General features: G+C 43.2%; 2 protein-coding genes across 4 annotated transcripts; one reads left to right on the top strand and one right to left on the bottom strand.

Annotated features, from left to right (window-relative positions):
- The first annotated feature begins 26182 nt into the window (after positions 1 to 26182).
- Positions 26183 to 27876, top strand: LOC142020999 (alveolar macrophage chemotactic factor-like). The gene is made up of 4 exons (XM_075009349.1): positions 26183 to 26274; positions 26480 to 26606; positions 26698 to 26778; positions 27655 to 27876. The coding sequence occupies exons 1-4, from the start codon at positions 26220 to 26222 to the stop codon at positions 27689 to 27691; spliced, it is 300 nt and encodes a 99-aa protein (XP_074865450.1). The 5' UTR covers positions 26183 to 26219; the 3' UTR covers positions 27692 to 27876.
- Positions 27877 to 35419: 7543 nt separating this feature from the next.
- On the bottom strand, positions 35420 to 131265 carry CNOT6 (CCR4-NOT transcription complex subunit 6). 3 transcript variants are annotated; one of them, XM_075009685.1, is made up of 13 exons: positions 102962 to 103045; positions 100358 to 100734; positions 69448 to 69561; positions 58500 to 58686; positions 53645 to 53730; positions 52590 to 52694; positions 52426 to 52494; positions 50255 to 50412; positions 49637 to 49791; positions 46085 to 46239; positions 42124 to 42354; positions 40693 to 40895; positions 35420 to 39657 (listed from the first exon to the last, which is right to left on the bottom strand). In XM_075009685.1, exons 3-13 carry the CDS (start codon positions 69557 to 69559, stop codon positions 39445 to 39447), a joined length of 1674 nt encoding a protein of 557 aa, XP_074865786.1. In that variant the 5' UTR covers positions 69560 to 69561; positions 100358 to 100734; positions 102962 to 103045; the 3' UTR covers positions 35420 to 39444. The 3 variants fall into 3 exon arrangements, with proteins under 3 accessions (XP_074865786.1, XP_074865787.1, XP_074865785.1); XM_075009686.1 differs by lacking the exons at positions 100358 to 100734; positions 102962 to 103045 and adding an exon at positions 131082 to 131265; XM_075009684.1 differs by lacking the exon at positions 100358 to 100734 and having other exon boundaries at positions 102962 to 103057.
- Positions 131266 to 133683: the final 2418 nt, after the last annotated feature.

Genomic DNA, 133683 nt, shown 5'->3' with positions numbered 1-133683 from the left:
TTCAGCATCAAGTGGCCTGGTTATATGTCTTTCTAGGACATGACTGGGCAAAATATGGCATGCAGACTGGATCTGGCCCACGAGCCTCTGGATCTGGCCTAGAGGAGGGGTGGGGGGGCAGGGAGTTCTCAGCCAAGCTTTCTGATTGCCCCCCCCCCCCCCCCCGCCCCACGGCACTCGAAGTGGCCAGCTGCAGGGTCGTTTGTCTGTGAACAGATGTGAACCCAGGAGGATGAGGCTTTGCCCACTGCCCCTACCGCCAGTGCAATTTAATCAGCTCCCATTGGCTGGAAACTAGCCAGTGGGAGTTGCCTGTTTGAAGACCAGGCAGCACAAACGTACCCCTGTTCCTTTTCCCGTTGGGAGTCACAGGTGCGCCCAGACACACATGGCCATGCAGTGGCTGCTCTGAGAGGCTTGCCAGTGCATGGCAGTCAGGGAGCCTGGCTGCAGAGCCTGCTGGGCTGCTGGCTGGGAGTTGCCCAGCTAAGTGTCCCTCGATCAGAGCCTGCCTCTGACACCCTAGCCTCTATATCTCATATAACTCAACCCTCTGCCCCCCTCCTGCACCCATACCACCTCGCAGACCCTGTCTCCTGCCCCAGGTCACAACCTCCTCCTTCATTCACTCTCCCTCACAGATCCCGCGCCCCCCCCCGGCACCCCAATCCCTTACCCCAAGCTTTCTACTGCCCCCAACCTCCATCCCAGACCCTTCACTGCCTCCAGTAAATCAAAGAAGAGTGTGGCCCACTTCCAAAATTCTTGGTGTGCCCCCCCCCCGGCCCCAACAAAAATTATTGCTCATTCCTTTGCTGGAACCACAGTTTGGGCTTATCAAGTTACATATCATTGACTTGCTCAAGCCACTAAGTTTCCAGAGCACCAGTAATGGCCCTCATTGGCACATTTAGAATCGTAAACAGTTCCACACTTCATATTTCTAAGGTCACACACCAGACTGAAACAAGCACAAAAAATGGACTGTACACATTAAGTAGAGTGTAACTTTAAATTTGCTATGTCATGTGTGTTGTTTTTGTCTAAAGCATCGTTGGGCTATGCACAGTCATATCTGTAGCCAATTTTCATAAAGCATGGGGGACTCTGGCAGTTACATCTGTGAGTGATACCAGTGCGCACACGTGCGTGAGAGAGAGTCTGAGGCATGAATCTGGATTTCCTGTAAGACAGGAAGTTGGATGCACAAAAGAGGTATATGAAAAAAATGACAGGGTCTGTGATGGTGCAAAGCCTCTGTATTTTAGCCCCAAAAGTATTAATGTAAGTGGTCAGGAATGTTGATGGCTCAGTCGAGATTTCAAAAATAAATATGGGGGCAGTTTATTTCAACTCCTTTCTAGTTTAAACCTCCTTTAATTACAGCTGTTTCTTGTAGCGCAATTTACATTCATTCCTTAGTTTGTGCAGATGAGCACCTAAATGGACGTAAAATGGACACTAATGACTACCTAAGGGCTACTTAGCGCCTTAGAGGTGAGGAAACTTCCACAACAACCAAATCCATTACAGCTCCACCATTTCAAGGCTTGTGAAGAAGCTTAAAACACACGTCATTGCTTTCATCTCATTCCACAACCAGAGGAGAAAAGGAAGGGGAAATATCTGCAAAATATTACACTCAGCAAATTGGTTTGCAAACAGTTGCAAGAAGAGCAGCCTGTGCGTGATGCTGTCCCTCAGAAGAGACCCATTCGTGATTGTACCTTTGTAATCACAAAAGATGCTCAGAAGCTCTTCCTGAAAAAAGCCTGGTTAGATTAAAAAAAAGGGCTCAGTTTCTTGTTAGCACCTACTGGTTAGTAGGTAAGTTTGCTGATCTGAAGTTGTAGACACCTCATTTGTCTTGTGACTCAGAGAGAGCCTGAGGTTTTTTAAAATTTCATTACGGCATAGTAAGTTGTTGAGCTGAGAAGCTTTTCATGTCATTTTCCTAACGTATGATTTGGCTGGTTATGGTTAACTGGTGGGAGCTGGAGCAGCCCCCTGCCCATCATGGGGAGAAAACACTCCAGCCTGGCTGGAATAGCCCTGGTGTGCAGTGCCCCAGCCATGCTGGACCACCCCCTCCATTCACCCCCCAACCTTGTTTAATCAGTTAACCAGTTAAATTTAAAGTTTAGTTAATTAAACAGGAGTTTCCACCCCTAAAGGAAGGTCCAGCAGTGCCCATGGGAGACAGGGTTTTGGAGGAGTGAAATACCATATCATCTCCCAGAACACTGGTGAGTAACTAGAAGGCTGCCTGCCTGTTTTGTGTCCTCTGTGTGCTTAGCTCCTTGTGAATGTGCTGTTTTCTTGAGGCGCCGGCTGGACTGAAAGGAGGCTGTGTCCCCTCTTTCTTCCATAATTGCCTTCCAAGGAAATATTTATGAGGCTGCAATGCCTAGCAAAGCTGTGCCTATTGTATCTACCACAAGTGGAGCAACGTTTATGCCTGTGAGAGGGTAAGCAAATAAAAGGCTAAATGAGCTTGTTGCAGTTCCTACTGTTTGCAATGCAGCTGTTTCCTGTATGAGGTTTAGGCCACATGACTGGAGCACATGCATATGCAACTGACTCCATGGCAACCGTAGCATCCCTTTAAGGATGGAACACAGCTTGGTGGTCACCTTGTGCCCTGTCTGGCCAGGCAAGAGACCAGAGAGAGAGTCCCTGTTAAGCCAAGACTCTCTTGAAATAAACTTGACTGCGGGGGCAGAGGGTCTCAGAAACATAGAGCTCATGAGCCTTACAATAAGGGGGAAAGAGGAGCACAGGCAGGAAGTGGGTGGAGCAGTTGAGGAGACACTGTCGGGGGTGGGGGGCGTTAGGGCTGGGGAGTTGCTGTGGAAATGGAGAACAAAGGGGGAATTACAATATTGAGCATACTTGGGAGGGCAGAAGATGCGAGAACTCAGGAGAGGACTGACAAAAACAAGCTGTGGGGCGGTGGAAGAGGCAGAGAGGTGGGAGGAAGGGGGAAGATATGACTGAGAGCGTGAAATGGAAAGACGCTGAAGTACCATTGGTTGACAGAGAGGGATTTTATTTTTGTTAGCTTCAGCCAACCTCAAAAACCGTCCCCCCTTCCGCTTTAGAGAAACTGATTTCACATCGCAAAGCACTTTGCTTTCTCCCCCTTGTGTCTGTGTTACACCCCAGGATGTCTTCATGGCAGCTAGGAAGTTACAGGGAGGGCGAATTAACCGTTGGAACAACGTACCTGGGAAGATGGTGGCAAACTCTCCATATTAGCAGGTGTTAAATCAAGACTGGATGTCTTTCTAAGAACAGGATGACCACTTGATCTGTTTTTACCAGGACGGTCCCTGATTTAAACTGTTTCACACGTGTCCCAACATTTTTAAGAAAATGAGCAAATTGTCCTGTGTTTTTTGGGGCTCTGTTCCCTGGCACCCAGTGTCTTGGTGTGGCAGCCCTCCCTGCCAGGGAGCACCCTGCTGCCAGCTGGCTGGCACATTCCCTGGCCCCCTGCTGGGAGAGGCTGCAAAGCCCCTGTTCCCAACACCCCCTGCCAGGAGGTTGTGGAGCCCCCATCCTCTGCTCCCCCTCATCGGGAGGTTGTGGAGCCCCCATGCCCAGTGCCTCACCACGTGGCAGCAGTCCCCATTGCCAAGGAGCCCTGACATGGGGAGAGCAGCCTTTCATCCCTGCAGGTCGGTGTCCCATATTTGCCGTAGGGCAATGTGGTCACCCTCAGAGACGTAGTTCAGTTCATAGAGCCGTGACAGAAGCAGCAGGTGGGATTCTCTGGCCTGTGCCATACAGGCGGCCAGGTTACATGGTCCTAACAATTTGTCTGGCCTTAATACCTAAGAAGCTATTAAGAAAACCCAATTTCTGGATAACACAGCGTCAAAACCATGATATGAGGATTCTGGCCTTGCTGATTTCCCAGCTGAGCAGCTGCATCGAACTTCCAGCAGTCCAGGCCCTCTCAATAGGGCCGTCTTTATGACTTTGGGTGCCCTACGCAGCCTGAGCACCTGCACCCCCCTATCCATCCTAGGAGCTGGGCAGCAATTGTCAGGGAGGGGAGATGCTCAGAGCTGCAGGAGCAGAAGCAGGAGAGGAAACAGGTGGAAGGGGGAGTGATGCAGCCTACCAGAGCTGCAGGCCAAGAGGCAGAGCAGGAGTTCAGTGGATTTGGGCCACTGGAGCCAGGAGCAGTCAGAGCTGGGAGGTTCAGCTGCTGAGGATGGGGGTCACAGGGCCAGGAGGCAGAGAATGGGAGTGAGAAGCAGAGGGTCTGAGAAGCCAGAGGACTGGGCTCCGGAGCCAGGTGGCGGAGCTGGGAGCAGGGTCGAGCAAGGAGCCAGGCGATTGGGTCATGGAGACTGGGAGGAGGAGCAGGGAGCTGAGAGCCCAAGGGATTGGGCCAAGGGGTTGTAAGGTGGAGTCAGGGGAGGCCGAGGGGCCAGGTGATTGGGTCATTAGGGCCAAGAGGTGGAAGGGCAGGGGTTGAGAGGCCCAGGGAATGGGCCATGGGGCTGTAAAGTGGAGCGGGGTGGGCCAAGGATTGGGTCACAGGGCCAGGAGGCAGAGCAGGGAAGTGAGAAGCCCAGGGAAGGGGCCATGGGGCTATAAGGCAGAGTGTATGTGTGGTGGGGAGTGGGAGCAAGAGGCCAGGGCTAGGTTTACCGTATTTGAACTTTCAAGATAGAAGACACCCTGAGAAGGAGAGTTACTGTATCAGTAGCTACCAACTCATATGACATTAATGTGCTATATAAACTATAGCACAGCTGGCAGCCTGTGTTTCGATCGGTGGTGCACAGCTGCACATGCCTTGGTGCATGTAACAAAATTTATTCTGCACATGGATGGAAAAACAGTCAAGGGAATATTGATTATAAATACCAGCACAAATGCAGACCCTCCCCCGCCCGGAATAATTGTCCCGGAAGGATTGTTAGCGCCATCATGAAAAGGTCTTGCTCAGTCATAGAAAACATTAGCCAAGCAACTGTGCTAATAGGGAACCAATCAAGAATCCCAGCCTGTTGTGGACAGTTGAGACCAATGGATAATGTTTAGGCCACCCAATAAAAATCGGAATTAAAACCAAAACCATAGGAGTTGGATGACTAATCCCATGTTGTGTCTAGGAAATCAGAAAATGCAAAACCCACTTTCTGAAATGTTGAATGCTGCTAACAGGATTTAGATGCCAAGTTCCATTAAAATGAATCAACTCTCTTAACCAGCGTGACCAACCAGCCAGCCATAGCCTAACACTCCCACAAACAGCTCAGTTACCAGTAAGCACACACTCATTCAACCAGAAAGAATCATGCCCTACTCATGCAGAATTTGCAAACAGTGAGGGGAAAACCCTTTTGAAAGCACAGTTTCTCCCCCTCCCCCCCGAATAATACACCCACCGCTGCTAGTGAGTCGCACAGAAAGTGCACAATGAATGAGCACTAGCAGCAAGTGCTGAAGAAAACGATTGTTAGAGTTTTTAAAAAGTTACTGATCCCAGTAAGTAATTTAAACAGAGGCAAAGGTGATGCAACCACATGAACAGTTGTTTGGGGAGGGGGGCCAAAACAATGAATTTTTACCCCACTCAGACTGTAGCAAGGAATCATTTGTGTCATGTGCCACGTTTCTCTGCCCAGACAGAGCAAAACATCTGAGCCAGTGTCACATGGGCAGGAACGAACAGCCATTCAGAATCGGTCTGGCGCATAAGCCATGTTTAGCACAAGAGACTCATGACCAGTTATTCCCTGTAAACTGTGCACTTGTGTGGCCACTCAGAAGACACAAATGCCACCAGGCTGAGTGGCGGAATGGCCACCGCTGGTTTTTTTTGTTTGTTTGTTTCTATGGTGGTGCGCATTACCACGTGTTTCTGTGCACATAAAAATTATTCTGCACCTGAATGAAAAAAAAATCTGCATGCGGATGGGAAAGATTGGAGGGAACTTGACTCACAGTGGGCTAGAATTAGGAACTAACCACTCACTTCATTTGGAGCTGGCAGTACAGAGTCAGGCAGCAGCAGAGACAGAACTGCCCCTCCCTACCCGATGCCAAATACAATTCAGTACTGTGTTAAGGTCTTAAAAATAAAGGGGAAATAGCATTTATCTTTGGCATAGTAAAGTGTCAAAGCTGAACTAAGTCAATGGTCACATGAACTTTTAAAAGAGCCACCATATTGTTTTGTTGCGCGTTATAACTCACCATTCCTGAGTAGGGTGGAGGGGGCAGTCATAATTCAGGGATTTAAAACTAACAAGCACATAATTGAAGCAAAGCAGCATATTAATTAAATTAGCAACAAAGATCTTTAAAATGATAATCTAATGAGAACTTTGGCTGCAGCAGAAGAGCAGCAGTTTTTAACACTGCTTTACAGCAATGGTTTTCACCCGAGGTACTCAGACCCCTGGACATATGCAGAAGTTTGCCAGGGAGTATGTTAACTCATCTAGCTATTTGGCTAGTTTTACCATGAACTCCATAAAAAGCAGTAGCAAAGGCCATACAAACTGAAATTTGATACAGTTAAGGATGTCTTTACACTTTCTATCATAGAAGCACTGAGATGTATGTTCAATATTTATATTACAGTTGATTTATTTGAGAAGGCTATGGTAAATATCGGGCAGTAAGCCATTTTCCAGTAATTGTGTACTGGCACATTTGTATTTTTATACCTCATTTTGTAAGCAAGTGGTCCTTAAGGGAGGTTAAACTTGAGAGTGGGTACACAAGACAATCAGACTCCTCATCCACAATCCTGTAAAACTGTACTCCATGTAGAGAAATCCTGAGAAAGATTTAATGTCAATTATATTTATTGCGATCTTCTTAAACATATTACCAAAACATGCTCCTGAATTTGGTGGACTCTGTTCGTTTGCTGGTTGGATTGTAAACTTCTCAAGAAGAGCCCTCTCTAGCATTTCCTTTGTGAAAGGCAGCATTTCAGCACTCCGGCTAAGCCTACATTTGAAGTAAGCTATTCCACAATAGGACTGCTACACACAAAAATATATTTTGGACATGCACTTAGTGACTTCCAAATACCTAGTCTGTACACATAAGCTGTATCTGCACCTGCACTTAATTTCGAAAATACAGCCCTCTTTCGAAAGGTTGGCCAGGCTAAGAGTCACTACTTGCAGGGAAATCCAGCTGTTAGCATTAAGGTCAAGAGCTGACAGGAAGCTTCCCAATGAGAGGAACTGGAACCAGAGCGGTGAATGGGGCCATATCGCTTTTGGTTATGAATCAGCCCCCAAATCCAAACTGTGTCACTGTAGGTGAGTATTGGACCTTTAAAATGCCCTCCCACCTGCAGACTGGAGCTCTTGGGAACCAGGCAGATTTGTTTGTTGTGGTTGATTCAGTGTGAGCTCAGACTGGGACAGACCGTTTGGACCTGTCCTGTAACATGCCAACAGCCCTGTCTGCAGGCCTAAAGGCCTTAGAGAGCAGCCTGCAGGCCTCAGAGAGCAAGAATGGGAATTTCCATTCCTGTGGCACAACCAAGTTTCTCCCTCCCTGAAAGTTTGGGGCAGCACAGTTCCAACTCTTCCAACCACCCAGGCGACACCGCAGTTGTGTCCTAGCCCTGCGACACCACTCCAGCTAATGAAGAACGGCTGATTCAGCATAGCCAAGAATTCTGGTAATGCAAAGGGGATGCCCTAGGGCTATGTCTACACTAGAAGCATCTGTGGCCAGGGTAATCTCAACAGTATCTCTGTCAACAGATTGCAAATACACACAACTTGCTCTGTTGACAGAGAACTGCCAGACTGCACTGCCCTCTGGTGCCAGAAAGTGGAATGCCACCTCTATCGACAGAAGTGTCTACACTGTGGGTTTTGTCGACAGTATCCTGTCCGGAGATTGTTATGCCTCAAATTTCTGAGGGATAAGACTGTCGAGGAAAATGACGGGTTCTGTTGAGCTTTTGTCAACAGAATGCTCTCTGAGTTATGTTGACAGCACCCCTCTTCTGTCGACAAAACTCTGGAGTGTAGACCCAGCCTAGTAGTATAGCACTGGCCTATCAGCAGTGGAGCTGACAGCCTCGCCAAGTCCCTGGGTGAGGTGTGGGGAGGCAGCTTTGTGCTCCCGGAAGGGGTGAGACCTCAGGTGGAAGAGACAGGGCCAGTCTTCAGCATCACCCAGAGCATGGGCTCCTGCCCCCTCCCCAAGCCTTGTAGCTGCCTGGAGCACTCTGTGGGGTGCTCCAGAGGTAATTTAAAAGGTCAGGGGCAATAGTTGTGGTCGTGGGGAGCCTTGGGCCCTTTGGAATTGCCACAGGACAGAGCATGCAGACACAGGCCCTGAGTCACAGGTGCTGGGATTGGGGTGGGAGGAGGCAAGGATGCTGCAACACTTCCTGGTTTGAAGGGGTGTCCATTTCATCCAGTGCTTACAGTTTGTTTCAATGGCTCTTAGCCCCCCCCCCCCCCCCCCGCCACTCTTAAAATTGTTTCAGCCCCTTGCACAGGGTTTAATGGGAGAGTCAGGAAGGAATGCAGGGAAGAGGTTAACCCTTACAGAGACAACTCTCAGCAGGGAGTGGTCAGCTCAACCAATGGGAGGAAGAGAAATTTTTTAAACTGAGAACAATTGCAGTCTGAGGAGGTCTTTGTCCAAGTGGCTGATGCAAAGAGGACAGAGAGAAATCGTTACTCCCAAGCAGTTGGAATGAATCCCGTAAATACCCTGAGCATCTCAAAATCAGTCATAGATATAAAAGCAGAAGGGAAATGTGTAGTGAGCTGTGATCAGGTTATGGTTATTTTGGGTTTGGTGTGGACTATCATTTCTCAGTGGCTTTGGTTAATGATCTGATTCCTTCCCCTGTGATCAGTACTTTTAAACTGAATCCCAGGGAAGTAATTCTGTGTGCTGCACCCAGTGTGATTTATTTTTCTCTTGCCTTATGAATAAATTCCTTTTTTTAAAAACAAATGATTTGATCCCTGTGTCCTAGCAGAGAGTCTATGTATATTCATACCTTAGACTGAAAAGTCAGCTACCAGATTACCGTTCTTTGTGCCTAAGCGCTCTAGAGCTTGATGTACCTTACAGGGAGATGTCCTGAATGGGGCTACCTGGGCAAAAGGGTTTTTTTTCCTCACTCGGGTGGTGGCAGAAATTACCTCCCCAAAGTGAGGGAATCCATGGCCCTGGGGAGCTTTTTAAGCAAAGCGTTTTACAGGCAAGTATTTCTTTTATTTATTTATTTTTTCGCAGGCCCTCCCCCACTTGCTGTACTCAGCTGGTCAGAGTTGGGCGGTAACCCAGACAGGGAGTGTTTGAGAGGAGGTTATGACTAGAACGCTCTGTGCTCCAGCTAGTTGGGCTTGCAGTGGAGCCCATGGTCACTGGGAATATCACTGCCCAGGCAATGAAAACCAGGGGAAACTGCTTATGGTGCAATGGAATTCTGGGGCTTCTCCGAGGTCAGACTTCAGAGCAGAAATATGGGTGCAGGGTACTCGGGGAGCTGACAGCTTCCATGGGCCTCTGGGCAAGGTGGCAGCGGGTTGGGGGAAGAGGTTCTGTGGTGTCAGAAGGGGCAGGGCCAAAGCACACACCCCCACCCCCACCCCAGCCCTCAAAGCTGCACAGAGCATGAACACTGTGCCAGGGTGGCAATTTAAAGGGCCTGGAGCTCCAGCCATTGCCACTGCAGCAGTGGTAGCCAGGATCCCCGGGTCCCTTTGAATTTGTGGGCCCCAGGACAACTGCCCCCTTTCCCGCCTGTTGCCCACCAGCAGGCTGGATGGTACCTAAAGGTGAGTTGGTCAAGAGAAGAAAAACAGACTACACACAAATGCATCAAATTCAGCCCTAGGTAATAAAATTGTGAAGTCAGCCCTGTTTTGGAAAGCACAGCAAGACTAGGATATAACCAGTCAGTGTCCAGCATAGGAGCAAGAGATGAAGTAAGAGTGGTATTTCATGAAGATCAATGTAACTGTAGGAGCTGCTCGTTAATATCCACTTGCTCATTCACTTTAAAAAAACCTGAAGATAAACCGCCTCAGAGGTAACTTTGAGAAGTCCCACCTACAGAATTGTGCCTACTTGCTGCCCTGATAGCTTCTGGAGGACAAATTTTTGACAATTAGCCAGTCGAGATGGTGAGGTAGGATGAATGGTGTCAAAAAGAAGGCGAACTAATTGATACAGCATTAGTGACTCAGCAAGAGTTAATTGTCATTAGTGAATGAAAACCTTGTGCTGGTAATTGGGTAGGGCAGGGTGTGCAAAGTGGGGGTTGGGCAACTTGTGGAGGGTGTAAAATTTCATAAAGCGGGGGATGCAACGTGGTTCACTGCTAGATCTCAGGCTCATCTAGCTCATTTACAATATAGAAATCAGTTACAGTTTTTACATCTGTGCATTCACGTTTACAAGCCAATGAATAAATTTGTTACATTCTGCAGACTTGTTTTTCTTGCGTGTGCTGAAAGGTTTTGTTTTCATATGACCGGAACTGAAATGTCTTTCTCTTTGGTTTACATTAGATGGGGAGGGCTGTTAATTGCAGGGATGAAACATGGGGCCCCCCGTGTAAAAACTGTGCATTCCCAACCCAGACAGCTAAGATGTGATTTCTCCAAAGAACTTGAACTCCGAAAGGAAGCCAACAGTCCGGTTTGATTGGTTTCCAAATGTAAATGAATCACAGAATGACTTGTATCATTTACTGTAGGCTGCCCCTGGGCCCTCTGCCTGTGACTCCCCATCCTTCACCACAGGGAAGGAAGGGTGGAGCACCAGCTTCCTGAGGGCTTTCCGGTGAGCCAGCACTTTGTACCATGCACTGGTGGTGGACACCTGAAGCCTGTTTATTTCTGGTCTGGTATATCAGGAAATTAATGGCTAGGGGCAAATGCACCAAAACATCCCTGGCAGCGATGCCCTCCCCAGAATGGAAACCTCCCAGAGACAATACTTCCCAGGACATTGGCCCAGAGCAGCATTCTCAGAGTCCTCAAAGGAAATCAATACAATAAAAGCCTGCCCAGTATACACAGGATCTAAGCCAAAGCTGTTGGAAGTCACAGGCCCAATAATGGGAAGAGCATGTGTTTGTATTGCATTTGTATATGGCAAGACAAAGCAAATGACAGGTATTCCCCAAGTGACTGACATCCCATTTCTGAACATCTGCATGTACAGACAGGAACTCCAGAGAGCAGGCAAGAGGCACAGGTGATGGGGAGCAGGTTTCCCCCCTAATTTTTGCCTTCTGGGGTGGCATAAATTTTATTACCTACACCAAGGCGTGTACAGCTGTGCACCACCCACACAAACACCTGCTGCCTGCTGGGGGTGCTCTGCCAATCAGTTGGGCAGCATTTGAATCACTCCTGGGTGGCTGCCCATTTGCTCAGCTTTCGGGGAATGCTGGGGGCAAGCGCCACGAGTGCTGGTCAGAGGACTCCAGAGGAACTGGGGGTGGCTGGGCAGCCAGCAGGTGGAGAGAGGCTGTGGGTTTGGAAGGGGAACCAGCTGCTTCTTTCTAGCTACCAGCTACATGTCCGCTCTCTATGCCCCCCGGCCCCAGAGTCTTCCAGTCCCCACGCATGATGCTTGCTGCCTCCTGGTGAGCAGGGACTGAGTGCAGCCGATAGGGGGTGATGGGCTGGCCACAGGAGCTGCCCAGAGCCTGTGGGGGAGGATGGATGAGCTGGTGGCTGGGGATGGGCCAGAAATCCCCTTCAGAATCTCCACCTTCTTCCTCATCGTCCTCTAAGTAATCCTGCCTTTCCTCAAGCACCAGCATTCAAGGTTAAATGTAAAAATCCCCTATTTCAACTATTTTTAATTAAAAATATTCAGCCTTTTTCAGCTACAGTGTGGGCGAGCCTGGGACCCTAACCACCGTTTATAATATAGTTTCTACAGGCAAATGCATTCCACGTTCCAAAGGACCACCTTACAAATGTACTGATGGAACGTAACCCGGTTGTAAGCTGGGGGCTTCCTGTGTCGGTGCCTGTACTTTTATTAGTATTTTATCAACCATTTCCTGTGCTTGGTGCCTCGATGATGCTGCATGAGCAGGTGGAAAGCCCACCAAATTGCAGTGAGTGCCACAGGAAATGTGACAGAAATGGGGTGTTAACCACAGGCATCTCTGTGTGCTAGTCAAACAATGTACACAAGCCCCGCCCCCCCCCCCCCCCACCCGCCTTGTTAGTGGGAAGACTCTGAAGTACAAAGCCAGCCAGTACTGTCAAGTAAAACAGTTTAACAGCATTGAACTACACCACCACCTCCCTGCCTGGTTTAAGATTAACTTGCCCCTTGTCACTTGCACCCAGAAGACAATTGACAGCCCATGTTAATAACGGCACTGCAATAATACTGACAGGCCCGTCAGATTGTGGCCTCTTTGTGCAACACAAACATATGGAAAATGACAGTCTGTGTCTCAAAGAGCTTACAGATTGAACCTCTGTAATCCGGCACTCTTGTCTGGCAACACCTGTAATCCAGCATGGTTTTAATGAGCCAGACAATCACTCTTCATGGGTGTGGCCAAGTTTCCTGTGGTCCCATTAAGTTTGTTGACAGCCACCAGTCCTGGCTCTTTGTTCTGTGCTGTTATTTTGGTGTTATTTACCCCAAATGTCTTCTAAGAGCCGAGGAAGCAGTGGAAGCCTTGGTAACATTGACGTCCCGTCGACTGGCAAATTCTCTCATTTGGCACCAGCCAGGTCCCGAGGATGCCAGACTAGAGAGGTTCAACCTGTACAATCCAGAAAAGCCCTTGAATTAGATTAGCAGGGTGTTTTAGATCACTACAGATTGGAACAAGGCGCAAAGGGAAATCTGTCCAGTACCTGACAACCACAAGAAACTGTAGGTGTCTCTGACCACAGATCTCTACACATGTAGAGACCATTCGTGTGTGTGTGTGTGTGTGTGTGTGTGTGTGTGTGTGTGTGTGTGTGTGTGTGTGTGTGTGTGTGTGTACACACACATTGCCAACTGCAACAGGGCCTCAGCCTGTATGAAGCAATTGGAAGAGAGGAAAGATCAGGAATAGTCAACATGGATTCACCAAAGCATATCATGTCTGATCAAGCTGATTGCCTTCTGTGATGAAATAACTGGCTCTCTGGATATGAGGGAGGTGGTGGGTGTGCTATACCTGGACTTTAGTGAAGGTTTTGATATGGTCTTTCACAATATGCTTGCCAGCAAGTTAAAGAAGAACGGATTAGGTAAATGGACTGTAAGGTGGATAGAAAGTTGGTTAGATCTTCAGGCTCAATGGCTTGTGATCAATGGCTTGACATCTGGTTGGCAAAAGTGGAATCCCCCAAGGTTGGTCCTGGGCCTGGTTTTGTTCAACATCTTTATTAATCAAAACAAAAAAGCACTCAAGTAGCACTTTAAAGACTAACAAAATTATTTATCAGGTGAGCTTTCGTGGGACAGACCCACTTCTTCAGACCGTAGCCATACCAGAACAGACTCAATATTTAAGGCATAGAGAACCAAAAACAGTAATCAAAGTTGACAAATCAGAAAAAAATTATCAAGGTGAGCAAATCAGAGAGTAGAGGGGTGGGGTGGGAGTCAAGAATTAGATTAAGCCAAGTATGCCAAACAGCCCCTATAATGTCCCAGAAAATTTGCATCCTGGTTCAAACCACGTGTTAATGTGTTGAATTTGAATATGAAAGAGAGTTCAGCAGCTTCTCTTTCTAAAGCAGACTGAAAATTCTTCTTCAATAAGACACAAACTCTTAAGTCATCAACAGAATGGCCCACTCCGTTAAAATGTAGAGTAACTGGTTTATGGATCAGGAATGTTTTGATGTCTGTTTAGTGCCCATTAACTCTTTGTCTGAGAGAGTTTGAAGTCTGTCCAATATACAAAGTATCTGGGCATTGTTGGCACATGATGGCATATATGATGTTAGTTGAGGAGCATGAGAATGTGCCCATGATTCTGTGAATAACCTGGTTAGGTCCAGTGATGGTATTGCCAGAATAGATATGTGGACAAAGTTGGCAGCGGGCTTTGTTGCACGGAAAAGTCCCAGGACTGGTGTTCCTGAGGTATAGACTATGGCTGTTGGTGAGAATCCTGATAAGGTTGGGAGGTTGTCTGTAGGACAGAACAGGCATGTCACCTGGGGCCTTCTGGAGTGTGGCATCCTGATTAAGGATAGGTTGTAGGTCTTTAATAATTTATTGTAGTGGTTTGAATTGGGGGCTGTAGGTTATGACTAGTGGTGTTCTGTTCTGTTACCCCTCCTCTACTTAAGATACATGGATGACATCTTTATGATTTGGACCCATGGTACAGAGGCTCTAGAAGAATTCCACAGAGACTTTAACAATCTGCACTCCACCATCAACTTGTGCCTCAGTTACTCCATGCAAGAGATACATTTCCTGGACACTACAGTGCAAATCAAGGTATCTATTCTGATGATACCATCACTGGACCTAATCAGGTTATTCACAAAATCACAGGCACATTCTCATGCTCCTCAACTAACATCATATATGCCATCATGTGTCACCAATGCCCAGATTCAAACTCTCTCAGACAAAGAGTCTTGACTCCCTTCCCCCGCCCCTCTGCTCTCTGATTTGCTCACCTTGATAATTTTTTTCTGATTTGTCAACTTTGATTACTGTTTTTGGTTCTCTATGCCTTAAATATTGAGTCTGTTCTGATATGGCTGTGGTCTGAAGAAGTGGGTCTGTCCCACGAAAGCTCACCTAATAAATAATTTTGTTAGTCTTTAAAGTGCTACTTGACTGCTTTTTTGTTTTGATAGCATATAGACTAGCATGGCTCCCTTTCTGTTGTTATCTTTATTAATGATCTGGATGAGGAGATGGACTGCACCCTTGAAAAGTTCATGGATGACATTAAGCTAGGGGGAGCAGTAGATGCGCTGGAGAGTACGGATGAGGTCCAGAATGACCTAGACAAATTGGAAGATTGGGTGGGCCAAGAGAAATCTGATGAGGTTTAACAAGGATAAGTGCAGAATCCTGCACTCAGAACATAAGAATCCCAAACACTGCTACTGTTGGGGACTGTCTGGCTAGGGAGCAGTTCTACAGAAAAAGATTTGAGCATTACAGTGGATGAGAATCTGGGCATGAGTCAACAATGTGCCCTTGTAGCCAAGAAGGCTAGAAACATGTTGGGGTGCATTCAGAGGAGCCCTGCCAGCCGATCTAGGGAATTGTTTATTTCTCTTTATGCCACACAGGTGAGGCCACATCTAGAATATTGTGTCCATTTCTCCCACCCCCCTCCCACCCCAATGTAAAACGGATGTGGACACATTGGAGAGAGTCCAGCAGAGGTCAATGAAAATGATTAGGGGGCTGGAGCACATGACTTCTGAGGACAGGCTGAGGGATTTAAGGCCTCTTTAGGCTACAGAAGTGAAGAGTGAGGGAGGATTTGAAAGGGGATTACAAAAAGGATGTTTTCAGTGGTGACAGATGACACAATGAGGAGCAACGGCCTCACGTTGCAGTGGGCGAGGTCTAGGTGAAATATTAGGAAAAATTATTTCACTAGGAGGGTGGAAAGTGCTGGAGTAGGTTACTTAGAGAGGTGGTGGAATCTCCATTCCTAGAGGCTTTTAAGTCCCAGCTTGACAAAGTCCTGGCTGGAATGATTTAGTTGGGATTGGTGCTGCTTTGAGTAGGGGGTTGGACTTGATGACCTCCTGAGGTCTCTTCCAACCCCAGGATTCTATGATTCTATTATTCACAGTGCTTAGCAAACATGATCTTTCAGTTGCTGGGCCTCACCTCACAACCATGCTAATACATCCATAGTGCATGGCACAAACCTCGTGACTCAGGTCTGAGCTGTGTTTACACTGCAAAATGACAGAATCTGAACCCAAGCCGCTGTGGATTTGGGCTGTAGTCCACACCACTAGAAGGGGCCACAGACCCAGGGCCTGAGTGCTTGTTGACCTGAATCAGACTGATGTGTGTGGCTGGAAGGGGGGGCTTTGGTTGTGTGTGTGGGCGGGGGCAGACTTGTCAGGCCTGTGGGCAAGGTGTGGGGTGGCTTGCACTCCTGGAAGGGGGTGGGCCCTCAGGCCAAAGGGTGGGGCTGAAGCAGCCTGAGTGACAGCCTGGGCTTAGCATGCCATGTAGGCATAGCTTGTGGTAGGACTTAAGGGCTACGTCTACATGTGAAGCCAACATCGAAATAGCTTATTTCGATGTAGCAACATCGAAATAGGCTATTTCGATGAATAACGTCTACACGTCCTCCAGGGCTGGCAACGTCGATGTTCAACTTTGACGTTGCGCGGCACCACATCGAAATAGGCGCTGCGAGGGTACGTCTACACGCCAAAGTAGCACACATCGAAATAAGGGTGCCAGGCACAGCTGCAGACAGGGTCACAGGGCGGACTCAACAGCAAGCCGCTCCCTTAAAGGGCCCCTCCCAGACACAGTTGCACTAAACAACACAAGATACACAGAGCTGACAACTGGTTGCAGACCCTGTGCCTGCAGCATGGATCCCCAGCTGCCGCAGAAGCAGCCAGAAGCCCTGGGCTAAGGGCTGCTGCCCACGGTGACCATAGAGCCCCGCAGGGGCTGGAGAGAGAGCATCTCTCAACCCCCCAACTGATGGCCGCCATGGAGGACCCAGCAATTTCGACGTTGTGGGACGCGGATCGTCTACATGGTCCCTACTTCGACGTTGAACGTCGAAGTAGGGCGCTATTCCGATCCCCTCATGAGGTTAGCGACTTCGACGTCTTGCCGCCTAACGTCGAAGTTAACTTCGAAATAGTGCCCGACGCGTGTAGCCGCAACGGGCGCTATTTCGAAGTTAGTGCCGCTACTTCGAAGTAGCGTGCACGTGTAGACACAGCTAAGGTGTATTAAGTCTCATTATCTGAACAGGCTAGGGAAACTGAGGCACAGGGCAGTGAGATGAGTTGCCAAGGGCACACAGCAGACTGGGTGCAGAGCCATGAAGAGAATCCCGGGCTTTTAGATACCAGGCCAGTGCTCTACCCATTGACCTGCATTGCTGCCCATATAAATGGTAGGGAGAGTGAGATGAGGGAACAAAACTTGCTTCAGCTAAAGCGCCATGTTCAAATAGAAGAAGAGCAAAACGTGAGGAAAAAGAGAGGCCTCACAGCCATCTCTACCTCATCCATTAAGCAGTCACTGACCTGGTCCAGAATTTCCCCCGTTTCCACTCGAGTTTAAAATTGGCACCAGACTTTCCACCACCAACGCTCTTTCTTTCCCCCTTTTCTGTAGACGCCGACACCCAAGTTAATGCCACAACCGCTGAGTGACAGGTTTCAGCCAGCGAGAGGAAACCAGAGAGCTCTGCTCTGAGAATGGCTAGCAAGGTGATAATGTTGTCACTGGCGTGCTTGCTATGCTGCAGTGGAAGGTGGGGATATTTGGCTCCCAGATGGTTTCTCTTTCTGGGTATTAGTCATCATTAAAAAATATAAAAACCAAACAACCCCTTTCTGGCACCATCTTAAAATTTTATGTACATAAAAATACTGTTGTGTTGGAGGCAGGAACTCTGAAGGTGAGAGCTAACTATACAAATCTATTGGTCCACATTTGTGGAGGGAGAGACTAAAAAGGAATTCAGTTCTTGCCATCTACAGGTTGAACCTGTCTCATCTGGCACCCTTGGGATCTGACTGATGCTGGATGAAAGAATTTGTTGGCCAATGAGAGGTCAATATTTTCTATTATGTTACCAACACTTCCACTGCTTACTGGAGTCTTGGAAGACATTTAGTGGTAAATTACAGATAAGTAACAGCACAGAACACTGAGAGCCAGGACTGGTGGCTCGATGCAAACTTTATGGGACTATGGGAAACTTGGCCACGCCCAAGAAAAGTGGTCGTCTGGCTAACTAAAATCATTCCGGAGTTTGCCGGATGAGAGAGTTCAGGAATAGAGAGGTTCAACCTGTACAACTTTTATTTCCTTGCTTGAACTGCAGTATTGTTATTCACTTTATAGTCCTCATTCATGACTAAAATTGCAAACGTTTTATTTCTCTTTTCAAACCCACATATTAACATAGTACTAGTAAAATCATAAATAGCAAGAGAATAAACTTTACCACCAGCAAACACAATAGCTTAGAGAGAGCTTAATCCTAAATAGCTATCTTTGAATATGCACACAGGGATGATTATCCTTTTAAAATACCGTTTAAATTCTTTGTGCATAGGTGTGCCTAGGAAGGGTTGCATATTTTATTACGGAGTTCAGTACACATTGAGCTCCGGTAGGCAGAACTGAACCTAGGATCTCAGGGCATGAGCCTCTACCTCTTGAGTCAAAAGCCAGCTGGCGCTCAACTAAGGCTTCAGAGGACACTCATCGGCTATGTTCACACTACAACAGTGTCAACAGAAGTTACTGTCGGACAAGCTCTTCTGGCAAAATTTCTGTCGATGGTCCATCTACATGCAAAAGTGGAGCAAGAGAGCAATCCGACTGCCCAGCCACTCTCTCAACAGAATGGCCAACTGGAAGTTCAGCAACCAGGGCTGCCTGGTGAACCAGAAGCCCTGTCTGTCAACAGAGGGGCCCTTGGAGCAGCTACATGGTTTTTTTTGTCAAGAGAAACTGTCAACAAAGGTGTTATTCCTCATCATGGAGAGGCAGAATGCTGCTGGCGGAAGTGTCACATTTTGTTGACGGACGGCGGACAAAACGTATTTTGTGCATACACATTCAGTGATTTTTGTCGACAAAACTCTCTAGTGTACACGTAGCCATTATATCTCTCTCTCAGTGGTCTAAGTGCCTCTCTCTGGGACAATGAACCACAACAAGTGGGAGTGTGAGTTACACATACACATAATTGCAGTGAAGGATTTTTAAAAGCATATGGAAATACTTCCTCCTTACCGGCCCTTCAGAAGTCTCAGGCATCTGAGGAAGCAGGTCTTTGCCCACAAAAGCTTCTGCTCCAAAATATCTGTTAGTCTAAAAGGTGCCACAGGACTTCTTGTTGTTTTTACAAAAGTTATGTAAGGCTCTGTGGGCCCCTCTTTCAACAATTCAAAACATGACCAGAGTTGCAGCTCTTTTGCAACCTTATAACATCTACTAGAAAGGAAGACTCAAAGATTGACAAAGATTGTTGACTGACACAAAGCCTGCCAATGGGACTGAGAAACTGTCTCTCTTTGCCTCACTGAGGTGTCCTCTGATTGCCCTGCTGCCAGGGAGAGCTGCTTTTGTCCCTGGCCAGACAACAAGGCCTTGGTGGGGAAGGGGCTGCCTTCACCCAGACAGCTGCTGTTTCCAGAGGAGGTATTGCCTGGGTTCCAGCTGTGCAGTGTTCAGTCTCTCACAGGAGTTTCTGCTCCTTCTGTGCCTGGAGCATGACTGTCTCCAACTTGAGCATTGAGAACGCTCTCCAGGCTCTGCCACCACCCTAGGATGCACTAAGTCTTGCTCTGATTTTATTATCGCTCTGAAAGAATTCTTCCTGGAGGTGCTTTTTTCTCACCGCTTGTCAGTGGGGCTGCCCTCATTCCCTCCCAGCTGCCTCTACTCAAACGCCCAGTTCTGTGCTTCCATTTCCAAACCACCCTTGGCTTTCCCCATCACAGGGTATTGCTCCAGATTCACATCACCTTTCTGCAGCTAATGAGCCAATTTCCTCCCCCTCAGGCCAGGGAGCCTGCACCAGACTCTTCCCCAGTCACAGGACATCACTTACTCCCCCTAGCACAGAGCTGGGCTTTCTGTCCTTGTACCCCCAGCTCCCCTCTATGCGGGTTGCCCACAGTTCCCCACACGCACATGAGACTTGTCCGGGGAGGTTCTGGTCCATCTTTTTTGCCAAAACCCTGTTTTCCTGGCCATGCTGTGCCCACAGACTGAGTCCACACTAGGCCTTCCATTGGCACTCCTCTCAGCCTCACAGGTACCACCCGTGGCTCACTCCTGCTACCCTTCAGAGAGGACCACAGCCTGCTATCGTAACAGATCATTAATTGCACTTAACTATTTGCCATAGATAAACCCAGGCTCACAGCATCTTCACGTGCACCATTGGACTTCCTCAGCTGCCCACATCAGCTATTCTGTTAGAACGGAGGACTGACCGAGGCCCTGGCAGCTAGATCTCCATTTTGGGCTACTCACTACCCTCTTCTTGAGAGCATCCCCGAGACTCCTGACCCCCCTTCTTCCAGTCTGTCCTTCCTTCTGGGTGGCAGAACCAGAGCCCTCCAGCTAGGCAGCTTACCATTTTCCCTAGGCACGCAGCGTCATAGATGTTATAAATATAAAGTCTTCCCTTTCCTCTGGGAGGTCTTCTAGGTACCGGTCTTTCCCATCCCTGCTCTTCCAGGTGGGTCCATTTCAGCTCCATTACAGAGAGGCATCTACAGCTGTGTTTCCCAACCTGGGGGTCTGTGACCCCTGGGGGACAGCGAGGGTATTGACAAATAAAAATGATCATAGAAAACAAGTTTTATATAAATTGCAAAGTTGTATCAATTATTATTTTAAATCAGATATCTTCCAATAATGTTTTTAATGATTGTCTGAAAATCTAAGTTATGGTGTCCTTTGTCATTGAAAGAAGTACACATACTGGCTAGAATTGGCTTTGATGGGGATCCACGAATGGTATGGGAGGCGATTAGGGGTCCACACTAGTGAAAAGGTTGGGAACTACCCATCTACAGAGTACAGGGGTGCAATCAGTGCCATGGAAGTATAATTGTCCACCTCCTTTCCATGAGCAAGGAGACATCCACAGCCTCTTTCATGAACCTATATGGAGAGAACTTGCCAGCCCCCTGATTTTACACCAATCATATACCTCTGCTCTTATGCCCACTTTCCCCACCCCCTATGGCTACGTCTACACGTGCACGCTACATCGAAATAGCTTATTTCGATGAATAAAGTCTACATGTCCTCCAGGGCGGCAACGTCGACGTTCAACTTTGACATTGGGCAGCACCACATCGAAATAGGCGCTGCGAGGGAACGTCTACACGCCAAAGTAGCACACATCGAAATAAGGGTGCCAGGAACAGCTGCAGACAGGGTCACAGGGCGGACTCAACAGCAAATCGCTCCCTTAAAGGGCCCCTCCCAGACACACTTGCACTAAACAACACAAGATCCACAGAGCCGACAACTGGTTGCAGACCCTGTGCATGGAGCATGGATCCCCAGCTGCCGCAGCACAGCCAGAAGCCCTGGGCTAAGGGCTGCTGCACACGATGACCATAGAGCCCCGCAGGGGCTGGAGAGAGAGCGTCTCTCAACCCCTCAGCTGATGGCCACCATGGCGGACCCCACTATTTCGATGTTGCGGGACGCAGATTGTCTACACGTGCCCTACTTCGACGTCCAACTTCGAAGTAGGGCGCTATTCCCATCCCCTCATGGGGTTAGCGACTTCGACGTCTCGCCACCTAACGTTGATTTCAACTTCGAAATAGCGCCCAACACGTGTAGCCGTGACGGGCACTATTTCGAAGTTGGCGCCGCTACTTCAAAGTAGCGTGCACGTGTAGACGTGGCCAATTTGTGTGAAATCTGGGAGCCATTTGAATTGAGAGGGAGAATTGCAATTGACCAAAATCTCACCCTTTAGCCTTATATTCTCTTTTAGCTCTGAAGATTCATTCTACATGCGGAAGAGAAAAATGTGACAAATCAGCCTCTGCTCTTCCGGATTTCTGCACAGCTCCCAAACTGAGAGAGGAAATACTCAGAATTAAGCATAGACTCATAGAATCATTAGACCTGGAAGGAACCTCAGAAGGTCATCAATTCTAGCCCCCTGCCCCAAGCAGGAAAAACCCCAACTAAGTCATCCCAGCCAGGAGTATGTCAAGCCAGGACTTAAAAACCTCTAGGGACAGAGATTCCACCACCTCCCTAGGCAACGCATTCCAGTGCTTCACCACTCTCCTGGTGAAGCAGTTTTTCCTAATATCCAACCTGCTCCTCTCCTTCTGTGACTTCAGACCATTGCTCCTTGTTCTGCCATCTGTCACCACGGAGAACAGTTTCTCTCCATTCCTTTTAGAGCACCCCTTCAGGAAGCTGAAGGCTGCTCTTAAATCACCCCTCAGTCTTCTCTTCTGCAAATTAAATAAGCCCAAAGCCCTCAGCCTCTCTTCATAGGTCATGTGCTCCAGCCCCTTAATCATTTTTATTGCCCTCTGCTGAACCTGCTCCAGCACCTCCACATCCTTTCTATGCTGGGCGGGGGAGCCCAAAACTGGACACAATGCTCCAGATGTGGCCTCACCAGTGCTGAATAGAGGGAAACAACAACCTCTAGATCTGCTTGAAATGCTGCTCCTAATGCACCCCAATATGCCATTGGCCTTCTTGGCTACAAGGCACACTGTTTACTCATATCTAGCCTTTCCTCTGAACTGCTGCTGAGCCAGTCGGTCCCCAGCCTATAACAATTCTTGGGATTCTTCCATCTCAGGTGCAGGACTCTACACTTCTCCTTGTTGAGCATCATCAGATTTTTTTTTGGCCCAATCCTCTAATTTACCCAGGTCACTCTGGATCCCGTCTCTACCCTCCAACATCATCTACCTTTTTCCCTAGCTTGGTGGCCAAGGGTTTACCTTAGCCTGCCTATTTCAACTCTCTGGTGGCAAGCTGCAAGTTCTTGGTGGTGTTAAAAAATCATGCAAAGGGAATGAAACATACATTCATGATTTGAGGATTAAGGAAACAGAAAGGGGAGTGGAAATTAAGAAAAGGCTATTTTTGCCTTGACCATCACTAAGCACTGCATGTACATTTTTCACTAAATATAGCTGACATTATCTACTGGAAACCCCATGAACTAGCGGTACTAGAGGAAGTTTAACCTTCAGAAGTGTTAACCACTAAAGGATGACTTCTTCAACCTGCATTAAAGAAATTGCATAAAACCCCACATTCACCTCCAGCATAGTCTGTAGCCTCCTCCACTGCATAATTCTAAGAAAAAAACAAACCAAACAAGCAGTCCTGTAGCACCTTGAAGACTAACAATTTTATTTAGGTGGTAATGAGCTTTCGTGGGTCTTACCTAATAAATAAAATGGTTAGTCTTTGAGGCACTACAGGATTGCTGGCGATGTTTTTTGTTTTTTTTTTGGTGAAGCTACAGACTAACATGCCTTCCCCTCTGCGACTATAATTCACATTTGAGATGTCATCAGAAATGATTTTGTTAAAGCACAGTCTGCTAGTACTCTGTGTGAGGGCACAAAGCTTACTGAGACCATAGTCCTCATTCCAGGGGGACAGAGAAAACTTTGAAAGAAGCATCAAGTGACCTGCAATGCTGTCGACTTATGAAGCAGGTCTTGTTTACCAAGAAGAACTTTTGGTACGTAGCAATGCATGGGTGTGAGAACTGCGGGGAACAAGCAAGGAAACCAAGAAGTACGTGATGCTCAATGACTGTTTTTTTTAAATGAGGTGCTCCTTGCTGTTATCAGCAACAGCAAGCACTGTGCTACAGGAGATGCTGTCTCACAGAAGAAAGTTCTCACTGGTTTCTGCATTCCCACACTAAAACACTGCATATGATGTTTATGTGCAGTTATCCAAGCTGCCAAATTTCACTCCAGAAATAATGGCTTCATCTCTAGGGCTAGGCATGGTGGCCCCTTTGTCGAATTTGTTCCTAGTTATGATAGAATCCTGCAGAGAGAAAGATTAAATAGATGGATGAGGGCTATATAAAAGATATATCCCTGTGACTATGCCTTGCGTGACTGTGGCCCATCTGGCCATTTCCTTTGATCAGAGCCAAACACCTGAATTAACAGAAGTCAGTTTCCCTTTTAATGAAGTCCTATATAGAGGTACTTCATGGGACTTGACAATGAACAACTGTTGAAAGCCCTTACCTCCAGACCCAGATTGTAAAGTCTGGGTTAACCAGAAGTTCAAAAGAAAGTTGCTGGGTCTGGTTGGCTCAATCCACAGGTACCTGGGCCAGGGCTCACCCTCTTTTGCCAGTTGTACAGCTTCTAGTCTCTCCACTCAGCTTCCTCTTCTTGTCTTAAATAGGATAGTCCATCTGGTGTAGCAGGGAGCCTTCTTGATTATATGTGATAGTTCTGATAAAGGTTCATGGTTGGCCCTCAAAGGGTCATATTCCGTCCCAGGCTCATGTTAAATGAAGAGTAGGAAAGGCTCTTGTCTCAACAAACTTTTGGTTTAGATAGTGGAGCATCTATAATGACAACTACTGTGGCAGATGAGGCGAAATACTTGTCGACACATGCTAACCTACTGTTCTCTCCTCTCAGATTCCTGGAGCTAACCCCACGGGAAGTGAACAGATACAGGAGCTAATGAAGTTGAAATAATTTCTGGCTGCCTCTGAGAACCTCTAGCTTTGCACACAGGTGCTCACAAAGTAAACGTGCTTCTGAATGCAGTGGGAAGTGAGAGTTTGGAGCAGGACTCAATTTAAGGAGATCTCCTCCAGATGAGCCCTTCAAGGCCTCTCACAAGTTACTCCCAGACTACAGAACCACTCCTGTGTAGAAGGCAGCTGAAAATAATGTGGAGAGTGCACCCTGAGACTGTTAAGAGTCCAGAGCCAGTGTGGAGGATGGGCCAGGAGTAGGGCAACCATATCGCCTTGTCCCCAATATGGGACAGAGTGATATGTGAGGGAGTGGTGGCTCCTCCCGCCTCCACCAAGCCCCAGGGAGCCATGAAGGAAGTGGCAGCTGCCAGCCCTCCCTAGGAGCTCTGGAGAAGTGGGAGCTGCAGGCACTTCCAGCCCCAGAGCCCCAGGAAAGCAGCAGCTGCCGGAAGCCCTGGGGAAGCAGCAGGGTTGCGGCAGCCGCCCACACTCCCTGACTTCCCCAAGGCTTGGGGAAATGACTCCCACGGAAAAAGGTCAGCGGGGGGAGGGCTCAAATACAGGACAATTAGTCCCTTTTAAAAAAATAAGTCGGGATGCATTTTTGGTGTCCCAAATATGGGACCATCCTGGCTAATACAGGACAGAGGGTCACCATTGCCAGGAGGGCCATTTGGCCTTGGCCTCAAGCTCAGAGTGGCCTCAGATTTAGATATTTGTTAATTTTTTTTTTTTGGGGGGGGATTTGATAAATGTCACACCCTGTTTTCATGCACATCCCTTTTGGACCAAAATGTGACACACATTCACAGCCTAGAGCTGCAAATTTAAGCAAATAAGAGATGTGATTTGGTAAAACAAAACAAAAACCAAAAAAAAAAACCCAAGTTTTTTTGTTAACTGATATAGATTTTGATATATTAAAGAATTAAACTGCTCATAAATATTAATAAAATTACATTGCTTCTCCTGGCACCACATTAGACTGTGATGAACATAACATGTCTTCTCAGATCAGCTGATTATGTAAACAAACCATTACGAGTGGCTGCTGCCAGATCACACGTGTTGAAAGATAGCAAAGAGTTACATTTAAGTCTTTTTTTATGGCTAAGGCCCTCAAAAGCTGGAAGTGGCCCAGGTCTTTCTGGACCACTGGGAGGGCCTTGAAGAGCCCACTTACTCTAGTACAGGGTTCAGATATGGTGATGTAAGCCAGGGAGGTAGTACTTTCATGACTCACATGCAGAACTCAAATAGCTAAGATCAGCCACATTCTCCTGTTCCTAATTAAAGCCTCTATAGCCCAGATAAACTCTCCTTGGTGTCTTCGTAACATCTGTGTAGCATCTATAAAAAAGATCAATCTATGGAATAATAGTAGACACATTTAATATATATTTTACCTGCCTTTAATTCAATTTCACAAGTAACAAGCACGAGCCCACCTCATGCAAACAACCTGCTCCCCATAGACAACCAGCAAGTGCATCGCACACAATCACCATCCACAGACGACAGTTTGGAAACTACCTGTATAATCCTCAGATGCTATTGCTCAATTTTACCTGTAGTCTGAAAATGCAATTTCAAGATATTTTCCATCCATGAACCACTCTTTGCTAAAAATAAACATATTCCACATGACCATGCTCGAAATTTCTCCATTACAGTTCAAATTTAGCAACCCAGTGACTTGCATAGCATATTTAAGCAGCTTGGCTTTGTGGTACGCTAGTATGAGCTTTAGGTTTGACAACACAAGAAGATTTGACCAGAAGAGGAAGGAAGATCTTGCAGGAGGATGGTGTACAAGCTCATTGTTGCATTTGCTGTCTTTGCGCTTACTTCTTCAGATGGTAGGTTCCTTTGATTTTTTACAGTCTATTTTGACAGCGGCAGTGTAGATATTGTAATAGCACAGGTCTTAAGAAGAAGCTTGAAAAATCAAGCTAGTAACTTTTAAATCTTCCATTTGTGTGTTGAACTGATATGCTTATCAAAGGAGCCTCGCTTTCTTAATTTTAATTGGAGATGTTTTTATTTTTTTTTTTGTATTTGCAGAACTATCAATGAATGGAGGGCGGTGCTTATGCCTTCAAATTACAGATAAAATTGGGTTTAGGCCTGCCCAGGTAAAGACGATAGAAATCCTCCCGCCATCTGCTTCGTGTGAAAATGTGGAAATAATGTAAGATTCAAACCTACAATCATAAAAAAATTAATTTTAGGGGAAACTTTTCAAACTCTTTTCTCATTGGGTTAATTTATTTTCTATGCAGTGTAAACTTGAAAAGTGGCAGACAAATATGCTTGGATCCCAATGCAAACCAGATCAGAAATATATTCCAGCAGATCGTCAGGTAAGATCAACTCCATTTTTTAATTATTGGTATTTAACCTTCCCCAGTTCAGGGCCAAAATTTCACAGAAATAGCAGGAGCAGCATGCATCGGTGACTCGTCAGAGTCAGACCCCCAGGCAGCAGACAGCCAGTCTTCTACCCCAGTATTACACAAATGAATTCATCTCCCTAGTATCTGAGAGCTGTTATAAAACGGGAAGCCCAAACTACCTGTGTTCTTGAGTCATTCTCTAGCATTTCTTAGAGGAGTTCCATGGGTGTTGACCCCACTAGACTAGCTTCATTCTAATTTAGGAAATTATAGCAGCAAACTCAACACACTCAACTGAAATTGAACAGGCAGTTTATTTTACACCACTTCCTTTCCTGAGCCTGCATCATTCCTGTGTTCTGTTAAAGAAACAGCAGGACATCTGCGAGCAAAGAGGGTCTAAAATGGGCTCACCTTTCATTGATGCAACTTTTCTCCATTTTGCAAAAAAAACTCATGCAGTAGAGGACCTGGTACAGAAAGTAGGTCTACACGGCAGGAGACATAATGAGGGGGTTCACTTAAATGCTGTGGCATATTAGCTGTAAAAGGTGTGCTGCATCAATGTGACAAGGCAAATTCTCACCTTTGCATGGTAATAGAGCACCCAGTGCATGAGGTTAGACAGGACAAGAAACTATTAAAGGAAGTCTCTGCTGCTCCTCTGTAAGACTCTGATCCATTTAGGATAGAGACTCACTGAGACTCTCCCATGGGTGGGACAGGAAAAGGCAGTGAATAGATTTTCAGTTTACTGCCAGGTTTTTTAGCACAAGGAGTGTGATTATTCTGGATGCAAGGCAATAGACAAGCCAACTAAGCAGTCACTCTTTTCTTTTACAGGAAGAAGGGAAAGAAAAATGATAAATCCAGAATCTGAATATTTTTCAGGAAAATTATCTGATTTGTGGAGCCTCGGAACATTACCTGATTTACCGTTCTGATAAGTCACAACGTGTCATTTGAGCTATTAGCTGACAACGTGTTTATCTTTTTTATAGTTGAAGTAGTGGATGGCAAGAGATCATCCGGAGCTCAAGAAGATGAGTTCTGTTCTCCATTGAATGCATTTGTTTTAATTTCTGTAACATACTGTACATTATGTTTTATAATAATATAATATAATAAATACAAAACTACTAGTAGTCTGTCCTTGTTCTGTTTTAGAGAATGTTAAAAATAAAATGTAGTGGATGCATTCTGCTGGTGAGGTAGGGAAACAATTAAACAATGCTGGAACTTTCAAAATATTTTTACTGTATAGGGGAATACGAGCCTTTTGCTGGAATAAGAAGTCATTCAAAATGCAGTAAAGATCCCACGTACCGTCCTTTACCACGCGGCTTCTGAGTCAACCGAGAAGGCAACATATCCTGACAGAAAGTAATTAAGGCCTATTAGGTGAGACCCAAGAGACAAAGGAAGCACTGGAAGAGGATTAACCTCAGTGGGTTAATCTGTGTATAGCTACCCCTCCCCATGCCCCATTCCCTTGGGGCTCAACTCAGGGGCAGCCCAGGACCCCTTTGTGTAAGCTGCTCCACTGGAAAGGGGATGCAAAGCAGCTGCCACCTGCCCCCCCAACTGGTGAAGAGTACCTAGCAGAGAAAGGCTCTCTTGCCAAGTGGAGAGCCACCGGCACGATGAGTGGGGAGGGATGCATGGCGGGGGGGGGGGGGTGGAAGTTTGGCCAGAGGGGCACTGCACTCACCTTAGGGCTCTGGACTAGGTTAGCGCAAATTAAGGAAGTCCAACTTGACCCCTTCCCCCTGTAGTCTCAGGAACATGAAGTACAAGCCCCCACCCCGGCCTCACAGCAGATTGTGTGTGGATACAGTGAGACATGCAATTGTCTTTTCCCCTTTTTTCTGCTGACGATGTGCCGACCTACTCCGGGTCCCGTGTGTGTGTGCGCGCGCGTGGGGTTTGATACAGCGGGGGGAGTCAGGTGGCCTGGGACCGACCACCCCACCTTTATAGCAGCCTTATATAGTGTAGCAGCAATATGTGATTCAGTGTATCTACTTTAAATACTTTAAAACCTAGGTTTCCACAGTATGATGAGTACCAGAAACGACAACACTCCGACTGTGAACACCACAATGCCCTGTGGCTGTTCTAAGTCCCAATAATTCTCTATACAGCCCCAGCTACTCCAGCTAGTGGTATTTACTGATAGTGACTGATTCATTTATTCGTAACTACAATTACTTAACACTTGTCTGAAATATATTTATTTATTTGGCATAGGCTAAACACTAGGTTACATACAGCTGTATATAATTACATGTGACTTACCAATAACATCAAATGCTCCCACATCTCACCAACAACTACGTTACAGCGACCCTTCAAGTCAGAGATACGGCTGGGTTGGGACCTTTCGTGGTGGTGACGTCCGGGTGATCAGGCCGGGGTCTGCTGTCTGGACTGGAAGTCGCTGGCCTCCGCCTCGTGTCCAGGAGCCCACACCCTTGTCCCTCCTAAACCACCTTTTATCTGTTTCTTACTTGGGGATTCAATACCTGGCCAATTAAAGCGTTTGTTACCTAATTTGGGCTTTCTATCCTCCCCGCCTGTCAGAACATGTTACAAGATTTCCTCTGTCCTTGGTCATTTTCCGAACCTCCCCCCCAGAACCCTCTGATATTGCACAACCAAGATGTTCTCTTTGGGGGGCTTCCAGCTACTCGCCCCAGCTGTTCTCTTTGGGGACTTACTATCTGCTTGTCAGGATGTTCTCTCTGGGGACTCTCCAACTACTTGTCAACTTTCTGATTTCTTTCTCCTGGCCTGGCTTCAGACCTTCCCGCCATTGTATGATAGCGTTCCAAGATGGAGTGTATGGTCATTCTGCCTTGCAAGTGAGGCCCGGCCACCGGGTGCTCGTGCTCCCACATCTGCTAGAGGTGGTCATCTCTCTAGTTTGTAATTCCAAAGGGTTTGGCATAGAATCCACCCTTTGCAGCTATACTGAGCACCAGAATTTCACCGCCCAGCTGGTAGGAGTTGAATATAACTGCTCTGGTTTACAACCACGTACCTGTCCTAGGCAATAAAACAGTGGTTGCCAGACTCTCCCCACATGTCCCCAGCTCTGGGGGGGTGGGATATGCAGATAGAAGTAAGGGGCCCCAAGTCAAGGGCAGGTTTGGGTCTGGTTGCAGAGCTGTGGCTGGCCACAGGTGGTGGCTGATGTTGGGGGCAGGGATGCACACAGGGCCAGAGGTCAGAGCTCCAGTTGTGGGCAGAGATGAAACAGAGCTGGAAGTAAACCACTTGTGGGTGGCACTAACTCCCTGTGTTCCCTCTTAGCTGAGCATGTGGGCGGCCATCCAGGAGAGATACAAGTGCGGCCAAGCTTATTAACAGAGCCCAAACTGGGCAGCATGTGTTTCTGTTGGTGGGCCACATCCACCCATGCCTCAGTGCACATAATTTATCCTGCTCATGAATGGAAAATATTAGAGGGAGCACAGCTCCCTACCCACCCTCCATGCGGGCTGGCCTGGGCCTTCCTGCACCCCTGGAATGTTTCTTTTCACCCTGTCGGGGAGCGTGCCCCCAATTTGGGAACCGCTGCAGAGAAACAAAAAAAGGAGCAGACAAACCAGCTAAAAAAAGGCATTTAGCAAAGTGATTCTGACAGTGCCTAAGGTGTCTCCTTCCGCAGCAGTCACATCAAACGCCCCACCCATTGTGTCATGTATTCTGGCAATTCAATTGCTAATGGAGAGCTAAGAAATTTAAGGTTTCACCCACCTGGAATTCTTCTCAAGTGCTAGCAAACATCTTTAAGGGCAACTCTTCCTATTTCACGTGCTAGACATAAGACTAGACAATACTTTGTGTACACAGAACATGCTCCATACTCACTTTGCTTGTATTATGGACACCATCTAGTGGTCAAATAACAATTGTGTTGGTTGCCATTAATGCCCACCCAGCTCTCTTATGCCGCATCTAAAACATATTCTTCAACATTGTGTGTCTTTTTAGGCAGTGATTAAACATAACTCTTTCAGGAGCTTGTAACCATTTCACAGCCAATAAGTTAAACACTAAACACAAGGGGAATGCCGTGGATCAGGTAGAACTGATGATTTTACTGAAAACACTTGGTCAGGCTGATTATTTAAAACAGGAGAAAAACAGGACAGTGATACAGGGAAAATCTGGAAAGTGACTGAGGATATGTCTATGCTGAAATCATAAATAGGAAGACCCACGTTAGCTTTAATCTAGCACAGCTAAAATTAGCTACAAAGTCCCAGCAGCCCAGCGTAAGCCTGCCTGCTGGAACCTTTGGTAAGTGCTTGCACCAGGGTGTCTGGTTACGCCTTCATTACGGGGAAGAGTGACCCTGCCACACTTAGTCTTCTGGAGTTCAATTTAGTGTGCCCAGTAGGGTTGCAGAATTTGTAACAGTGTCTGTTGTTTCTCTTCCAGTTCCTGCAATGCAGTGTCTTGGGTATTAGCCACACTCTTGAACAGTTCTTGGAGCAGATGGCGTGGTCTAGTGGTGTCTGTAGTTCCCTTTGGTGCCTCGTGCACGGCAGAAGGTGGTGGTGGGTGAGCCCATAGTTGCCCACACCACGGTTGCAGTAGGCCCGTATGAATGACTTGAAGATTGATGGGTTCTCAAGGTGGTCTCCTGTGTGTTGGAGTATTGGGAGGAAACTTGGCTATCACGACCGCTCTCTTCCACTTCACTGTATGTGGAAGAGGAAGCAGGAGATAAAGCTGCTTGTATCTGAGGCTACGTTGGTGTCAAGGAGTGGGGGTGCAGTACTGACCTCAATGTCCTTGTAGAGAAATTGTGTCAGAGCCAGCAGCTGTTGAGCTGCAGTTCCTTTGCATGCTGATTTACTAGTTAGGGTTTTGCCTACTGGTGCCATGGCCTGCATCAGTGCTGGTGGAGGTAGCACCTGCCACCATGTCAGTTTTGGTGTCAGATTATGTGTCAGTGAGGGCAATGCCATGGAGGGAACTAAGTGTCTCAGATCTGAGCTGGCAGATGGCCTTGCCATGGTGGAGCTAGCCATGCCCAGGACCTCAGCTGTACTCACACTTGAGGAGCTCAGCTCCAAGAGCACTGATCTCTCCTGGGAAGCTCCCTCTTTGGAGAGTCCTGGGTAGGAGAAGCTGATGCTCCTGTCTTAGAATTATTAGACGCTTAAGCCTCATACTCATTGGTGTTATTTTGAGACCTGGGGGAAGGTCTCTCTGGAGGGCTCTAGAGATTTCTTCAAAAGAATCAACTTCAAAGTTCTTTGTCCTGTCTTGCCCTGGACTTAAGATGGTTATAATACAGACATTTCTTGGGAATATGGGATATCCTGTAGTTCTCTCCAGCCTATTTTCACCAGGCCTTACCCATCTCAGAGAAAGGGAACTCTCCTTGTCCCTTTCATAATTTAGGTCTCCTCTCTCAGGGAGTTATCTACCTAATCCACCGTGACCCTTCACAGCTGGGATTAATAACTAAGTCACCGGGATCAAGAACAGTTTGGTGGGGGAGGAGACAGACAGAATAATTGCTAGGTCTCCCAGGCTAGCCTGAACCTGAGGGCCGGCCAGCCTCTGACATCCCCAAGGCATAATTTCTCGTGGTTTTCACTTAAACAAAAGCCCTATAGAGCTAAAAGTCCCCAACATGTGAGGCTCACCCCCACACAGCAGAGCACAGAGGAATGTTGGATGGGGGTATGGCTGCAGCCCTAGCCTGCCCCCACAGAGGGTGGGAAGCCGGCACCCCTCAACTCCCCGTTTTACTTTGCATAGTCTCACTCCCAACTACAGCTTCAACCTGCACTCTCTTACCTGTCTGAACCTTCCCCTGCTCCTTCAGTCCCCCAGCTACAGTTGCACTCCAGCTTTGTGACAACCCTGAAGAGTTTGGGGTCCACTGTTATATGTAGATTAGAACAGAAAAAAAAGCCTGTTTTGCAGATCCTACTAATAAAGTAACATATTACAGGCCAAAAGGAAACCTGTATTAGAAGAGCTGTGCAGGGAGGCCTGTATTGTATTCAGACTTCATGTAGATGTAACCCCACACTGCCCATTGCAGAACTGGGCCTGAACAAAAAAAAAAAAAAAAAAAAAAATCATACAGCCATAATTTTTAACTGTAGTGTATGCACAAAAATTCCAATTTTTATTGACGACTGAAACAGTCTAACACTCATTTCATATCCTTTTCTATTTTCTCCTCAGCATCTGAGGAAATGAGATGTATCTCACGAAAGCTTATGCCCTAGCACTCTCATGAATTTGTTAGTGTCACAGGACTTCTTGTTTTTATTTAAGATTCAGTGAACTATGCAAACAGCTATGATCCATTTTTTATAAAAATATACCCAATCCTTTAGGAGCCTGGCTCGCTCACTTTGGAATTAAGTTTTTTTCTTTCTATTTTCTCTAAACCAAAGGGAGATGGGACAACTGGTTCTTTAAAACAGCAGCATTTTCATCAACATGTATTGTATTTTGTATAATTTTAGTGTTGAACTCTGGAAATCTGATTGCATTACATTTAAACTATTGTCTTAAAACTCAAATTGCACTAATTCAAACAAGTGATGCTTTTATAAAAATTACCATAGAAACAAAACCTGTTTTATTTGGTGACAAGTATCAGAGAGGTAGCCATGGTAGTCTGTAGTGTCGAGAACAAGTAGTAGTCTTGTGGCACCTTACAGACTAACATATTTTGGAGCATAAGCTTTCCTGGGCAAAGCCCCCTTCATCAGATGCAAGCAGGTCTTTGCCCAGGAAAGCTTATGCTCCAAAATATCTGTTAGTCTATACGGTGCCACAAGACTTCTTGTCGTTTTATTAGCAGAACTGTAACAAGCCAAAAACCTAATAACTTTAAAAGTTACTTTAGGAAGAAACTCCTACAAATCAAATTTCTCTAATATTTGGTAGAATTTTCATACAGGTCTTGACCAGATACAAAAATTTCACCCGTTAATTTGATTTCAATAGTCCATATTCCAGTTTACATTTAGGTTTTTCTTTTTCTTTTTTTAAATTGGCCAGTATAAAAAAAATATACAAGTAGCTTAAAAAAAATTTTTTTTTGCACTTGTGATGTTACTTTTGTATCCTTACCAAGAGAAGACATAGAACGTCCTTTCACCTCTAGGCCTGGGTCAAAGACTTATTGACCAAGTTTTATGAAAAGGCAGTAAGTGGAAGCCCAGAATATGGCTTTCAGTAGTGAATCTGACTTTCTGTGAGCACCTTGCTTTCTGTAACTCAGGGATTATAGCTCTATTTAGACCAATGGCACCCCACTGATTTACATTAGATTTGCTTAGGTGTGAACCTTTAAACTTATGCAGTGCTCTCATCTGACTTCTAAGCATGTCCCAGTTACATGGGCTACTCAACTTCAGCCTGTTTTCAGAAGGAATATACACTAAATTAAGATCCACTATTTTTGTGCCTCTGTATACCTATGATTTACCCCATGCTAACCTTAGCGCAGGTCTAATACTACTGATACTGCAGGGCCAACAAACCATGCTCCTCCATAGGAGTGTTAACATCTGCCCCAATTTTGAAAAATGGTAGCTCTTCAGGAGACACTACTGTCTAATGGGCTACCTGCCCATTCCAGGATGAGGGAACTCATGATACACCAGCAAGGCAATGGAGAACCTGTCTCTCACCTTACCTCATCAGCTATATGCCTATGCCATGCATGCACTGTACCTGTCCTGCATCTCAATGTACATGAGGATACTAAGAATGCTTGTACCAACCTGTTGCATGAATCTCTGCTGGACAGGCTAGACCTGCCTTAGAAGTGCACATCAGGTCTGCTTGTATGCAAAGGGCAGGAAGACCTAAGGGAAACTGCCTAGTTGAAGTTCACATTCATGTAACACCAAAACCTTGAGAGCTATAGGGAGTAACTGGTGCGAGCCTGCTGTTGTATTTTGGGAAATGTGCTACTCTCTCTCTCAAACTATAATCACTAAAATTTCAGACTTTGAGACCTCTCCAGGCAAAAACAAAAAAAACCCCCAACAAATAACCCCTTCTACTGATGAACGTTTCTGCCCTGAGCTATGCCAAGTAATGAAAAGAGGAAGCCAAAGTAGAAATGGGTCTGTGGTGACTGTAGCAAGAGACAAGAACTCAAACTTTAAGCTTTCTTTATTCCTACTGCACTTATCTGACAGACTTGTTGGTCTTTCATATTCTATAGGTTACTGCATTACAGGCCTAATCTGTCTTGTTTAAATTGGAACTCTCTCCAGCTGACATGGTACTTAGTTATGGGATTAGGGTGCAGCCTCTCAGAGTTGGGGCAAGCTTCAGTGGTCAGATCAGCAGTCTGAAGGATTTGTTCATAGCTTTGATTTGTGACTCTCCACCATAAAATATATGAATCATTGTCTAGCGTATAGAGTTACAAGATCAAAGTCTCTCCAGGATTGTGAAGTGTCAGGTATTTGCCAGTTTTGTGTTTAAAGTAAATTTAAAATTGCTTAATAAAACTATTAACGAATGGTTTAACTGTTCATGCAACTTTATGAAACATTTAGAAATAAAAATGTTAAATATAAAGTACACTGCAGAAAGGTTTGAAACAGATATTGAATTTATTGGTCAGCTATGAGTAGGAAAATACATTGGTAAAGAAAAAAAAGACCCTGTATATAAATATAATACTAGCTAGTTAAAATTTGACCAAGAAGAAAGTTCCACTGAAGAGAACAGTAAAAGCCCTTGTTTACCATCAGACCATATTCGGTTTCCCCCTTTATCTTATTGAAGAGCTGCCTGTAGACAAATGCAACATTCTTTGAGCTTAGTGCAGATAATGTGCTGGTTTTCATTAAATGAATGGTAAACAAGAGTTAGTCCAGTGCATTACACATTATACAGAAGTACTGTGAATAAAGACTAAGATATCCTATTTTAGACTACTTAAAACATACCAAGACACTTAAGTGTTAAAATTTATGCAAACAAAAGAGAGTAGAAGTTAACATACTAAAAATACTGTGCCAGGCTGGATGAAAACAAGGACTATAGTTAAGCAATAAATTGAAATATTTGTAAGTTTTACCATGTGATTGTTTCTTTTAAATGGTGGTGTAATTATTTTGATTTACCGTAGGGTTTTGGGGTTTTTTTGCTGCATGGCTAAAATGCAAACATGACAATTTAAGCTACATTTCTAAGCTTACATCCTAGATGAACTTACACAAATCTCTTATGTTAAAATTAGACCAGAGATGTACATGAATCTGTTCTGAATTCAGTATCAGTTTTATTGTTAACATGCTAGCCATATTTAATTTGCTCAAGCCACCAAAGGGAGAAAATAATTACAAGCATCCTCCTATTGTTTTTTGTTTGCTTACTTCTGACAAATCTGTGTACCTATGTTTTGCATTTATGTCCACTTCCTTAAAGTATGCCCCCAAATTAAATTTAGATTGGGCAAATTCTTTTGTAAGTGCGAACAGTTATTCACATTGTGGCAGACCACTCGAAGTTTTCACCAAATGGTAGACCCAAAATATCTGGTCTAACTTGAATGAAACACCTCAAGCCAATATTCTATGATTTTTATGTTATATGCTTTTACAACAAGAACACTGAAGGTACATTATGGTAACGACGACAGCCACCTAAAAGGTAATCTAAATAACCATTTTATGTTAGTGTTTGATGCAAAGATGATGCATTTTGTAAATAAAGAGGTTTATTGCAATATTTTGTTTATGTCACAAATGAAAACTGAAGTCTGAGTGAGATTTGTTTAACATAGGAAAATTTTTTAAAACTGTTTAATTCAGTCCAGTATTGGTGCATCTATCACTTCCCATACGGTTAAAAATATTTCTCCTTCGGTAGGCTTCAGAGTCTCAGCTATTAAAAAGTCTACATGTTCAGCACTTCAACAGCACAACTGTACCAACACAGCTGAAGCACTGCAGCACATATAGTGAAGGACACAGTAGGCCAATGGGCAAGAGCTCTCCCATCAGTGTAATAAAGCCACCTTCATGAAGGAAGAAAGCTAATGACAGTGCTATGCACATGAGCACTTATGCCAATATAACTTATGTCACTCAGTTCACACCTGAGTGACACATGCTATGAGCACTGTAGGCTGTATCTGACTCAAAACCCACCTGAAGCCAAAGGGAGTCTTACATTTGGTGGGCTTTAGATCAGTCTCTACAGGATTAGTCTAAAAGATAGAGAAAAATCATTCAAATTGACCCATTGCAGTGTGTCCAGGGAAGAACAACTGTATCTTCAAGACACAAAGGACCATAATGTTTAATAGGCTGACAAAAATTCAAATATATTTAAGAGACTACCAAATAGAGGTGAAAAGGTATTGTGTAAAGCTCAAACCTTCAGAATCTAACAAGTGCACTCAAGCTCCAGCATCTATTAAAGTAAATTATTCCCCTCTAAATACAAAAATGAATAAGTGCTTCCCTTCCCCTTCCGTAAAGCTTTCTGGACCTATTATATAATAATCCAGATCAGGGGAAAAAAAAAGTTTGCTCAGTTTGACAAGCTAAACGGGCTCATCATCACTGGAAATTGTCATGATGCACATTACCAACACATTGTTAAGGAAACATGAGTAAAACACCTTTTATTCACACTTTACAAAAAAATCAAAATAAAAAAACAGAAAATAACACTAAGCATTAAATCTACTACATCAATCCTACCAGCATTTCAATGTACTGATTATAAATTGGACATGTTTGGTGTCTGCACAACTAAAAAAACAAAACAAAATCAGGTCCCAGACAAAGATTCAAGATCAAGACTTTTGCTACTGAAATTTAAAACACACATTTTGTAGATCAGAACTATTTGTAATTTTACTTCTATTTTAAAACAGAATGGTCTTAGCACAGTTAAGTGCTGACAACTTTTTCTTCATAAAATTTTGAATCATTATCTAACTCATTCTCTATACAAAAATTTATAATATTCAGAAATTTCTCATAATGTTCAGTGTCCTTTTGCTTCCCTGCCTGCAGTTGAAACAAAAGCAGTTAGACCAAGCTCTCTCTCTCTCTATTAACTACATTGATTTTTGAAAGTGTATTAGTTAAGGAGGAGTGGGTAAATTCTCCCTTTTGTACGTCCATGTTGAACTCATTAGCTGTTTCATACTTGGCTTTATGACACTACTGGCACTATGAAGGTACACTATTAACTTCAGTCTTGCTTGACACTTTAAAATATGACTTGGTCACTTTAAAAATGATCTGAAGAATTATCTTAGGAACCTGTAATGAAAATGCATCTAATTTACACTGCTTCATAAAACAGAAAATAATTTTTTTTCATTCAAGGAATGATACCGTCTCAGACTGAGGAACTCACATCAACTGAAAAGGATTCACATGATAGTACTTCTTAGCAAATAAAACAGCACTGAGCAAGGACACTGAAAGAAGCAGTGCTTAGGTATTAGAAGCTAGGAAGTGTGTACCCATAATCTGAACATGTTCAAAAAGTGTGTATTCAATGTTTCAAGAGGAAATCAATATGCCACAGCTTATACAAAAGTATCTTCATAAAATTTTCACAAGTGTTAACATTATTTAAAAAATATAAAAGAGGATGCACAGATTTTCTCTGCGTGCACAGGCAGTGCTAGTTGAGAACAAATTTAAGCAGGCACAGTGCAGATAGGACAAGTAGCATTTAAAATAAAATTAAGAAGCTATAGATAAGTACCCCTAATTTTACTTCAAAAATCAGAGATAAAAATATTAGAACGCACACGTATCAACAATAACTTTCAGTCCACACAGAGCTACTCATCATTCACTGCTTAGCTTATCTGTTCTGTGAGAACTTTATGATTTTTCTTTTTAAAACAAAAAGACAAATGCAGGTATTTAGTTAAGAAATTAGCCAATATTTTACAGATTTAAATTTAAAAAGCAATGTTCTCAACCAAAAATAAAAGTAGTACAAAAGGGCTAACAAAACCCTAACAAGTGCAAATCATTAGCAGAGAAAACCTGTTACAACTTCTTTTACAAGCTGGCCTTTATAACACATGAAAACAGATAAAAATTTAGCCTTAGTTTACAATACAATCATTTTCCAAATCTGATTTTCTAAAGTACAAAATCTCATAAATCAGGTCTTCTGTTGTTCATATACAATCAATAAAGGCTAAATTCAAATTCTATATTTTACAAGCACGTCTGAAAAAGGAGGGAGTGAAGTACGGAAGAATGTTCTCGATGGTACTACTGGCCTCAAAAAGTAGTGCTACAGGTATCTGTGCAAAGAGAATATGCTGTATAACAATTCTCTATTTCAAGGCATGAATGTGTTATGTTGGATAGAGAAGAAAAACCAGGATGGTTGGTTGTAACAAATTAAAGAAAGGTGCAAATGCACCAATTCCTGTCCAACAGTACAGAAAGAATATTGGGCTCAGAATTGTGTCTGTTGATAGCACCTGGCTTTTACTATTTCTATCAAATAATTAGATTTAAAATTAAGATCATTAAGAAAAAAATCCCTGTTGGCCATACATCACTCCTCTATATTCAGATTTTACAATTTTACAAGTTAGATTGAGGTTGCCCTCTCAGCTGTACTTGACTACCTCCTGCCAGGGAGATGGATTCCATTTACCGCGGGCAGGAAAGGCAGCAAAAGCTCCAGTTGTGCAAAAAGTGAGAAGTGGTCCGAAGGGATGAGTGGATGTGGACAGCCACTTATATTGTTCTCTATTAACCAATGATGATCCAAAGGTCCAAGAATGCCAAGTATATTTAGCTGAGGTTTAGAATAGAAGATGTAGTCAATAATACCCTGAAATGGGGAAAAAAGGGTTTAGTGCACCATCTTTTGCACAAATCTCTTTTCAAAGACAGCATTTAAGTATAATAGTACAATAATACAGTAAATGTTTTCATATTTGGCATTCCATCATCCAGAACCCTCAAATAACCAGCATTTTAACTCTAAGTAAATTTTAGTTACATTTTCCATTAGAATGCTATAGTGAAAGTAAATACAAATATAGCAACGATGGTGTAAGTTTACAGTGTAAACAAAGTACTCAGCATACATTTGTTTCTTAATTTTTTTTTTGTGCTATGCATTGATAGGTATCTCTATTATCCAGAATATTTGAATACCTGGCAACTTCATCCGCCTGGGTCTGTTGGATATGAAAGCATTTACTGTGCATCCAAGACCAAAGAGAACATCATTACCTTGCAAATAGGAACCACTAATTTTGAGTTCTATTATGATAAAAGACTAAGTGCTTTATGGTTCACTGTATTTCTTCAATTGAAGTTTGTACAACTAACTGTAAGTTACACAGGAATTACACAGGCAGTGTAAATTCTTCCTTACGACAAATAGTTCAGGCAAACTTTTGTTTAAGTTAAGACCAGAAAGTGGTTGCAAAATACTATAACAGTTTCCAAACAGAGGGCTGGTTCACCATAGGCAGAGTGCAAGCAGGGTGGCCCTGAGATGCCTCAAGCCCAGGGTGGCTGGAGGGTTTGTGGGTCTTCACACTCTAAGCCACTACGGCTCATCAAACTTCTGGAGTATCAAGCCCTGCAACCCCTCCTTCCTCTCCAAGAACCAGGGCTTAGGAGTGCTGCTCCGTTTCTGCTTGGATGCCATGATCTGGCTGTGGCAGCTTCCTGCTCCCCTCATCTTATCACTAGCCCTGGTCCCTGCTAAGACAAGGGACTGCCCACTCCCCATGGAGCCCCTATCCCTGAGGGACAGCTGTTAAGAGTAAGCTGTAGTGCCTATTGCACCTGCACAGATGTGCCTCAGGGAAAATATTCAGGAACCCCTGCTGTAACATAGCAAAATTCTCACCTTAAAGTCAAACGTATAATTTGTGTAAGGCATTAGGCCGTTCTCATAGGCACTCTTCAACTTGAAACCATGCGTGATCCTTCCATTTGTTGTTCCATTTTTTCCATTGCAACTGAAGTTGGTAAGACTTTCATTGTATCTCAGTTCCTTAAAATCTTTATGGTTTGTTTCCACCCCACCAGTGCTCAAGTACTCAACAACACCTATAAAGAGGAGCATGAGGGGAAAAAAGGTACCAACTTATGCATTTAATGAATAGGTTTATGCAAATAAACTGCTACTTTCATTGACTGAACACCTGCCCCTCGATGCCAAGCACACCAGGTGGGGCAGGCAGGCTCCGCCTGGCAGAATCCAAGTTCAAAGGGGTTTAGTATAGGGAAATTTGGGTGCCGGTGCCTCAGAGGGTGTGAGAGAGGGGACTCTATATGAACAGGGGATCAGTGGGGCAGGGTTCTGGGTGTAGGGGAAATGTGACTCGAAAGGGAGAGTCCAGATGAAGATGATTGGGTATCATCAGGGGAACCCGGGGGCAAGGGTGTCCAGATACAAAAAGGGTCTTGTCAGAGCAGTTGAGGTGCACAAGTTGGGGCTTGTCAGGGTGGCGGTTCAAGAGCATGGCTTAATGGAAAGTGATCTGGGTTCAGGGCTGGGAATTTGGATGATGGGAGAGTGGATCAGAGGTCTGGATGCAGGTGTGGTGGGGCTCTGCACGGGGATGCTTGGTATGGGGGGAGTGACTATGGATGCAAAACAGGGAGCAGTTCCCCATACAGTGATCCCTCTCTCCACAGTTGAAAAGTAATGGAAGCAGGACGGGTGTGCATGAGAAGATGGGGGGAGGTTTCTGGGAGTGGATCTGACCCCTGGCCACTCCATACAGAGGGAGTATGCTCTTCCCTCAGCTCAGCTGGTACTAGCAGCTGAACCTGGCACAGAACAGGAGCCACAAGCCAGAGCAAATCTGGGTGCAGGAGTGGTGGGGAATTGGAGTGGTGATGGTGAGGTTGGGAAGAATAGGGCTTTTAGTGAAGGGGGTTTGGTGGAGGGGTTCTGAGTATGCTGGGTAAGGGGGAGGGGAGATGGGCTGAATGTATCAGCCTCCTCCAACCACAATGTGATTTACCTGACAACTGCTCAGGGCACCTGAAACCTACTTACTTTTGGGAAAGGACACATGACCACTTTTGAGAGTTCCATTTGCTTTTCCATCAGGGAGGCATACACTCTGCACATGTGGAGCAGTGGAGAATTCCCCAGGACTATCAAATGAGCTAGTTTTGGCATCTTTCGACTCCCTACTATCTAGGATACTTTCCATCTTAAAATCTCAAGCACTGAAAGTATTTTATTTTAAAAAGGAAAACTTTTGAATTTCAATTCATACACCTCTTGCATTTTGTTCTAAAACAGAAAACTTACTGTTCTTACCAGAATCTGGCAGAGAATTGAGATCTGCACACAGTACAAGTGGAATGGTTCCAAGTTCCCCTGAAACTCCAGGTTTGAGGCTACGAGCGGCTTTATCAATAATGTTCTTTACTTCAGAGAGGAACATCATTGTCTGAACCAGCTTCACATCAGAGTACTCAGGGTCCCAGTGCATATGTGCATTAGCTACAAGAACTAGCTGCTTCTCCATTCCAAGTTGTGGCTTTCCAGCTAAAATTGGAAGAGAATTTTTTTTTTTTTTTTACATTTGCTGTGTGCACAACAGTTTGTCTTATTGGGGGAAAAAAATAAAAATAAAAAGTAAAATTGAAATGGTTGACTGCTAGGTCTGGCCAATCTTAAAACAGAAGTGTGTGTGTTGGGCAGGAGAGTCACTTGAAAGGATTTTTAAAGTTTGAAGCTAAACCTATTTGCTTAATGTCAAGAAATTAAGAGTTCTCTTTACGGGCCATGAAATAGCAATTAAACTTGTTACAACTACTTCCAACACTATGCAAACATCCAAGGATGAAGGACCAAAACAAGACTGAGATGGTGCAAATTCTGTTGAAAATACCATCACTCTTAATATACCATGTTAAGTACGTTTTTTAAAAAGAATAATTTCTCCCCATTTGCAATACTCTTACCCACCCACATGCTGAAGAGGTTTAAAAAAATCAATCTAGCATTTTAATAATTACATTTTTAAACTCAGTTTCACATATGTACATTACAAATCATCTATCCTCACTCAAATGCGCATTATAGGCATGTTTGATAGTGCAATTGTTTAATAATACCTTATTATAATGGAGGAAAATGAAGTGCCATAGGTTAAATAGGCCTATACTAGCACTCTTACAAGGTCAATTGAGGTGTCAACTTTTTAAGAGAACTCTAAGGAAAGAACAACTCCACCATGAAGCCTCTAGGGGTTCCATGCCAGTCTCAAGCCTGGATAAAGCAGGAGAGTTGGTCAGATGAGTGATGATGCACTGAACACGAAACAATACAAATGAAATCTGATGCCAGTATGACTGATAAGAGATGCCAGCTGGACGTTGCCCCGATAAGCAAGGTCTGCTTCACCAATCGAATGATGGGGGTTGGACTGATAAGTTGGCTACCAATAGAAAATTTCAACTAACACAAACTATTAACTGGAATGTCCAAACACTATAGGTGACTGGAAAGTTAGAACTGCTTCGAAAGGAGATAGAGAGATGCCGATGCAATATACTTGGACTGGTGGCGATGTGTTGGATGGCATCAGGAGAGATGTGCGGTTAAGAAGTCATTTGGTCAGGGAATGAAGGGAAGCATGAGGCAGGAGTCAGATTCCTTCTTAGCAAAAGAGCTAGAGCAGCATTGTTAGGATACAAACCAGTGAGTGTGAGAATGACAGTAATGAGACCCAAAGCAAAACCATTCAACAGCTCAGTCGTTCAGTGTATGCACCCATGTCGTACAGTATGGAGGAAGAGATGGAGTTATTTTATAAAGACTTGACAAGGATGCTGGAGGAGATAAAGAGAAATGTGTTGATAATCGGAGGAGATTGGAATGTGAAGGTCGGAACAGATAAAGGTTGAGAGAGAGAGAGAGAGAGAGAGAGAGAGAGACTCTGACCACAGTCTAGTGGTCGCAAACATCAAGATGAAACTGAAGAGAAAGTATAAGTCACAATTTAAGAAAATAAGAGACATGGCCAGACTAGTGAGGAAGAAATACAGAATGCATATAGAACAGCACTTGAAGAGACAATTAGGAATGTGAAGAGAGTCGAACGGCTAGCCATGGCGATAGAAGAGGCAATTGAGCTGACTGTCTCAGAAGAAGAGAAGATCAATAAAAAGTGGATTATGCAGGAGACACTGAAGTTGGTCCAAGGGCAGACAGCACTGAAGATCAGAAGGGATGCTTCCAAGAGGGCAGAACAGCAATATAGAGCGAAATACGACGAGGTACAGAAAACAGCCAGAAAGGATAAGGTGAAATGGTTATAGGAGCAGTGTGAAGATACAGAGAGGAATTACGGAGAGGGTAAGACCAGGGAGTTGTATTGGATGATTAGGAATATTAACAGGAAGCGACAGCCAAAGCAGAAGGTGATCAACGACAAGAATGATGAAGCGCTCATGAACAAGGAGAAGGTTGCGCAGCGACAGACAAGATATTGCACCGATCTGTACAAAGCACAGTTGGACCTGAGTGTCTCAGTGGGACTGATCAAAGAACTGAAAGAGATATCTCCGCCAAGCATTGAGAGTGAGATCAACATTTTGAAGGAGGAAGTAGAAAGAGCAGTGACATGACTAAAGAACAAGAGCTCTAGAAATGGAAAGATCATGGGAGAGATTATCAAATACAGCAGAGAACATATGATTCAGTAATATATCAGCTATGTAATATAGCCTGGAAAGAAGGGAACGCACCTAGGGAATGGACAAGACACAAGAAAGGAAGTGCACTGGAGTGCAAGAACTACAAAACGATTGCCATAAACAAGTCATCTAGGTGAGATGCTGATCATGATACTGAGGGAGAGACTGAGATCGCAGATAGAACAACATCTAGTGGACGGACAAGCAGGATTCAGGAAAGATGGAAGTACCATACAGCAGAGATTGGCACTAAGACTGATAGTGGAGAAAGCTCGATGAAAGAACAAGAACCACCACAATTGCTTTGTTGATTTTCAGAAGGCATTTGAAAGTACAGATCTGTAAGTGGACTTGGGTGGAGCTGGAGTCATATGGCATGGATAGGAGACATACAGTTGTTGAAGGATATCAGTGACAATCTGGAGGCAGAGGTGAGAACATGCAGAAAGATGGAAAGCTGGTTTAGAACAAGTAGAGGTACGAGACAAGGAGATCTGTTATCGCCAAGTATCTTCATCACGCACCTAGAGAGAGCAATGGACAAGATCAAGGAAGAGGTAGATGGGATATCTGTGCACAGGATGAGACTCAACAACTTGAGGTTCATGGATGATATAATTATCTTTGAAGAAGATGAAGAGAAGCTTGCAAGAACAGTGCAGGTGCTAAATGAGGAAGGGAAGCAGGTATGGACTGATTATGAATATTGATAAAACAATGGTATTCAGAGGTAAGTAAATAGGCAGGAAGATTAATGTAGAGACATTCACATATTTGGGGAGCAACATAACATATCATCTAGACTAAGAAGGGAACAGCAACTAGAACAGCAAAAGCAAGAGCGAGTTTGAAGGTGATGGATAAGATCTGGAATAGCAAAGCGATTAGCTTACGAATGAAGCTGAGCATCATGAAAAAGTGCGTATTCAGCAGCATGTTGTACGGATGTGAGACAAGAGTGATAATGAAAGATTCAAAGAGAAGGGTGTTGGCATTTGAGAAGTTGTTACAGAAAGGTCCCAAGAATAGGATGGATGCAGAAGGTCACCAACAAGGAATTATATAGGAAGATACAAACAAAACAGAACCTACTGCAGAAGGTTACACAATGGAAGTCACAGTATTTGGGCACATCTGCAGAATGAACTATGAACCAAAAAAAAAAAAAAAAAAAGGGCCTGGTAGTTGGCATAACGCATGGTTCGAATAGGAAAGGCAGACCCCCACAGAGAATGGGTAAATGATATAGTAGGTAGGTGTGGAGCTAGTCTACAGAAACTCACAGCCACTCTGCACTGGACAGAGAAAGATGGAAGGAAGTAGTGAGGGACGCATCGGACACCAACAGGCACTGAAGCCCATGGTTGATGATGATGAGGAAAGAACATGTGGAATTTTCCCCAAAATTCTATTTTAAGTAAATTTTGCCCAGAAAATGTCAATGCACATCTGTAGACACAGTATTTGTGGAATGTTTGTTTCCCATTTTCTATTTCACTGAAGCAAAAATTTCACTGGGAGTGGAGACTAGCACACTATTACGATCCAGTCAAAAAACTGAATAAATTACTTACATGACATTTCTATTAATTCCTTTCGCAGCTCTAGCAACACAGCAACTCCAATGTTATCTTTTGTCATAACTCTGTTCAGCATAGCTTCAGACCCTTCTGAGTTTGCCATAGCTAGTTGATTGAACTCAACAGTATGTTTTTGAACTAAGATAAATCTGAAACAACAACAACATTTTTCCTTAACTTGTCAAATTTTATATAAGTACACTAAATTACAAGAATTTCAGCTAATCACATTAGGGCTTTATAAAAATGCTGAGCTGAAATCAGAGGATATAATTTCATGAGCAATTTGTATCTGCAACCCAACTTAAATAGATTTAAATTAACCCCTCCCCCCAAATTCACACTCTTTTGGGCTTTTATTTAGAAAAATATTAGATACAGTATGATTTTTGTTTCTCCTGACCTATTATATGCACAGATTTCAACTAGAAGGTCTAAGAGTGATTTAACTCTTGTTTCTGAAGCAGGATGTACAGTAGCTGACATCTGTATTGTTTTGTAGCTAGAACAGAATACAGAAAACTTCGTGAAGATTTACACACCTAAGGCACTGTCCATTCCAGAGACAGAAAATTTAATTGTCTACATATTTTGTATGTTTTTACAAGTGATTAATGATTTTGAGTGCCTTAATTTTTTTTTGGTACCTGACTATAGACACCTTAAAGTGGCCCTTGATTTTCAGAAAGTTTTTTGTTCTCCCACCTTTTGAAAATCAAGTCCCTTTTAAGATCTCTCAACTTGGGCACCTAAAAGTCACCAGTTGTTTTTCATGGTTAGGCTTATATTTTATGAATGGTTTGATAACAAGGACAGGTGCTCATTTTTCATAAAAAGCAAAATGACTCAAATCAATTTGTTTTTGGAGTGGAAATGAAGAGTATTCTTTTCCTATTGTCTCATTAAATACATTTAGATTTGAAAGAATTCAAGGGCAAAATTATTGCTTGAATTTTCATTGTGAAAGTCTCTCCAATACACAGTGCTATGCTGCTTCTAACCTATTCAAACCAAACTTTCTAGTGGACCTTGGTTGGAGGCCCCTGCAATGGAGCAAATGTTACCTTCAGTACGAAGAGCTCTCAAATTAACATTATAAAAGCAGCTGAAGACCTAGACTGGCACCACTGTTTTATGATAGTTAACTTCTTTTGCCTGATGTCTATGTTTTACTTATCCTGCTTCCTATTTCATGCTTCTTTCTTCATATTGCTTTGGGGGTTTTCTGAACTTTTTACAAAATAAGTGAATATGATACTTTTATTGTGCTTGCCTTTATATTTAATTTGTTAGTGCTCTCATACACAAAACAGAGCACAAAATATTAAAAGAGAATTGTTAATATGGGCTATTTTCAAACTAACTGTGCCCAGCATAGTGCCTCTTATGCAGAGTACTCCTTTGAGAGGTAGGAATACTTTGCACAAGACATGGAGGCTGAGTCTACACTACAAGAAAAATTGAAATTTAAGGCAATTAGCTCACTATTACCACATGACTGTTTTCACTTTAAATACCATTAGCTCAATATAGGCAACACTTATCTTGAGATTACAATATTGCAGTTACTTGATGGGTATAGCACCAAGATTGAATTCAGATGCTTGATTAAAAGGCCAGCGTGGAAGTGCCACATCGTAAAATCGAATTTTAGACTCCAGATGTGTCCCATATGTAACTCAATGCCCCCCAGGAAGACCATGAATTTCTAAGTGGGAGCAGCAAGCCTGTGAACACGTTTGTATGACAGCCTGAGAAATGTCTGTCTCTCTTTGCTATTAGTGCATCTACCCATTACAAACAGCCCCTGCAGGGAGTTCATGGTTCTGTCCCTGCTATTTTTTTTCCTGCACTGCCTGGCGCCAGCCGCTGCCCCGCCACACCATGTGGCAAAAAGGCTGTTGTGGGGGTCATGCCTGCACGGAGACGCCAAGAAACTTCTTCTCAGTGGTTTACATTTTTGTGTGACCCTCCTTTCCTCCCCCACAGGTGCCATGCAGTCTGGGTCTCTCCCACACTCTGCCACGTGACATGGGTAGCCCCCAACCCAATAAATGAATGTGCCTGCCATTCAGTGCTGACCATGCTGCCAGGCAGCACCATGTCAGGGATGGAGCCCTAAACACACACAAAGGGCAGGAAAGATATTTGAGGGCTTGCAGCCACCAGGGAGAAGTCTCCCCCAGCAGCTAAAGATATTTGGCAGCTAAGATACTCCGGGAGGACCACCTCAACTGGTCCCACATTGAACCCTCCCACACCCACAGCATGGGACCACTGGAGCTTGCAGTTGCCAGGGTGAAGCCTCCCCCGGTGGCTAAGACAGTCGGGGGGCTACTTCAGCTACTTCAACATAGCAAGCAGTTCTGCAGCCACAGATCACAGCAAGCCCCACACCGTGCCAAAAATATTTTCAGGAGCTGCTGTCCATTGCAGACACCTGCTGGTTTGATATTTCTGTTATAAAATCTTTTTGCTAACATCTGTCTTCATGCTTTGACCCCTCAGAAACATGGGTTGGGGCTAGCTGAGATTCCTGTGTGTGTTATAAGTTCAGTGTATGATATTTCACTGCCATCACCTGTGTTGACAATAACTGTGTAGTGAAGGGGAAGTCACATTTTTTCCCCCCTAGACATTTCTATCCTCTTTCTTTTAACTCTGAGACTATAATCCAGGCCCCTGTATTATTTTCAGGGATCACACCCAACGATGGGAGGTGGGAGTGGATGGCCAGCTGAGAACACAGTTGTTACACAGAAGCCTTACAGTGCACTGGAAAGCCACAGACTCTCTCCTTAGCAACAATCTTCTTTTTTTGGGATCTCTTATTTTAACAAAATTCAAAAATCTTTTTGCCTAGACTTTTCTATCCTCTTTCTTCTAACTTTGAGAATACAGTCAGGGTCCCTGTAGTATTTTCAGGGATCAGAAGCAATCACAGGAGGGGCGACAGTCAATGGATGGCCAGTTGAGAATTCAGCTACAGAAGAAAGACATTTCTGTAAACTTCTTTGCTGTCTGTATGAATGCCTTACTTCTCCTTCCTTCCAACAGGAAAAATGGACAGTCGCTTCGCACGGGAGGGGAATGAGGAAAATGCAATGTGGGAAGATGATCTCAAAGACCAGCGGGCATACCCAGAATGCTACGAGGATGAGGGAACTGTGGGATAGATTCCCACAATGCACTACCGCAACAGTCGATGTTTGCCAATTTGAGTGTGGCAGCAATGAGTTGACTGTGAGGAGCATGTGGGAGGTGAGGATGGTCAAACTTAATTCCAGAATTACAAAATAGATAAAGTCAAATTTATCTAGTAGTGTAGACAGCTGGAGTTTCCAAGTAAGGAGTGGATATACAAAAAAAGTTTAGCTCTGGCTAAATAGGCCCCAAAGAGAGTGAACTACTTCCATAATCCCCAACCATTGTAGAAGTGTTACACAAACACAGGGTTTTTCTTAACCACACCAACTTCTGGATCAAATTTAGGCCCCAAGAATTGAGCCAGCCCAATGGAAGGGTTTAGAAAACAAACACACTTACTTTTCAGTCTTGAAAAATATTGCACAACCATCAACATGTTTTCTTTCCTGTTCTGACATTGTCCTAGCTCTAGATTTTGGACTGAAGAACCCATTATAGCCACGTTCCTTCAGTTCTGTCAGGAAAAAACTGTAGTACTGCTCAGTTTCAACCTCCTGTAAAATTATAAGACAGTGCACTGTATTTATTTAGCACCACCAAGTGCAGAAGTCTGATATTGTTTCTCTATCATTTGGCCTCTTTTAGATGAAGGTTTAAGTTGCCTCCAAACTGGTCTTAAGAAACTCAAAAAATTAGATAATCAGGGAACATAAGCTTAAAACAGCCATACTGCTGTCTTAAGGTAGATGACATATATTTCTGTACTCCCCAGAGATATTACCTCATGCCTCACATTTCAACATGTGACAGATTTATTTTTACACACACACACACACACACACACTTCTCTGAGAAACAGCTGCTGGTTAGTGTTCTAACTGTGTAAGTTAAAAAGCATGCTTTTGATGTCAAGTGTTCTAAATTATGACATGTTGCTTTAAAAAAGTTTACTTGAATAAATATAATATAAAAGTCAGTACAAGTGAACACAAAATTAAAAGCAAATTAATCCTTTACCTGAAGACTTATGATGTCAGCATTGCAGCTCAAGATTTCCTGCATAATGGCTTTTTTTCTGTACTCCCAGTTCAGTGCCCATGATGGACAATAGCCATATAACTGCCGGGTGGCATATTTATCACAAAGCACGTTGTAACACATGACAGAAAACAAGGCTGCAGAACAATAATTTAAATTACTGATATATTTTTACTAAAAAACACAATTACATTCTTCATTTTTCCTCTTCAGAAATTTTAAAACTTTTTTATGCCTTAGGAGTGCTTTAACTCAACTAAATAGTTTAACTGACCCTACCAAAAATGCATCACATGTTCTTTCCACAATAACCAGCCTCTCCTTTTGTCTCAGCATACAACATTCGTTGTGAATAAGTTACTAAAAAAGCCTTCATATGTTCCTGATATAGATGGTGCAGAGCAGACAAAGGTATTTTACTTTGAGCATTAAGCACATTGCAGCTTCATTTCTTAACATGCTTACTTAAAAACTTTAGCAGTAGATGTTGATCTTTGACTGTTACGCTTTCCTTGCATGTTAGTTAATAAGTAAAATGGGACCCTGATCCTGACTGGGATCTATTTTAATACTATTAATAGGGAAATTAAATTCTGATGGAAGCCCCAGTCCTGTAACTGGCAGTGCATAGTAGACCCTTGAGCCTGTGCAAAGTCAATATTAAAACAAAATTTCAAAGAACACTCCGTAAGATTGAACTTATAGTCATGCAATTGAGTGGCCTCGGTGTGAACTAATATTTAAAAAGTAAAATGGAAAGAATTCTGTAGTGCAAAGGCTTAATTCTGAAAGTTAAAATGCAAAGCAAAAAATAAAATTTCTATTGTCTACTAAAACTTCAGTATTACATAGGGGCAATCTCTGAACAACTAATGTCTCCAAGCAAAACAAAATTAAAGAAACCTTAAATAAAAAACGAAAATCCTAACATGTTTTCACTTGGCTTTTTGCTGGAGCATCTTATCAAGATCTTAGAAGGACCCGAACAAAGAAATCATAAGCTTAGCTGCAGCTCTACTGTCTGAATGTAGTTGAAATGTTGTGACAATCTTATTATTCAGGTCCTTCATGTATCCTGCCACAGTTCTCCAGGCAAAGACAGAAAAGAAAGGACCTAGGAACAGGCAGGGAAGAATAGGGGAGGCAGAAAGATGCTTTTTAACCCTCTAAAATGTTTATAATGCTATATTTATATAATCAAAACTATGAGATTTTTGTTTGAACACTTTGCCTTTTAAAATAATGCTTTCCAAAAGGTCTTTGGCTTAATCTGTACAACTCTATCATTGTACACAATGCTGCAGTGACGGCTTGGTTTCCATCTGGCTTCATTCCCAGTGGGCCCCTACTCTCTTCCTTACTCCTCAAATTAAAAGATTCCTAACTTTTCAACTCCCTCCATCCAGAAGGACCATTACTCAAACAGTGAGCATTTTCCATGCTACGTATCTAACCAATACCATGTCCTCAAATGAGGCAGGGCATTGAATTCAGAACTATGTAGTTGTGGAACAAACTGGTTCCCAGGCAGAACACTGTGCTCTGAAAGACATGCTTATGCCTGGGTTCTTGCATTACCCATTTTAAAATTTTAGTGAATAACCTCTGTAGTTTCTTTCAAGTTACGTAAAATACACATGACTGATTAGACTAAAAGTTAGGCGTTTTAAGATTTGGAATTAATGATTAAATACTGTATAATAAAAAACCTAACTTTTTTATTACAATAATTACTAAAAAGCAAATCCCCAGATTTTCCCTGCAGCTACAAATTTTAAATATAAATTTTCTCTGATTTCCCAGGAATTTATTTTATGCTACTTTTGTTGAATATCAAGGGAACTTTTCTCTTGTATTAATCAACAAACATTCAATTAATATTTTGAAATTGATCAGATACTTTTAAAATACCTGAATAAACTATTTCAACTCTAGTGGTGGGTAGTCCAATTAAAGATAAAGGCATTATTTGTAAGATAAAAAGCTGCTAATTTTGCAGACAAAATGTGCTATTTGATGTCCAAATGCCATGCTGGCTGCCAGTAAGTAGGAGATACTTTAAGTTATCAAACAAATACTTCAGCAGAAGGAAATGGTGAAATGAATGTAGATAACAGAAAAAAATGCATAAAGAATTATTGCAAAGTAACCTGTTGGTCTTGTTCGATCTGGTTCTTGCAACATAATCCAAGATCTTGGAGGTGGATGTTCTGTTGAAACTGTTGCACCATTAAACAACAAACAAACAAAAAAAGTGAAATAATCATATATATTTTAAATGGCATAAATAAATATTTTAGGAATGATCACTTACTTCTTTTTGCAGTACCTGCCAAATTATCTAGCAAATAATTCAGTAGCCTTCGTGTTCCATCTGGTTCCTGGTACAGATTCAGTATATCCTGTGTAAGTGGATTTCCTGCAGACATGTTTACAAAAAGTAAAATTAAATAAGCAAAATTAATGTTTATTTATTAAATATTTCAGTTTTCCAATCCTGAAAACACTTACATTCTCTTCCACATCTGAGTTATAAAAGGCCAGCTTTAACGGGCCTTGAACTAGTAGAGGATTTGTCATAGTGGAATTCTGCTCATTCACACCCTTCCATCCAAACACACTTATGATGATGATGGGGAATACATCTGATGCAGGAGTAATTTCCACCAGCTGTATTTCATGAGAGTGACCACAGGCACTCCCATTGGCCAAAAGGATTCCCTACTGGACACCTAGACCAGATGGTGTCTTTCTTCCAGATCTCAGAGGATCTGGCCTGATTAAGAGGGCTCCTCTACAAATAGATTTAAAGTTCACACAAATAGGGGACAGACAGTATAAATGTATCCAAACGTGATAAATATTAGACCCTGGAGATTTAATGCAGTTTATAGGCATCCTACTCAATATCTCTTGCAAGGTTTTCATTCACACAACTCCTGCTGAAGCTAGTAGATCCACATGCCAAACGGTTAATAGTACTGGCCCCAAAATTTTGAAACAATATTAAAATTATTTGCAGTCAGATACTACGGTGATCAGCAGCAGTACAAAACCCTAAAAAAGCACCCACAGTTGACTCCCTTTTTGAGGGAAAGAGTTCCTTAATGGAAGCGCAAGTTCAATTTGACCAGATTTAATCAAAAGCTGCATCTAACTTCCAGGTAGGCAACGAGAAAAACTTGATTTTTCCATTAATCCTCAACATAAATAAAAACACATATATAAATAAAAGAAGAATTGTCTCTAAAGAATAAATTCCTGTAGCAACAGTTGCTATTTGGTAACATTTTATAAAATGTGTGTTTGAAAACAGCTGGTGACTCAGGGATGAAATCAAAACATAAAACGTAGGTAAAAAAGTCATACCTTTCAGACCTAATGTCTGTAATTGAAATAGTTTTCCCAGCTCAAAGGGTAGAACCCGTAACAGGTTGTTATTTAAATGGAGTTCCCTGTAGGTGAAAAATCAGAATAAGTGGGAAGTAAAATTGTATTTGTGATCACCTGGTTTATTGCTCAAACAATTTCACTATAAGAACCTGTGCCATCACACCACTAACTGGAAAAATTGGAAGATTAAACTGTGAGAGCACCCTGCTGTACCCTCTAAAAATTTCAAATGGAGGTGCACACCCCTTTGGCAATTCAACTTTCCATAGCTTTTGACTGAAAACTGAACCGAATTCAACTGCAAGTGTTGCACGTGCTTGGCTCAGCACAGCATTTAATGCAGTATGAGAAAGGGTGCTAAACTGGGTTTTGATCTGGAGGGAGAGGTATTCACATACCTTGGAATGACCAGTAAAAACTGTCTTTTACGGGGGCTGAAACTTTATCTTCATAGTCACCTTTGACAATCTGTGGGGCTCCAGGGGTTCAAAGATCACAAGCTGAAAACCCATGGACTGGTTGTCAATGACATTCTACATGATCCTTTCGAGTAACTAATTCACTATTCTTTATAAAAGATACATTTTTGTCTAAAAGCTTTGGAGACTTTTGCAGAATTCTTAAGAAATGGGGGAGCTCTTGGTTCAAGGTACTTATCTGGATTCATAGCATGTACAGATTAGTTTCACTAACAAAAGTGTAGTTTTCATGAAATGTGTTAAGTTTGGAAAGTGGCACAGCAGAAGGAATCACCTTTTTTTCCTCCCTCCTTCACAGCAAAGGGTAGTTGTCTAGTTTAATCTCATCTTGGGTAATGCTTTTTGGTATAGAGCTCTCTTAAAGCAGCATAGAGGATCACAGCAAGTCATACTAGTTCTTCTGAACAAATCGAAAGAATCTGAGCTCCCTGAAATCATTCATTGGTTGTAGTGGAGAAAATGTTAACAGTTTTCTCCCCACCTCTCTCCAAAGACTGGCAACTTGATCACTCTCTATTAGCTGGTTTGCCTTCTCCCAAGGTCATTGAAACAGTCTGCACAGGACAGGGAGACACAATGGATTTCAGAAAGCTGTATCATGCAGATTAAAAATGCCCCCTTTTTAAAAAAAAAACAAAATTCCCAGACATGGATGTTGAAACAGCTATTTATTGGCTCTAACAGAGACTCTAGTGAGTGTCTGTACACAGTATTTCTTTGGTGCATAATACAGTTGATCTTCAAAAGTTGAATATATCTCCTTAGTGTGGAAATTACACCACAAACTATGAGTAGCAGCAGTCAGCAGAAAACACAAAAGTATTATGGGATTGAGCGCTGCAGACCACCACTACACCGGAAGCACTTATATGGAATATTCTTCATTTTAACTTCATTTCAGCTGCTATTACTGAGGACCGAGTGTGCGGTGGGTTAAAGTATGAATTTTTCATGTCCATACATCAGGATTCAAATATTATGTTTCTCAAACAAACTATATTGGTAGTCTGACCCTAGTCTGTTAGTGCACATTTTGCAGCTGGAACAAGATGTGATATTTTCTACCCAGAAAAGGCTCAAGATGAGGATAGCAGGAATTTTGCAGATTCAGGACTGAACTGGGTACGTTAGGCAAGTTTGCACAGTATCTGCAAGCACTGTTCTACACGGTGCTCTGCTAACATGATTTCCATTAAGAACATAATTCACATCAACATTTTAAAAGGACAAAAAAGCTTTATGAAGAGAAAGGAATGCTAATTCACAAGGTGAGTCTGATGTGTCAGTAACTTCAAGATGAGTAGGTGGTGAGTGAATGACAGATAGGTAGAGGAATTATTATTATTAGTAAATATTAGTAATTAGGGAAAAGTAATAGGTGTAAAACAGAAACATTTCAGAATTTCTGGGAAAATGATGTGAGGCACTACCAATCCCTTTAACTCAGGCTGAATCCCCAGAACAGGTCCTAAATAGTTCTAAGAATAATTAATTTGGAATTTATTAATATTCCGTCAATTTTAATCAACTTCCCCCCCAGTACCGTGGATTTTTTCTGAAAAGATGAAGAAAATGAACTTTTAGAATCTCAAGATGCCACCTAACCTATCTTCCCAACTTGGGTGTAACATAGAAGCTATGGCGGCATTCAAGTTCTTTTTTTAAAAGGTGTTTAAGAAGTTTCTATATTGTTGGAGTTTTAGATTTCAACTGTGGCTGATTTCAAAACAGTTAAAAAAGCAACTGCACTTTGAAACTCAGGGAATCAAACAATGGTAACTGTATGATGATCCCAAATCTACTACATCATTGAGGCCATTTACATATTGTCAACATTATCATGTAAGGGCAAAGAGAAGTTTGCCCATAATACTGTGGTTCCAATTAAATCCAACTAGCTAGACATGAATATATTTATTTCCAGAAACAATTTAAGTAATTTATTCTCTAGCCTTGTGATTCATTTATATTTTGCAACCCGAGAGTGTAAAATTTACTTTATTAACTTCCTGACTAGCTAAATACAGTTCAACCTCCCAAAACCAGAATTCTCTCTGCCAGAAACATCCACCATCCAGCATGACCATGGATGTTACTAGACTAGAGACCTGGGGTGGGAGGCTATTGGATGCAGGGCCAACCAGAGCCCAATGATAGGGAAGCCTGGTCACCCTGGGCAGAGGACGTTGCTGAGCTTGTCTCTCTGTTCAGAGACAGTCTCAGGGGCGCTGAGGCTACAACAGCAGCCTAGCCGAGGCTGACTCTGGTGCCCCCTGGGCAGCGGCTACGTCAAGAATCTGGCCAGGGTGAAGCCAGCTCCAGTGGCTGAAGCTGGTACCCCAGCCAGGGCTGGAACCAGCCTCTACAGCATCGGGGCTGCACCGATGGCATCTGAGGGGTCATGGCTATGTCCAGCACCTACAGGGCTGGGGTCACACCAGCAGCCCAGCTGGGGTCAGACCAAGCCTCCAGGTCAGAGCTAGCACTCACTGGGCCAGGGAGCCCAGCAGGGTTTGTGTCTCCAGCCAGAGCAGTCCAGCCAGGATCACAGCCAGCACCGGTGGTCGGGCCATGGACAAGGCCATAGGCAGACCCAGAGTTGGCTTCAGTAGAGCTGGGACCGGGGCTGCACCAGCAACCCGGTTGTATCCAGAGTCTGGCCATATCCAGCACCCATGCGGCTGATGTATCTGGCACCAGTGGGGGCCAGGCCATGTCCAGCAGCTGGGTCGGAGCCAGCCTCCACAGACAGCAGCCTGAGCATGGGTGGCTGGTGTCAGCCTGAGGTCTGGGCAGGAAGTAAGGTGCCTTGGGACTGGAGATGGGGGTGGGAGGGCAAAAGCAGAACCAGCAGGAGAGAGGAGCAGTAGACTGGGTGACCAGAGGCAGGGGACAGCCCTTCATCTGACAAATTCCCTTATCCACGACCAGCGTGGTCCCAATGGTGCCAAGTGAGCAAGTATCAGAAAGGTAGCCGTGTTAGTCTGCATCTTCAAAACCAACAAGAAATCCTGTGGCACCTTACAGGCTAATAGATGTTTTGGAGCATAAGCTGTCATGGGCAAAGGTGTGGGAGGTGCAACCTGCAGTATGTTTTTTCTGAAAACCGGTACGGAAGTGTAAGTACATGACTACCACAGAGGGGACGGAGCAAACACACCCACAAGCTATCAGTTGCTACACATAATAGAGAGAAAGAGTTAATTGGCAAGCATGAGGCTTAGTGGTATATAGGCCCTGAACAATTAATTCCAGAAGCAGCCAGCCACACTGGGCTGGAGCAGCCCCAGCCCAGAAAGGCCAACAGACCGGATGAAGAGACTTCACAGCTGAGGCCCCAGAGTCATGGCATAGCATTGGAACCTTGTTAAAATGCTCAACTAGTTAATGGTTTTAACATCCCTAATCCAAAACTCAAGCTTTATCAAAGCTGTAGTCATAAAATTAATTTCCTAGTCCGTGTCTACACATGACCCTCCCTTTTGGAAGGGGCATGTTAATGAGGCACTTTGGAACAGGTTAATGAGGCAATGAAATGCATATTCAGTACCTTATTAGCAAAACTGGGGCCAGTTGCATTTCAAAAGTCTTGCTTTCAAAACACAGACTGGCTGTATACACATGGGTGCTTCGCAGTAAGCGTCAAACTTCGAAATTTCCTTATGCCCAAAATGAAATGGGCAGTGCCCACATACATACAGCCAGTATGCATTTTGAAAACAGCACTTCTGAAACGTGACTGGCCCCCGTTATTTTAATAAGGTGCTGAATATGCATGTCAAAGCCTCATTAATATGCCCCCTCCAAAAGGGAGGGGCATGTGTAGACACAGCCTTAGAATAGTAATTTAAGATGAAAAAGGTCACTTTGATTAGCTTTATTGAGAAATGTTTAGTGTGCTTTTATTATTACATAATATTTATATTGTCATAGTCTATAGGGCCTTTGTGCTAGTTATTGTAAAGTACTCCTTAATTCATAACAAGAGAAAGAGTAACTGGGTCATCAACATCTATAGGTATCAACAGTTCTAAAAGAGCCGAAACCCTACATAAGGATTTGGGGATGTGTTTGGAAGGATGTATGTGTACGTAAACAAGATTAGCAATGTCAATGCACACATATGACACCACGCTCTGCTCCGTAGAAGCTCAGTGTGCACTGTTGCACAGGGGAACTGGGGATCAGGGATAAGATAAGCATACTAAGGTTGGTAGTTATAATTTCATTAAGAACGCCTTACAAAAAAAGTGTTTATATCGGCTTTGGCTCATTATAGAAGAGAATCATGCCAAAACCTGAAACTGATTTCTGCTGGAGTCGCAGATGAACATGAAATTTAACTTGCATACCTGAGTGACACCATGTTTCCGAGCTCTGCTGGTAAACTGCGGATTTTATTAGAGGACAGGTCCAGATATACCAGATTGTGAAGCTTGGCAATGTCTGAAGGAATACGGGATAAGGAATTGTCACTGAGATGCAAAGCTGTCAAATGGGTCAGTGACCACAAGGATGAACTTAAGCTTCTTACTCTCCCTGAGAGAGAAAGAGAGGAAAAGAAACACAGGTATAAAACTGAAAGAACTTTGGGCATTTTAAACAACTAGTTTTAACATTAAATGAGTGTTTCATGACATCTGTGTGAATAGTCTGAGTTTTCTGAAATACGGCTTAGCAGTAAAAAAGATTTGCATTTTGACAACATAAAAATACATTTTATTTTTAAAGTTTTCTTTCTTGGGATCTTTAGACATTTTAAGCCCCATTTTAAGCACTGGAAAGGAAGAGGATGTCAATATATGCTATATAAGGCAATTTACACATTTAACAACTGATCACGCATTCAGTATTTTATGTATGGTTTTCAAGTGAAACGTCAAAGTTTTAGTGGTCATGGAAAACGGTTCTCTGGGCTCCACCTTTATTCACACACCTTCTTCTAAATACAAAGTCTCTCTTTTATGTCATGAGTCCAACAAAGAGCAAGCAGCTTCTTACAAAGATCTGCGCTATTCCTGTCATTACTACAATGGTAACTTAAAAACAGAGGCCCCCAAACTGCACTCTCTAAATAGGTGTGCTGACTACTGGCATGGGCTCAAGAAAGAAAAGTTACTCACCGTAGTAACGGTGGTTCTTCGAGATGTGTCCCCGTGGGTGCTCCACAATAGGTGTCGGGCTTGCCCGGCGCCGCAGATCGGATCTTCCAAGCAGTTTCTGCCGGACCGCGCATGCGCCGGCACGCGCCGCTCCCTTGCGCGCTCCTGGCCATGTGCGCGATCCGGTCCCCGCCAGTTCCTCGACCAACCGCCTCGGGTGCCCCTGCAAAACACTAACAGAGATCCGAAGCGGGGAGGATGGGCGGGTAGTGGAGCACCCACGGGGACACATCTCGAAGAACCACCGTTACTACGGTGAGTAACTTTTCTTTCTTCTTCGAGTGTCCCCGTGGGTGCTCCACAATAGGTGACTACCCAGCAGTAACCCAAGATAGGAGGTGGGTAATCGGATTATGTGCAGCTTGTCCCCGAGAGGACCGCTGCAGAGAGACGGGTATCCTCTTGGAATACCCTCTGAAGGGCGTAATGTTTGGCGAAGGTGTCGTAGGATGACCAGGTCGCCGCTCTGCAAATGTCTTTTAACGCAACGCCCTTGAAAAAGGTTGTTGATGCCGCCACCGCCCTAGTGGAATGAGCCCTGGGAGTGGCCGATAAAGGAGCCTTTTTGAGCTCGTAGCACATTTTTTATGCAGGATACAATGTGCTGTGAGATGCTCTGCGAGGAGAGACCTTCTCCTTTCGATTTGGGAGCGAGGGAGACTAGGAGTCTATCTGTCTTCCGGAAGGACTTGGTCCTGTCTACGTAGAAGGCTAGCGCCCTCCTCACGTCCAGGAGGTGTAGGCGCGCCTCTTCGTTGGAGTTATGAGGCTTTGGATAAAACAAGGGTAGAACAATAGGTTCGTTAATGTGAAACTCGGAAGAAACTTTGGGAACAAAGGCTGGATGCAGCCGTATGGTTACCGCCTCCTTGGAAAAAACAGTGCAGGGTGGCGTTGCCATGACTGCCGCGAGCTCGCTCACCCTATGAACTGACCTAATTGCAAGAAGAAAGGTCGTCTGTACTGTAAGGAGGCGGAGGGGAACCGTGGCCAAGGGCTCGAACGGTGGTCCCATTAGCATGGTAAGCACCAGGTCCAAGTTCCACGAAGGTGGAATCACTTTCTGAGGGGGGTATAGGTTTACCAACCCTTTGAGGAACCTGGTAACCATAGGGTGGGCGAACACCGTGTGCCCTTCCTCCTCATGTCTGAACGCCTAGATGGCGGCAAGGTGGACCTTCAACGAGGATAGCGAGAGTCCTCCTCTCTTGAGGTCCAGTAAATACTCTAGTATTGTAGGTATAGGCACCGAAAGGGGGGCCAGCTGTTTAGTAGAACACCAAGCCGTGAAGCGAGTCCATTTTTGCTTGTAGGTCTTCCTGGTGGAAGTCCTCCTGCTACTTTCTAGGACTTGCTGTACTGCCACTGTGCATGTGCTCTCTAGGGAGCTGAGCCATGGATTAACCACGCTTGCAGTCGCAGGCCTTGGGGGTGCGGGTGCACTACGGACCCCTGGGCTAGCGTGAGCAGATCCGGCGCCACCGGAAGAGGCATCGGTGGACGGTCCGGCATGCACAGGAGTAGGGGGAACCAGTGTTGTCGATCCCACGTTGGGACTATCAGGATCATCCGGGCCCTTTCCCTCCTGGCTTTCTGCAAGACTTTGTGGATCAGCACTGTGGGAGGAAACGCATAAAGCAGGGGGCCCCTCCACGGGATCGCGAACGCGTCCCCCAGGGACCCACGTCCCAGTCCTGCCCTGGAGCAGAATCGTGGGCACTTCTTGTTGTGCTGAGTGGCAAACAGATCTATTTGGGGAAAACCCCATGCATGGAAAAATCGGCCGTAGCAGATCGGGACGGATCTGCCACTCGTGTGTGAGTGAAAACGCCTGCTCAGCTGGTCTGCCTTCACATTGTGCGCACCCGGCAAGTATGAGGCTTTCAAGATTATATTGTTGGCGATGCACCAGTTCCACAACCGGACTGCTTCTGCACATAAGGCACGGGACCGAGCTCCTCCTTGCCTGTTTATATAAAACATGGTGGAGGTATTGTCTGTACTGATCCCGACGACTTTGCCTTGTATGTGGTCTCGAAAGTGTCTGCAGGCGTTGAACACTGCTCTGAGCTCCAGTATATTTATGTGTAGTGACTGGTCCGCGGGTGACCACAGTCCTTGAGTCACCTCTTCGCCCATGTGCGCTCCCCACCCTATGAGGGAGGCATCCGTAGTGAGAAAAACCGATATTTGCGGCTGGTGGAAGGGCACCCCTGTTAGCAGGTTCCTGGGGTTTACCCACCATGGTAGGGATTTGCGCACCCCGGCTGTGGGCGACGCCACCCTGTGAACGGTGTGTACTGCCGGTTTGTATACGCTCGCCAGCCAGTGCTGCATGCTGCACATGTGTAACCTGGCATTCTGTACTACAAACGTCGCTGCTGCCATGTGGCCCAGCAGCTGCAAGCATGTCAAGACCGGCACCGTAGGGCTGAAGGTGATGACCTGCACGAGGGAACCGATGGCCCGAAAGCGAGCCTCTGGTAGATACACTCTCGCTGTAACCGAGTTTATGCGAGCCCCTATGAACTCTATGTCCTGTGTGGGGTCTATTTTTGATTTTGCCAGATTGATAACCAGGCCGAGCGAAGAGAACGTGTTTGCTGTGACGCGTATCATGCGCAGAACCTCCCACTTCGAGGCCCCTTTGAGCAGGCAGTCGTCCAGATACAGGAAAATAAATACCCCCTGTCTGTGCAGGTAGGCTGACACCACTGCCAAGGTCTTGGTGAAGACTCTGGGGGCTGAGGAGAGGCCAAACGGTAGGACCTTGTATTGGAAGTGTTCATTGCCTACCATGAACCGGAGGAATCACCGGTGAGCCGGATGGATAGTTATGTGGAAGTACGCGTCTTGTAAATCGAGGGCTGCGAACCAGTCTCCATCGTCCAGTGCTGTAAGGATGGAGGCGATTGTGGTCAAACTTGTGGCCTTTGGCCCCGCCCCGAGGACGCACGGCTCTGTTGTGAATGTCGCCTGGGAGTTCTGTACTGCTGGTGCTGTTGATGTCGCCCTTGCTCGTAACCCCTGTGGTACTGGGGGCGCTGTTGCTGGTACTGGTACCGTCTTTGTTGAGGGTAGTACCTTTTCTTTGTGTATGGAGGGGTGTAAATCCCCAGGGTCCTGAGTGTGGCTCTTGAATTTTTACTGGAATGAAGGACCGAATTAGTTGATTCAGCAAACAGCTTCTGCGAGTCGAAGGGAAGGTCAACTATCTTCGCCTGCAGATCCCTCGGTATACCCGAAGTCTGGAGCCAGGACTCCCTTCGCATCACCACTGCCGTTGCTGTGGAACGTACTGCTGTGTCCGCAACGTCCAGGGCGATCTGAACTCCCGTCCTCGAGGCCGCGTAGCCTTCTTGCACTATGGCCTTGAGCACCGGCTTTTTGTCCTCTGGAAGCGAGTCCATGAGGGAGGTTAACCTGGAATAGTTGTCGAAATTATGGTTCGCTAAGTGCGCTGCGTAATTTGCCATTCGCAACGTTAAAGTGGAGGAGGAGTAGACCTTTCTGCCGAACAGCTCTAGCTTCTTGGCATCTTTGTCCGTTCCCCCTGTCCTGAACTGAGATGTCTTTGGTCTTTGTTGCGACGACTCCACCACCAAGGAATTTGGCTGTGGGTGGCTGAACAGGAACTCCATGCCCTTCGCCGGCACGAAGTATTTCTTATCCGCTCTATTTTGGACAGGCGGAATAGTCGCAGGGGTCTGCCATATTGTAGTGGCGGACTCTAAGATCGCTTCATTAAGCGGTATTGCTACTCTGGAGGAGGCCGGAGGTCTCAAATTTTTGAGGAGCTTATGGTGTTTCTCTTGCACCTATGCTGTCTGGATGCCTTGCGTGAAGGCCACCCTCTTAAACAGCTCTTGAAACTGTTTGAGATCGTCCGGAGGATGGACGTCCCCCGGGGCCGTAGCCTTGTCCGGGGAGGAGAGCGAGGAACCGCTGGGGTACGTCTCTCTGGACCCTTCCGGTTCCTGGTGGCGATGGTACACCCTCTCACTAGAGGTTTGCGAGGGAACATCTAGGGGTTCCATAACCAGTCCCCCCTGAGATGCTTGAGTCTCTGTCCCCGGTCCCAATTGCCCTCGGGGGTACGAGATCGTCTGTGGGCATCTTCCCCTAGTAGATTGCCGATAGTGTCTATGCCCCGCGTGGTAGGGACGACCATGGCAGTATAGGCACTGTTCTTGGGAAGGTGACCTAGACCACTCCCTTGGTGCATACCCTCTGCGTCTGGGGGAGGGAGATCATCGAGACACTGGAGAGAGCGATTTTGCATAATAGTCCAGCGGTTCAAGCCCCAGGAAGGGTGAAGGTGGTCCCAGCCAGGGTGAGGCTGGTTGCAAAAATGGAGAAGGGGGCTCCGGGTAGGCTAGGGGGGACCCCTGCCTTCTGGTTGGAGTCTGCAACATAAGCGGAGGGCTGTGAGAAAGCAACTCCAAGCCCTGTCCGGAGAGGGGCTGCAATGCCTCCTCTTGTGTGCAGCCTTCCCCCTCCCTTGAGGAGGTAACTCCGCCCCCTGACGCACAGGGGATCCCGGCCCCGTCCGCACCGTGCTCGGCACACTCGAAGGCGGTGCCGCACGTGCGGTGTCCTTCGGTGCCTGCAGGCTACGTGCCTGCGCGCTCTGCACCGCCGGTTCCCCGGGGGTCGGTGCCGCTGCCTGCGGTGCCGCTGGTACCAGCGCTTGTTTAGCCGCCGCCCTGCCTGCGGTGCGGGGCGGCTGGCTGATTATCGGAGGCTGAGCCGCTTCCACGTGGCTCTCCATGCCGCCGCTGATCAGCTGTTGCTGCGGCTGGGGGCTGCGCGCTCCTCCCGTCCCGCTCGCTGTTGCTGCCGGCAGGGATCGGGCTGGGGAGGCTTTCCTCCGTTTCTGCGCTGATGGGGTGAGGGAGGCAGCTTTCCTTTTATGGGCCCCGGAGGGTCCCTCCTGCTGCGGCCGCTCCGGCACGTCTGGCTGGAGGGCCTTATGAAAAGCAGTTTTAAGCCGCCACCCCGCCTGCGGTGCGGGGCGGCTGGCTGATTATCGGAGGCTGAGCCGCTTCCACGTGGCTCTCCGTGCTGCCGCCGATCAGCTGTTGCTGCAGCTGGGGGCTGCTCGCTCCTCCCATCCCGCTCGCTGTTGCTGCTGGCAGGGATCGGGTCGGGGAGACTTTCCTCCGTTTTTGCGCTGATGGAGTGAGGGAGGCAGCTTTCCTTTTATGGGCCCCAGAGGGTCCCTCCTGCTGCGGCCGCTCCGGCACGTCTGGCTGGAGGGCCTTATCAAAAAGCAGCATTTTAAGCCGCATCTCCCTGTCTCTCCTTAATCGCCTCTCGGCAGGACTCACATTTTTTAAACCCTGAAGAGGACATTGTTGGTGAGTCTTTCAGTTGTTAAGCGGGTACTTAGCACCTTCCCTGTGCTGTTTTCCCCGTCCGATGGCCTGCCTCAGCAGGAGGGCTGATGGCCCGATGCTCCTGGCCTCCGGCGCTTGTTACTGGGACTGGATTGAAGCTGTCCCGCTTGTAGTTTGTTTGTTGTTTTGCTTTTTTTTTGAAAAATAACAACCGGCTAACTTGCAGTAGCCTAAGTACTTGAAAAACTTTAAAGAAAAACAGTTAAAGTCATTGAATACGCTACTTGGCCTTAGCCTAGTTTGGATTCCGTCTGCAGCCGATGGCGGTTAAGAGGAACTGGCGGGGACCGGATCGCGCACATGGCCAGGAGCGCGCAAGGGAGCGGCGCGTGCCGGCGCATGCGCGGTCCGGCAGAAACTGCTTGGAAGATCCGATCTGCGGTGCTGGGCAAGCCCGACACCTATTGTGGAGCACCCACGGGGACACTCGAAGAAGAATCACTTATTTCATGTAAAATGGCAAATAGTAATGTTGATCCGTTTTAAAAACTCAAGAGGCCTACACCTCTCTATCATAAGGAACATTATCAGAGACTTTTCTTGCACAAGACTGACTTCTCACTTCTCAACTGACTTCTCACTCCTCAATCAGAAAGGCCATCTAGTCCAGGGGTGTGCAAAGTATGGGGGTAGATGTGAAATTTCATAAGAGGAGTCACAAAAAATTGGCTGCTGGGTCTCCAGCTTATCCAACTCATTAAAGATGTTGAAATAAAGTACTGTTATGATGTTTGTGTGTTCACATTTGTATGCGGATTAATTAAGTTTTTACATTTTACATACTTATTCTCTTACACATAAAGGTTTCTTTTTATAAGAACATAACTGAAATGTCCATCAGTTTGGATTACATTAGATGGGTTGAGGGACATGGGGGCTTCTAACTGCAGCAACAAAAAGTGGGGCCCAAAACAAAAAGGTTGCTCATCCCTTATCTAGTCATATTATATAATATATATATTCACACACACACACGGCACAGCAGGAATTTCAGATCATTTTCTCATAGCCTAAGTAGGCTCACTACCATTTCACAGATTTTAAAAGCCTATTTTGTCATGTGAGCTACCAGCTTCAACAATCTTACCAATTAAATCATTATACTTTTTGAAGCAACATTTAAATAGGTTTCTGCATCTGTGCCCTTAGAATACAGAAGTTTATGCCCTTGTAGAGGCAAAAAGGTACATCAAGAAGGCCTATATTAACAGCAAGGAAAGGAATGACTACCAGATTAAGAGTGCCATTCCTGCTGCTGAGCCCTAAATTAGGATAGTTAACTGTTAATTCCAAGTGATCCTTGCAGTGTTTCCTAATACTCTTTTACTGTTGGATAATACCATATAGCTCTAAAATCACCCAACGTAAAGAATAGCTCCCATGTCTTTTCTGGCAATCTTTTAAAGTTTATTTATATACAATTTAAGGAGTGAAATCACATTAAAAGTCACTCTACAAAACCAGCAGAGACTGTTCTAACATCTTTGAAAGCACTATTATAGCTAAACTATGCAACAAAAAAGTTATCCCACACAATGTATAATTGTATCATATTTGCTATTCGAATAATCTCCATATTTTCTTCTTTTGGCTAGTCAGTCACGTAGTAACTAATTTTGTTGAAGCAACTCCTACTTTACAGAAATTTCCAATTTTAAATAACCATTTATATTTTAAAGTAAGAGGAAATAAAGTTTTATTTAAAAAGGGATTTTTAATGTGCACACATTGGTTACATAAATTTTAAAAAGTAACTTTTTCCTGTAAAATTAGTAACTGATTTATTGGTATCTAGTATCTTGGTCCTGTTCTCCAATACATGCCATATATTACTCCATCTTAGAACTTAACCTACCCAGCAAGTTACTGCCTGGAAAGCCAGACAGTGTGAAACTGCACCACAGCTTGCCATGTAGTTATTTTCTGCATGGACATCGCTTCAGAGCACTGAAAATCTGGAGTGAAATAATTTGCATATAGAAAACTTCTACTATAAATTCTGCATCTACATGTGAATACTGTGTGACTGATCTACATCTTCAGTGCACACCTGAGGAGAAGACTGAACACTAAAGTATTAATATGGGTCTACCATATTTAGAGTCCTGGGTTCTATTCCTGAATGTGCTTGCAGTGACCACCTGTAATCTAAAAATCAGTGACAGCTCACATTCAAACATCATGTAGGACTAAGACTCATAGCCCCAGTTAACAACAGTTGTAAAGTGCACAAGATATAAACTGCAGCCAGTACAGGTGAGACTTCAACTCATGGTCTCCTCTGGATCAACTCAGAATTTTTCCTTACACTACAAGGGACTGGCAGGACATTGTCACACACATGGGCCTTATCTCCAAGTATACTTTATGTGCTTATATCTCTAAATAAAACCTTGACCTGACTATTAATTAACACCTCATACTTAACAGCTCTTTGTAGTCTAGTCTAGATACTGCTAAATTGTTTGTTCTAAGCTACAAGCATTTGTAATGTATTGTAGGCTGATCTGTAGTGGAAAAACTGCAGTGTGATCAGTCACACAAGCAAGATTTTGTTTATGGGGACTTATGTTGTTACTGCTAAAAATAGGAAGTATATCTCAGCATATTTCTTTTCAGTTACAGAGGAATAAAGTGACCAACTGTGAAACAATAATGAACACTGGTTTAATCTACACATATGGAGCAACCAACGTAGTGATCTTAGAGGCCACATCCACACTACGAGATAAATTTGAATTTAAGGCAGTTAGCTCGATATTACAGTGAAGACAGTCACATGGTAAATACCACTTCCTTGAAATAGGGAGCATTAACATCAATATCATAATACTGTCGGAACCTACTGGGTGCAGCATCAAGTTCGAATAAAGGCCAGTGTGGAAGAACCACGTCTTAAAATCGAATTCATTAGCCTCCAGAGGTGCCCTGTATGTAACCCACAATGCCCCACAGTGCTTCGCTCTGACCGCTACTCTCCAAGCGCGCAGGAATTAGGTAACAAGACAACCGTGAATTTCAAATCAGGACCAGGAAGGCTGTGGGCTCAAGTTTGTATGAGAAGCTGATGAGAAACATCTTTCTTTCTTTGCTATTAGTGCTGTGAGCGCATCTAGCCACTACAAACAGCTCTAGCACAGAGTCTGTGGCTCTGTCTCTAGACTTGATTTTTTTTTCTGTGCTGCCCCTCTGCACCACATTGACGCCTTACTTTTCCTTCCTTCCACCTGGAAAAATGGAGTTTATTTACCACGGGAGGGGAATGAGAGCAATGCAATGTAGGAAGATGTCAAATACCAGTGAAAATACCCAGAATACTATGGGGATGAAGGAACCGTGGGATAAGTTCCCACAATGCACTGCTGAAAAAGTCAATGTTTGCTGATTGAGTCTCGCAGCCATACGTCAACTTTGTGGGGAGGTGAGGATACTCAGATTCAAGTTTATAAAATCCAGTGTTACAGAACTGATACTAAGAAATTCAAATTTATCTCGTAGTGTAGATGCAGCCAGAGTTTTCTATTTATTGCAAAAGGATTGGAAAGAAAGATTAGAAAAATCCAGCCGGGGAAAAAAAATAAAAAGGAGATATTGGTAATTTTGGAACAGCTGTATCAAACCAGGATAATAAATTCAAAACAGAACTCACAGGTTATATTGTTTTGTTTTTTGCATTTTGTAACTTTTTATAAAACAAAGGTTTAAACTTAAATTTCTATATCCACATTAACTAAGCTGTTAAGAGCAGCCCCAGTATAATAATTTTAGATCTGTCTAACACTTTTCATTCCAAGAAATCCCAAAGTGCTTTACAAGTACAGGTTGAACCTCTCTAGTCCAACACCCTCAGGTCCTGACCAGATGATGCCAAACCAGAGAATTTGCCACACCACAGGAGGTCAATATTTTCTAGCAGCATTACCAAACACCTTCACTACTTCTGGGGCACTTAGAAGAGATTCAGGGGTAAATAAGAGCTAAATAAACAGCACAGAACACAGGGACAGGACTGGTAGCTATAAACAAACTTTACGGGGCCACAGAAAACATGGCTGCACCTATGATAAGTAGCCGCTCAGCTACCTAGAATCATGCTGGATTATAGTGTGCACTGGATTACGAAGTAAAGAGGTACTATTAATCTGGTTGTAGAGTTTGGCCCTACAACAATTACTCATGCCCCAACTGAGGAGAGTACCCTTCCTCAGGAAAGCACTTACATCACATAATCAAGTGCCTTCCTGAATCAGACTAAACACACTGCTATTCCTGGGAACTCCAACTGACTGCAAGTAAGGGATGCAGGATCAGGGCTTGTAATTGAAATATTAAATATGTACAATAATACTTTATCAGCCACTCAAATGTAGCAACTGTTTCCTCTCAAACAGCACAGTCATAAAACAGTTTAGGACAGGAAACAAAGCACAATTTAGCTAGCCTAAAATTCAGGCAGGGTAGAATGCAACTGCCTAATTTTGGTCAGTGCACCGTATTTAAACATTCTTAACATATGAAGTGCCCCAGGATCTTTAGGCTACGTCTACACAGCAGCCTTATTCTGAAATAAGCTATTCCTAAGTAAGGCTGCTACACTCAAAAAAATAATTTTCAAATAGTGCTTAGCTATTTTGAAATATAGTCTGCACACACAGCTCTTATTTCAAAATAGTGCCTAGGCGTTAAAACAGGGAATAGCACTTATTTCATCTTATAACCAATATTTCTCCATTTCTTACCACTTATTTCCAACTCTGCCCAATTTGATTTCTTTCCATTGGCTGCTTCCTCCGAGGACATAATTGTGTACATCCTCCGTGGATCAGGTGGATCGTACTTTTCCTTGGGCATTCCTGTTGAAGTGAACAGAAAAATGTTTTATTTTAGTAACACATTACCCTTATTTTAGATAAAGATTTCTATTTTCAAGAACTACTTTTACTCAGCAAGAATGTCATGATAATTACATGTACTATTCAACCCTTCAGTCTGAGGCGCCTCTTTGCGTCATATCACAAACCTCAACAAGGGCAGGAAAAAAAAAAAAGTTTGGCCTCATCATCGATAACTGTGGGCTTAGCACCCATTGGTGTCTGATGCCTCTCTCACTATTTCCTTCCATCTTTCCCTATCCAGTGCAGAGTGGCTTAGTTTCTGTAGACTAGCTCCGCACCATTCTCTGTGGGGTCTGTCTCTCCTATTCGAACCATCCATTATGCCGAATACTAGGGTCTTGATTTTTCGTTCGTCATTCATTCTGCAAATGTGTCCAAACACTTGTAGCTTCCATTTTATAACGTTCTGCAGCAAGTTCTCTTTCGGCTGTTTCTTCCTATAGAATTCCTCATTGGTGACCTTCTGCATCCATCCTATTCTCAGAATCTTTCCATAACTCCTCCTTTCGAACGCCAACGTTCTTCTTTTCGAATCTTTTGTTATCACCTATGTCTCACATCGGTACAACGTGCTGCTGAACACACACGTTTAAGATGCCCAGCGTCGTTCTTAAGCTAATTGCTTTGCTTTTCCAGAGCTTATCCATCGCCTTCAAACTCACTCTTGCTTTTGCTATTCTAGTCGCTATTTCCTTCTTACAGTCTAGATCATGTGTTATGTTGCTGCTCAGATATGTGAACTTCTCTACATTTTCTAGTTCAATACCATCGACACTGATCTTCTTTCCTATTTCCTTACCTCCAAATACCATTGGCTTGAAAACACAAGCTACTGCAACTTATAAAAAAAAAAAAAAGGTGGCTCAGGTTCTACTCAAAAATTGCATCCAGTCTACATACAAAAACTGCACCAATTGTACGCAAGCCAATTTAATACAATTGGTACAAAACCCTTGTGTGGACACTGATCAGTTCAAGAATGTATGAGTGATTTAGATTAACTGGCTAACAAAACTGATTATATTTAATTAAAATGGTGCATTTTTTGCATTTACACCAGACATAAGATGACTTGCAGCCACAAGCTAAAAGAAATGGGAAGACATTGTCCTAAGGATGGGTAGGTTCACAAAGATTAGCTGGTGTTCATGAACTATCACATGACATGCAAACCCTCCCATCAAACCCAAAAAGTCTGCTAGAGCCAGGGGCCATTTCTACACAGGCCACTTTCTTCGAAAGTGGCCTGGTAATACGCGGCCCAAAATATGCTAGTGAGGTGCGGATGCAAATTCCCCGTGCCTCATTGGCATATGATCACGTGATTTGGAGTCCAGAAGACCGTTCTTCCGGACTCCAAAATGCTGTGTAGAAGCGTGGCCTCCGGGCGGGGTCTTCCAGAAGGATGTCTTTCTTCCAGAGGCCCCTTCTTCCCGAAAACTTTCAGGAAGAAGGGGCCTCTGGAAGAAGGACATCCTTCTGGAAGACCCCCCCCGGAGGCCACGCTTCTACACAGCATTTTGGAGTCCAGAAGAACGGTCTTCTGGACTCCAAATCACGTGATCATATGCCAATGAGGCACGGGGAATTTGCATCCGCACCTCACTAGCATATTTTGGGCCGCGTATTGAAACAGCCAGGGTCTTGCTAGAATGCAGTGGAAGTGTCTGGTTACAGAAGGCAAGATTAGCAAGTACCTCGTTATTTTGGCTTGTATAAATGGGAACATGTTTAAACAAGACAACTCAAAAAAATCATCAGAGGGGTAGCCGAATTAGTCTGTATCCTCAAAAACAAGTATTCCTGTAGACCCACTTTGCCTTTGTCCACAAAAGCTTATACTCCAAAATATCTGTTCGTTTATAAGGTGCCACGGGACTTTTTGTTGTTCCCAAAAATCATTGTCTGTGTTCTCTCAGGTTTAACTACTCAGCACACACAGATATGTCATAACCGAGACCAACATGCCCCCATTATCCTAACCCATTTTGATGTCAATCACTGTACAATTACAATCCCAGATCTACAGATAAGCAATCTACTTTACTATGTGTTCAAGTATTAAGTGGGCAAAGAAAATGATAGGCTCATTTCAAACAGTGTTATGCCATGCAATTTTCTGAACTGATACACTGTTTAGAGTCATGAAGATGTTGGCATTTATTTGTAATATTTCCAAGAACTATTAGCAACAAAAGTTTTTCATAGCAACTACTAAGTGAAATGGAAGAGAAACATGAATATTCAAGTTTTCAGAACCCTATTTTCTCTGCATATTAGAAATGACCACAGTATCTACCATGCCAGAGAAAGTTTATGCTTTTTTTTTTTTAAAATTGTTTGCTTGCAAAAGCATCTTTTCAAATTTGAATCATTACATATTGTTTGCCTACATGTGAAAAGATAATTAATGATAAATAATAATGCAGGGAGGGGTTCTTTCATCCATCTCAAAAAGCTGAGAAGACAGAAGCCTTCCAAAGGAAATGCTATAAAAACCCAACACTTAGCTATTTCATTCCTCATTTATTTTAACGTGAGCATCACTACGGTGCTTACCCATTTTTATTATGTCTGGTGTGTACCGAGGGATAGGAAATTGTGGGTCAGCTGTTTGCTGGCAAGAACACTGTGTTAAAGAACACTCACCCATCCCCCTGCAAATATCAATGACTAGGGCCCCCTTCACCACCTCTTCTCTGGGAAGGAAGTAAAGCAAAGCAGATCCTCTTTGATTTCAAAATCCCACACTACCTCTTAGGCTCATCTACTTTTCTTCCCATCCCAAGAAAGGTGCACGTTACAATTTGTTAGTATAAACCAAAAACAGTCCTAATTTGTCACCAAAACAAGCTACCAGGCTACTAAACTGACTTCAGTTAAAATTGCACTTCCTGAAGTTACTTGAAGTTAATGCAGAAGCTCCAAGGTGCTGCAAAATTTTCCATGGTACTTTGGATAAATCAGGTCAAGTAGTTCACCACAGAATTTATGTACCACTTCTCAGTGTGCAAGCAGCCATTCCATGCAACATTATTAGCTATTTGCTAAGTACTAGTTTACACTTTGCTCTTCTACAACATAAAAGCACAGCAGTTTGTCTCAAGAAGACTACTGTCTAAAACCATAAGTACAGGAAGCCCCACAGAACAGAGACAATAGAGTGCTTTAACAGAAGAGTTATGAGAAAACATGGGTATAGTTGACGCTTAAAGTAGACTGACAAAACTATGTTGATCAAGGGTGTGAAAATACACACCATGCCTGACATAGCTAAGCCCACCTAACCCTGAGTGCAACAGAAGAATACTTTTGTTGATGCAGGCAAGTGGTATGTCTACACAAAATGAAGAAACCCTGTCAGCATAGGCTATGCCTAAACTACACATTTCCTATGGACATGTACATGTGCCAGTTAAGTCACCATATGCAAAATACTCAATGAACTATAGAGGCTAGGTAGGAGAAACAGCTGTGAAACCTCCCCAAAGAGGGTTAGCAAGTAGTTTGATCCCATTAGGGTTCCCCCCCAACTTTTAATTTCAAAACGGACACTGGAAAGCAATGGCATCCTTGCATCCTTTTCCTTTCAAGGGAACCACACAGTACCAAGGGGATTTGATAGGATGGTCTTTAAGAAACTCCTCCCCCCACTATAGGGGATACCATGGAAGAGACAGAGAACATGCCACAACAGAGAGAGCAATTTACTTCAACTTAACTTCAGTAGACATGGGGTTCTCAAACTTGTGGATCAGGACCCCAAAGTGGGTCATGACCGCAGAGGGACCCCAACAAGTTTGAAGCCCAAGTCCCAACACCCCGGGATAAGCTTATGCACTCCCCCCACCCCACCCCCCTCCAAAAAGAGCAAAAGTATGTGGGCTTCAGCTTTGGCCCCTCCATGTGGGGCAGCAGGGTTTGGGTTCCCCCTCCAGAGGTCAGGTAGTATTTTTTTCTAGTCAGAAAGGGTTTAGCTTCCAGCATGTAAAAGAGTACAACTACTGAAGCTGCAGGGGAAGACACTCTTCAACATTTTATTCTATTCATTTTTATTATTTCTTAAAGATTGGGCGAGTTAAAACAACTAAAAAACCCATCAAATCCCACAGAGTGCCAACAACTATCATGCATCTAGCAAGGACCTATGTTCTGCTTACTGGGCTTATCTACTCTTTAACTTAAAAGACTAGAAAAACAAATATAACCCTTAACCAAAGCAAACATAAGTTTAATGAGACTAAACACTTACTTAAATATTTGGTAAACTATGTTCTTCTCTAATTTGTATTTCCTTTTCCTTCACTGCAACCCAACTGTTATATACAGACAGGATTAGGGGATTCCGTTTAGAAAAAGCCCTTATTGAGCAAGGAAATGGCTCCCCGTTAAGAAATGGTTATAGGTAAGATAATAAGCTTCAAATGCCAATCTCCTCCGTTCCTCTTTAACCAGTTGTCTGAAGAGGGGAGTGTATCTCAGCTGTGAACTTGCTATTACCTTACTGCACGTGTTAAAGAATGGTCTTAAACTGGGTTAAAGATGGTAGCAGTAGCTCAACGTTTAGAAATGCAGAGAGGTAGAAACCAGGGCTCTCAATTGTGATTAACTGCACCGTTAAACAACAGAACAGCATTTTAAATATCTTCTGATGTTTTCTACATTTTCATATGTGTTTATTTCAATTACACAACAGAATACTAAGTGTACAGTGCTCCTATATTACAAGTATTTGCATTGTAAAATAATTTTAATTCATATCATGCGAGTACTGTGGTGCAATCTATATCATAGAAGTTGAACTTACAGATTTATGTACAAAAATCCTACATTCAAAAATAAAGCCATTTTAAAAACGTTAGACCCACGGTGTCCAATATGTTGTCTGTTCACCACCAGTAGCGAACTGGACAGCATGGTGTGGTGAAGCGGCTCGTTAGATCACATGAGACTCACCCTTCTCTCCTCCATTCACGCACACCACCACTTGGTGGGACAAGTGCATGGTGGCAGTGGCAGAGGCAGCTCCTCCTGCAGTTCATTCAGGGCAGCTCCAGTGAGTCACCAGCAGTTTGCGCACGCACAGGGGCAGGTGGGCAGTTGCCTGGCTGGGAAGTGATTGGGTCAGGGCTGTGGCAACTGCTAAATTTTGTTTTCGACATCACTGCATTAGAGCTTACAAGTCCAGTCAAAAAAATCACTCAAACAAGTTTGGTTACAATTTGCAAGAGATAATGCTGCCTGCTTCTGGATTCCAACGCCATCTGAAAGCGAGAACAGCCTTAGTTCTCCATACTGAAGTTTCAAGTGAGAATAGGGAACTATTGTCACTGGTGTTGCAAGACATTTACATGGCAGATGCGCAAAAAGCTTCAACCACCATTCCAGAGGACATGCACATAATGATGCAAAACAGTGCAGACTGATGCACGTTCACTTTCATCACCTGAGTCAGATGCCATAAGCACAGAGCTGCTCTTTTAAAGACTACTGAAAGCAGCTCCACACATCATCCCTCTTAGATTTTAGAAGGCACTTCAGATTCTTAAACCTTGGGTGAAGTGCTATGGCTACCTTTAGAAATCTTACATTGGACAAAATGCAAAGGAAGTGCTAATCTGCTGCAAAAGGATTCTTAAAACACAAACACTATCAACTGAGACTGCTATAACATGAAATACATGGCAGAAGGCAGGAGAAATACAATTCTCCCCCAAGGAGTTCAGTCACAAATTTCATGCATTATTTTTTAAATCACATCATCAGCATGGACACGTCCTCTGGAAGGGTGACTTAAGCATTAAGGGGCATATGAATATTTAATGCAATGGTAGCAAATACCTTGAAACATCCACTATAAAAGACAGTGTCATGCAGACAACTGGTTCTCACTTTCTGGTGACAATGTAAATAAGAAGTGGGCAGCAATACTTCCCATCGCTGCAAACAAACTCACTTGGCCTTAGCAACTGGCAGAACAAGAAGCAGGACACAGCAGACTGGTAGGCTCCAGTTTAAAGTTTTACATTGCTTTGTTTTTCAGTGCAGTTATGTAACAACAAAACAAACACAAAAAACAAACTAAAAGCCACCTACATTAAGTTACACTCTCCTGGTAAAAATATTTCACTTCTGTACATGTATGAGGTGAACTAAAAATACTATTTATTTTGTTTATCATTTTTACAATGCATTTATTTGTAATAAAAAGAAAGTGGGCACTGCACAATTCATAGTATGTGTTGCAACTGACACCTGTACCACCTCACTTCCTCCAGTGCGTTTCCACAGGAGGAACTCACCAGTTCTATAGCTGGAACTTATAAACAAGTCTCTTGATGCATGAGAATAATGAATAGAAACTAGTTATTTCTCTTAAATCTACAGGGATTTGGTAAGGCTAAGAGAAGGAAGAATTACTCACATGTTTAATTTAATGGATAAACCAGAAGTTAATACACACTGAGCAGGCCTGCTGAACAAAGCTATCACTCTTAGCATCCGTCGTCAATTTTGAGAATTTTTTTTTTTTAAATCTAGAGAGGACTACAATGCTGAATATTCAAGTTCTAATTTTAAACTCAGTTTTAAAAAAGTGATGCTTTTCCAACAAACTGCCCTTCTTGTATTTACATATGTCTAAAGACAACTCGTGTCATTTTAAACGTTAGGGCTTTTGTACCAAAACACCTACTTGGCAGCTGAAAATTCTTAGCATCCTGTCAACAGACGTTTGGTTTGATAACATGTTCTGCTCTCTATGCGACACTGAATTTTATGCTAGGTGTATTTCTACACTTACTGTGTACTACAGGGATAGGGTTCTTTATTCATAGTTGTAAAATATTTGAACATCTTTGCTTGTCTGTAGAAATCAAATCCATAACTCAAGGAAATTTTACAGCCACGCTCCACTAAGCCACATATCCTGTTAGCACGAAAGAATTTAACAGACCTCACTCAAGTGAGATTTTTTTTTTTTTTTTTTATATCAAACACGTATCACCCAGTATAGTTAGTAACACACTTCAACCTCTCATCTGGCAACCTTGGGAAATAGGCTACGCCAGATCATGGAATTTTCTGGGTCAATGGTGTCTGCCATAATCATCATTATGTAGGTACAGTAAGCAAACAAAACCAATACTGTAAAGTTGAACATTAGTGTTCTGCTCTCTCTTTTGTTTACATGTTGTTTTTGTTCCAGACAGTACGTGTACTCTGTTTTGAAGGTGAAAATAAAAGCATGTTGCAAAGTGCTGGTAAGATGCAGGAGCTGGTGGGAGAGATGGAATCTGGGCCTGAGGGAGATGGGGTGCTTATGGGGCATCCTGCTCCCAGGAGCACATGTAGCTCCACCACCACCCCCTTTCTCATCCCCACCACCATGGAGTGGTTGGGGTTAAGCCTTTAGACAAGACTGTCACTGCTCTGCTGTTCCCCCAAATGGGGGGGGGGCGGGGGGGCGGGCAGCAGCAGCAGCACAGCTGCTTCCTCCTCCCCTTACTAGGAATCCAATTCACACATGCTCCCAGATCAGACACCCAGCGCAAGGAGGTTCAAGTGTACTTTTACTCAGACAGCTGAACTAATTGACTTCAGCAAGGTTTTTGATACGGTCTCCCACAACATTCTTGTCCATAAGTTAAGGAATTATGGATTGGATCCTTGGACTATAGGACGGATAGAAAGCTGGCTTGATGGTTGGGCCCAACGGGTAGTGGTCAATGGCTCAATATCTGGATGGTGATCTGTTTCAAGCGGAGTACCGCAAGGCTCGGTTCTGGGGCTGGTGTTATTCAACATCTTTTTTAATGAGCTGGATGAGGGACTGGGTTGCACCCTCAGCAAGTTTGTGGATGACACAAAACTAGGGGGAGAGGTAGATACGTTTGAGGGTAGAGAGAGAATCCAGAGGGACCTGGATAAATTGGAGGACTGGGCCAAAAGAAATCTGATGCAGTTCAATAAGGAGAAGTGTAGAGTCCTGCACCTGGGGCGGAAGAATCCCAAACATTGATACAGGCTGGGGACGGACTGGCTCAGCAGCAGTACGATGCAAAGGGACCTTGGGGTTATGGTGGATGAAAGGCTGGATATGAGTAAACAGTGTGCCCTTGTAGGCAAGAAAGCTAACTGCATACTGGGGTGCATTAGGAGGAGCATTTCGAGCAGATCTAGAGAAGTAGTTATTCCTCTTTATGCGGCACTGGTGAGGCCACATCTGGAATAGTGTCCAGTTTTGGGCCCCCCAGTATAAAAAGGATGTGGATTTGCTGGAGCAGGTTCAGGGAAGGGCAACAAAAATGATTAAGGGTCTGGAGCACAAGACCTATGAGGATGGGCTGAGGGATTGGGCTTGTTTGGTTTACAGAAGAGAAGATTTAGAGGTGATTTAATAGCAGCTTTCAACTTCCTGAAGGGGAGCTCTAAAAAGGAGGGTGAGAAACTGCTCTCAGTTGTGTCTGATGGCAGAACAAGGAGTAATGGTCAGAAGATGAAGAGGGAAAGGTGTAGGTTAGATATTAGGAAAAACTACTTCATCAGGCAGGTAGTGAAGCATTGGAATGCATTGCCTAGAGAGGTGGTGGATTCTCTATCCCTTGAGGTTTTTAAGTCCCGGCTGGACAAGGTCCTGGCTGGGATGACTTAGTAGAGGTTGATCCTGCTTGAAGCAGGAGGCTGGACTAGACCTCCTGAGGTCCCTTCCAGCCCTATGATTCTGTAATTTACAATTATCAAAATACAACAGTTTGTCAAAGTGTTCTTTGCCTATTGCTCCACTTGCTTATCTGTAGCGGTCCTAGTAATAATTACAAGTAATCTAGTAATATGCACATATGTCTCCACAAAAATATTAAAAGAACATTTAGGTTGCTAAGTCAAACACTCAACATTTAGGAAATGTTAGAATTAAGGACGTCTATGCAACTTTCATTTGGCCCCATTGAGTAATATGTTGTGATTCAGTCTTTAGCTACATGCTCTCATAGTATTTTTCCTAAAGGATCCATGTTTGACAGTCATACCACCTGTTCTTTATCAACAACTCTGACCTCAAACCTGACAAATTCATAGCAAAACTCATATTCAGGGGATATTTATTCATAAGGGTTATGATGTGAAGTATCTATAGAATGCTCAGAACTTCAAGACTGAATCTTGATGATATGCGTGTATGGCTTATATTTAAGGAATACTGTGTTTATAGTCAAAGCATGCGTTATGGACTTGGATTAATCACCAGGAGGTGACGTATCCTCAGTGATCGCCCACTCAAGCAGGAGGAACTCGTTGCTCCTCCCTAACCAGAAGGCGAGGTAAAGCAGGGCTCAACTCACTAGCACTGCTCCCTCCCAAAACCACCCATGGAAAATGATCAGCAGCAAAAATCACTGAAATCTCTTGGGAGTGAAAAGGAAAAGTTACAGACAGAACCTCATCCAGATTCAGAACAGAAACACAAGTATTTGCCATATAATGCAGAAGGGAGAGAAGAAGTCTGGATCCATTCATGAAGGAAACATCTAGGAGAACCTGGATGTTTTTATGAAGATTTATATCTTGGTTCTTATGAACCACAGAATCATAGGGCTGGAAGGGACCCCAGGAGGTCATGAAACTCACTAGTTTTGCATGTGTGGGGGAGAAACTTACTTTACAGTATAGGAAAGGTAACTATTGAAGAGCAAGGTTTGCAGCCCATGATCTTTGTACTGAAAGCTTTTGTTTCCTTCCACTTTCTTTCATTTCTAGAAAATCTTTTTTACTGACTCTTACAATAAAACAGAAGGTTTATTTACATGCGCACAATCTGTGTGGTTTAAGATAAACTGGAGTACACTGCACCTTTGGCGCAGGAGATGTGGAATTTGAGTAAGCAAGGCTGGATATCACAGGGGTACAATTCAAAAAGATGGGGTATCCTTATTGTGAAATTGCAAGATGAAGTTAGGACAGACATTGTTCAGAGGAGTGAATTTGCATGGGTGAAATGAGGGTGGTGTCAGATAGCTGACATTCAGCAACCACACAGACAGGCGTGATTGACAGTGAAATCTCCTGGGTACCTCAAGAACCATCACACTCTGCCTCAATGCAGGAAAGGCAGGTCTATTTTTAGTACTACTTATCTTTCAGTGAATGGCCCCAGGTGTTACTAACCTGATCCCTCCCAAATCCTATGCTAAATACAAATTTATTAATTTCCTAATACATTTACTGTAGTATTTAGGCACTTCAGGGATGCTAATTCATTTATCTTCACAGCACCCTGGTGAAACAGTGATTTATTCCCATTTTACAGTTGTGGATCTGAGGCACCGAGATTAAAGCCAACATTGTCAGTGTCCACCATGCTGGGTGCTCAACTTTAGATGCTATGCACTTTATTTTTAGTGTTCAACATTTTTATACTAAAATATCTATTCAGCACACAACTCTAGTCAACTTCAAATGCAGCTGTGAGCATTTGTCACATCTGCAAATTTGGTGCCAGCTGTACCATACCGGGCACCCGGAAAATGAAGATTAGACATTTATTGTCTAACTGTGAAAAGTGTGGTTTAAGTGACTTGCCCAACAACATCACATAAGAACTTGATAGCAAAGATAGGAACAGAATCCAGTTCTTCCAAGAGGCATTCATCATCCTTAACCAAGAACACATTCCTTCCTTATCTGTAATCCTGCTGCATTCACTATACATCTTCCAATTCCACTAAACAAAAAGTGGGATAGTACAGAAAACAGCATGCTTCACTCCAAAATCTTGATTTATCCCCAGAGCATTTTCTATCACGTGCATTAACAACACGCTATTAAGTTCTGAGGACCAGGCAGTGAGAGAGAGAGAGAGAGAGCGCGCGAGAGAGAGACACGCCCTGCCAGTGGGCTTCACAAATATTTCCTGATGGAACAAGATTAGAGACAGGACTTCTGGGGTCAAGAGATCATGCCTTCTACTGGTATCCTTGTGCTACAAATCTGCTCCCATACACCACTGAGCCTATTTTGTCTTCCCGCCTTCTGCTCCTATCCAGGACCTGGCTTGTAAGGAACAACTTTCCCTACCAACTTTCTCACTTCTTTCCATTTCAGAGATTTCTCTTTGCTGCCTGGACACTGACAGGGAACACAATGCTAGTAAGAAAGAAAATATGCTTTCACTATAATGCCTGGTGACACAGCTGCTCCTCCTGGCAGCAAGGAGCAACTACAGAGAAATTCTTCTGTAGGGTAGTGCATATACAGTATGGTAGCAAATAAGCTCATGATCCAAGCAAACGAAATTCTGGGAGAATACACCTATGAATCTTTACCAAGTCTCCACTGAGCATGTATGAATAGATTATTTTAGGGGCAAACAACTCGGCTCAATTTTGAACAGGTTTTTTTTTTTTTTTTTAAAAAAACAGCACATCCCACTTCCAAATTTCAAGCTCTTGCCCCAAAGCACAGAGGCACTAGACCTCTATGAAACTGATGAATTTCAGCACGGAAAAACAACATATTTTCCCCCTAAACTGATGAATTTCATTATGGCAAAACAACTTATTTTCCCCCGATCTCATTCTTTGAAATGGCTTAACTATTTTAGTTGATTAAGTTATTCTTTTACCTTTTACTTATTTTTTTAAAAAATGAAGACACCCAGCTTAAACATTTCTACCTGAATGATTAAAGGCTAACGAAAGCTTTAAGCAACTGAAAAGAAAAATCTTATAAAAAGGCATCAGGCAACTTTTAACTATAGGCATTGCCACTTGCACCTCCTACCATATAATGCTTAAATTTACTTGGCCAGATTTTATGGCATGATTTTCCAAAATGCTCATACTAGCAATTCCCACTGAAGTCAATTCAGAATCTTGGGTTCTTAACATCTCTACAAATTAAGCCATTAATGTGGTAGAAGTGAGATGGTACTGGAAAGTGAAAGCCTGAATGTATTCCAATCACAGAACAGTTGTACCACAGTACTCTGCTAAACAATGTCTGAAGCCATTACATATGGAGTTGATACTTTCCATATCCACTCAATTATTTCTGTTCAGATGTTCAAAAAGGGTAAAATTCATATTCATTATTGAAGGATTATGTTTGTAGCGTAAATGGCTATCCACAAGAGCTAGAATAAGGACCAAAAACTTCACTGGCAGCTTTTGCTTACAACTAAAATATGCTGGCCTGAAACCAATGATTTAGGGAAGGAAAAATGCAGAAGCAATTCTGTCCTCCACTAGGGCCATGTATCTAGCAGTGTACAAGAGTCATTGGCGCACTGTAAGAAGCCAGGAAGAATTCCCCCTGTACAGTCACAGCATATGGCTATTTTGAGCAGCCTCCCTCTCACACACCAGCCTGGAAGAATATCAAATTGGGCTCAGTCCATAATACACTGTCTTATGGGAACCTTAGGGTGTACCTCATAGCAGCACGTGCTGAGCTGCCTATATGAGAGCTGATGGAAGTTGCTATAAAACACTTATGTTGAAAACAACTTATTCCCAAATCCAATTATTCCATTTGCCAAGGATGGACTTCCTTCCTTGTTCTGAGAATAAGCAAGCGTTAAAAAAGTCACTAAACTTACACCCAGAATAGTGTTTTAATTATCACTAGCAGATCTAGTAAGAGGTAGCGGAACTTAATGAAAATAAACTTTTAAAATTTTCTAACCAATAATATGAGTTTATTGTATTTTTTAAAAACTGACAGTGTTTCTGGCTTTTTATAACTCTGATTAGAGTTTAAGAAGTGTGCCAGTATTTCCTCTATCTTAATGCTAGCATCTCATATTTTGCTGCATACAGTGGGATAGGTTTTTTTTTTTTTAAAGCAAATGAAAGAAAATTGTATTGGAAAATATTCAGAGATTACACTGAGTTTGAATATTCTACTGACATGTTACTATGTGACGGGGGGAATATTTCAATTGTATTATAATAGGTTGTAAAATATGAGATTATAAAATAAATGAATTATTGAGAAAAAAAGCCATTGAGCTGCTTTGAAGGTGAAGATTTTCCAGTATTCATCATTTTCTGTTAGGCACCTTTTCAGTAAAACTAAATAGAAAGAAGCTTGGCCAACTAAACTCATTTTTAGGAGCCTGACATAGGTAACAATAAAAGCTAAAGACAGCACACTCTAAAAAGACGACTTGCAAAAAACAAAAACACTGCCCCCCACCAGCTGCTTTTGATAGTATACAGACCAGAAAGGTTTTTGTCAAGTTTGTGCTTGTCATTTACATTTGTGACAAGTTTCAACTATGACATCCACCTACCGCCTGTCAGGGTGCAACTCATCCAGCTGTAGTTCTCTCCTTGTTTATAGCTGTGTCCCTAAACTGCACAGTAGAAGTGCTTTGACATCCTGCAGTCACACTTCAGTCCCAGTATTTCCAAGATATTAACATCCAAAAGGAATTTCAGGAATCCCAAATACCACAACTCAGAACAAGGTCATCCAAAGGACTGCACCCTTCTACTTAGGGTTTGTCTTCAAACAGTTTACACTTCTGCCAGTCCCCACAGACTGGTCAGATTTCTAGCAGGAGCTTATCTCACCAGCAAGCTAGCTTAGTCTCTGGTCTGCAACTGGATTAGGCCTCCTCTTTATCTTGCCTCTCCATGCCTGACATATGCTGCAGATATAGCAGGTTAGGGCCATCTGGGTTCATAAACTTTCCTTAACCCCCTGGTTGCCAGTGTAGGGTCTATCTGTCCCTTCATATACAATAAATCCTGGTGTTTTCTACTCTGGAAGACTATGGTTACTGAAAACCTAGTCAAACATTACAAGAGGATGACAGTTGAGCAGTTAAGAGATGGAGAAGTTTAGTCAGACAACTTAATTTTGTTTTTCCTCAATAGCTGTAAGACCAATGGCTAATTAGCACTTGAGAAATATCTATTGTAATGATTCAGTATAACCATCCCTTCCACTGACATGTGATTTCAAAATACCCAAGACCACTTGAAAAAAGTTCTCCAACAATCCCGGGGAGCACCCGATCTGATTACTACTGATATTTCCAAGATTTTTTAAAAAAAATCTCTTGAAAATGAAACACCTCCCAGGCCTGAGCACTACAAAGATGCAAAAAGGGACAAGCACACACAAAAAACCTCTACAAGTCTCTGTTCAAACACTATCAGTAATCAAAATGTGATTACAGTTAGTATTAATGGTTCAGTATTTATTTTTATGTGTAGCATAAGCAGCTGATTTTCTATGGTGAACCACATATTGTATGGAAACAGTAAGACCCACTAACACTTATTACAATAGCTGAAAATTTGTACGCTTTATTCTTTTGCCTTATTCTTAGGCGTAACTGCTTTAAATTTTCTCCCTTAAGTCACACTTTGCTATTTGCAACAATGCAAATATTCTAACAGCCAAATGTGATGTCAAGGGCTTATACCTTCAAATATGAGACCAAATATTCCTAACAGAAATAGCTTAAGTATATTTTGCTAGTAATTTTTCAGCAAAAGTTTCCCAAGGCAGCAGGAGTTCCTTTAAATTTTTCCTAGTATGAAGATTTTATGTTTACTTATATATTGATAGTGTTTTTTAGCTGAGCCTGCTTGCATAAAAGCAATGGGCAGTTACGAGAGAGAAATGGGCAGATAACATGAAAAAACAAGAACGACTTGCCATTTAATCTCTACTATCTTGTTCCTTTTCATTCCTTTCAGAAGGTAGGGATGCAAACCTTTAGGGAATTCAACCTCACATTAAACAGCAAAGAGATCAATTTTTTCTTCAGTAAACGCAGAGTAGAAGAGCTGCCAATATTGGAAGGCTACCAGTACAATTTGAACCCAATAAATCAGACAACAAAAGCATAATTTCCCACATGCTGAAATCAAATTCTCAGCTTATAAATCATCAATAAAGTTCAGTTTTGGATGCAGCTGAGTTTTCCCCATGTTTATGTTCTAAAAAAGAAAACCATTGTTTGCTTGTAATATCCGATTCCACCATAGAATGATTTCATGGGAAAGTAAGTTAAAATGATTCTGCTAAGTTCTGCACTAAAAACGAGTCTCAAGAGAGAGAGTCACTAGTAAGTATGCTCAGAGACAAAGTGAAGACATATGATTATGATGGCTTACACAATATTAAGACACCACTCCAAATTTACAACTCAACTGTACTCAAAGCAAAAACGAGTTCATGCCATTCAGAAAGTATAAATTAAACGTTACAGATGCCTAAAATGTGCAAATGTTATATTTATGGCTACTATGGACCCCTGGTCATGAACCAGAGCCCCCATTTTTGGCACTATATAAACAAAGAACAAAACGACAGCCCTTGCAATCTAAGGAATGACGAGTTCCAACACTTCAATACAGACAAGCACAAAGAAATGATGAAACAATTCTGGCCAGCATGACAGGCAGAGATCACAACAAATTAGCTATCTAATCATTGTCAAGTATTTTGTAGGCAGAGTAAAGGAGATTTTCAAGGATGGATTAAAGGAGGACACTGAGGTACAGGTTGAACCTCTCTAGTCCGGCAACATCCATAGTCAGGCATGATTTTATTTAGCCAGACGTCCACTCACCATGGACATGGCCCAGGTTTCTGTGGTCCCATAAAGTTTATTTACAGCCATCCATCCTGGCTCTCAGTGTTCTGTGCTGTTATTTAGCTCTAATTCAACCCTATATGTCTTCTAAGAGCCCAGTAAGCTGTGGAAGTATTGGTAATGCTGCAAGATAATACTGACTTCCCCTGCTTCAGCAAATTCTCTGGTTCAGCACTGGTCAGGTACCAATCGTGCTGGACTAGAGAGGTTCAACCTGTAGTACTGTGGATGTTGGAAAAGAGCTCATCCTAAGCCTGAGGGACACCACAGAAGAAAGCACAATTGTCTCTTTTGAAAACTGAATTGGATAAAACAGCTGGCATCACTGGCTGATAGTAGGAGGAAGCTGACATCTTAACAGTATGCGAGATATGGTAAGTAGTATGGGATTGGATAATTAATCTTAAAAGTGATGACAATTAGCTGATATTTGATTCAGTGTAGAAGGGGAAGCAAGTGCGGGATGCAATAAGAGCAGTAACAGTCAAAACAACAAGGCAGTAAAGTTATCTGTACAGCAGTATTTTGAATGGATTTGCGCATGACAAACTTGCACTTACAAGGACAGAATGTAAATTACCACCATAAAGAGACAAGAGATGATAATCTGGACAAGGAAGGGCATATTTCAGACATGTTATGCAAAAAGAATGGCAAGACTCAGATGCAGCTTGGACTGGAGGATCTAGAGACAGCTGAGTCAAAAATGACACTCAAATTATGGGTGAGAGTGACAGGGAGCTTGGTGGTGTTATGCACAGGGACAGCAAGACGTTTTGGGGGGGAAGAATAGGAGTTCCATTTTGCACACACAGGCCGTTTCTACACAGGCCGCTTCCTTTGGAAGTGGCATGCTAATACACGGAGCAAAAGATTCTAATGATGTGTGGATGCAAATTCCCCATGCCTCATTAGCATAATGTCACATGATTTGGAGTCCAGAAGACCGGGGACTACTTTCTTCCGGAAGCCCCCCCGCGGCCACACTTCTACACGGCATTTTGGAGTCTGGAAGAAAGGTCTTCTGGACTCCAAATCACATGACGTTATGCTAATGAGGCACAGGGAATTTGCCTCCGCACCGCATTAGCATCTGTTACTCCATGTATTAGCATGCCACTTCCAAAGGAAGTGGCCTGTGTAGAAACAGCCACAGTGATTAAGCGGATAGCTAAACACCTAAAAAGGTGTCAGGGAAACAGGCTGATATTTCTGTTTAGGTCAAAGATCTGGAACAGAGAGAAATCTGTCAATCATCAACATAGATGATATAGTTAATCTTGTATTTGCAGATCAGATTACACAGATCAAGGTGCAGCAGGAGAAGAACAAGTATCCAGAGATGATGATCTTTGGTAAGAATTCCCACTGAATTTTAGGATGTTGGAAAGGATCCTCCAAAGACTGCACTGGAGTAGCCATCAGGTGAAGACTGAATCAAAGAAGCCAAAATGAAGAGTCTCAGATTAAGAGCATAAGAATGGCCATACTATGTCAGACCATTCCACCTAGCTCAGTATTCTGTCTTCCAACAGTGGCCAAGGCCAGGCACCCCAGAGGGAATGAACGGAACAACTGATACATCCCATCACCATTCTCTGCCCTGACAAACAGCAGCTAGGGACACTATTCCTGCCCACACTGGCTAACAGCCATTCATGGACCTATCCTTCATGAATTTATCAAGTTCTTTATTGAACCCTGTTATAGTCTTGACTTTCATAACACCCTTTGGCACAGAGTTTAACAGGTTGACTGTACATTCTGTGAATACATACTTCCTTTTGTTTTAAACCTTCTGTCTATTAATTTCATTTGGTGACCTACTTCACGTGTGATGGCAAAACACTTATTTACTTTCTCCACACCAGTCATGATTTTGTAGACTTGTATCATATCCCCCTTTTGCTGTCTCTTCCAAGCTGAAATGTCAGTCTTACTAACCTCCATACCCCAATCAATTTTGTTGCCCTTTGCTGAACCTTCTCCAATTCCAGTGTGTATTTTTTGAGACAAGCAACCACATCTGCACATAGCATTCAAGGAGTGGGAAGTACCATGAATTTAAAAAAGCAATAAGATATTTTCTGTCATAGTATGTATCACTTCCTTAATGATTCACAACATTGCTTGCTTTTTGGACAGCTGTTGCATACTGATTGTGTCAAACAAGTGGAAAAGGATGATGGAAAGTACTGGTTCTGAGCTAAGGCCAGGAAAAGGCCATTACACACTTTCACTAGTGTCAGCAGAGGGTGAGTTGTCTTGTAAAGGCTGAGCTGCACCTGGGCTAGTTTTGGCCTACCTCCCCAAGCCTAGGGAATGAATAAAGTCACCTAACAAGGAGTGAAGTAAATCACAATGGGGGCAAGCTGGGGGAATAAAAAGAAATCATGGGACAGGAGAGAGGCTATTGCCGACAGCTGACTGAGTGCATGCACAGTCCTATGGAAAGAAGTTTGTAGAAAGAAGGAATGCTACTGCTAAAGAGGCCAAAGGAGGATGTGATGGGACCACAAGAGTGCTGGTGACGAACAAATCCAACAGCAGGGAGAACAGACAATAACCCAGGAGGAGTCAACACTGGCAGTTTAGCTGGAGGGGCCAAATCATCTCTGTGTTCCAGTTATGCATAGCAACTGTCTGCCAAAGAGCTTGCGCAATCACCTTTCAAACCTTCCTAAGCCCATGAGAGTCCATCAGCTGGTTTACATTTGGTGTCAGGTATGGAAAACAAACAGACATCACCCCCGGAATTGGGGGAGCTATGGAGATGGTATTCCAAAGAATTTAGAACCAGGCAGACCCAACCATTGTCCCTGGAATATCAAGCCCCGAGTCAAGAGATCTGCAAAGGCAATTGGCAGTGCTCAAGAAGCAACAGTAATGTGTTCCACGGATCCTGCAATTGGGAAAAAGACACAGATATTCAGCCTAACTATTGGTGTCATGACTGTAGACACATGGAGAGGACAGAGGTAAGTTTTGCCCTTTTATTACTTGCAAGTAAAAGGCTTATTCTGTTGCACAGAGTACAGAAAAAAGTGAAAAAGTTGGTAAATGGATTCACATTCTAGTCAGTCAGTTTTGTGGACTTGCAGACAGTGTTCCCTGTAAGCTGTGCCCTTGTGTAGCCACCCGGGAGAGACTCAAATGCCACACAGCTGATAGCTGCGAGCACTCTAGTTTGTTTCTACTGGTGGGGTACATTCTCATGCTTTGGTGCACATAAAAAGTTTATTCAGTACTTGGATGGAAAATATGCTTGCATGGATGGAAATGATAAAACGGAATACTGTTTGCAAGGCTGGAAGAAATGTACTCCTCAATGGATACATTTTTGACACAAAGCGCATAGAAGGAGAAGCCACTGGCCCATCTCAGAATAAAAAAATCATACTGAAGCCCTCCTAAATTGGATACCCTTGAGGTTAAAATGCTGCCTTAAGGGAAAAATCTAGGCATTGAAATAATGCAGAATGGGGCTTGTGCTGTGAGGCAAGATGGCAATTGAAGAGAAGTAGTATTAAATATCCAGTATAAAAGCACAGTATCATGGATTGAATCAAAGTCCCTGTCCTAGAAGTAGGAGTGCAGGAGCTGACACAGTTGGGGTACATTTAAAGCCAAGAGTTCTTCTATAAATAAACTAAGCCGAGCAGAGGAAAAAGGAAGGTTCAAACCTATGCTAGTGAATATTTGCATGTGAAATAAAAAGGGTGAAATAGGAACACACGTGGGATTTGTTACAGGTTGTGATGGAAGTTATAAAAAAGGGAATGTAAGTTTGAAACCTTTATGAAGTGTCAGAAGATCCAATAAGGGATGTTCTATACCTCAAAAGCTAAGTTGTCTATGTCCAAGTGTGCAATGCTCCAGAAGCCAAGGGAGCAATACTACACCAATTATGTTCTGGGGAAAATTCAGTACTGTTAATTTTATATGTTATAGCAGAAGTCAGACATGCCTGGAACAGAGTCTCGCATGAATTACCACATGCTAAAGGCTAAAAATGGCATATTAGTAGGATACAGACGGGGGAAGGTTGGGGTTCAGTTATGACTTTCTTCAATGACACTAATGATCTTTCCTGAATGACACTCATTATTTTAACGTAAAAACAAAATACAAGCAGTGAATAAAGCAAACAGTGTAATCCTAATTTAATAGGGCAATATTAAAAGCAATAAGATGCTACTTTTTGCCAGGGTCTGTCTATACAAGACAACACTATACATTTAGTATAGAACTTATGCTCTAAATGACTTCACTGCTAAAAGGTAGACAAGTATGAGCAATTTTTCATTTTTTCCTACTGTAAAAGATTACATCAGAAAACAAATGACAACTAAAGATTACACCAGAAATTGAATTATGGCTCATGTAAGATACAGTCATTCCCATCAAACACTGACGTTGGAAGCTCCAACAAGACTGTTTGCTGGTGGAAATTCTGCAAACCTATCAAATTTCAGGAAACACAGCTGTTTCCCCAAGTAATTCAAACTTGCATTTGAAAACAGATTCCAACTCTTTCTGTTGCAAGGGAGGCTTACTTTTGCATCAACAATAAGGACCAGTCTATACTAATATGGGGTGTTGACCTAAGTTACCCAACTTCAGCTACACAAAAAACATGGCTGAAATCAAAACCCATGGGTCTGCTTACTGCTATAAATCTACTTCACTGCAGTAACTCTACAGCTCGTGCTCTCCTATTTACTCCACTAACTTCTAATTTTGGTGGAATACTAGAGTCAACAGAAGTATGCTTGTTAGTCAATTTATCGTGTCCATATTAGATGAGATAAACTGACTTCCTCTGGATCAACTGCCGCACATCAACCCAACGAGTCATGAAGATATGCCCTAAGAGGTTCTCTCTTCATTGCAGAAGAATCTTCATCTTGAGTACTACCCTTGCCCCTAACCCCGATGCCCACGCACAGAAGAAAGCCTGAGTGTGTCTTTCACTTTAGCTGGGAACCTGCTGAGTTTATAGCGATGATGCAAAGTAAATTATCCAGCTGCTGACATTTCATCAGTGCCTTCCTACAATTCCCACCCACTCCCCATGTGTCCAGGAGGACAGACCATTTATCCTACAACGCACTGGGTAAGAATCACAGGGTGGCTCAGCGAAATCCAAGGGTGAAACGGTGAAATTTGCACACAGAAATCCAACTGACACAGATGAGAACAGCAATGATGGCACAGTAGTTGAAACATGGCTCTGCAATATGGCCACTCACACTTAGGGTAAATTAAACAGGTGACTCAGATCTGAACGCCAATCATCTATGTTAACTTTACAGCGAAGACATACCCAAATAGTATAGTAGTCCCTCAAGGTATGGGAGGGTTGAGCTCCCATGCAACCTCACATAACTCGAATTTCGTGTAAGTCGGGAAGGGTGGCTTCCCCCCACCCCCAACGGAATGTATGTTCTGCAGCCAGGGAAGCAGCAGGATCACCTAGAGCTCCTTTTGAAAGATAAGACCTGTGGTTCAGGGGGCAGTTGGGGAAGCTTAAGCCTGGGGTGGGTTAGGGCTGCAGGGGGAGGGCACGGGGTGGGATTTTGAGTTGCACTTCATTTGCGTTAATGAGAGCTAAACACCACTCGAAAACGTGCATTGAAGGATTACTGTACTTTTGCCTTGCCCATCTTGCAGAAATCTAGCCCCACCCAAATAGCACTAGGAAGATGGAAGTAAGGTGCTTCCCAACTCCCAAATATTAACATTTAAATAAACTCAAAATCTTAACTGAATCCAAAGTACATTGGTTTTAGATCATTGGAAGGTCAAGGAAGCAGTTTAACAAAATATACTGTCAACTACTACCTGTTAAGACACCTGAAAATCAGTTTCTCTAAAAGAAAGGTAAATCATGTGCTGCACAGTTGAGAGAATGCCTTTTATACAGTGTATTAAAAAAAGATTACTTGAGCACTAAGAACCAATATTTACAGTAAACTCTTCGACACACATTCTGTTATCTGGAACTCTCAAATAAGCAACATTTTAATCGCAAGTAAATTTTAGTTACTTTTTCCTTAAGTACAGTAAATACAAATAAATACAGCAAATACATTATAAGTTTACAGCATACAATACTACTGTTGTTGGTAAAAAAAATACTTGCATACACTTGTTTGTGTCTCAACAGCTAACCTTGTTTTTCTTTAGTGTTATGCATTGCTAGGTATACCGCTATATTATCCAGAATATTTGAACAACCACCCACCTCCCGGTCCCAGGGCTGCCCGATACAAAAAAAGTTACAGTAAAATATAACAAGCCTCCACATATTCAAGGATGCTGTGAAGCAGTTGTTTTCCATTAAAAAGGTACTTTGTGGGACACAGATTGAGTTCCATCTCTGAGCACTGCCTTAAATTCTCAACCCCCACCTCAACCCATCTTCCCCAAACAAGAATTTTTAAAATTATACTAAGCTAGCAAAGCAGAACAATCTACTGTCTTCTTCTTTACTGGCATTTTTAGCTTTATTTTACAAACTCCCATATTATGCAGTAAATGCACTGTGGTTCATTACTGCCTGCCTACACCATGAGAAAGTAAAGTGACACTGTTAGAAAACTGTCACTTAAATCATAATGTTCAAAGATCTAAGTCTCTAAGGCTATGCCTATACTAGATACAGAAGTTGACTGCTCATATGCAATTTTTAATATGCCATTTGCATAGCTAAAAATCAATTTAACCGCTGTCCACTTCTATGTCTCTCCACACAGCAGAAGGTCAACAGTGGTGTTTCTCCCATCGATCTTCCTTATTCCTCACATCTCGCACGGAGTACAGAGATCTGCCTTGACCCCTGCAAGCGTAATTTCATGAAATGAAATCCCGGGGGGGGGGGCGGGAAATCGAGCCTCAGTGGGCCGATCTTCTGCTGTAGTATGGTTCTAGTTTAGAACAGAGTACAAAACAGCTAAGCTTCAGCAATTTGGATATCAGCCAACAAAAAAGTCCAAATCATTGAAAATAAGTATTCTCAGTTAGAAGCATCATCCACTTTCTCTTTGTGAGCAGGAATAAGAGAATTCCTTGATGTTATGAGGTGTAGTTATTTCTTTTGGCTAGCTTCCTATGAGCTATTTTTGTTAACTGAATAGGCAGCCAAAGAAATATCCTAACCTCCTCTCCTAATCTGCATTTTACATTCTTTTCTCCCCATTACCTCATCTCTTTTCAAAGCCTTTGTTTTCATTATATTCCCTCTTATCTCTTCCTTCCTTTACTATTTTCATTGTGGAAGTGCCAGTAAGCCCCAATCATGATCAGAGGAGCCCCCCCTTGTGGTAGGTATTGTACGAAGATAGTCACTGAGCAAGATTCATAACCTCAAACACGCACAACATTTTCCTCCTAAACAATAATCCAAATATCTGAATAGGTTTTCCTGATTTTTTAAAGGCTTATTTGAGATTAAATACGAGAATTAAAAGCTGGAAGTCATTTGAAAAAGCAAAGTGAAAAGAAATATTATAATGGCAATTCCACAGCCTGACCGAAATACCAGCTCTTATTCTTTAGACAGTCATATAAGGAGGCCCGAGTAGAAAACAGTTCACTTACTGATTTTTTTATGGATTTAGCTCAAAGCAAATTCCATTTACATTTGGTTTAAGTATTGCATAATTACTTATCCCTACCCAATCAAGTTAATATACATGCAATATATTTGGCATTTAAATACCACAGTCCTTTATTTTATGTATCCTTTATGCATCTGTAAAACTAAATTCTTGTTAACAGTTGAAGACTGAGGTTGTCTCCAACAGCCTGACTCTGTTCACACTGCATTTCACTGGGATTACTTTTGGATTAAGGTACAATCTTGGATTGAGTGTGACAAAATTAGGCATTCTATTATTATTCAGTTAAATTCACAATAACTGCAGTGGGAGTTTGCCTGAGTAAGGATTTCAGAATTTGGCCATAAAGCAGCTCATCTTAAGTGCAATTCCCTAAATAGTTACAAACAGATACCTAAATAAGGGCCTGTATCTGGGTGGACCACCTTACTGACTGTCCAAACCACATACGACAATCTTTAGAAGCTTGGGAGCTGGGGCATACCTGATGGGGCTCAAGCCTTCAGCCCTGCAAGGTGGGAAATACCGCTTTAATCTGATGGGAGGCACCTGCCAGGGCTCAAGGCTTCAGTTGCTTTCAGGGCTGCCTCTCCTCAAGGAGCTAAGGCAGAAACCCCTCCCTGCCGCTTGCAGCTGTCTGCCAATGCCCCTCTATGCAGAGCTTAAACATGGAAGCTGAAGGGAGAGACCACTGAGGAAAGAGGGGAAACTGCAACAAACTCCGGAGAGAGCAGAACCTTTAAATTGTGCTCCCTCCTCTCTATTTTCAGTCAGCAGTTGTCTGTGGCAGAAGTCCCTAGTCACACCACGCTGCCACAGGACAGAAGCCCTCAGCTCCACCCGCAGTCTGGTGGGTTTGGAAATCTGGGAGCAAGTCAATTGTGGAAGAGCCACATACAGGTCATGAACCGCAATTTGGCTACCCTGTCCTCCATGTCAGTTGCCACAGTCAGATAGAAAAATATATTAACACTAAAACCAATAGCATTTGGAATGTCAAGAAGCTGATACCCTGTCTACCTCATCATCAACTGTTATTTAAGTAAAACAGGCGTACAAGGAATCTGGATGGTCACATACGGTCCATACCTTGAAGCAGATCAATAAGCCTCTAACTCATTCCCTCAAAATGAACCTTGCAAAGGCTTACTCATGTATTTCGTCTGATCTGATCTAGAAAAAAAAAGCACATCTTGATGGCTTTGTATCAAAACAAAAAAAATTGAACTGACTATGTTCGTATAAGTGACAGGTGCGTACTGGCCACTGAAGAATCTGTACAATGCATCATTTGAATAAACAAATTGAACCTTTTCACAGCTAATACTTGCAAGAGTTAGCCAATAGTAAGGCTTATGGTATACAAAATATTTACCAGTAAAATTTTGCCAGAAAATAAACAAGGAAATTTCACACTGCTCTGGATTTTTCATCCCATCATCAAATTTGCAGTACTCCCAGTCAAATCCAGATTGGAAGCCACTTATAGCTGATCAATAGAATTGCAAAACACACACAAAAGTCAGCATTAGACTAATGCTTCATTCTGCAACAAAATGCACACAAATATTTTAGAAATAAAACTACAAACTACAAGATTAAAAGGCTTCACTGAATTTTTTTTTTTATTCATTCTCTATGTTTGGGGCAAAGTGAGATAGAAAAATCCCTGGAATGCCTCAATTTTAACCCTTCAACAAAGCCTTGCAATGACCCTACATGGGGTGGACATGTTTCTTCCTGAACTAGACACCAGTACTCAACAATCTGAGGGTAGAGGGGATACTCCACTTCCCATACTTCCAAAAAAGCAAGACCAAGCTCTCTCTCAAGTTCAGAATTCTTCAATAAATTGTTACGTAGTGCAACAGAATCAGATTAGTAGGCTAGCCTCACCAGGATGCTTAAGTTCACTTGGCTTTAATTTCCATTCTTGAAAAAGTGGCATAAACTCAGTTTAATACTATGTACATGCCTATAATACTACTAAACCAGAACAGACTCTTGGGAGGCATTAAAGACTAATGTAACATACATTTAGCTTATGTACAGTAGGGTCTCAACATTCGCAAGGGTTCCGTGTTGAGAACCCTCGCAAATACTATATGGCAGCCACTTCCCACCTGGAGTCCAGCTGCTGCCAGTGCTCCCTGACCGGGGCCCTGGGGGAAGTGGCAGCTGCTGACACTCTGTGGCCTGGAGCCCCAGAGCAGTGGCTGCTCGTGAATAATTGAATTGGCAAACCTTAGGTTCACGAGTGTTGAGACCCTACTGTACTAGGAATACTTTAATTATAAAAGTTACCAAAGTAACTTGGTGTATTTACAACAGATCTTAAACACAGTGTTTTCAAAACGGGAAGAATACAGAAAATTACAGTTAAAATAAACCACGTATAGGGTGAGCCTCTCTAGTCCCATACTCGTTCATCTGGCAACATATGTAATCCCGAACGCAGGGCTACTTATCATGAGTATGGCCAAGCTTTCTGTCATCCCATGAAGTTTGTTTACAGCCACCAGTCCTAGAGCTCAGTGTTCTGTGCTGTTATTTAGCTGTAATTTACCCCTAAATATCTAACAGCTCAGCAAGCAGTGGAAGCGTTGATAATACTGTCCTCTCATGGTCCAGCACATTCTCTTATTTAGCGTTGGTCAGGTTCCAAGAATGCCAGACTAGAGGGACTCAACCTGGATAATATTTACGTTGCATTTGCAAAAGTCAATGAAAACACTGGTTCTTGAAATAGAGAGCAAATGCTGTGCCATCGTCCCCAGGAAACAGTGAGACTTCACTTTCAGTCACCCAGAGTTTAATCAACACACATGCACAGGAGAGAGAGAAAAAAAACACTTAAATTAACTGGAACCACCAAGATTCCAGTGGATATGTTTATAATCCACAGACATAGCTGACTGCAGGACTTTTTCTGTCCACGTAGGAACATCACCTCCCTGAATGACATGAGCTTATCAAGAAAAGCACTTTTCCCTTGGCATAACTGCATCCACATTGAGTATTTTGTTGGCACAGTTCTGTCAATTAGAAGTGAGGTTTTGTGCCCCTCCTTTCTCCCCCCATCACTGACTGACAGACAAGCTCATACAAATTGGAGAAGGTCCAGAGAAGAGCAACAAGAGCTAGAGAACATGAGCTCTGAGGAAAGACAGAATTGGACTTGTTTAGTTTAGAAGAGAGAAGACAGAGGGACACGATAGTCGTTTATAAGTATCTAAAAGAGTGTTATAGGGAGGAGGGACAAAAATTGTTTTCCTTAGCTTGTGAGGCTAGCACAAGAAGCAATGAACTTGAACTGCAGCAAGGGAGGTTTAGGCTGGACATTAGGAAAAACTTCTTGTCAGGGTGGTTAAATATTGGAATAAACTACCAAGCGAGGATGTGGAATATCCATCACTGGAGATATTTAAGAGCAGATTAGATAAACATCTAACAGGGATGGTCTAGATGATACTTGGTCCTGCCATGAGGGCAGGGGACAGCACTTGACCTCTTGAGATCCTTTCCAGTTCTAGTGTTCTATGATTCTATGATACAAGGGTTAAGCACAGACCAGGCCTTGGTCTTATTTGCCCACCTACTGGTGTGAAAATGGTCTCTATGTTTTGCTGGCTGAGACTGGTCATAACACACCATGCTCGATAATAAATGTTAATTTTAAAATGTTATTAGAGTGCATTAGTGGTAATAGAATAGGTAACATTTTAACCAGAGTATGATTGCTTAAAGCTGGCAGCAACACAGACAAGGACCATGAATTCAGCACTATGGTACAGTGGGATCATTTCTACTTCTGTACTTTAAACAAAGAGTTTCACACCCACATGCAGTGAAAAATTCCTAAAAGTACTGCCTTATTTTTGGCTTTTGTTGTGTCCTAAATAAGGCCTAGAAATCTGAGCAGAACTCTCATTTTACCTTAAGATGAATCCACATGATCCTTCTCTCTCTTGGGTTAAGCCACTACTCCCTTCTGCACAGTAACAGATCAGTTTTCCCCATGAAGAATTTAAAAAAACCTATTACAGGTTTCATGAACTGTCATATGAAAAGAAAACTGAGCAAGCTTTCTATAAGAACTATGTGCCATAATTTGCCTTTTAGATAACCTTTCAAAATATAAATAATCCCAAATTTTTACAAGTTTGAGGAATCTCAAATTTCTCTAAAATAGCTTTCTCCAGCATAACACAATACATTTGCAAAACGCACAAAAATCTGGGGACATGAATGGTCAAAGCTGGACATGAATAATGTCTTAGCTTAGCTATGGAGCAGCTACTTCTGGTACACACCTATCCTAGCAGACAATGTATATAACACGGCATATACTCAGACCTAGTTTTGTTTTGTTTTCAGTTCAGCTTGCAGATTAAGGGCTGATACACTACATTTGGAGAACAGACCTTCTTCCATATGTTTGTGACACCTGCAAAAATTGCACGGTCTGGGGGCTGATCTGCTTATGCAGGTCCTTCCACTTTCAGAGTTCCACTGAAGTTGAACTTACAACACCTTAATCATTAAAAAACAACAAGAAGCCCTGTGGCACCTTATAGACTAACAGATGTTTTGGAGCCTAAACTCTTGTGGGGAAAGACCCGCCTCCTCAGATGTATGAGTGGGCACACATGCATCTGATAAAGCAGGTCTTTGCCCACAAAAGCTTCTGCTCCAAAATATGTTAGTCCATAAGGTGCCACAGAACCTCTTGTTGTTTTTGAAGATACCGACTAACTCGGCTACCTCCCTGATACCTTAATTATTAGTTTTTCCAAAAATAGCAGTAAGACCAACCAATCTTTTAACAGACATTAAACCTTAGTTACGGTCTGCAGCAAGATCCTGGTACTGTGGCATGGTGCCGCACAGTAAATAACCCCCTTTCATACCAGCAACCTGAAACCACAAACCCTCCTACTTCAGATTCTCTTAGAACATTCTATAAGCCATTCCTGCCCCAGTCTGCTGTCAAGTCCCCTGTAACACCTAGTGACAGCAGAGGAAGGAGTTGAGGGGGGGAAGTAGTTTGAGATGCTCCAGAGAGAGATGTTAAAGTCAAAACCCTCTGTAGCAAGCTTGAAACAGGAAAGTTCCTGTCATATTGCAGATTTCTTAACTGATCTAAAAGTCGGCAAGTCACAAACTGCAACAACTGCCGAAACTAAGATGGGTAGAAGTGCCACACTGGCCTTGCTCCACTCAAGGCGAGTTCCTAAGGTTCCTAACTAGGGAACCTCACTCCACAAATCCTAGAAATGCCACAGCCAGTGAAGGCATCTTCTGTGACACTCCCAAACTAACTGCATGGGCTCTATTACAACATGGCAAGCATTTTTCCTCCAAAGATTCTCACTGCTTTTTACATTTTTTATGATTTTTGGCCACTGCCTACTCCTTCTCGACAGCTCCATCAATTCCCATGCTCCTCGCCAGCCATTCTGTAGCAGTTTTACAAAAGACAGAATTGATCTTTGAGTAATTTCACACACAACGAAAAAAAATCCACAACTGTCCTGCAGCCTCTCACTGATGGTTCTCAAAAGGGTGTTTTGTGTTTTTTTTTTTTTCCTTTTTTTGGAAAAAACAAAGCCATTTTGAAGGCTTTAACTCAATTATAGAAATTTACCCAACATGGAGATTATCTAGATGTTGCATACACAAATGTGCATCAACTTTTCATAGGTGGACTTTCATAGCCTAATTAACATATGGGACCTTAGACCAGAGATGCTATGATTTAAGATACTAATAATCTTGAATGATATCTGTAAATCGATCAGACCTCCAAGTCTGAAGCACCAGAACTGGGTTAGTGGACAGAAAGCAAAGCAGTTATAATGAAGAGGTCCAGCGTGAGTCTATTCTGCGTACTTTATTAGTCTCAAAATTACACAGCAGCTTCCATGTCAAAAGACTTTAAAAGCATTGCTGAATCTAACCTAAGAACTCCATTACAAAGTAGATAAATTTATTTTCATGTAAAAATTAAAAAACAAACAAAAAAATCTACTGTGCAACCCAGGCAAGGTTCAACCTCTATGTCTATGAGGCTAGGTCTGCACAGCACCCAAACTTGAAACAACGTACACAATTTGCACTATGCAAATATCATTGCTTGTTTCAAGTAGATTTTGAAACAGGGCTTTATTTCGGCATGTAGCACTGTTTAGACAGTACCGCATACCAAAATAGCCTACTTCAAGGCTCCTGGTATGCTTCATGCAAGAAGGTTTAAAGAAATGCCAGGCCAGCACGGCTACTATCTCGAATCGTTTCAAGACAATGGGTGTATTGCATAGGCTGCTATTTCAGGTTACCTTTGTATTCTGAAATAGCGTCTGCCACGTAGGCATAGCCTGACAAAGCTATAAATGAACCCCAGATCTTGGAGCTCAGTCTGCTGCTTGACAAGGCTATTCTCATCAGGTTTTAAAGTTTAAATATTTTCTTAAACTGATTCTAAAAGGTAATAATTTCTAATGCCAGTGTATTTGTCAACTGTAAAAAATAAATCTCTCTGGAGATAGCAATAACTTGTGGAATATTAATGTGTATACCATCCTAGACTCTACAAAAAAAAAAAAAGATCCTTCACAAGTATGGGATCCGCAAGTAACCCACTCTTAATGAGTGTGACTGTCTGGGCCAGGAATGTCAAGTTGCCCATGAGTCACTTGTATCACGAAAATTACATGTCAACATGTTCTTGTAACTTACTATATTCTGCTGGCAAAGAAAACAGAGCAAACAACATGCAAGGTCATAACAGAAGGGGCTCTCTTTGGCTTGTGTTTGTACACAACCTAGAACAATGGGGTTCTGCTCCACGACCATAATCCTAATGCATGTTGGACTATGAACAAAAATGTATCTTCTTCGTTAAGAAGGTTGTACAGCTGGTGTTTTATAGGGTCTTTTAAGTGACAGCCTTAAACATTAGGCACTGCTATGTCTACTGTACAGGTTACAGCAGCACCACGAAAGCTCTGCTGCTCTACAGGATGCAGCGTTGTGACTCTTCAGCAAGAGAACTCTCCCAACAACAAAACAAAACCACCCCAATGAGGGGCAGTAACTTTGTCGGCACAGAAGCAGCTTGCACCAACAAAGTGCTGTCCACCCGGGCACGTTTTGTTGGTAAAACTTTTGGCACCCCTCCTCTCCCCCAAGCAACAAGATTTATCAACACAAGTGCACCATAGACAAAGCCTTGGAGGGATGACACTTTCTGGTGAGGTGACATTTTTTTAAGTCTTGGACTGTTCAACCTTGGAAGCATTTTTCCAGTTGTCAAAGCTGCCTACTCTCTTATAAACAGTACATGAAGTTTGCTAACAGTTCTCCTCTTCTCACTTCTTAAATATTTCACTACTTTTACTTCCCAACATTAACCACTGTGGACTCAGTTTAACAAGACTTCTTCACACCTGAGAACACTACATTCTTTATTAAAAAAAGAAGAAAAGATCTGAAAATATAAAATACCAAAAGTAGTTACCTGCCCACGTAGTTTTAAAGTCTCATCTATCTTATATTTCAGTTCTTCCTCTAACATTCACGCAAAGTAAATAGCCTGAACACATCAAGGATGCACCCAGCGTTCAACTTCAATATGCAAACAGAAAAGAGATGCATAGTAGTCTCCTTTTTACAAATGGACTGATCCAAGAGATTCAAGTGGAAAGTGAATAAACCATTAATCCAAATGCGAATGGCTCCATTTCAGTAAGAGCGTGAATAAAACCCCACAGAAGGCTTCATTGCTAGCAGCAAACTCCAGAGTCCAGATGAAGCAGCAGGAAGAACACAGGGCAGATAATCCTGTAAAATTACCCCAGTGGAAATGTTGAAAAATTCCCAATTACGAGACCTGCTCTAGGATGAAAAAATGCAAGATACAATAAAGTTACCAGTCAACACTTGCAAACCTTCACACTTTAACAGACAATTACCACAAGTATTCCTAAATTCTTTGAATCTGTTACCCAAAGCAGTGAAATCCTGATAAAGAAAACAGTCCCCCAAAACAAAACAAATGAGCAACTGAAAAACTATGACTGGCTATAAATCAATTGTTTTCACAGAAATTTATATCCAATCAATTTGTCTCTACATTACCAATATTTTAGATCAAAACAATTTAATATATGGGGAGGAAAAAAAACAAACCAAAAAACACACAAAAAACCAACAACAGAAAATGGCTTAAGTGTGGATGAGACAATGAAGCCATTTTCACAAGGAATTTTTTTAATTTGTAGAGAAATTATTGCTCAGATTGTGTGAAATTTAGATTTTTAGAAAAACAATTTGCAGTCACATAGAAGGAGTCAACCCATAAGAGTTTTTGCTAACCTCACCAGTGGAATACAAAAAGCATGTACAGTACATAGGTCTTGCATCTAATTCACAACTGTTTACTCCATACATGTTTGTCTCAGAGGCTGACACACACAATAATCACCACTCCCCAAACCCCCAATTACAGAAGTAATTGTCTGAACAAGAACTTTGTAACCCTCTCAGGTGGATATTATAAGTTCCATTATTAAATGTATGCACACATCTTTTCACGTACACATATTGCCTAAATTTGTCCTTGGAGGAACCCTGAGAGAGATGTATTCCAGTTCCCCAATGTTTATCCCCTACATGTGCCTTCCACAGTCTCACTGGCCCAGCCACTTACCTGCATGTCACCACAAGCCCTGCCCTCCCCACTGTCTGCACTGGATAACAGGACTGTCAATCACACTAACACTCTTTCTTTCTATTTCAGACAGATCTAAGCAGTTGCTGCTGTGGCCTCCTTATTGCCAGCTAGGCCTCAGCTTTTAGACTACTGTATAAACAACAAATGCAAGCATCAGCTTCTCTCTGAGCAGAAAACAGATTTTGTCTACAAACTTTTTTTTTATGTTCATAAAGTAAAACTCACACAAAAGAATACATCAGCTTTAAATAAATTCAAGTCTCTCAATGCAGATGGGGAAATTGATAGAAAACTGCAGTCTGACTGTAGCTGAAGAATTAGCAGACTGATGTCATTTCCTTCTATGTTTATGTTTAATTATTTTAGACTCAATTACATGGGAAAAATGCTTAAACTTCCAAATGCCATTATACTAATTTCAAGCCCATTGTCACTGCTTTTAAATTGCTTTCTTGCTGTAGATAAGCCTTTGAAAAGAGAATAACCCCTAATTCATCTAAAAGAAGCCCACACCTTCCCTTTCACTGCAAATCCACCGTGATGTACTATAAATTACTTTATAAATGCAAATAAGTATGGGGTCAATAAGTTGAGCAGAGGAGGCCCCTCTCCTCTCGGCACTCTTATTCTGTGGGTGAGCCTCCAATCTAATACCTCTTGAAAGAAGCAGCCCCATTTCCATCAAGTTTCTTGTCTCATCAGCCCCCTCAAGCCCCCTTCTCTCAGCCCTTCCCCTGGCTTCAAGAAATAATGCATCTCCACCCTTTCTTCCCCTCTACCATGACATGCATCCCCTCGCCTCACTCAGCCCAGCTGTGAGAAATACCCCTTCCGAGCCCAAACTCCCCAGCCCCGGAATACTTACACAACCCCCCACTCCTGAGAACAAGCCCCCCTCTACGTTTCCAGGCACCCCCCCTCAACACACACCGAGCGTTAATTCTTCCTCTGGAGTAACCCCCGCCAACTCCGAGCAATACTACTCCCCAGACGCGCGCAATACTCTCCCCGCGCCAGGAATCTTACCCCAGCCCCAAAGCCATAAGCCCCCGACCCAGCCACACCATTCTCTGCCCACTCCTCCCAGCCAACACTACACCCCGCCAGGGCACTCCCGTTCCTTCGCCCCCCACACAGGGGCGCCCGCCCCCCAACCCCCACCTATAATATTTCCCCTCCGCGCCTCCGTTCTCCCATCGCGGTGATTACACCCCCCACAGCAGCCGCCCTCCCCCCATCAGAGCAATAATACCCCCTCCGGAGTAATAATACTCGCTCCTTTCACACCTCCCCCCCGCAGTAATACGCTGCCCGACTCCCCGCGCAGCAGCCCCCCTCGAGCTAAGGCCCCGGCCTCCCCACCACGGCTGGCCCCGCTGCTCCCCGTACCTGTGGCTGCAGCATCCCCGTCCCCGCGACGCCCTCTCTCCGCTGCCTGCCTGGCTCTTTGTTTCCTGCCGCGGGCCGGACGGGAGAGCAGCTTCCCCCCCGCCTCCTCCCCCTTCTCTTCACACGCATTGAAAGCAAACAAGCATCATGGCGGCAGCGGACAGGCCGCCGCCCCCCGCCGCAGCTCCGCCCGCCGGGGCCGCCCACGCTCCCCGCGCGCCACGCGCCATTGGCTGCCCGAAAGGGCCTCGCGCGGCGTTGCTGGGACGGCTGGATAGTGGGCGGTGTGTGCTCAGCCCCGCGGCCGGTGAGGGGTCGTGCCGCGCCTGCAGCTTCCTCGGAACTACGGGGGCCGCGCAGGAGCCGAGTCTGAGGGAGGGAAGTGCGGCGGGGGGGCGGTTCCGGAGGTGGCTGCAGGGGGGCCCGGAGGTTCTGGGGGTTGTGGAGGAGAGGGGCCAGCGGGGGCCGTGAGGTTCCGGAGGAGGCCTGTGGGGGAAGGGGAGGGCTGTGGGATCCGCGGGGTTGTGTCTCGTGGGGAGGTGCAGGGAGGGGGCCCGAAATCGATGGGGCCGTAGAAGGGGTAAGAATGGGGGGAGGGCGTCCAGAGGTGGAGGGTGAGGATCCAGAGCAGGTGCAGGGTGAGGGAGGGACGCAGAGATGGGGGCCTGCGAGGGTCGAGGGTTGGGGCTACAGAGTGGGGTGGGTGAGGGGAATCTGGAGGACTGAAAGGGGGTGCCAGTTGGGGAAGGTGAGCCGTGCTGGGGCGGGGGATCTGAACGTAAGCAATTGCAGACAGTTGGCTGTGAAGGTGAAGGGGGGTAACTAGGTTAGAAAGGGGATCTGTCTGGGCATTCAGAGTGGGGTTTGGAGGTGTACCTCTGCCAGGGGAGTTGTACCAAGATCTGGAGGGAGGGGCAAATGGGGCCTGGTAGTGTGCTTTGGGGAGACTCTGAGGAGGATTTTAGGCAGTTGCATGGAACAGATTGGGTAGGGGCATTAGTAGTTGCAGAAAAGTAAAGTGACAGGGTCCCTCACCAAAGGCTTTTATGTAAATTAGGTGGTCATGGGATAGGAGGAAAGATCCTTTCATGGATCGGGAATTGGTTAAAAGACAGAAAACAAAGGGTTGGAATAAATGGTAAATTTTCACAATGAAGGGGGGTAACTAGTGGTGTTCCCCAGGGGTCAGTCCTGGGACCGATCCTGTTCAACTTGTTCATCAATGATCTAGAAAATGAGGTAAGCAGTGAGGTGGCAAAGTTTGCAGATGACACCAAGTTGTTCAGGACAGTCAAAACCAAAAGGCATTGTGAAGAACTACAAAAAGATCTCAGCAAACTGAGTGATTGGGCAGCAAAATGGCAAATGAAATTTAATGTGGGTAAGTGTAAGGTAATGCACATTGGAAAAAATAACCCAAATTACACGTACAACATGATGGGGTCAAATTTAGCTACGACAGATCAGGAAAGGGATCTTGGAGTTATAGTGGATAGTTCTCTGAAGACATCCACGCAGTGTGCAGCGGCAGTTAATAAAGTAAATAGGATGTTAGGAATTATTAAAAAAGGGATAGATAATAAGACAAAAGATATCATACTTCCCCTATATAAAACTATGGTACGCCCACATCTTGAGTACTGTGTGCAGATGTGGTCTCCTCACCTCAAAAAAGATATATTGGCATTAGAAAAGGTTCAGAAAAGGGCGACTAAGATGATTTGGGGTTTGGAACAGGTCCCATATGGGGAGAGGCTAGAGAGACTGGGACTTTTCAGTTTGGAAAAGAGGCGATTGAGGGGTGATATGATAGAGGTATATAAAATCATGAATGGTGTGGAGAAAGTGAATATAGAAAAATTATTTACCTTTTCCCATAATACAAGAACTAGGGGACACCAAATGAAATTGATGGGTAGTAGGTTCAAAACTAATAAAAGGAAATTTTTCTTCACACAGCGCACAGTCAACCTGTGGAACTCCTTGCCGGAGGAGGCTGTGAAGGCCAGGACTCTATTAGGGTTTAAAAAAGAGCTCGATAAATTTTTGCAGGTTAGGTCCATAAATGGCTATTAGCCAGGGGTAAAGTATGGTGCCCTAGCCTTCAGTACAAGGGCAGGAGATGGATGGCAGGAGATAAATCACTTGATCATTGTCTTCTGTTCTCCTTCTCTGGGGCACCTGGCATTGGCCACTGTCGGCAGATGGGATACTGGGCTGGATGGACCTTTGGTCTGACCCAGTATGGCCATTCTTATGTTCTTATGTATGTTCAGGGTGGTGGTGATGGGGAGATGAAGGGAAAAAATGCAGCCAGAACTTAAGCAGGTTTTGGAGGAGTCAGAAAAGGGAATTGATGGCTGTAGATGAAAGTGAATTCAAAAATCAGCAAAGGAGGTTGGATTAAAGGCCTTTAGGGATGGGGTGTCCTTGTGGTACAGTTTGGAAGAGCATATTGGTGAGACCAGAATAGTAGTATAGTGCATGCAGTGGGACATCAGACATTGATGGATGTGTAAAGTTGAAGAAGCTGGATATAAGTATGGATTTGGAGGAGTATTTTGGAGCATATTCAAGAAGATGGTGGAGGATCATTCAGGACCTGGACAAGCAGATGGAATGAAAGTATTAATGGGGGCAGAAAGTTGGAGGGTACTGTACATAAGCAGGGGACTAACTGGTGGAAAAAGCCAGAAACACAAAAAAGTAACAAATATTAAACTTCAGCATTCTGATCTGTGTTTTCAATAGCAAGCTGATACAATAAGGGAAAGGGGACAGCACGTAGTGTGTGTCTGTTTAAAAAAAATCACACTATCAGGGCTAGAAAGAATATTAAAGTAAAGAGTGCAAGGAACAAAGTATTTTTGTCAAAAAGTAAGAACATCCCTTAAAGTTTAAATTCTTATATACAAGAATGCAAAGTATGAGCAAGAAATCAAACTCAAGGAAAATGGTCATTTACTTCCATACATATATATTTACTAGCATGGTGCTCATACTTGACTGCTGGCCTTTTGATCAGCTATAATAATAGTGTCAGAGAGGTAGCCGTGTTAGTCTGTAGCTTCAAAAACAACAAGAAGTCCTGTGGCACCTTATAGACTAACAAATATTTTGGAGACGCATCTGACAAAGCAGGTCTTTGCCCATGAAAGCTTATGCTCCGAAATATCTGTTAGTCTGTAAGGTGTCACAGGACTTCTTATAATAATAGTAAGTTATCTGCAACTAAAAGTATAACATTAGCAATTTATCTGAAAATTTTGGTGTAGCAGTGGGAAGCAATAGGAGGAACTGATTAGCAGAGGCATATGCATTCAGATATGGGCAAGAATACCATACAATATGTTACTTGTATTATTGTAGTGCCTAGAAGCCCTATTGTACTAAGTGCCATATAAACACAATGAAAAGTCTGTCCCTGCCCCAAAATTGCTTACATTCTAAGGTGGAGTGGGCAAAGTCATGCCTGGCAGCAGCACCTGGCCTGCCTAACATTTCTCACCAGCCCGCCCAGCTGATTAGCAGAGCCTGTATACGTACAGTCAACAGCAGGTGTTCCCTTGCCCCTCCCTGCCATTTTGTTCTGTCTGCAGCCAAGCTGCTCCTAGGATTCTCCTACTAGCTGTGAAGTGTGGGAGGGAAGAGGATAGTGCTGAAGTCAGCATTCCCCTTCCCTTATGCTCCATCTCTGCAGAACAGGGATGAGGGAGAGGGGGAGATGCAGCCAAGCTACTCCAGACTGAAGCATGGATGGTAAGTGACTCAGGAGTGCAGAGAGAGGGTGAGATAATTGAGCTGGACACGTTTCCTTTAAAGAGATAGAGCCATGGTGTCCAATGCATTTGCCACTCGCCACATGTGGTGAACAGGACACCACAATGTGGTGAATCTGGCTCTGGAGCCACATGCAGCTTGTGGAGCCTTTAAACACAGCTCCTCTGAGAGCTGCTGATGGAGATTGCTGTGTGCCTGCTCTGCCCACATGCCCCAATGCTTGGTGTGCCCCAAGCAGCGGCTCCAGCTGTGGCTCTTGTGAGTCACCAGTATTAAATTAGAATGGGGGGGGCATTTATTTAGAGTAGGTGTGGGGGCTGTGGTGTATATGGGAAGACCACAAGTGTGTCAGTCTCTGAATTTCTATTGGACACTGCTGAATAGAGGGTGGCTTTGCTCAGAAATTTATCCAGCCACAGCCAACATGCACACTGAGTGTTATTGTCACACATGCTCAGTCTGTGCCACACACAGAGTTGCTGTTACATATACACTGCAGTGCACACTCCGTCTGTTACAAAGCCCGTCACACAAAGTTTCTCTTTCACACTATGTCTCTAGCCTCCCCCAACCCCACCCTTTTTGCCTGAGGCCCTGCCCCTTCTAGGCGGCCTGTAGCTGGCCTGTGACGAGTACCAAAATTTGTGGCCCCCCTGTGAAAATTATTGCCCACCCTTGGTGTAAGGTCATGTTTACATTTACAAAGTTACAATGGCTGTGCTGTTGTAAGCAATGGTAGTGTAGCTGATGTTATGCTGATGGGAGAGCTCTCCCATTGATCTAATAAAACCTGCTCAATAAACAGCAGTAACTGTGTTGGTGGGTCGAACATCGGCCAACGGAGTGCTATGCACATAAGCTCTTATGCCAGCAAAAGTTTTGTTGCTCAAGGGTGTATTTTTTATATCAGCAAGTGATAAATTTTTGCAAACATGAGTGCTACTGTAGACATGGGCTACATATAACAAAAAAGACACGGATGGATACAGACTGACAGGAGTACAAAGAAACAGCCCACCAGTAGCCTGACTGTTGTTAAGTTTCTTGTAGGCATCATAATCAAGTTTTAAGTAGGGCTTTGAAGCAGGATAATCCTTTTGCTGATGTTGAGGGGCTGCTCCTCTCAAGCATGAGGGCAGCATGATAGAAAGCATGAAGATGCTTGTTTAGACATTTAACACATGGGCAATTGAAATTGGTGTCATGGTCCAATTGGAGGTGAGAGTCAACATCTTAATAGTGAATAAAATCATATGATAGGAGTAGGCCATGATGGGCCTTAAAAGTGAAGATAAGTAGCTTATGTTTGAGATCCAAAAGAGATTATGTCAAAACAATGGGTGAGGAAAATAAACTTTGTGCCAGTGTTGAATGGATGTGAGTAGGACAAAGTTGCATTAATCAAGGCAAGATACAAGAATGTTCCAATGATTAAAAAAATAAGATGAGGAGTGCTTTGATAGTCATTTGAGTTGGATAGATAGGAAAAGCTGTATCTTATAGATGTTATATAGAAAAAATCTGCTGCCTGAATGTGGCCTGAGTATGAGGATCTAGGTTATGGGTCTGAGTGACACGCATGATGATGATGTTGTCCAGAAATGAGAGATTGTGTGACCTCAGGTGTAATGAAATCAAAATGGCCCAACATTGGAGTCATGAAAGCAAAATGCTAATTTTACTATACACTGCTTGATCAGAAGGGATAGCAAAAGAAGATCATCCCAGAAATACAAGACGAGTTGAGGAATTCAGGTGTCTAGGTATAAGCAGAGGCATGTAACACAGAGCATATTGGAGTTCTACGGATGAGGAACAGGACTGTTCTTGTGTGCTATAATGTGTAAAAAGAACTAGAAAAGTACCCTCCAGCTTACATCTGAGCCATGCACATGATATGCTTTGAAAACAAGGACTGTTAACTCATTACATTCTGGTGACAGATTTAGCAATCACAATATTAGTAATAGATTCAAATAGACTTCCTTCTTTAACTCTTTCTTTTGACATAGTCACTGGATACGTTAAGATTCTGTATAGAAAAGCTGCTTTTTTGCTGAACCTCATGTAACATCACTTCTCAGAATGTTTTCTGAAGTCCAGCTGCTCCCCCAGATATTAATAGTCACATATACTCAAGTTAATACTTTCTAGGGTAAATGTGGTCTTAATAGAACGTATCTGTCTGTCAGGAGTTCATTTTCCAAATGCAATAGGAAGTATTCAAATACATAATGGATTTTTCCCAAGAATTGTTACTTCTCTAAGAGTCAGCTGTTCATAGCTCTCTAGCTTGTGGGTGACTACGTAGTTGGGGACTGATACTGGGATATACTACTCAGAATTTTTCATCTTTAGGTAGTGTGCTTGAAATCCTACACAAGTTAAGTAGTGGCCAAAAGTTCATTAACTTCTAACATCTGCCTTGTTTTTTCCAATTCAGTGTCTCAGTGGAAAATGTCAGCATTGCAAAAATCTGTTACTTGGCCCTCCTGTCAATCTCAATAGAGACCAAAGACCATGAATGGGCAAATGGTACCTGGACACTCCTTTCTCCTCTGGAGTTGCCCCCTCCAGACTGGGTGCAATCTGGGGGAATATGAGAAGGCTGTTACATACATCATCCTTGTACCTGTTTGTAGATTATACTGAATTACAGACATTATCTTTACAGACACTATTTTCTGTTACTGTTTTCTCACACATTTTAAAGGTAGGGAAAGAATCCACTGACTTTTGCCCTGGTCATTTCAAGTAGAGACCAGTCAGCAAAGTAAATTTTAGATGACTGAAGCCTTTGACCATCAGGAGAAGTTGAGGTTCAACCTCTCTCGTCAGGTACCCTTGGAACCTGACTGATGCCGAACCACAGAGTTTGCCAATCCATGGAAGATCAGTATTATCTAGCAGCATCGCCGTCACTTCCACTGCTTACTGGGCTCTTGGAAGACATTTAAGGGGTATATTAGAGCTAAATAAAAGCACAGAACACTGAGAGCTAGGACTGGTGGATGTAAACAACCTATCGGGCCACATGAAATTCATCCACATCCATGATAAGCAGACTTCTGGGTAACTAAAATCATGCCTGACCAAGGATTTTGCCACACAATGCTTGCAAAATTCATTGTGCTGTGCTACTGTTATTCTATGCTAAAAAGCGGTCTCAAACTTGCAGCTGAAGGTGCAGCGAATACCATACTCCAACCTTTGATCTTATTTACATTGGTTCTCTGGTGATTTTTTTAAATAGGCTAGAAGGCAAAAAAAAAAACAATATTTCTTTGGAAATTCTAAAGTGGTTTACACCATTGACCTCAATAATGTAATTTTTAACAGTCAATTTGATTATGTGGTTGAAATTGCAGAGTAGAGCAAAGACAGCTGCATAATTTTCCAGGAACTGTTATGGTATACTGAATTTCCTGCCCAAGAGTACTCATGCTCATTTGTACATGTGATTAACTTTTGCTCCATGTAAGTATCATCAGAACTGTAGGCAGGCAAACATTTGAACAGATGGTTGGTGAGAGTATTAACTTTCTGGTCTGGATGTTTAATGAGATCTGAGATTGTAACATTAGTTTCTTTCATTTTGACTGTCTCACATGGCAGATATAGTATATGAAAGTGTGCTTGTTGTGCAAGGTTATAGTAGATTCATCAGTCAAAAGACAGGCCTTCCCATTAATCTTGCAATGGCTCAGAAACCTTTTCTTATGTTTCAGAAGCAATGTTCTCATATGGAATAACATTCTTGAATTCAGGCCAGCAGTACCCTGCAGCATAAAAGGGTCAAATTAATGCAGGAATTGATTGTTTGTTTAGACAAGTTACATTTGTCCCATTTGTTTTGAGCTTTTGTTCTCATTAATTAATGTCTAGTGCTTCAGAAGAAAAACTGCTAATTGGTTCCCATGTTCTACATCATATGCACACCTGCTAATGCTACCTATTCTTAATGATGCCCAACACCTCATACTGTAAAATTCTATTTTCGGTTGCTTCTAACGTTACCATATTCAGGCTGAATATTTTTGAAAATTTCAGAAAAAATTGGTGAGATTTTTCTGAGAACATGACTAGGGAAAAATACATTGCTTTGCTTGTGCTGAAGCGTCTTAGAACTGTTTTGTAAGAAGCTGTAGCACAGGTGTAGGCAGTCATTTTTGAGGAGGGGCACTCCATAGATTTCAAGGCTAAAAGGGACAGTTATTATCATCTATTGTGATTTGTATATGACACTCCATATAACTTCCCCAAAATAATTCTCTGGAGAGTTTATCTGCCTGGGGTATTCTCAGTCTCCTCGGAGCTCCTGAATGCAAGCTGGAATATAGGCACCATCCCCAGAGTGAGACTGAACATCCTCCAAGACAGTGGCAGACAAAATATGGCCTGTGGGCCAGATGTGGTTTGCCAAGCTGCTGGATCCAGCCTGCTGTCCAGCAGGAGTCTTAGGAAGGCTCCCTGCCTGTCCCTGCAATAGATGCTGCTCTGGGCACCATGAGCGAGGGTGGAGGGGAGAGGCTTCACATGTTGTCCCCACCCCCAGCACAATTTTGTAGTTCCCATTAGTTGCAAACTGACCAATTGGAGCTGCCCAGCTCATATTTGTGGTACAGGAAGTGCACAAAGTATTCCCAGGGCTTGCAGCGCTCACATGGCCCCTGTAGCCACCCATTTTGAATAATGTGTGAAGCTGTGGAGGGCAGGGAGGTTGCCTGAGGGACCTGCTGGCTGGTAAGTACCTCAATGAAATCACATGGTACTTTTTTCTACAGCAACTCTGCCCCATGTAGTAGTGCACAGGATGGAGTGTGCTTTGAGAATTAATTGATGCTGTTATCTGTATAACTCCTTCATTTGTTGCGGAACTTGCACAGCATGTAATGAATATAGCCAGAAGAGAAAGGAAGCTCTTCTTGTTCAGGCTGTTGATTGTGGCACAGGCCAGGATACAGTCCAGTTTTCCAAGCAGGCAGAGTTCCTGGGGGATGTTGGGCAGGACCAATCGATCAACTTTTCACAGATGTTCAATGTGCTTCTCATTTTCTGGGCACCCAAATGCAGAAGCTAAGGGTCTGATTTGTGGAAAAGCTAAGCACTCAGAATGGCAGCTGAGTTTAGTGGAAGTGCTGCTCTGTAATGTGAAGTACTATAAAATACAAATTATTCTAGAAAATCAGTTCTTAGTCTGCTTCAACTGAGTACCCAAAATTAGTTGGCATTTGATCATTTTTGGCCTTAATTATTGAGTCCTGTTTCCTATATGTAAAATGGGGATAACAAGACTACCACACAGGGGTCAGTTAATGGCCACAAAACACTAAAAGTCTAGTGTAAGAGTACTGCAGATAAACCTCTAAGGAAATTAATTCTGTGTTCAATGCAGAGTTTGAATAGTGCATAGTAAATAGGACATCAGGCACCTCATTAGGTGATGAAGAAAAAACATAAGACCTGCCAGCTATTTGTGTACAAAAATCATTTTGCCAGAAGTATGAAAAACATAAAGAGGCAGGAATAGTAATCTGAAATTCTAGAAAGAAACTTGCTGTCTACTTCTTTACTGAATCAGAAATGATACATGAACACACTCTTGATTTCAATTATTTAAAATATCTGGGATGTAATATCTAAGTGCTCAAATTGTTAAATGGCTCCACAAAAATAAGGCAAATGTCAAATTGGCTATGTCTACACAAGCAAGATATTTTTGAAAAGGCTGGGGCTCTTTCAAACAAACAATCTCACAGAGCATCTACGCACAAAATGCATTCTTTTGGTATTAAATCGGAAGAATATGGCACTTTTTCTGGCTGCATTCTTCTTCTCCCAGATGAGGAAAAGCACCTTTTTCTGAAAGATTCTTTGAGGGAAAAAAAGTGAGCCCTTTGTTTGAAAAAATAGTCCTCTATGGCGCAGGATTTTTCGATCTGCAGCATTTCCTGGCCCATTCTGTCAAAACAGCTGCTGTGGTGTGGCCACTTTCTATCGAAAGAGCAGAGCAATTTTTAGATCTGCTTTTTTGGGTGTGGTCACACTCTTTCAAAAGAATTTTCTTCAGAAGAGATCCGAAAGAACTTCTTTCAAAGAACCGCTGTAGCGTAGCCCTAGCCAACATGTGGTTGTGCCTATTGAACATCTTGCCTGACTGACTTGCTTCTGAGGGAGTAGCTTCTTGGGGATAAAAAAAAACCCTCCAGCTGGCCTGGGTCAGGTGACTGGCTCACAAGGCTCAGGCTGCAGGACTGAAAAATTGCTTTGTAGATGTTTGCACTTGGACTTGAGTTTCAGCTCTGGGTCCCTGTGAGCAATCACTCTGTATCTAACTTATCAGTCCGCAGCCTTAAAAGAATTCTGCACAACAGTTTCAAAAGACAAGCCTGGGAACTTCAATTTATAGCTTCTGTAGGCACTAAAAAACATTTACTGGTCCAACTAGTGACATGACACCCTTTCTCCCCACCCACATCCTGGACCCCCCTGCACCCAGTCCTCCTTGCTAAATAAACCCTGGATTCTGTTTTTTTTCTCTCTGTTTTCTTCCTCTGAGGAAGTGGATTTTACCCACAAAGGCATATGATCTAATAAGTTTTAGTCTCTAATATGCCACAGGACACTGGTGATACTAAAAACCATGGTTTCAAAGATGTTGGATTTATGGTTTATTACAACAATCTGTAACACACTAAGGCTATGTTTACACTACTAGATAAATTCAATTTTGTAACGCTGGGTTTTATAAATTTGATTTTGAGTATCCTCACTTCCCACAAAGTGGAGTTAGTGCTGCCACACTAGAGTGGCCAAACATTGACTTGCAGCAGTGCATTGTGGGAACCTATCCCACAGTTCCCTCAGCCCCACATTCTGTGCCCTGCCCCCAGGCCTTGCTGCACCCTCACTGCTGGCAGCACTCACCCTGCTGCCTGGTTCCTGGGTCACCACAGGTTGGGGAAGCCAGGAAACTGACCAATGCTGATACACCTGGCTCAGGGGAGCTGGGAGCCAGGTGCAGCAGGGAGCCAAGTGTTGCACTGGTCAGTTGCGTAGCTCCCAAGAGTGGTGTGCAGCTGGGAGCCAGGTGCAACAGCGCCAGTCAGCCTCTGGAGGCTAATGAATTTGATTCAAAGACATGGCGCTTCCACACTAGCCTTCATTTGAACTGTTAAATTCAAACGATGCTGCACCCACTTGGTTCCAATGATATTATGCTATTGATATTAGTGAATCAAGCTAATGGTATTTACAGTGAAGACACTTTGTACTATCAAGCCGACTGCCTTAAATTTGAATTTATCTCATCATATAGATGTAGCCTAACCCCATTTTTGTACTATGACTACTGGGGTGTTTTAATATATCACTTTACCTTGAATAAAACTCCAGAAGAAATCTGCGTAGCTGGAAAGTTTGTCTTTCTTCTGAATTTTCAAGATCTGAAGAAGTGGGTCGCCTCACCAAAATGCATCACCTAATAAATGATTTTGTTAGTCTTTAAAGTGTTCTAGGACTGCTTTTTTGGTTTGTGAAGACAGACTAACACAGCTACCTCTGTGAGCCCAGAGTCAGATTACCCTGATGAGTTGCAGGTTGCCCACAACTGCCTAAGACAATGATGGTTGTCTGAATGGGGGTGCTGAATTTATATTAACCTAAGCTGACTATTCCAGAGCAGGAGAGCAGAAATACTTAACTTCAGGCAATCTCTCAGAAGCCCCATTGCTTCAGTCAGAAGATGTGGCTACAGGGCAGGGGCAGCCAAACAACTAAAGTTGAAGAGCCAAAACAGCTGTGGATAGAGTATAAAGAGCCATGTATTATATATTTATTTCTCTCTCTCTCTCTCTCTAGACATATATATATATATAGAGAGAGAGAGATAATATAGCTCTAGGTATTTCTATATAGACATATGTAGATAAATACATTTATAACATGTGGTCCAATGCCCTCCCCCTTCTCCTAGAGCCAGACACCCCCATCCCACTCTAAGCCAATCCCACTCTTCTTCTCCAGAGCCAGACCCCCCCACCTGCTCTAAGCCAATCCCCTTCCTCTCTCCCAGAGCCAGGAACCCCAGACCCTCCCACCAACCCAGTGCTGGCCACTCTCTGGAGCCACAGCTGTTACCACGCACTTCTCCCTCCAAACAAGGGGTGGATGTTCAGAGTGGTGGTCAGTATTCCCAGTGTGTGACTCAGAGCAGGAGCAGTATTTCTTCACTCAAAGTGCTGCTGGTTGCCCATTCCTGCTACAGGGTGAACACCTTTTTCAAACGTTGGACAAGGAAGGGGAGGAGCCTGAGATTCAGACTGACAAGATGGTCACCCCTTAGGAAGCAAATTGTAAGAGATCGAGTTTGTGAGATTTTCTGAATTTCCTGGTTAGTAAAAGCTTGTTACGCTCTTCTGCAGTTTAACAAGCAAATGTTATCTAATTCTATCACACCCTCCAGAATCCTATTTGGCTCAATAGGTTCACATCAGACTGTGGGAAAAACTCTAAAAAAAATCTTGTGATGGTTCATATTATCTGTCCTTACACTTATTTAATAAGCACCAAATCACTTGTTCAGCTCTGCATGCATCCCAACTGTTGCTTTTACACTGTAGATCAAAACAATTTAGCTTGTTTACTTTTCATTTGCAGTGTACAGCATGTCTCTTAAAACCCTTGTGCTTGCACAAGTGCTTTTAACAGATACAGTGGGATTTCTTCATTTAGGTGTTTTCTTTTTTGGGGGATCAGATTTTTTTTTAATTCAATACATTGAGTAATTGTTCATCAGTTTCTCAGCTATACAATCTTCAGCAAGACACCTAACCACTCTGAATCTTAATTACAACCTATGTAAAACTGATAATGATACCAACCTGTCATAGCGCTTCAGACTCTGTATGCTTGGAGGCAGCTATATAAGTACTAAATATCAGTAGTTTTGTCTGATGGTATGAGGATGAGAGGATTCTACCACAAAGGAAATTTACTTAGGCCATTGAGCAACCACCCACACTGTTAGTCTTGTTTTAGTCCTCTCTCTCTCTCTCTTTTTTTTTTCTTCCATTTTTGCACTCCTCTGTCTCACTCTTTTTCTAATCTGTATTCTCTGTTCCTCCACCCTTTTCTCTAGCAGCAGAAAAACACACACTGCAAACCTGATCCCATCTGTGCTCCTGCACTGCAGAGCTTCCCCCTGCAGTGACTGCTCATGTGTGATCTCAGTCAGTTTCATATGACTGCCAGAACAATATTCAGGAGTGCCAAGATCTCAAACGAGTTACCAAATGGACAGGTTTCTTCCACTTGGGCCTGGCAAACAAAACAAAAAACAACACATGGTTTTACTCTATAAAAATATGGTGTTTTGATCTAACACCTTTGTCCTTTCTCCCAATAAATCTTTCATAGAAGCCTTTCTCCCTCTTGATTTAATGGAGCCCCTTAAACTATTATAGCCTTCTCCTTGTCAGTCTAAAGTGCTTGAGACTATAACTAACTCAAACATATATTAAATTGTTACATTATTAGATAATGTCAGCTATGCAGGGTTGGATTACATCATTACATGGATAAAAAAAACCTGTGAAGAACTAGAAGACGTGGTGATTTATAGGATGGCACTTTTTCCTCAGTGTCACACTCTGGAATGCTTTGTTGGCATTGCTAGAGATGCTGTCTTTGAGGAAACATAAGTATGTCAACCCAGGTGTCTTGTGTAAGTTATAAAAGGGATCTAGTGCTAGTTGCCATTCAAGGCAAGGCTTATTCTAGCTATTTAGATCCCTCCCTGCCATTTCAATATTTTTCATGGCTGTCAGCTGCTGTGGTATTACTGTCCATTGGGTACAGTTGCTAAATTCTAGCCAATCTGCAACTATTTCAGTGATGAGTGAATTGGTATCTGTACATTATGCATAAATCGTGTTTTTGGAGAGGCCATCTATGTGATAAGACAAACTGGTTTTCAGCGTAGAGTGCACTCGGGGACTGCTTTCTTTTTTTTTCAGTTTGCTTTCTTTGCTTAGTTTACGGTAGTATGACTTGACCCCTTGTACATTATGCAACGTTTAGAACTAATTAAGGATCCTGACTGCCCTTTGTAACTTCACAACTCAAGTTTAATTTTGTGACTAAAAATAAAAGCCTGCTTACACAAGGATCTATTACACCAAATGAACCTTTTTGTCTTCTTTTGTAGTTAATTTCTATAGCTTCCTTTTATTTCTTTTTGCAATTTTATGGAGATTCAACAAATTAGTATGGTGCACAAGGCCAGAATTATTTGAATATCTATTTTCTGTAGCACTCTTAATACCCATTACATGTTCATAATAAAAGTTTCAAAGTGTATTCAATTTTGCTTTCCTTTTCCTCCGCATGAGTTCCTGCCCTCCTTACTATGACATCAGTCAGAATTCTTTAAACTTTGAGTGTCTAAGTGCTTCCTGCAAGTGACCCTTACAAAATGGAGCCACCACAAGGATTCTAATGGACATGTTTCAGATGAAAGTACAAAGCTGGAAAGGGCTCAGTGTGAAATGTTGAAAGGTTCTAATAGGACAACTAGAGAACAGAAAAAGGTTTTGCTGCAGAAGTGCATAACATCAATTATTGCAGGAGCACTTTTAAAAGCTGTGTAACTTTGTGACCAATTATATTAGTGGTTATGCTTGCTTAAAAATCAATTTCATGCTTCAGAGGGGTTGATCCCCACAGGTGTCAGAAAGGATTTTTTTTCCCCACATTTACAAGAATACACAATTGTCTCAGTTCATGAAGGCCTTTTGCCATCCTCTGGAATATCAGGCACTTATCACTAGAGGCCAGATGCCTTACTGGATGAACCAGTATGATCTGCTTTTGGGAAGGTCTGTGTTTCTTTTGGTCTGGTCTGCTCATTGAAGTTAGGACAGCGTAAGCTTCCTTGTATCAGCCTAGCTGCGGAACTCTCTTCGCTTAGATTTGTCTCCAACCCCTATGCCTCTCTATGCTGATTTAGTAACACCACCTCCCTGAGCAGCACACATGATGTAATTAGTTAAATGCAGTGTCAGTGTAGACCAGGATGGACAATAAGCTGGAGGCTGTTTGCCAGGGTTGACCCTTGGTGGGCTGCTGGCACTTCATTTACCTGCGCATCCAAAGTTATGGCCACTTGCAGCTCCCATTGGCTGCAGACTGCTGTTCCAATCAGCGCTGCAGGAAGTGATGTCCCAGTCTATACCGTTCCTGCAGTGCCCATTGGCTGGGAATGGCAATCAGCAGCCAATGGGAGCTGCAACTGTCTGTTCTTGCTGACCAGGAGGTAACTCTGGCAAACAGTGAGTGGCCCACCAGCCACTTATTGACCCCCCAGTGTAGACATTAGTTGCTTATGTTAATTGTTAATTGCCTTCAGGAGGCACCCCCACCAACAATACAGACAATAAGCACATGGTGAGGCCATGTATCACCAAGACGAGTCAAGTGCATGCACACAGATGTGCTTTAATAACTGCAGTGGCTGCATGCTTTTGTAAGTTAGCTTGACATCATTTTATAGTGTAGCCATTGTCTACGTGTCCTGTATTCTTGGGCTACAAGATTAAAAAATAGAAGAAGAATTAATTTAAAGGAACTGACTCCATTCTAACAACTTCACTGTAATGCACACATGTCAAGAAGTACTTCTTCTGACCTACAATTTAAATCATTCTCCTCGTGAGCTGGCAAGAGCTCAACAAGTGCAGTATGGAGATAGCTGGCAGGGGGAGTCATTTTTGGTTATAATTGTTAAATGTGACAGATTGAGAATAGCAAGGAGTAAGAGTTCAAGCTATGAGTGTGCTGAACAGACATCCTCTTCCTGCATTAACTGTAAAGATACGTGTGGAGTGTGTTGTGGAATCTCAATGCCATATTTTAAGCTATTTTTAAAAAGATGATGTGCACATGCTGTTTCTACTCTGTTCCTTTCTACTTCCCCTTAGGTTGCTTTGCTCTTTTCATTATAGTAGGTCAAGGGGGAAAATATCTTTCATGATCAAAAAGAACATATTTGTAAAATCTGAATTGTTATTTGATCTGAATCTGTTTGTACTTTTTTAAAAATTTTCTGTAGGCATCTGTGACTCTTTTTGTTTACATGAATGTTAGCAGGAATGGCTTTTTTACATGCCAATAGTCACTGTGCCAGTATATTGGATGCATGGAAGATTTTATCAGGATAGACTAAGACAAATTTTCACATGTATATTTGAAAATAACATTTCCAAACAGGCTAAATAAATCAAGGTAGTGGACTTTCAGTGTGGAAAGAGGTGGTTTTGATAGAGTTGTCAATAAGGGCAAGGGGAATAACCTCATAGTAAGGATGTTCATTTGTGATATGGGAAAGCCAGCTTTAACTCCCTGCTCACCCAAGTCACTAACTGCCAAGCTATGAAGCCTGTCAGTCTCTCTCTCCTGTTGGAGCTGTTCCACTTTCTAGAGCATGGTTTCCCAAACTGGGGGGTGGGTGAAGAAATTCCAGGGGCAGTGTGAGCTGACCCAGCCCCCCCATCATTCCCCACACCCAAAGAAAGAGCCGGCCTTTGCTTCTGGATCTCAGCCCCTGCCATTTTACATGGGTGACCCGGTGCAGCTGCTATAAAAAGCAGGCAGCTGGCAAAGACCCACATGGAGCTAGCCGCCTTCTGTAAAGGTGAGTGAGTGTGGGCTGTGCGGGGGAGGATGGGGATAGATGGGGAGCTGGGGTTGCCTGGCTTGGGTGAGGGGGATGGGTAAGAGCTGGGAGGGGTGGTGCCTGGCTTTGGGGGAGGAAGGGGGCTCGGGTGGGTGGCTCACGGGGCTTGTGGGGCTTGGGCAGCTGGCCCCAGCACCGCAGGGCTCAGGCAGGTTGGGCTTCCTACAGGGGCTTACCCTTACCGTGGGCTATTGGCTTTTTGGACTAGTTTGGTCTCTCATTTTTCAAGTCTCTGCTTTGACCAAACATGCATGTTGTAAAATGGATTGTTGTACAAGGCTTGTCACAGCCACACATTACTACACCTTTCCTCACACTAGCCCAGAGTCCTGATGCTGAGAAAATTAATCAGGCAAGTTGGACAGAGGTAGTTGACCGTACTAGAGATGGATGGAAAATTGATTTCCCATCCCTCAAAATATTTTGAGATTTGAAAAATCTTCACATTCCACTTTAGATCAAAACAAAGATTTTTTTTTGAAAATGTTCTTGAAAACATGAAGAATATTCAAATCTCAAATTTTGAGGGTCAGGAAATTTGTTTTCCATCCTGCTCTAGCACAGTCGACTTCTGTCCACCTTGTGTGATTAATTACATAAGAACATAGCCGTCTAATACTTATCTACAGCTGCCTGACCTTCCTGTAAATGTCCCTCTAGTTCCAGGGTCTTTTCTTTTTATCTGACATTTAAGATTTTTTTTTCCTGCATAAACAACATCTCTAGAGCAAGGAACATTTTGATCACTGTGTGAAGGGGGCAGTTAACCCTTAATGCATGAGTTATCCTCCCATTGCTGGTCTATGAAACTGCCTGGTAATAACTAAGAATATAAGAATGGCCATTATAGGGTCAGACCAAAGGTCCATCTAGCCCAGCATCCCATCTGCGGCAGTGGCCAGTGCTAGGTGCCCCAGAGGGGGTGGACTGAAGACAATGATTGAGTGACTTGTTTCCTGCCATCCATCTCCAGCCTCTGACAAACAGAGGCCAGGGACACCATTCCTACCCTCCCCCTCCCGCCCCCACAGCTACTAGCCTTTTATGGACCTAACCTCCATGAATTTATCCAGCTCTTCTTTGAACTCTCTTATAGTCCAAGCCTTCACAGCCTCCTCTGACAAGGAGTTCCAGAAGTTACTGTGCGCTGTGTGAAAAAGAACTTTCCTTTTATTAGTTTTAAACTTGCTACCCATAAATTTCATTTGGTGTCCTCTAGTTCTTATATTAGGGGAACAAGTAAATACCTTTTCTTTATTCACCCTCTCCACACTGCTCATGATTTTATATACCTATATCATATCCACCCTCAGTCTCCTCTTTTGTAAAGTGAAAAGTCCCAGTTTCTTTAACCTCTCCTCATATGGGACCCATTCCAAACCCCTAATCATTTTAATTTCCCTTTTCTGAACTTTTTCTAATGCCAAAATATCTTTTTTGAGGTGAGGAGACCACATCTATATACAGTATTCAAGATGTGGGCGAACCATAGTTTTGTAAAGGGGCAGTAAAATATTCTTTGTCGTATTTTCTAACCCTTTTTTAATAATTCCTAACATCCTATTTGCTTTTTTGACTGCTGCTGCACACTGTGTGGATGTTTTCAGAGAACTATCCACGATAATGCCAAAATCTCTTTCCTGATTAGTTGTAGATAAATTAGCCCCCATCGTATTAAATGTTTACTTGGGGTTATTTTTTCCAATGTGCATTACTTTACGCTTATCCACATTGAATTTCATTTGCCATTTTGGTGCCCAATCACTCAGTTTGGTGAGATCTTTTTGAAGTTCTTCACAATCTGCTTTTGTCTTAACTATTTTGAACAGTTTAGTATCATCCACAAACTTTACCACCTCACTACGTACCCCTTTCTCTAGATCATTTATAAATAAGTTGAATAGGATTGGTCCTAGGCCGGACCCTTGGGGAACGCCACTCTTTACCCTTCTGCATTCAGAAAATTCACCATTTATTCCTAACATTTGTTTCCTGTCTTTTAACCAGTTCTCAGCCCAGGAAAAGATCTTCCCTTTTATCTCATGACAGCCTAATTTACATGAGAGCCTTTAGTGAGGGACTTTATCAAAGGTTTTCTGAAAATCTAAGTATACAATATCCAGTGGATCACCCTTGTCTGCATGTTGTTAACCCGTTCAAAGAATTCCAGTAGATTAGTAAGACACGATTTCCCTTTACAGAAACCATGTTGACTTTTGCCCAACAAATTATGTTCCTCTACGTGGCTGACATTTTTATTCTTTACTATTGTTTTGACTAATTTGCCTGGTACTGACGTTAGACTTACTGGTCTGTAATTGCCAGGGTCGCCTCTAGAGCCCTTTTTAAACATTGGTGTTATGGTGGCTGTCTTCCAGGCCTCAGGTACAGAAGCTGATTTAAAGGATAAGTTACAAATCACAGTTAATAATTCTGCAATTTCACATTTGAGTTCTTTCAGAACCCTTGGGTGAATGCCAGCTAGTCCCGGTGATTTGTTACTGTTAACTCAGTATCAGGGATCTGGGCCAGTGTGAGCAGAGATGCAGGGATGTGTGGTTACTGAGAACCTTGTACAACCATGTATTTTTGGCAACTGTGCATTTAAAGAGCAGCAGCCCATTGATATTATGCCACTGTTTCTTTAACCTCTATGTGGCCATATTCAGAGGCAATTGTTGCCGGCTACTAATTCCCTTCCCCATTCCACTATATCTACAACCCATATACTTTGCTGCATGCTCTAGGATATGTGCAGAGTAACTCCACATTAGGGACCTTTCTGGGGCTTGAGCTCTATGATTTAAAAAAACCCTCTCTTGTCTTTCTAATTCTGGCATTTCCTGACTTCTGAATATGTAGCTGTGCAGCCTTAGCATTTTCTTAATAGAGTGGGGGATTCTCCTATGGAATTATATGAATTTGTCTCGTACCTTGCTACTTCAATTCTAGGTAGCATCTTTGTGTCCTTCGTTTGGATCAAGAACATGGGCCATGCAACATGCCTGCATTCAGGGCAAGTATCCTAGGCAGACATCTCATTCCAAAACCGGCCACAAGGGGACAGCACGTACTCACTTTCTTTTGAAAGGCTTCCCAAGGACCCAGCCAGTCATTTTTTAAAAGGGGAAAAAATCCGATCAGGCCACTTTTCTGAGGTATAAGTAAATGGCTGAGGCCTCCAAGTTTTCCTTTGTTAGTTTTGATATTCCTACAAATCACCATTTCCTCCCACTAAGGGTTGTCCCAGCCAGTTTTGCTGTGCTGGCTTGTATGTATCTAACAAGTGATCCTGCCTTAGGAAGGGTACAGCTACCACTGAGTAAGCAGAACTTGCAGGGCTTCAGGATGAGAAAAGGTAGCAAGTTTGAACATATATATCAGCATAAGCAAGAGCGAGAGCAGCTTCCAACAGAGTCAAATTAGATGTAGCTCCTTAGTAGGTCTGCTGAAGGGAAATCGGCTTTTTTCAGCCATGTGAAAGATTGGCTGTGTATCGATGAACAGCATCGTAATTTGAACTGTAATGGTGCATAGGATATGCACACGCAGAAAATCTAGCGAGGCAGATGGGACGATTCAGCTTACTGGTTAAGTCTGCTGTATTGTCTGACCACCAGTTGGCAGACTGAATATAAGGAATTTCTCTTGCCCCTTGCAAGATGGAAATGAACACAAGCCCAGTAAACTCTTTGGCAGGTAGCCAGATAGGCACTTTGTTGGCCACCCTATTTTCCCTTGTGAACAAATAGTTACAATGAATCAGCATAATTTGAAAGACCCCCATAAGTGTCTTCAAGCACTCAGCAAAATAAATTTGTGTCTCAATACTTCTATCCCAACGTTCTTTGAGTGGGGAAATGGATGTCTTTAGAAATACTTCAGCTCTGATAAAGGCATATGTCTATCTTTTTCACAACTAGCCTTATCATCACAAACTGTGTGCTCCAGCATACTCTGAAAAATTTTTCAGATGTCCTTAAATGACACCTATCTTTCCTCTGGCCTTTGACATATCTGGGAAATAAACGGCTTGTGAGACCACTTGAGAGCAAAGGGTATGGTATTGCCAAGTAAGCAACTTCCCTTTACGGATCTCTGGTTCAAAATGTGTCAGTTTCTACTAGGGTTCCCAGTAAGCTGTGCACATGGGTGGCCACCCATAAGAGATTCAAATGCCAAGCAGGTGATTAGCAGACTGCCCACAGCTGGCAGCAGCCAGGCAGCATGTGTTTCTACTGGTGTTGCACATCCACACGTTCTTTGATGCACATAAAATTTGTTCTGCACATGGAAAAAAACTAGAGGGAACTTTAATTGCCATCCACAACAGCTCTACTTTGTGACTGAAGCAAGAGGGTCAGAGTTGAAGGCCAGAAGAGACCACTAGATCACCTAGTCTTACCTCCTATATCTCACAAGCCTTTCTGTACCACCCAGCGGCCCCTATACCAAGCCCACAACAACCAGAATTAGCTCATATTATTATAGCCCATAGGAGATTAGATTATTGCCAGCCACAGACAGAACAGGAGAGTTCCTCTCCAGTAACTGCCTTCCTGCCAAAGCATTGTGTCTCGACTCCATTGAGGTAATCGGCAATCTCCGACTGCCTCTTACTGCAATATATTTACTCTTGCGAATGCCACCTGTTTGCATCTAAAGAGAGAGATCAAAGGTTTTATATGCCAGCAACTGCAGCACAGATATGACCACACTACATGGGGCATAAATGATAAGATGCAGGAGACCTGAAAGATTAGCTTATATTGCGCGGAATTTGGACGACATTTTGAAATAAATTTGTTGTCCTAAATAGCAGGAAGTGTACTGGGAGTTAGTACTGTAGCTCCCTAATTCTAATTCTAACAATGATCGGGGTGACAGTAACTTAACATTTCTTAAATACTGTCCTATTGCCACCCAGGCCCCTGCCAGGTCTGCTGGCTTTTGCTGCAGCTAAGCCAGCTCTTGTTGGAGTTGTGCACCAGGGCACACCCATTTACTTTCACCTCTGACAATGGTTGAGATGCCCCAGGAAACTTCTGCAATAGAGCACTGATGTAACACAGCTTACATGGATCTATGTCAAGTTGTCAGCAAGCAAGACTTTGTGTTGCTCTTCTTAATGTGGCTGTTCTGGGCAATTACAAGGAGAGGCTAAGGCTGATTGATGTACTGTCAGTCTTAGGTTAGTGGACTCCAAACCACTCCAAGTATGCTGTGCATAGGCTTGAAGATAGAATCTACTTCCAGATTTTATCTTTTACTTGAACCAAGGAAATGAAACGACTGGGTCTTGTCTGGCCTTGTATGGGATGCCTTTCAAATGGCCTTCAGAGATGCCAAATTAGGGTCTGAGATAGTCTGGCCATTGTGAAGAGGTGCCAGCTATGATTCTTCCTAGGTCAGAGCTGGACTAGGATATACTGGAGGTCTGAGCCCTCTCCCGCTTTTATAGGCTGGTAATAGCTTTCAAATACAACCTCTTAAATAAATGTTAAATGAAAGGCCATCATTTTATGAACTTGGCAATTGACTGTGCTACAAAGGTCCAGCTCTGCTTAGTTCAACTGTTCAAACCTCCTGAGTTTGTACAGCTAAGTTGGATGCCGGCTTTCGTTGGATTGTCTTAGATGGCTGTGATCCGAAGAAGTGGGTCTGTTCCACGAAAGCTTATCACCTAATAAATTATTTTGTTAGTCTTTAAAGTGCTACTGGACTGCATTTTTGTTTTGATAGTATATAGACTAGCACGGCTATCTCTCTGTTACTATTCTACATTTAAACCAGCTTGCGAGTCCCTAGTATTTAAAATTAAAGGTCCAGATTTGCAGAGCTAGTTTGGTATTGCTGCATTCAGGGTTGCAGCACCTGACGCTCATTTTCAAAAGCAATTTAGGCCTGAAGGAGCCCAAATCCCATGGACTCTCCAAGTGCCTAAATCAGTTTTAAAAATGAGACTTATGTGTTGCAATGCTGAACACAGGAACACCAAAATACCTTCAAATATCTGGGCCAAATTCCCTATACTTTCAAATAGGCCTGAACATAAAATAACATGCCCAAGACTCATATTAATTGTATGTCCAAAAGTTTCCCACATGTCAATACTTTTAACAGTAAACCTCTTTAATTCCCACTTTACTAAAAATTATTAATTCTTCCTGAAATATCTCATTTCCCAGTAGAAAGGGACTGGATATGAATATATTGCAGTCACATGGTAAATCTATTACTTAACAAATTTAGCAGCGGAGACATGGCTGCGTATAACTAAGAAGTCACATTTAGCCGTTTGGAATGGAGAGCCATCAACTACATGAAAAAACTTACCCAAATCCAGACCCAGACCCAGATCTTTCTCTCCAAATGCAAGAAAATGGACATTGTAGCCAAAGGACTGACAGTGAAAAACCCATTACACTCAACGTACTGTACTGACTGCAGTGAGCATCTATGCCACATGCTCTGTAAGAAACTGAGGAACCACTTGATCAAAATCCTTTACAATAAACGAAGGATGATTAAAAATGAACTCTCTGAACTTGACATTCTCATCAACAATCAGGCATCCTCTCAAGACCCCACAGAAGGAGGCTTTACTTATACTAGACAAGAAATTTATAAACAAACACTTCCACTTCCTACAAAAAAGAAAAGAGAATAATTTTTCTAAATTACTTGATAACCTCAGGATACTACAACTACAACAATGACAGCTCAACTAACAATATTGTTAACCTTTCCAACTACCAACTCAGCCCAGCAGAAGAATCTCTCTTATCCCGGGGTCTTTCCTTCTGCCCCACTTCCTCTACGAACTTAATATAATTCTGTGGTAACCCTGAAGCCTTTTTTCGCCACCTCCGTCTACAGGAATTCTTCCAACACTCCTATGAACAACAGTCTGACTCTCTCGACTAACCCTTCCAACATCAAAAGAAGAACTCTATGTGGACTCCCCCGACGGTCGTAATGAAAGTCTGGATTTTTATGTACAATGCTTCTGCAACTGTGCTCAGATTGACATTATACACAAACAATACCAAATGAGACACAAGCTCAATTATGCTGAAAGCTATGCTATCCAGAGTCTCAAAAATAACCCAGACATTATAGTCAAACCAGCTGACAAAGGGGGTGCTGTTGTCATCATGAATAAGTCAGACTATGAACAGGAGGCAGCCAAACAACTCTCCAACACCAAATTTTACAGACCTCTCTCTGCTGATCCCACTTTGGAATTCCAAAAGGAATTACAACTACTACTTAAGGAACTCCCTGCTGTTACTCGGGACCTCATTCACTCAGTGTGATGGAGTGGGGGATACCTGTGTGTATGGGAGTGGCTCACAGAGGGTGTGGGGCTCCTGCTGAGGGTAACCCTGACGACCAGGTAACACCTTTGTACTGCAGACAAAGGAGGAGGTGGAGCCTGAGGGGTTTGAATTGGAACTGGGAGTTGGAAGCAGTGAGTCTGGGCGGGGAGAGAGAGAGAGGCAAAGGAGGGGGCCAGGCCCCAGCTCTGGGGGCCCCTCGGGGCCTCCTCTCCCCAACATGGATTGGACTGGCTGTCTCTGCCTGCTGTACTGACTCCTCTGTACGATGCTGTGTCCTGTCGGCTAATAAACCTGCTGTTTTCCTGCTGAGTGAGAGACTCTCCTGCCTGCGGACAGGGTGCAGAGCTTGGGGGACCCCAGAACCCCATCACACTCAGACACACCATCTAAGCCCCAATCTGGATTATTTTATTTACTTCCCAAAATCCACAAACCTGGAAACCCTGGCCGCCCAATCATTTTGGGTATTGGCACCCTTACCACCGGACTACCCAGTTATGTGGACTTCCTCCTCAAACCCTATGCCACCAACACTCCCAGCTATCTCCGAGATACCACTGACGTCCTGAGGAAATTACAAAACATCAGAAAAGTTCTTGACAACACCATCCTTGCCACCATGGATATAGAGGCTCTGTACACTAATATTCCACATGAAGACGGATTACAAGCGATCAGGACTACCATCCCTGATGTCACCACAGCCAATCTGGTGTCTGACCTCTGTAAGTTTGTTCTCACCCACAATTATTTCTGATTTGGGGACAATTTATATCTCCAGATTAGTGGAACTGCTATGGGCACCCGCATGGCCCCACAATATGCTAATATATTTATGGCTGACCTGGAACAACGACTCCTCAGCTCTCGTCCCCTATTATCTCTCTTCTACTTACGATACATCAATGATATCTTTATGATTTGGACCCATGGTTTTGAGACTCTAGAAGAATTCCACAGAGACTTTAACAATCCGCATCACACCATCAACTTATGCCTTGACTGCTCCATGCAAGAGATACATTGCCTGGACACTACACCACAAATCAAGGATGGCCTGATCAGTACCACACTCTCACTGATCACTATACTTACCTAAGCACTTCTAGCTTCCATCCTGCACACACAACTAGATCCATTGTTTACAATCAAGCCCTTAGGTACAATCACATTTGCTCTGATCCTACTAAGAGACCGAAAACTACAAGATCTCCACCAAATATTCATAAACCTGAATTACCCACCAGGAGAAATAAAAAAAAAAAAACCAAATGGACAGAGCCAGACAAATACCCAGAGACCAACCACTCCAAGATTGGCTTTTTCAGGCCTATAACAGATTACCACTGGTCATTACCTACAACCCCCAACTCAAACCACTGCAACACATTATTAAAGACCTACAACCTATCAATCAGGAAGTCACACTCCAGAAGGCCCTAGGTGACAGGTCGGTTTTCTCCTACAGACAACTTCCCAACCTTATGAGAATTCTCACCAACAACCACAGTCTATACCGCAGGAACACCAATCCTGAAACTTTCTCTTGCAATAAGGCCCATTGCCAACTTTGTTCACATATCTATTCTGGAGATGCCATTGCTGGACCTATCCAGGTTATTCACAGAATCATGGGCACACTCTCATGTTCCTCAACTAACGTCTTATATGCCATCATGTGCCAACAATGCCCTGATGCTTTGTATATTGGACAGACTTCAAACTCTCTTAGACAAACAATTAATGGGCATAAAACAGACATAAAAACACTCCTGATTCACAAACCTGTCAGCCAGCACTTTAATGGAGTGGGCCCTTCTGTTAATGAGCTGAAAGTTTTCGTTTTACTGAAGAGGAATCTTCACAGCAGTTTGAAAGAGAGGCTGCTGAACACTCTTTTATATTCAATTTGACACATTAACACATGGTTTGAATGGGAATGGGAATTTTCTAGCTCATTATAGGAGCTCTTTTGCATACTTGGCTTTATCTAATTCTTGACTCCCCCTCCACCCCTCTGCTCTTTGATTTGCTCACCTTGATTATATTTTTCTAATTTGTCAACCTTGATTACTATTTTTGATTCTCTTTGGCTTAAATATTGAGTCTGTTCTGGTTTGGCTATGGTCTGAAGAAGTGGGTCTGTCCCATGAAAGCTCATCACCTAATAAATCATTTTGTTAGTCTTTAAAGTGCTACTGGACTGCTTCTTTGTTATGAAAACCCAGTATACGTACTGCTGTGCTTACATGTGGAATCATAAAAATGACCAACTGGATGACATTTGTCAGACTAAATGAAAAAGGTCCATTTTGTGATTAAATGTCCATTTTTTCCCCTGTAGTTTATGGTTTGCTTGCAATTAAAAACAATGCAGTAATCCTCAAGGGCTCACAAATCACTACTGCAGATTAGCCAGATTCTGATACATGGTTACAACTGTCTGTTCTTGGAAGGGTGGTGCTTTTAGAAATATCAGTGCTGGTTCTGAAAAGCCCTTTGAGGATGCTTGACAGATGGGAGTGCTTTTGGCCAGCTGAAATGCAGGCTTTCTCCAGCTGCTTGCCAATCACCTTCATTGTGATGACCTAGAGGAACCACCCTATCCACGTACACAGGTCTGTCATCAGACTACTCAGCATGAATCATCCGTTAATTCTTGGATATGTAATGTTAAGAAAGTCGAAAACATGCAGTTCCTTTAAGGCCGCACTCAATGTTATTGGAAGGATAGAATGCTCTCCAGATTTCTATACAAAAACACCAGGGTGGGTCAACATCTAAAATCTGAATCTGGGTTTACTTTTTGCCAACATTTCAGGGAGTTTGTATTCAAGGTTGGCCCAGACTCCACTGAGAAAACTTTTTTCCTATGAAGATTCTATGTGGATGGATGTGAGAGCTTTGTGGTTTACAACAGTTCACCTCTGAAATGTGATTAAACATCAGCACAAGGACAGAAGTGGAGCAATCCTAGTACTTAAACCTGGTGATGTTATACACTAATTTGCACGTAAGCGTTGCTCTTCAACACGTGCACCCTTTCCTAACCGATCAGAAGTGCACAAACCTTACCAAATAAACATCACTCCATATTCAACAACAGCGATATTACCAGCCACAAAGCTCACTGAGTTCAAACTCTGTTGGGTAAGTTTTCAAACTGTGCCAATTGAACTTCTTGGGCTGTAGTTTGCCCTGCAGAAGTCTACCACCAGCCCCCGTCCAGGCCTGGTGCATAGCTCATGAACTCTCCCTATGCTCGACACAACTGCCAGCACTTTTTGATTACCTAGTGCATCTTAAACCTCAGGGCCTTGCTAATGCATCCATAAAGGTCCAGTTAGTGGCACATGTGGCTAAACACAGCCAAATAGATGGACATTCAGTACAGTAGTTGCACACTGTATCATGAAAAAATTGATCAGAGTGTTAAATAATACTTAACCCACCAACGCACCAGCCCATGTCTATGTGGGACCTACACATGGTACTGGACACACTCACAGGGAAACCACTAGAACTGCTGGCCACATGCTCTTTATTACACTTGTACAGGAAGATGGCCTTCCTAACAGCAATTACATCAGCCAGTAGAGTTGGAGAACTAGTACCCTTTCATGGCAGACTCACCAGTCATGATCTTCTACAAGGACAAAGTAATCCTTAGGCCACATCCCAAATTCTTATAAGAAGCAATCTCTCCTATCCACCTCACCCAGCAAATATACTTATCTGTATTCTACCTGAAACCACACACAGACTCCAGATAGGCAGAGCTCCTACACTCATGTCCACAGAGCCCTCACCTTCCACCTGCAAAGGACAAGGACTTTTAAATGATCTTCCTGACTCTTTCTTTCCACTATGGTGAGTTCAAGAGGGCAACTGGTGTCCAAACAAAGACGATTGAAATGGAGCTCACAATTGATAAGACTGTGCTAGAAAGTCAACAATCTCCCAATACCAAGCAGCATATGACTGTACTCCACAAGAGTACAAGTGGCATCATGTGCTTTCCTCAATAATGTCCTGCTGGAGGACATGCATAATGTGGCTACCTGGACGACTGTCTGTATGTTTACAGAGCACTATGCTGTAATCAGTGTGCAATGCAGGCCACCAGATTCTGCCAATCCCTCCTGGGTATTACAGACAATGCAACACCAAAGCCGCACCTCCAGCAAAATCGTACAGCTCCAAAGTCACCTTATGTGGTGCACCCACAGGGACAGTCCTTGAGGAAGAAGAGAGGGTTACTTACCTTGCACAGTAACTGAGGTTCTTCATGATTCCCATGACTGTCCCCACTCCCTTGTGCTTCAGGTCAGTACCTGTCCATGGTAGAGAAGAAGCTGGGGGACCGGCTGACAGCATGCAGTGGGTGAAGGCTTGCAGACACACAAAATGCACTGCACTGGGGCACTGCTGGTAAAAAAAACTTCCGACTATTAGTGCAGGGGCACTGTGAACACATTGAGCGTGTCTACACTTGCATTCCTCTTTCGAAAGAGGTTTGCAAATGAAGTAAATCAAAAATGCAAATGAGGTATAGATCTGCATATCTGGCACCTCATTTGCATATTCTAATTTCAAAAGAGCTTCTTTCAAAAGAAGAAGGCCAGTGTAGATGCTGCTCTTTCAAAAGTAAACCCCATCTTCGACAGAATCCTTCTTCCCATTAAATAAAAGGAAGAAGGATTCTTTTGAAGATGGGTTTACTTTCGAAAGAGCAGCATCTACACTGGCTTTCTTCTTTCAAAAGAAGCTCTTTTGAAATTAGAATATGCAAATGAGGTGCCAACTATGCAAATTTAAACATTATTTGCATTTTGATACACCTCATTTGCATGCCTCTTTTGAAAGAGGAATGCAAGTGTAGACACACCCATTAAGTGGAGCACCCATAGGGACACCCATCTCGAAGAACCCTAGTTACTGCACAAGGTGAGCAACACTTTCTTCCCCCATGCATTGCCCCAGCTCTGCTCCCACCCCACATCTTCCCACCCCTGCTCTGCCCCTCCCACCCACATTGCACCCCTTGCCCCAAGTGACTTGCCCCAGGGAACTACCCCATTTTTGAAAGACCCCTTCTTCCTGAAAAACATGTGGGGTTTCCTTTTGAATGAGCCCCATCTCCAAGGCTTGTTTTTTTCTGAAAACTGCACTTCTGGAACCATGAGTGGCTGTCATTATGCAAATTAGGTGAACCACATGTAAATCAGTGCAGCATTTACATTTCAAATTGGCTGTATTTCATTCCCCTTCCAAAAGGGGAATGCAGCGTAGATGCAGCCTATGTGTTTGAGTACTTTGCTAGCCTATGGGCTCTCGAAGTTTTTATAGAACCACATTTTTTCTTGCCAAAAGAAGTCAGTGATTTGTCCATACACTTGAAACATGGGAATAATTTGTGCTTCTAAAAAGAAATTGCTGAATAACTGTAGACTAACAGATTAAATGAAAGCATTAGCTGATAACACAGGCTAACTTAGTACAAAACAAAAAAGAAGTCATTTCTCTAAGCTGCAGTTTCCCATAAATTTGTTAAGCTCAGTGATGCAATAGTGCTAGATGTGGTCAGAGTGTGGGTTGGGGTGTTTCACATTATATTAGATAACTTCAAACAGCTGTTTCCAAAAACATTGGCTTGTGAATTTCAGCTGGTAGAAGAGTTCCATACTGTTTTCAAAGACCTATCTCACTCCCATCAAAGCAGACTGGTTTCTTGTATACTGAGATAGCATATTCTAGTAAGATATCATTAGGTTACAAGGCAGATATTCTGGAGGGTGGAAGCAGAGAAGAGACAAGACAAACTGCCTTTGGTTTCAATGGGGCCAGGATTTCACTCTTTGGAAAGGGGAAAACAGAAATGTGTGATTATATGTAAAGCATGTGGACTTAGGACTGGCAAGGAACTCTCCTAGGTCATCAACTCCAGCTGCCTGCTATCACAGGCAAATTCCAGTCCATAAATGTATCAAGTTCCATTTAAAACTAGTTACTTTTTTGGGTCCCAATCTTCTTAGTGAGAAGCTGTTCCAGAACTTCATTTATCTGACATGAGAACTTTTCATTTCCAGGAAGTTTATTTCTGTTTGTTCTTGTGCCACCATTATCTTTTTGCTTAAATAGCTGTTCTCCCTTTCTGACGTTTACCCCCTGCCCACCCTCTTCCCACTGCATTTATAGAAGCGGGCCAGAGAATAGACAAAGATGGGAAAAGTGGAGTGAGGTCTCTGAATGTTAGGAGGAAGTCTGAAATAGACAAGGATCAAGTTACGGTTTCTGTGGATGGGGAAAGAGATAAGCAACTAGATTTTGAGTCAGATGATGGCTGGAGAATTAGGTCTTCAGAAATTTATATGAGGAAGTAGAGTATTTTATTTGTATATCACTTGGTTAGTTTCATATTGTGACCAAAACCAGAAAATGTTTAACTTCCACATCTTGGCTCACATGTATGTCATTTAATTTAAAAAAAAAATCAAAACACTCTTATTGTTCTGCCCAAATAACCAAGAAGAAACATTCCATCTGAAAGAGAAATACCAGCACACTCCCTTTCCATGATGAGAGCATGAGAAAAGAAAGAGGCCAAGCCCCACATATTAACAGTCAGCAATTAGGCTTGGTCAGATCAGTGCAGGGAACTAATTCCACAGTCAGGATTGTGTATGGAGAAAAACTATTTCCTGTTTGGCCAGGATCCAAACTAGCTGACTGGCTTTTTGGTTCACTTGGAATTTATACACTGATAGCTTTTTAAGCCTAGAAGTTTACCATTATGATCACGTAGGCTACAACTACACTACACTGGGGACTCAATACCCTAAGATCAATCCAACAGCAATCGATTT

The sequence above is a fragment of the Carettochelys insculpta genome, chromosome 15 (genome assembly GCF_033958435.1).
Source record: "Carettochelys insculpta isolate YL-2023 chromosome 15, ASM3395843v1, whole genome shotgun sequence".
Lineage (NCBI taxonomy): Eukaryota > Metazoa > Chordata > Testudines > Carettochelyidae > Carettochelys > Carettochelys insculpta.
The sequence above is the reverse complement of the archived record's forward strand: the minus strand, read 5'-3'. Positions and strand labels throughout refer to the sequence as shown.

Coding starts and splice junctions, on each gene's coding strand:
- LOC142020999 (XM_075009349.1), top strand. CDS start 26,220: ATGGTGTACAAGCTCATTGTTGCATTTGCTGTCTTTGCGCTTACTTCT. Junction 26,275..26,479: donor TGCGCTTACTTCTTCAGATG/GTAGGTTCCTTT, acceptor TTGTATTTGCAG/AACTATCAATGAATGGAGGG. Junction 26,607..26,697: donor TGTGAAAATGTGGAAATAAT/GTAAGATTCAAA, acceptor TTTTCTATGCAG/TGTAAACTTGAAAAGTGGCA.
- CNOT6 (XM_075009686.1), bottom strand. CDS start 69,559: ATGCCCAAGGAAAAGTACGATCCACCTGATCCACGGAGGATGTACACA. Junction 52,695..53,644: donor ACAGACATTAGGTCTGAAAG/GTATGACTTTTT, acceptor ACATGTCTGCAG/GAAATCCACTTACACAGGAT. Junction 52,495..52,589: donor GGCAGGTACTGCAAAAAGAA/GTAAGTGATCAT, acceptor ATGGTGCAACAG/TTTCAACAGAACATCCACCT.